Source organism: Garra rufa, chromosome 22, assembly GCF_049309525.1.
Source record: "Garra rufa chromosome 22, GarRuf1.0, whole genome shotgun sequence".
NCBI lineage: Eukaryota > Metazoa > Chordata > Actinopteri > Cypriniformes > Cyprinidae > Garra > Garra rufa.
In genome coordinates this window covers 41,380,799-41,490,900 of record NC_133382.1, presented here as the reverse complement: position 1 = coordinate 41,490,900, position 110,102 = coordinate 41,380,799, and the positions used below count along the sequence as shown (strand labels likewise).

The window sequence follows — 110,102 nt, the reverse complement described above, 5'->3', positions numbered from 1 at the left end:
TTACAGAAGGTTCAAACACTCACTGATGCTTCAGAAGGAAAAACCATGCGTTAATTCATGCATGAAAACTTTTGGAATTTGAAGATCAGGGTAAATGTGACTTATTTTGTCTTCTGGAAAACATGTAAGTATGTTCTGTAGCTTCTGAAGGGCAGAACTAAGTGGGGGAAAAAGTTATGATATTTAGGGAAAATAAGAAAAATGTACACATCTACATTCTGTTCAAAAGTTTTCACCCTCTGTTTTTTTTTTTTTTTTAACTACAATATCCCCAATTAAAGTTACAAAGTGTTTTTAGGGAAAAGAAAGAATAATTATTAAGGGGAAATTTTGGGAAATATATTTTTTTTATCTATAATAGAAATATAAATGGAACTCTTACAACCCAAATTAAATAATTTTTATTTATAATTTAATATTGCAAATAAAATCTAAGGTTATCCTCACTATTAGTTGTGTTTTATTTATTTTTTTCTGAATGCATTTAACAAATCTAATTCTTGTTCTCAAGTCTAAAAGTTGTCACAGTTAACACTGTCATTTATTGTGTTCTAAAACTTTTTGTTATTAATTAGAATATTTTTTGACATACAAAATCCCAATTTAAGTTAAAAAGTGTTTTTTGGAGGAAAAAAGAAAGAATAATAATTAGGGGAAATATTTATTTGATCTATAATAGAAATATATATTATATATATTAATTTTTTTTTTTTTTATTAAATATTAATTTCTCCTGTTTATTTTTTGATCTCTTACAACCAATGCATTCAACAAACACTCATTATGTTCTAACAATTGACTTTTTATTAATTAGAATATTTTTTGACGCACAATATCCGCAAAGTTAAAAAATATTTTTCGGAGAAAAAAAAGAAAGAATAATAATTAAGGTGAAATTAGGAGAAATATATATTTTATATATTTATAGAATATTACATATATTATTGATATATTTATATACATATTATTAAAAAATAATATTTTATTTTTAAATAGTTTTTTTTAAGTTAAATATTTACACTATACAAGTGGAACTCTTACAACTCCAAATTAAATCATTTCTATTTAGAATTTTATATTGCAAATAAAATCTAAGCTCATCCTTAGTATTAGTCGTTTTTTCCCTGAATGCATTCGACAAAAATAATTCTTGTCTAAAGTCTAAACATTGTCAGTGAGCTGACACTCATTATGTTCTAATAATTGACTTTTTTTTTTTTAAATGTATTTATTGACATACAATATCCCCCATTAACAAAAAAAAAGAAAGAATAATAATTAAGGTAAAATTAGGGGAAATATATATTTTAGCTATTATATATATATTATTATTATTATATATAGCTATTAAATATGTATTTTATATGTACATAAAATACATAAACACATTACACACATAGCCTATATTATGTACACAAACACTTTTATTTTGGATGCGATTAATCGCGGTTAATCGTTGCCCAGCACTAACTGCTAAACGCATCAGCAAAACATAAACCGCGGTTAATGGGCGACAGCATTAGCGTGAGATCTGATCTGAGATCAGCTCATGTTCTGTCAGTCTGACCGCAAGAAGATGTCGATGTGTGCTGCACAGAAGAACACGCAGAACAAGAATACACTGAGGTAAAAACACCATTCTTAATCTGTCAGTATCACGATGCGCATCATGTCGAGTCGAGTCCAGGCAGGAGATGTTATTATTTCATCACAGACTGAACAGCGGATACACACACAGCATTATATCTTTACTAAAACACACACATGCATCATGCACTCGAGTAGTTTATGATTCAATCTGTTGAAATGACTCGAATGTATTTTAAATACATGCAAACGACTTTGTTTTGATAGTTGCATGCTTGGCTATGCGGATGCCTGAACAAAATGTACCAGAGCTTCCATCCCTGAAATCTTGCATCATGCATTTGTATGTTTTCATCATGCATCATAACGTCATATATATATATATATATATATATATATATATATATATATATATATATATATATATATATATATATATATGCATGGAGTTTAGAGCTTTGTTTACATGCACGCAGCGAACGCGTTACACGTTATAATAGTAACATTTCAGACCTTACAAAACACGTGTGCCTGTCAGCCAACCAAAATATAGATAGATAGATATATCTGTCCGCCCATGTGACATAACCAATCTTCTGGAGCCGGTTTCGGCTTCCGGGTTGCAGGACAGAAGGAAGGTGTGGGAAACTAATCGCACGCGTTCACAGCGTGCAACTGCAACAGAATCAGCGATACTACAATCAGATACAGTGTACAGTGTGTGTGATCATGCCTACAGTCAGGTAACACTTCTCTAATGCATTGAGAATATATAATCCGATGTCAGTGTGTATGCTTGTCCGCTTCCGGTTTGGAGATTGTGTGTCTTTATGATGCAACATGCTTTATTTCTTCATTTCTGAGGAATTCTATAGAAATGCAATTTACTTATTTATTATATCTATATATGTTTAATGTATTACAAAAGATAAACAGCTGCTGTTTCTTCAAAATTCTGTAATGTTATTTCTCTAATTAAGATTAAGATTAATATAATAACCTTATGCACATCATTTAATGTTAGTAATTAAATGAGATGTACTATATATGCATGTCTTTATTTTAAAATATGGATATTTGAAAGCAAAGAATGAACTCTGTGGCTGTTTAAAATCACATAACTGGAAGTACAACTTGTGTTAATCCTTCAAGTAGACAAGAATTAAGGTGTTTGCTGACTAATGTGGTTGATTTAGTCATGCATGTAGCCACATGTGGCAGTAATGCATTTAGTGCATTAGATGCCAGAATGTATTCACTGGTCACTTGTGTTGCAGTTTTACTTCTAGTTCCTGAAATACTGTAGTCTTGTCCAAATTTAAAGTACTTGGGAATATTGCTCAATTGCACTTGTGTGCTTTTAGTGAGGAAATAATTTGCAGTCCATTCCTGTGCATAGTTTAGTGTCTGTCTGTGTGTTTGTATAAAGTTTAGTCAGCACTATAGCATGTGCTCTGCTGTAAACACATTCCGTTTAGACCCATTAAACACATATTATGTGTTCAAAGATTCAGTTTTAAGATGCATTCATTTTTTCCCCAATGTTAATTCACATTTAAAATGTCTGTAGGCAGTGTTTTTGTTGTTAACTTCTAATGCATGGACAGTTGACATGATGCATGAGTGGTTTGATGTGTAAAATGGAGATTTGTCAGGCTAATATTAGCAACCAAGTGCCTTCAGAGTCACGAAGAGTGAAGTTGACTAGAAAGCCGCCTTGAAGCTCAAACGGTAGAATCATTGTGCTAGCAACGCCAAAGTCATGGGTTTGATTCCCAGGGAAAGAACGAATTAAAAAAAGGGTTAATTAGCAAAAATGCAATGGCAAATGCATAATTATACTGTAATATAATGGCTGGAATGCTAGAAAGTGGTGCTGCAGTGGTTTTAAAACCAAAAACCTTCTACAATGTCAACTTCACGCTACGGAAAAGAGCAGGAATTCTGGTCTATCTGGCTTCTCTCATTCCAAGGGTTCAAGTCTCAAAGGCAGGGTCTCAGAAACCCGATCATGTGTCCTCCACCTGTTACTGTCACAGAATGGATAGTAAAGGAATAGTTCACTCAGAAATCTGCTCATCTTTTAGCAGTGGAACAGAAAGGAGATGATTAGCAGAATGAACATGATGTTCTTATGCATAAATCAAGCAAATGAGGAATGGAGTATCAAATTCCAAAAATGGCACAATAAAATTCAATATTAATTTACGTAGTATTATATAAAAACTTGTGCATGCACTGATGATGAGTTGGGTTGCATTTGACATTTGTGCTTCTCTATGCTTTAAAAAAATTAAATACAGCTGCAGGCAGCAATTATCAGGGTTTAATGCATGTAAGCATGTGTGAAAAAAAGACATTGCATGTTATTTAGCAAGCCTGTAACAACCTTTTAAAAGCCATTTTTGGCAAATACAGGTAATTTCCCATAGAATTATGCTGTTTTGTAATGTTTATGACTGTTATAGCAGCAACTGTGGTCCAGTCTCCCTAAAACGTTGCAAGCTTGTTTAGAATCATCTTCTTTAGGCTTTATAGGCTTTTAGGTATATTTGGAAAGGCCCCTTTTCTAAACGACCCCATTATAGCTTCCCAAAGGGTACAATTCAACATATTTTTTAATAAATATTGAACTTAAAGTCCTTTTACTAAAGTGTTTTTTCCAGAGCGAAAAACCTAGGACTAGTTCACAAAAGTAGGTTTTTCACATCTTCTCAAGCTTTTAATTAATGGTTTGGTTGACAGCAGTGGTTCTAGAGGCAAAGTTGTTCGGAACGAGGAGATCTATTGTATGATCTGAATATTGTGCTCATGTGTGAAAAAACGCTTAATATACAATCGCTTACGCCATTAAAAAATGCAGTATAGCCCCCTCCAGTGGACAATTTCTTTCAAATTTCTCACAGACCTTTAGTACCTAGTGTTAAACGGGTCCACCAATTTTCGTTCCAATTGGCCTCCGTTAACCTTGTCTAATAGGTGCTCAAATTCATCTGCCTCTAGCAGCCATGGTTTTTTTTCAGTCCTTATAAAAACCTGTGGCACTTTGGACCAAGACAGTATGTACCAATTTTTGCGTTCTAGGCAATTTTACTAAAAATGGCCCTGCCCCTTTCAAATTTTTTAGTGTCCCTTTGCAACGGTGATTGATATTCACTCTCCAGAAGATATCTTTCTGCACTTGTTTGGTTCTGATCGTGCAAAAAACCTAGGACTAGTTTGCAACAGTACGTTTTTCACATCTTTCTTTAGGCTTTATAGGACTTTGGGTAAATTTGGACAGGCCCCTTTTTCTAAACATCCCCATTTAGAGCTTCCCAAAAGGGTAAATTTAAACATTTTTTGATAATTATTGATCTAGGGAGTCCAGAGAATTGTACTGCAGTGTTTTCTTTTCCAAAATTGAGCGAAAAATCTAGGACTAGTTCGCAAAATGAGGTTTTTCGCATCTTCTTAAGCATTTAAGTAATACTTTGATTGACAGCAGTAGTTCTAGAGGCAAAGTGGTTAGGAACGTATGATCTGAATATCGTGCGTATGTGTGCAAAAAACACGCAATATACAATTGCTTGCGCCTTGGAAAAATGTGATATCGTCTCCTCCAGTGGATAATTTCTTTGAAATTTCAAACAGGCCCACCAAGTTTCGTTCCAATCGGCCTCCTTTAACATTGTCTAATAGGTGCTCAAAGTTTTTATTTTTTTTTTGTTAAGTCCTTATAGACACCTTTGCGACTTTTACCAATTTTTGTGTCGACAGGACAAGCTGTTGCGTAGTTATAGCCGTTTTTATGTTTTTTTCCAAGTGGCCAAACCGTTTTAAACCTGTGACCTCAGATTGAGTTCTTACATAAGTGTTCTGAGTTTGGTGTGCCTGATCAGTTTTACGCGTGGATCGCTGATCTGTGACTATTCTTACAATTACAATAGGGTTTCAATGATACATGCTTGAACCTCTAATAATAATGCATATACAAATTTGAAGGTAGTAAATTGTATAATTTTTATTTATATGCAATGTTTTTTCTGTGTTTGCAGTCAGAATGCTCTGTTTGGGATGGGGAATCCACTGCTGGACATCTCTGCCGTTGTGGACAAGGATTTTCTTGATAAGTGAGTGTTTAAAGGTCATGTGTGCGGCGTGTTCTTATGATTGCATTTAAATCGACACACTTGAGTGATCATACAACACCTTTGTGGATATATGTCCTCCAGCTCTGTTAGTGTGGTTATTCATAACTAACTAACTGACTGGTTGATTGGTTGTGTGCAGGTACGGTTTGAAGCCCAATGATCAGATCCTGGCAGAGGAGAAACATAAAGCTCTGTGAGTGGGTTCATCATGCATTACAGTCATTGCAATACTCTTTATTTGTAAAAAAAATTTTTTAGAATAAGCTTTGTGAATATAATACTATCAGTCAAAAGTATAAAAAAAAATCATAATCACCAAGCATGTATTTATTTAATCAAACATACAGTAAAAATGTTTAAATATTAGTTTTCTGTGTGAATCCGTGTTAAAATGTAATTTATTCCTGTGATGTACAGCTGAATTTTCATCATTACTCAGTCTTCAGTGTCACATGATCCTTCCGAAATCATTCGAATATGCAACTGTTAATATTATGAAGGCTGGATGCAAATGTCACAAATAACATGTTATGGAAAAGCAATCTGTAAATGATTGGTGTAATGGTGATGAAATAAGCGTTAGAAGCTAGAAATAAGAGTTATTTTGTTCATCCATCAATCATTACACAAATATATCTGCATAATATAATCTATGACAAACTATAAAACACAGAATTGATTACTGACATTTGAATGTTGTTTTAGCATTTCTGTCCAACAGGTGGCAGCAGCTGCTTCTGTTGCACATGCAGTAACTACAGAAATCAAACATGAGATATTTAATCTCATCCTAATCTCCTATATTTCTGATGTTTGTTTTTTGTTGCAGGTTTGATGAGATTGTGAAGAAGAGTAAAGTGGAGTATCATGCTGGTGGATCCACACAGAACTCAGTCAAAATCGCTCAGGTGGGTTTGTATCTCATGTTTTTTGTGTTAAAATGTCATATCAGGGAATTATGGGAATGCAGTTTTCTGTAATTTAAACCTGCAGAACAATAATGTATGTTTGATATTGTCTGTCTCTCAGTGGATGATCCAGGAGCCGCATAAGGTGGCCACGTTCTTCGGCTGTATAGGTACGGATCACTTTGGCGAGATTCTGAAGCAAAAAGCGGCTGAAGCTCATGTTGACGCTCATTATTATGAACAAAATCAAGAACCAACAGGAACGTGTGCGGCCTGCATTACTGGAGACAACAGGTCAGATATAAAACAGTCGCTTCTGCTCACCAAGGCTGTTTATTTGATTAAAAAAAAAAAAAATTAGGAAAAATATTGTCATTTAAAATAGCAGTTTTCTATGTGAATATCTGTAAAAAAAAAAAAAAATTAGGAAAAATATTGTCATTTAAAATAGCAGTTTTCTATGTGAATATCTGTTAAAATTAGTGGTGGGCCGTTATCGGCGTTAACGTGCTGCGTTAACGTGAAACACTTATCGCGCGATAAAAAAAATATCGCCGTTAATCTATTCTCAAATTTGGGTTGGGAGCTCAAATTAGCCATTTTAATCTAGATTAATCTAGATTAATTCCAAGATTTAATCTAGATTAAAAAAATTAATCTATGCCCACCCCTAGTTAAAATGTGATTTATTCCTGTGATCAAAGCTGAATTTTCAGCATCATTACTCCAGTTTTCAGTGTCAATTGATCTTCCATCTGTGGACTAATGCAACTTTGATTAACACGGTTTATGATACTCCTGTCTGTTCTGATTTAAAACGTAATGTTCCTTTTGACTTTCCATTTTTCAGCCTGAGCCTCATTGGGATCAATGTATGACTATTATTGTGTGTTCGCAGGTCTCTGGTTGCAAACCTGGCAGCAGCAAACTGCTATAAAAAAGAGAAACATCTGGATGTTGATGGTAACTGGGGTCTGGTGGAGAAAGCAAGAGTTTACTACATCGCAGTAAGTGCTTCACATTGGCCATTGTGTGTGCTTGAATCTACAAATGGGAGTATAGATTGCAATTTCTCATATCTCCAGACCACTAGGTGGCACTGTGCTGAAATTCTGCAGGTACCCTCATATCATGGTTATTGAATCACACACCAAGTTTGGTCTGAATACGATGAAGCGTTGTAGAGATATAGCCTCACATCCACCGCAACAAGCTCTTCGTCAAATTTGTTTGCGTTATTCGAGAATGGTTGAACTAATCAACTTAAATGTCTTGTTTTAAGATGATCTGATTCAATTTTCACAAAAATTGTAATGCCTAGGAGGAAAATTATGTAATTCGGTTCTAGCACTTCGATTTATAAATAAGCATAAATGTAAACACAACTTTGGATAGTGGGTGGTGCTAGAGGGTTTGAGTTAGAGACACCAAATTTGCTGTGGTTAATGTTCATATTGTCCTCTATCTGTGTGCCAAATTTCACAGCTTTTTACCATACGGTTCTATGGGCTGCCATAGACTTGACTCTAGTTCTAGTGCCTAGAATAGAGAGGTTTATCATCAACTGTAATTTATGCAGCAAACTACTTATGTCAATCTGAATCCTGATCTCTGTTCTGCAGGGTTTTTTCCTGACGGTGTCTCCAGAGTCCATCCTCAAAGTGGCCAAACATGCATCTGACAACAACAAGATCTTCGGTCTGAACCTCTCGGCCCCCTTCATCAGCCAGTTCTTCAAAGAGCCGCTGATGAAAGTCATGCCGTACGTTGACATCGTCTTTGGAAATGAGACGGTGTGTCTTCAGAAAATATCTATAAAGTATATCTATAAAGGTCTTCAGGATCTATAAAGTATTTAAAGAGCTCATGAAAGTCACAAATATCAAATGTGGAGGATAATTTGCTTATGTTTTTATTAGATCATATTGAATTTATTTTCTCATTGGCACTGATGTTGCATGATGTTTGTTTTGAAGGAAGCTGCTACATTTGCAAAAGAGCAAGGCTTTGAGGTGAGTGAAAAATACTGTAATGCCTTTTTTATTGTACTCTGAAAAAAACATGCTTTTAGTACCATCTAAACATCATCTTGCTCTGACGCTTGTGTTTCTGCAGACAGAAGACATTGCTGAGATCGCGAGGAGGGTTCAACTTCTTCCCAAAGTCAATAAGAACAGGCAGAGGATTGTGGTCTTCACTCAGGGCAGAGAAGACACTGTGGCTACTGTGGGTATGTTCATCAAACAATGTCTGGACTTATTTAGATGATTTGAGTTGTCTAAGTTGTGTTTCCTTTATAATTGTCTTTGTTTGTCTTCTTGCAGGTGATAAAGTGAAAATGTTTCCAGTTTTAGACATCGACCAGAATGACATAGTGGACACTAATGGTGCTGGTGACGCTTTTGTGGGAGGTAAATAATTAGTCAGATCATTCGGGCAATTTTTCTAGTTATTCAACCTTTTTTTTTTACTTTGCATTCTCTAATATATTGCTAAGGTATATGATTTTTTCAGCTGCAAATAGATCATTGGAGTATGTTTTTGTTGGATCATATTTCATCCATAGAGTTTGATTGATTTGATTGCATTTAACTTCTCATTGGCAGTGATGATTGCATAATGTTTTGTTTTGTATGAAGCTGCTACATTTGCAAAACAGTCTTGTGATTTGTGGCCAAACAGTTTAGAACTGTCTCTTTATTTTCAGAAAATGATCTGGTTTGAATTTCACAAAAATTAACATCTAGGTGGAAAATTATGTAATTTGTTAAACCTTGTGGTTCATAAGTTATTAGTATAAATGTAAGTACAATTTTGGACAGTTGGTGGCGCTAGAGAGTTTGAGTTAGAGGATCCAAATTTGTTGTGGTTAATGTTCAGACTGTCCTCCATCCATGTGCCTAATTTCACAACTTTTTACCATACGGTTCGATGGGCTGCCATAGACTCAATGTGGAAAAATTAGGATGCTGCCTATGTAGGAAGTACAGTAGAGGTGTGGAGGGTGGTTTGTACATGTTTTTTGTTGGATCATATTTCATCCACAGAGTTTGATTGGATTGCTTTCCCTTTGCCTGTAACTTCTCACTGGCAATGAGGATTGCATGATGCTTGTTTTGTAGGAATCTGCTACATTTACAGTTTAGTGCTGTTTGGCCAAACAGTGTAGAAATGATAAGCAAAAATAGCAATTTTTCATATCTCCAGACCAATTGGTGGTGCTGTGCTGAAATTCTGCAGGTACCTTCAGATCATGGTTATTGTAACACACACCAAGTTTGGTCTGAATATGCTAAAGCATTGCAGAGATATAGCCTCACGTCCACTTTAACAAGCTCTTCGTCAAATTCGTTTGCACGTTATATGAAAACGGTTTGAATAATCAACTTGAATTTCTTGTTTTTGTGTCACCATGGTCTAAAGATGATCTGGTTCGAATATTGCAAAAATTGTAACATCTAGGTGGAAAATTAAGTCATTTGTTGAACCTTGTTGTTCATGATCCATTAGTATAAATGTGAGTACAAATTTGGACAGTTGGTGCTGCTAGAGAGTTTGAGTTAGAGACGCCAGATTTGCTGTGGTTAATGTTCTGTCTGTCCTCTATCTGCGTGCCATATTTCACAACCTTTTACCATATGGTTGTATGGGCTGCCGTAGACTTGATAGTAGAAAAATTAGGATTGCATGTTTTTTTGTTGGATCATATTTCATCCATAGAGTTTGATTGGGTTGCTTTCCCTTTGCATACAACTTCTCATTGGCAGTGAAGATTGCATGATGTTTGTTTTGTAGGAAGCTGCTACATTTGCAAAACAGTCTTGTGATTTTTGGCCCAAACCGTTTAGAAGTTATAAGCAAAAGTTTCCAATTTTCATATCTCCAGACCACTAGGTGGCACTGTGATGAAATTCTGCAGGTACCTTCAGATCATGGTTATTGTAACACACACCAAGTTTGGTCTGAATACACCAAAGCGTTGCAGACATAATAGCCTCACATCCACTTTAACAAGCTCTTTGTCAAATTTGTTTGCATGTTATTTGGGAACGGTTTGAATAGTCAACTTGAATTTCTTGTTTTTGTGTCACCATGGTCTGAAGATGATCTGGTTTGAATTTCACAATTTGTTGAAACTTGTGGTTCATCAGTTATTAGTATAAATGTAAGTACAATTTTGGACAGGTGGTGGCGCTAGAGAGTTTGAGTTAGAGACACCAAATTTGCTGTGGTTAATGTTCTGTCTGTCCTCTAGTCGTGCACCAAATTTCACAACTTTTTACCTTACGGTTCTGTGGACTGGAATAGACTTTGGCAAAAATCATAATCACGATTATTTTGGTCAATATTGTAATCACGATTATTTAACACGATTATGACAGGGTCCAAAACTTTATATTAGTGATTAATTTAAAGATGGCAGTACATTAACTATATATATATTATTTGTTTTTTTCCTGCAGGATTCCTGTCAGAGTTGGTTCAGGAGAAGCCGTTGGAGGAGTGTATTCGTGCAGGGCACTACGCCGCTAATGTCATCATCCGCCGAGTCGGTTGCACTTTCCCAGAGAAACCCGATTTCTGTTAACTCACTTACATATTTCCCAATAAGGAATCTTTCCATCTCATTTTTTGTTTGTTCTGAAATTCCAGCAACACAACCTGCGTGCCTCTGCATTCGTTTACACATTTCCGCTAAAACGGGCATTTATCAGGATTGCGACGGCCACGTGTGTACACTCCGATGAGTTTCTGTTAAAGTACAGTTTGTCTTCGATCTGTTTTTATGCTACATTGCAAGGTCATTTCTATATTTAATCAATTAAAGATCTATGATATCCTTTTAAGCAAGTGCATTTATATTTCTCAAAAATAATAATAGTAAATTAAAGTAACAGGATTATATAATGGGATTTTTGCCTAGCAAGTTGATGTCTTTCAGGTCTATTATGTTACATTGAAATACCAAATTGTCTCTTAAACGCACAAAAGTCTTTAAATATGCATAAGCTGTATCTGTATTCCGCTTCTGGAACAGGACCGTTCAACTGACCAGTTTAATAAAAAGATTTTAATTGTTCCAAAGTTGTACATCTCTGTTTTAAATTGTCAGTACTGTTTTGGTACAAACCTCATTTTTAAGTAAATGAATTTATTTTAGTTAAAATTGTAGTAATTTTTTCTGTGTTTTTTATCATATGTTATATACTTATTTTTAAGCAATTTATATAGTTTACCATTTTTATTTAGTTATTTTAGTACATCAAGTTTAAATAAAAATTAAGTTGCTTTGGCAATATTTCATTTATAAAATATAATACATGTTTTTATTTTTATTTCAAGTATCAAGTTATGGTTTTAGTTAACTGTAGTAACCCTGATGTCTGTGTGTGTATGTGTATTCTCATAATTTGATAGAAATAAGCTCTACTACCTGGAAAAAGCATAAAACCAAACTGAACCAAAACATACTTAAAACTTCAACACTATTTACTGGCTGTTTAACCAGTGTCATTGTCTACATCACAAAATGCAAACAGAAATACTTCTCATCTAATATTTGTAAGTATTTTTAGTTTGCATGTTTAAGTATCTGTGTTCTCGTCCGCTGGTGTGCTTTGAGCTCTTCTCTGCTCCAGCAGGTGTGTGTCCAGCTCTCTCAGCTGCTTCAGGAAGCCCCAGTTCGGGATGATGCGTCGTCGACGTTTGACGTGATCGATGGCGTCTACAACCGTCATGTTCTCGTGGATCATTAAGTAGGCCAGGAAGAGTGTGGCGGAGCGACTGCGGCCCATCACACAGTGAACTAGAAGCTTATCTGAAGAAATAAAGGGCAAGATGACACAACCTTAACAAGTAGTGTCTGTATAAACTAGCAGATAGAGTTTGAATACATCTGATTGTTTTAACTCATCACATTAACTCTTTCTGCCAAACTCAATGTGACCCAGGACCACAAAACCAGCCATAAAGGTACATTTTATACATTCTTCTGAATGCTGAATAAATAAGCTTTCCATTAAATGCATGGTTTATTAGGATAGCACAATATTTGGCTGAGATACAACTATTATAAAGTGAAAAAAAATCTAAATATTGAGAAAATCACCTTTTAAAGTTGTGCAAATGAAGTTCTTAGCAATGCATATTTCTAATCAAAAAGATTTTTGAGATATTTACGGTAGGAAATTTACTAAATATCTTCATGGAACATACTTAATATCCTAATGATTATTGGCATAAAAGAAAAATGTATGGATCAAAATCTACTGCTACAAATATACTCGTGTTACTTAAGACTGGTTTTGTGGTCCAGAGTCACACATGGAATATATGTAAATATTAATTTAAAAAGAAATCGGGTAAAAACATTTAAACTAACACATTTTACTTGATTTACTGGATAAGAATTATTTTTACACCGTTTTCTACTTGCGTTGTACATATGCATGTAGTTGACATGATGCATATTTATTATAAAAATGGCTTTACCAGGTCTAGAAAGCACACTTTTAAAATTGTTTTCTCAAATCCAAAACTTTTCCAAGAGTCCTTGTTCTTAAAGGGGGAAAAATGTTGTTGATGTGGTTATTTATTTTTTGCCGTCTCAGATTCCAGATTTTGGCAAAATATTGTCATATCTTAAACCATAGATCAATGGAAAGCTTATTTATTCAGATGTTCAATTTCAAAAATTGACCCATATGACTGTTTTGTGGTCCAGGCAGGGTAACATTATAAGTCCACAGTTACATTGACAATCATCAAAACTTAATTTTTGATTAGCAATATGCATTGCTAAGAACTTTATTTGGACAACTTTAAAAGCGATATTATTATTATTTTTTCTAATTTTTTTTTTTTGCACCCTATAAATCATGTGTCCAACTTTTCACTGCTAGTATGTTGATTTACTCTTGAATAATAATTGTTAATTGTTGTGTTTCAGCTCACTCTGAGGGTTTCTGAGGATCTGGTGGATGTATTCTCCAGCAGAATAGAAATACTGGCTGAGGTTGAACGTGGGAACGTCCTCTGCCGTTATCCCGTAGTAATCCACATTCATGTCTCGATAGTATTCAGCGCCGGTATCCACATTGTTCCACTCGCCCTCAGCAGCGTTCAGGATGTGCGTGATGCCCATCGTCTTCAGCTTGTATCGGTCCTTTGCTGTTTCTCTTTACAGAAATAAAACAGCTTAGACTAGTCCAGGTAAAGTATTTTTTCCATATGGTTCAGTCCAAGTCTCCCATTCACACTAAGAATGATGATTGTAACCTATAAAAATTGTTGTTATCACTTTCTGAGCTTTTTTCCTGTATAATGAATGATAAAAACAGTTGCAGCAAATCCAAAAAAAATTTCCCTGGTCAAATTAGCATTCCAGGCAGGGGCTAAATATTACGTTATTGGGTATGTTTCAACCCCGTGGACATGAAAAACAACCCACAGCAACAGTGGTAAAGTAGTCTAATTCTGCGGGAAAAACACTAATTTGGTAACACTGACTATTATAGACGCTAATATGCAGTGTTGCCAAGTCCCTGGTTTTCCTGTGGAATTGGGCTACTTTAACAATGTTTTTAACCCCTGGAATAATGGTTTTGAGTAGAAATTGGGTGGGTTTTGTTGTGAAAACCTGGCAACCCTGCTCGAAACTAGCCCAAAAGTAGGCAGATAATTAGCATTCCAGGGGATAAATATTACGTTATTGGGGTCGCTTCAACCTGCAGACATTAAAAACAACCTGCGGCAACAGTGGTAAAGTAGCACAATTCTGTGGGAAAACCATGGACTTGGCAACACTGACTGTTAGACGCTAATATACAGTGTTGCCAAGTCCACGGTTTTCCTGCAGAATTGGGCTACTTTAACACTGTTGCTGCGGTTTGTTTTTCATGTCTGCGGGTTTAAACAACCCCTATAACGTAATATTTAGCCCTTGGAATAATGGTTTTGAGTAGAAATTGGGGGGGGGTTGTTGTTGTGAAAACCTGGCAACACTGCTGAAAACTAGCCCAAAAATAGCCCAATCAAGTTTCGAGGGGGTTCCCCCTGTAAAAATGGCATTTGGGGGTAAAATACATGTTCATTGGTAGGGTTTGGGCTAGTTTTGAGCAGGGTTGCCAGGTTTTCACAACAAAACTCACCCAATTTCTACTCAAAACAAGCATTCCAGGGGATAAATATTACGTTATTGGGGTCGCTTCAACCTGTGGACATTAAAAACAACCCACGGCAACAGTGGTAAAGTAACCCACTTCTGCGGGAAAACCACGGACACTGGCTGGCGACACTGGCTGTTATAGACACTAATATACAGTGTTGCTAAGTCTGCGGTTTTCCTGCGGAATTGGGCTACTTTAACAATGTTGCCGCGGGTTGTTTTTCATGTCCGCGTGTTGAAATGACTCCAATGCCGTAATATTTAGCCCCTGGAATGCTAGTTTTGAGTGGAAATTGGGCAGGTTTTGTTGTGAAAACCGAGCAACCCTGCTCAAAACTAGCCTAAAAGTAGCCCAATTGCGTTTCGAGGGGATCCCCCTGTAAAAATGGTGTTCAGGTGGTAAAATACACATTTTGTTGGTGGGGATTCCCTTATAAAATTAGCATTCCAGGGGCTAAATATTATGTTATCGGGGTCGCTTCGACCCACGGACATTAAAAACAACCCACGGCAACAGTGGTGAAGTAGCACAATTCCGCAGACTTGGCAACACTGGCTGTTATAGACACTAATGTACAGTGTTGCCAAGTCTGCCGTTTTCCTTGGATTTGGGCTACTATAATACTGTTGCTGCATGTTGTTTTTCATGTCTGCTGGTTGAAACCACCAAAATAGCATAATATTCAGCCCCTGGAATGCTAGTTTTGAGTAGGGTGGGTTGGGCAGGTTTTGTTGTGAAAACCTGGCAACCCTGCTCAAACTAGCCCAAAAGTAGCCCCATCACGTTTTGAGGGGGGTCCCCCTGTAAAAATGGCATTCGGGGATAAAATACACATTTATTGGTGGGATTTCCCTCATAAAATTAGCATTCCAGGGGATAAATATTACGTTAATTGGGTCACTTCAACCCGCGGCAACAGTGGTAAAGTAGTCCAACTCCACGGGAAAACCGCAGACTTGGCAACACTGGCTGTTATAGATGCTAATATACGGTGTTGCCAAGTCTGCGGTTTTCCTGTGGAACTGGCTACTTTAACACTGTTGCCGTGGGTTGTTTTTCATGTCTGCAGGTTGAAATGACCCCAGTAGAATAACATTTATCCCCTGGAATGCTATTTTTGAGTAGAAATTTGTCGGGTTTTGTTGTGGAAACCTGGCAACCCTGCTCAAAACGAGCCCGATCGCGTTTCAAAAGGGGTCCCCCTGTAAAAATGTGTTCAGGGGTTAAAATACATGTTTTTTTGGTAGGGTTTCCCTAATAAAATTATTATTCCAGTGGCTAAATATTATGTTATTGGGGTCGTTTCAACCTGCGGACATAAAAACAATCCACAGCAACAGTGTTATAGCCCAATTCTTGGCAACACTGGTTTGAGTAGCAATTGGGCACGTTTTGTTGTGAAAACCTGGCAACCCTGCTAATATAGTTTTCATTACTGTTATCTTCTTGCTGTGAGCGGTCTTAAATTGCACGTGGTATTTGCCCACTGTCTTCATTGACTCTATTTCACATTTTTGCATCAGTTAAGAACTGACTGACTTGTGTTTTGTCCAAAAACATCATGATTGATTTTTTTTCTTACAAACATGCATTGTTTTGCTTCATAGGATGTTTATTGATAAAATGGAGTCATGTGAATTAATTGTAGATTACTGTGATGTTTTCATCAGCTGTCATTCTGACGGCACCCATTCACTGAAGAAGATCCATTGGTGAGTAAATGATGTAATGCTACATTTCTCCAAATATGATGAAGAAACAAACTCACCTGCATCTTGGATGGCCTGACAGTGAGTACATTTTCAGAAACGTTTGATTTTAAATAACCATTTCTTTAAGAAATTGTAAATAAATCATAGAATTGCAGTTTACAATATAATGCTTTCGTGATGGTTTAGACTTACTGTATAACTGGGTAAATGTTTTTGACTGCATTATTAGCATCACAACTGATATTAGGTTAGTCAAACAAACCAACTCACTCATTCCCTATGTAGACGTTAGGCCAGACTTCATTGACGTGTGTGTAGGCGACACTGCCGTGCGTGAGGTGTTTCTCCAACTCGTAACCGTTTGGTGTCACATATTCCTCTTTCTCTTCAGGAATCTCAGACTGCAGCCCAAACTTCCTCTTTGAGGTCATCTTCAACCACGCTTTGTTTAAAACAGCATGAGAGGCTAAATACAAGAGGCAGAGGCTCAAATGAAAACCAGCCAAAGTCTTATTTTACATGTAAATCAATAGCTGGATGTTGTTTGTTCATCCTGAGGAGTCTCAGTTTCAATCCTGACTTCAATATCTGTCTCTTTTTTTGTATTTGTGCATTCAGTTCAGGTCGAGAGCTGCTGAGCTGAGTCGACTGCTTTGGTCTGATAACGGAGGTGGGTGTTAAATTCTGGGTTATTTTTAGAGGTCTATTGCCTCTTTCTCACACTAGAGAGAGCTGAACCCCTAAAAAACACACTTACAAATTTCTACAGAGATGAGACAGATCAAACAAGGCATCACCGAACTGAACACAATAGTACACAAGTGAACACCAATTAATGCTGAGAACTGCAATCAAGGATTAGCCTTTTTCACACTTCCGTGTTTCTGGCTTCCGGATTGGCGCTCGCAGAGTAAAAGTTTTTCCGGTGACAGCAGCAGCCGTACTTTATAAATTCATAAAAGCGTAAATTTGGCAATCATAGTCTATTTTTACAAATTAGATACTATGATACTATGACATATACTGGTGTTTTACTCTAAAAATAGCAAACATTTCTTCAAAATCTTTGTGTCAGCTTCTGGTCATCACACATACTATGTTTATTTAATTATGAATGTTAGCACTTATAATACAGCACAGTTTTGAGTTTTGCCGTTCTGTCTATTTGGTGCTGGCTGTGCATTATGACTCTTCACGTCATTTTTTTCGCGATTATTAATATTGTTATTATTATTATTATTAAGTAATATTGTATTTTCTACTTGCTCTCATTTGCATTATTAATTTTACGGTGTAAATGTACGTTGCATAATGTGCCCAGGGATATACACAATAAAATAATAGAATACTAAACAAGACAAGATTCCGATCAATGGCTTTATTCCTTTTGGATCTGGATTACGTTGTTGTATTGAGTTTATGCATCATCCGGACTCAGAATCGTCTAATTTATTCTTGGGAAAATGTGCATTTAGATATAAATGCTGTCATAATTTACCATGATGTAGTGATTCGAGGGAAATGACTGAGTAAATTGAGAAAATACGCTTAAATATACCAGAGATTGAGAACAGAAACTATAGCTGGCGCTATGTTGCGCATATTATATTGACGAATCAGCGGTCCGAGTGCCCATATAAATCACAAACAAGTAAAATGTTGTTTCTTTGTTGATTATATAACAACAACTTGGAAAGCAGACAAAAAAGAAAAGGTAAAAGGCATTATTTGAGACAAGAGCATAATAATATGTGACCCTGGACCACAAAACCAGAGAAACTGAGATTTATACATCATATGAAAGCTCAATAAATAAGCTTTCTATTAATGTATGGTTTGTTAGGATAGGACAATATTTGGCTGAGATACATCTATTTGAAATCGGAAATCTGAGGATGAAAAAAAATCTAAAAGACTGAGAAAATCACCTTTTAAGTTCTTAACAATGCATATTACAAATCAAAAATTACATTTTGATATGTTTACAGTAGGAATTTTACAAAAAATCTTCATGGAACATGAACTTCACTTAATTTCTTAATGATTTTTGGCATAAAAGAAAAATCAAAAATTTTGACCCATGCAATTTATTTTTGGCTATTGCTACAAATATACCCCAGCGACTTAAGACTGGTTTTGTGGTCCAGGGTCAGATACAGACCTGTAGCGGAACTGACTTTACCCTGCATTGACGTAATTTCTGATTTTCGTGAAAAAGGCTAATTATTTTCCTTAATGGGGTCATCGGATGCAAAACTAACTTTTCCATGTTGTTTGAACATTAATGTGCGTTGGCAGTTTGTGTACACAACCGCCCTACAATGATAAAAATCCACCCAGTATCTTTAAAAGTAATATCCGCTTTTTAAAATCAGGTCATTCTCAGCTTCTTGTGGGTGTGACGACACACAGACAGAGGCCACTCCCACGATAGTTGACTGACATGAGCGCCTTACCTTAGACCCGCCCTCCCCGAGCTGAAACAGTCCGAATACGATCGCCATTGTGTGACTCAGGTGCAGACAAGAATGTCTCTGATTGAGCAACTGAGGTGTTCTGTTGTTGTATGTAATAATGAACATAGCAGTCGTCAATTACTCTTGACATCTGAGCCGCTGAAGACGCAGAGGAAAACGTTACCGTAGTTTTTAAAAGGAAAGCACCGATCCCGATCGACATATGCCTCAATGTTCATGCGAATCGTTCCTGAGTTTCGCAGCTAAATGCGTCTAAAGTAAACATTACGTCTCATAATCCCACATTAGAGAGGGGTGGGGCGAGCAGAGCTCATTTGCATTTAAAGGGACCATGCAATTAAATGAGTTGAGTTTTTGCAGAGCTGATTTTGACAAGGTAAAAGTGTTTTTTACACTACTATTGACAATTTTTATTTTTAAACAAAGTATATTATGGACTTTTCATTAAGACCCTAAAGAATCATATGAACTTGTGGAAAATTTGCATCCAATGATGCCTTTAAAGTCTGAGCCAGAGCTGTTTGTTTGAAGATCATTTCATAAATGTCAATACTTTCATTTAATTTACACTTCCTTAGATGAATAGTGCTTGACAATATGTTAATTGATGGACTGGAGTGGTGTGGATTATTGTGATGTTTTTATCAGCTGTTTGGACTCTCATTCTGACGGCACCCATTCACTGCAGAGGATCCATTTGTGAGACAGTGATGGAATGACACATTTCTCCAAATCTGATGAAAAAACAAACTCATCTATATCTTGCATGGCCTGAACTAAAGTAGTTAATACAGTTTCCTGTTTATTTTAATGGCTCCCATCTCTCCTCTGCAGGTTGAGCTTGGAGTCCAGCTGATGTAGTTGTTGAAGAAATCCAGCATTAGGCAGAATGTTCCGGTTTGCACAAACTGCACTGATGGCTTCTGCGACTGTGAGTTTTTCGTTTATCATAAGATACGCAAGAACTAATGTTGCTGAACGACTCACTCCTCTGGCACAATGAACCAAGACCTTAACACCTCCTGAAAAACAAATAAAACAACCATCAAACAGACAGGTTTAACCTGTTTCAAAGCCATCATAAAGACGTATATACTGTAGTAGAACATCAAACACTGTTTGCAAATTCATTTTACCTCACATTCAAGTATATATTTTTGTATACAACAAAAAATGTAGGGTGCAACTTTATATCATCCATTAGGAATTATTTAAATTCTAAAAAGTTATTGTTGTTTACAAGAATGGAAAGATAGGTGACATCAGTTGAAATTGTTTTTTTAATTAATTTTTTTAATTTACTAATTTTGTGTTTTTGTCATTTTTATTAGTTTTATTAGTTTTAAATGCACTGTGAAAATGATTTTTCTTGCCTCATTGGCAAATATTTTTCCTTCATTTTAAAATATAAAATACACTTTAAAATAAAGTCACTTAATTTTGATCATTTGTTTTTAGAAAACAAGACTTAATATCAATGTCATTTTACTTTTCAAGTAAATGTGTCTGGATTTATTAATGTTTAGATATTTACAAAATATTCAAAAAATACAAAAATAAAGTAAGAAAATATTTTTTTATATATATGTTTATATTGTTTATTATTATTATTATTATTATTTATTAGCTTTAGGTTTAGTTTTAGTTACTTTTCATACTTAAACTAAATGAAAATGAGAAATGTTGCTTGTATGTAGCTCAAAGTTTTAATTTTCATTTCAAGTAAATTTTTTTGTTGTTGTTTTAGTTAATGATAAAAAATACTAAAGTTTGATACTACTGTAATGATACTATTATATTTTTTATTCATATTTTATATCAGTTTTATTATTATATTTTCCATTTTCAGTTCAAGTTTAGTCATTTTGTTGTGTTTTTTTGATGAAAAATTATGAAGACAAACAGTTTTCTTTGGAGTAATGTTGCTAATCATTCACAACAAGATCTGGAATGTGTATTCAGAAAGTAAATTGTCAATTTGTGACCCTGGATCACAAAATCTTAAAGTCTGAAATGTCATTAAGGTAAATTTTTTAAAATGTTCAGAATAAATGAGCTTTCCATTGATGTATGGTTTGTTAGGATACACTGTAAAAAAAGAAAGAAAAAAAAACACAATTTGTTGGGTAAACTTAAAATAATTTGTTACCCTGCTGCCTTAAAATTTTTAAGTTGAATAAATTCAAATATCTAAGTTGTCACTCAGTACAACTTAACATTTTAAGTTGACTGAACTTAAAATTATAAGGCAGCCAGATAACAAATTATTTTAAGTTGATTCAACAAATAGTTTTTTACAGTGTAGAACAATATTTGGCCAAGATACGACAATTTAAAAAAAAAAATCTAGATTCTGAGAGTGCAAAAAAATCAAAATACTGAGAAAATTGCCTTTAAAGTTGTCCAAATGAAGTTCTTAGCAATGCATATTACTAATCAAAAATTAAATTTTGATATGTTTACAGTAGGGAATTCACAAAATATCTTCATGGAACATTATCTTTTCTTAACATCCTAATGATTTTTGGCATAAAAGAAAAATCAATCATTTTGACCCATGCTACTTAAGACTGGTTTTGTGGTCCAGGGTCACATTTAAACGCATAATAAACACAATAATAGAGCTTTATGAATGAAACTTGCTGTTGGGTAGAAAAATGGTGTGATGTCAAAGTCTTTTCTGTCTGGTGCCTCCACTCCGTAATACTCTATATTGGCGTCAGAATAGAAATCAGCTCCGGTGTCGATGTGAGCGGGTCCGTGTGCAGCGTTGACAATGTGAGTGATTCCTAGACGGCATAGAAGCGTCTTGTCTCTCGCTGTCGGACTGAGAGAATCACTCTAGAGTTAATATCATGACATAGCTCTTATATCTCATTTGCACTTACGTATTTTCAAACTTGATCTGTCATGTGATGCATGAGATCCAATTGCATTCATGCATTTTTTTATTTAAACACAAGCATGAATTTGATTCTTGAGCTACTGCAGAGAAAAAAAATTACAGTGAATTCTTGTCTTGTCAAACAGTGAGTGGAAATCATTAAGGCGAGACACTGCAGGTGAATAGGGTAAAAAAAAATTAACTAATAGTTATCACCTTACTTACCCAGGTAATTGGTTACATTAACAATTGCAAACATTTTTTGTTTTACAAGTTTTCTAAAATGTTAGATTTCAATATGCAAATGAGCCATTATTTATTGAAATATGCGCTAATTTGCATACATTTCTAGTACAAAAAAATCTAAACACTGCATGAAGTGTTTCAAAATTCTTGTTAATTATTATTTTTTTGACATATTAGAGTCAAATGTTTTTACAGAAGGGATTTTGGGTATCTTATTTCGTCATGACATAATTCAGAAAAAAAACGGATAACAATGTATTTTTTAGCCATTTTGGGGGGAAAAAATGTTGTATAAAATCAAGCTAATTATTTCTAAACAAATCCCTCTGTAAAAACCTTCAGAATATAGAAATGAATAAAAATGTTAAGTCTGGTGTGTGTAAGTGTTACTGAAGTGGAGATTTATGGCTCAGTGTAGGAGAAAAAACTCATTTTGAGAAAACAGCTTTTAAAAATATGGATTGTAGTACTACTTTTCTTAATGTTAATTCATAAGTAACTTTCCCTCTATATCTGACCTTTACTGCTTTCGCCCCCCGTCTTGTTACAGATTAAGAAACAGAAAACACAAAAAGGGGAAAGAAATTGTATTTTATTTATTTTCCAAGTGACAATGTCTGTTTAAAAAGGTGCTTTTATTTATTTATTTATTTATTTATTTTTATTCTTCATTTTACCAATGTTTCAAGTTGCTTTAATGTCTATATTGGTATTATACTGTTTGTACATATGTACTATGATTATATATTATTGTTCTAAATATTATTTATGATCTTTATCATCTTTTTCTTCTGATCTATTTGTTTCATTTTATTGTTTTGTTTATTTATTATATTATTATTTTATTTGTAATTAATCCATCATTTGATTTACTCTTCTGCTATGTTGAAACAAGTGCTATATTGTCTTTCGTTTAACTCTCTGAATGAAAAATATCAATAAAAAGAGTTAAGACTAAAAATATGGATTGTAACTGAAATGTATTGACACAAATAGATAAAGTGCTATAAAAGAAACACTTAACAGTGTCTTTTGGGTGTTTTCTTTCCACTAGTCTGAAAAAACACTTTATGAAAAACCAAAAAGCCCAAAATCTCAAACTTGACAGGTGCATGAAAAAACTGTGTTTTTGCCTGCAGTGTCTCCCCTTAATGTGCATTTGAAGACTAAATGTGATGCATTCGTGTCTCATGGTGTAATACCTACGCATCACTGATGTAGATGTTGGGCCAGACTTCATTATAGGCGCCGGTGGGTCGTCTGTTCTTTAGCAGGAGGGTCAAAAGGTCACTGATGGGCGGAGTCTCATATCCAACTTCCTGTTTGCTCATTTTTTAACTGTTCATTCACATTAGGAATGAGGAGTTTAATTTAGATAGATCTTTTGAAATAAAATAGCTTGATTTACAATGAAGCTACAATGCTTTTCTGCTCTTAACAAACTCACAAGGTGTTTCTCTGAACTCCTCAGTTCTTCTGCCAGGCCTGTGGTCTATGTAGAGCCGTGTTTGTGTGTGGTTGTGGTGCGGTAAGTGAGACATGTCTCTATTTTGGCTCTTTGCGTGTTGGTAAATATAGACGAGAGACAGACAGACAGCTGAGGATCTTTGAGATAATCTTTAAAGTGAGGTTCATTTAGTTCATTTATGGTTTACAATGGGCCACAAAACCAGTCTTAAAGGTCCACTGAAGTGCCTTGAAACACGCAGCGTTATTCTATGTGGTGAGGTAATTTTAACTGAAACAAAAACATATCGAGCAGCCCCGCCCACTTCTTTTGAATAGCCAATAGCGTTCCATTTATATCTGCTCCGGCCAGAGCCGTTGAGGTCGGTAAAGCCGCATTTGTAAGCTTATGACAACCACTATATGCCATTCACCAAACAGAAAACACTAACACTGTAAACGAGTGAACGATATCAGCCGCAGATTCACATGTAGCACGGATATATTTGTAGCAATAGTTAACAGTACACTGTATGAGTCGAAATGATCGATTTTTCTTTTATATGCCAAAAAAAAATCATTAGGATATTAAGTAAAGATCATGTTCCAAGAAAATATTTTGTAAATTTCATACTGAAAATATATCAAAACCTAATTTTCGATTAGTAATATGCATTGCTAAGAACATTACACTGTAAAAAAAAAATTCGTAAAATTTACGGTAAAAAAACTGGCAGCTGTGATTGCCAGAATTTTACCGTAAAAAATACGGTAGCAATGTTTTACATTTTACGGTTTTCACTTAAATTTACAGGTAAATACCGTAACATCATACTAAAAACCGTAACTGATATAATGGTAATGTACCAACTTTTTGAAGTACTGAAATCTGTTTTGTACCTTTGTAATACAATGATAACCACCAAAAGCAGGTGGTGATGACAACATCACATGATGAACTAAAGCCCATCGCACAGAGGTTTTGAATAATAACATATATAGAAGGTGCACAGTGTCATTCACACAAACACTAAACACCATCATGGTAACACACATAAAACTTAAATAATGCAAAAAACATTAATTTAACAACATTAGATGTAACATACAACCCTAATGTACAAAACCGCCATGAAAAAAACTAAGATGAAAAAGTTATTTCAAAAAAAAAAAAAAAAACATCAAATAAAAAAATTAAATACAGGGAATTCTGGGAATGTCAATTTACGGTTATTCACTGTAAATTTTACGTTCTTTTTCCACTTCCAAAAACGGTATACTACCGTAAAATTAAATGCAATGTCCAACACAGTTTTTCACCGTATATAGAAGGGGAACTTACCGTTAACCATATCACAGGTTTTTACCGTAGCATTTTTACAGTTTTTTACCGTTAAATTCACTGTCATTTTTTACAGTTGACAACTTGAAAGGCAATTTTCTCAATATTTTTTATTTTTTTGCACCCTCAGATTCCAGATTTTCAAATTGTTGTATCTCGGCCAAATATTTCTATCCTAACAAACCATACATCAATGGAAAGCTTATTTATTCAGCTTTCAGACGATGTATAAATCTCAATTTCAATCTTAAATATTCTTATGACTGGTTTTGTTGTCCAGGGTCACATTTATAAAATTATGTATTTGAACAAATCTACATTTTATTTATTGAATTATTAAAGAAGATTGATGTCATAAAAAACATTTTACATTTTATTATATATAAATATATTTTATTATATTTTAATATATTTGCTAAAATGTAATATATTATTGCATATATGAAATATAATGCAATATTTTTATGAAATTCTCTGAAGTCCAAGCTGTTTATTTTTTTTTACAGTGTACTATATTAAATTTTAAAAATATATTTTGTTATATATATGTATATTTATTTATTTATTTTTATTTTTTGTTGCTAATTTAGTTAAAATTAATATATATTTTTAAAATACTTAAGCAATGAACATTTTGTCAGAACCACTAGTAAATTACGTTAATTTATTTATTCTAATTAGATTCTCAATTTATCCAGAATCATGCAGCTTTAGTTTACATGTTATTACTACATATAATTCATTGAAATAGTTGATGTCAAAATGCACCTATATTTTTTTTTTGCATTTTGTGTTTTTCAGTTGAATAAAATACTATTATAATATATATATATATATATATATATATATATATATATATATATATATAATATATACATTATTTTTATGAAATTCTCTGAAGTCCAAGCAGTTTGATTGATGAACACATTGTACTATATTGAATTTATAAATTATACTTTAATATATGAACTATAATAATATCTTTTCAACTTTATAATCTTTATAAATGTAATAACTTCTCAAACACTGAAACAATTTTCCTTTTGTTCTGACATCTTGAATCCTTATTTTTTAACCCCCTGTCTCCGGCTTGTTGTGTTGAAAGCACTACAGTGTTAAAATGTGAATCAAATGTTTATCGAACACTAGCTCTAAACATTAAGCAGGAACAGAAGATATTTTGACAACAACAAAAAAATACAAAACCTAAAAAAAAAGAACAAATTTTAATTGAAAAATTAAATCATGTAATTCAATCATATATGTGTAAATGCATTTCTGTTAGGGAATTTTCATAACCATTTTTTTCAATAATTCTGTTACTGTATTTACTGTATTTGTTATTTGTTAGAGGGAAGTGCTCTGACAGTGCAGGTTTTTGTCCAGTTCTCTCAGCTGCTCCAAAAAGCCAGAGTTTGGGCAGATATTCCTGTTTTGTGCAACAGCTTTAATGGCCTCAACCAGCGTCATGCCCTCATGAATCATCAGATACGCTAAAACCAGTGACGATGAGCGACTCAGACCCATTGCACAGTGCACAAGCACCTTACCTAGAAATAAACAATAAAAACTATTTCAAGAATTTATCAAAAGCAAATAAAATAATATATATATATTTTTTTTTAATTATATTTTGCATAAAGAAAAATGCATTTTTAGGATGTATTTTAGCATTGTTTCCTTTCCTTACCTCCAGGGGTGCTCATGACAGTCTTGATAAACTTGGCAGCAGAGTAGAAGAAGGTGCTCAAGTCAAAGGAAGGCATGTCAAAGGCCTCCACGCCGTGATACGTGATTTTAGTGTCTCTGTAGTAACTGGCTCCGGTGTTGACGTTAAACTTCCCATGAGCTGCGTTTAACACGTATGTGATGTTCAGAGACTGGAGCAAGTGTTTGTCCTTTGCTGCGTACCTGAATGAGATTCAGTCACACAGTTTTACACATTTATTGCACAAGACTGGGAGGGTACCAACTTTGTAAGACACAATAACCAAAAAAAAAAAATATATATATATATATATATATATATATATATTAGAAACATTTATTAAATCAAGCATAAGAGTTTTTGAGAAAATGCATCTTGTGGGGCAAGAAAAAATATTTTTGTTTTCCCTTTTGCATAAAGATTATTTTTCTTGCTCATTTTTTTCTTCTTCAACAAAAGGAACAAATAGTCTTGAGTAGCACGGGTATATTTGTAGCAATAGCCAAAAATACATTGTATGGGTCAAAATCATGAAAACATTTTAATATTTTACATATAAAAATATATTTTATTGTATTAGCTAAAATTTGATATATTATTGTATATTTTATATAAATTTACCCTTATGACTGGTTTTGGTTTTGTTTTCTAGGGTCACAATTATAAAATTATGTATTTGAACAAATCTACTTTTTATTTGTTGAAATATTGAAGAAGATTGATGTCATAAACATTTTACATTAAATATATAACATGTATAAATATATTTTATTATATTAGCTAAAATTGTATATGTACATTTTTTATATTTTATTATATTAGCTAAAATGTAATAAATTACTGTATATTATACAAAATAATAATAATAATAATAATAATAATAATAATAATAATAATAATGATAATAATATCCACCCCCCCCCCCCCCAAAAAAAAATAATGTCATTATAAACATTTCTTAAATCAAGCATAATGCCATAAGAGTTTTTGAGAAAATGCATCTTGTGGGGCAAGAAAAAATATTTCTGTCTTACTCAATTTTTTTTTTCCTTCAACAAAAGAAACAAATATATATATATATATGTATGTGTGTGTGTGTGTGTGTGTGTGTGTGTGTGTGTGTGTGTGTGTGATTCTGGACGATAAAACCAGTCTTGAGTAGCACAGGTGTATTTGTAGCAATAGCCAAAAATAAATTGTATGGGTCGAAATGATCGATTTTTCTTTTATGCCAAAAATCATTTGGATATTTAGTAAAGATCATGAAAATTTCCAAACCCTAAAACTTTTTTCTGGATTTCTTAAATTTAATAATGTTTAATATTTGTACTGTAGAACAGCACAAAAAATACTGAGTCAGAAAATCTTTATAAAGTGATATGATATAAATGATAGAAATACTGTTCAGTTTCTCACTAAAAAATGATTGTTTTGTGTCTTAGGACATCAATGTATCTCCACGAGCCGCAGGGTTTAATTTGGATTTGTCTGTGCATGTTTTTTTTTTTTTTTTTTACTTTCAAAGGTTTGTTGCCGTTGACTGCCATTATATGATAACAGACTGCAACGGTTTGAGTTAAAAATCTTTGTTTGTGTTCTACTGAAGAAACAAAGTCACCTACATCTTGGATGCCCTGGAGGTAAGCAGATAAATGTCAAATGTTCATTTTTGGGTGAACTATCCCTTTTTTAAAAATAAAGGTGCTTTAAAAGGTTCTTCACAGCGATGCCATAGAAGAACCATTCAGTCAAAGGTTCTTTAATTAACCATCTCTTTCTTACACTTTTATAATTTTATAATCTGAAGAGCCTTCTTTCAACACAAAGAACCTTTTGTGAAATAGAAAGGATGTTTAAGGTTCTTTATGGAACCATTTAGACAAAAAAGGTTCTTCAATGGCATTGTGAATCACCTTTATTTTTAAGAGTGGATGTGGAAGTTTTGTCTCACACTGAAGCCTTTAATCAGCCTAATTTCCTTGACAGATACAGGTTGATTTTCTTACATGTCTCCGATGTATATTCCAGGCCTGACCTCGTCCAGATGGCCGCTGGTTCCGGGTTTGACCCACAGGAGTCTCTGGAGTTCAGAGGCTGGAGGAGTCTCGTATCGGCCGTTCCCACCGTCAGCCATCAGACGGCTGCCGTTACGGGGCATATCTGTAAAAACCTTCAGGATATAGACAGGAATAAAAATGTAAAGTTTGGTGTGTATAAGAGCTACTGAAGTGGAGATTTATGGCTCAGTGTCTTTTGGGTGTTTTCTTTCCACTAGTCTGAAAAAACTGTTTATGAAACACCAAAAAGCCCAAAATCTCAAACTTGAGAAAATGCATCTTTGTGTAGGGCAAGAAAAAATATTCTTGTTTTTTGCATAAAGATCATTTTTCTTTCTCAAATTACAGTTTTTTTCTTAAACAACAACAACAAAAAATATATTAAAACAAGCAAAAATATCTGCCAATGGGGCAAGAAAAATAATCTTGTTTAGCCTTTAAAATGAGATTATTTTTCTTGCCCCATTGGCAGATATTTTTGCTTGCTTTAAGCAAAAACTAACAAGATTTTGATACGTTTTTCGAAAAACAGGACAAAATATCTTGTCATTTTACTTGTCAAGTAAATGCATCCTGATAAATACACTTTTCTTACTTAGATTTTTTTGTCTTGTTTCTAGACAAAATATCTACAAATTCTTAAATTAAGAAGGATTTTCTGGAGGAGTAAAAGTTATTGTCTTGTTTTCAGAAAAAACAAGTCAAAATTAAGTGTAATAAAACAAGAAAATAATCTTGTTTTGTGTTTGAAATAAGATTTTTTTGCTTGCCCCATTGGCAGATTATTTTGCTTGTTCTAAGCAAAAACTCACTTCATTTTGACTTGTTTTTTTCTGAAAACAAGACAATACATTTTTACTCATTTAGAAAATCCTTCTTGATTTAAGAATCTTTAGATATTTTGGCTGAAAACAAGACGAAAAATCTAAGTAAGAAAAGCATTTTTTTGCAGTGAAAGCATAATGTCATACTTTTACTGCACTGAATTTGATAAATAGAAGTTTTGTTCATTTTGAATTACTTTTACTTGAGCAAAAGTAAGAAAGTACTAGATTTCTAATGTAATTAAGTATTAAATGATATTTAATATGAAACGTACACTGTAAAAAACTATTTGTTGAGTCAAATTAAAATAATTTGTTACCTGGCTGCCTTTAAATTTTAAGTTCAGTCAACTCTTAGTTTAGGCAACTTGAAATATTAAGTTGTACTAAGTGACAACTTAGATATTTGAGTTGATTCAACTTAAAATGTTAAAGCAGCTGGGTAACTTGCCCAGGTTTTTAGGTTAACAATCCTGTTTTTTGTTAAGTCAACTCAAATATTTAAGTTGTCACTTAGTACAACTTAACATTTTAAGTTGACTAAACTTATTTGAATTGACCGAACTTAAAATGTTAAGGCAGCAGGGTAACAAATTATTTTAAGTTAACCCAAATAGTGTTTTTTTTTTTTTTTTTTTTACACAGTGTAGTGCTGTAAGAAGTACAATATTATGCTTTGGTTTCCTTTGGTTTTCTTGTATTTTGTCACGATTGCAACAAGTTTGAACATAGGGAACCACATATTAAATGAATTGTTTGGCAAGAATATATTTAATGCTGCTTTATTATGCTATTTTTGTCTGTTTCAGAGTACACCTTGAATTTATGTGAAACACCAGCTCAGACATTCTGAAAAACCCATCTTATTTTATGTCCTGTGGAAAATAGAAAGTCACATGGTCATATAAACAACATTAAGGTATGTTTTCATACATTTTTAATAATCATTTTAAGCTTAAGGTATGAATCAAGTTTTGTTATTTTAATCAAACATGCCAGTTTTACCACTGTAAGATGGAAAATTCAATAAAACAATTATTGCTGATAATTATTAGTTACTAATATTAGTTATATACACTGCCACTCAGTTGTTTGGGATTAGTAAGATTTTTAATGTTTTTTACAAAAAAAAGGTCTCTTATGCTCGTCAAAGTTCCATTTATTCCTTCAGAAATCATTCTAATATACTCATTTGTTACTTTTATTATCCATGTTGAAAATATAATTTTTTTTTTAAACCTGTGATACTTTTTTCAGGATTCTTTGATGAATAAAAAGTTAAAAAGAACAGCATTTATTCAAAATATAAACCTTTTCTAACAATATAAGTCTTTTCTATCACTTTTTATCAATTTAACACATCCTTGCTGAATAAAAATATTTATATAATTTATATAAATATAGAGAGAAAGAAAACTTTGTTTTTCAAACTTTGAATGAGGTGTTTATTGTTACAAAACCTTTCAGTTTTAAATAAATGCTGTTCTTATCAATGTTTTATTTATCAAAGAATTCAGAAAAAGGTATTAGAGTTTCCAAAAAAAATATTAAGCAGCACAACTGTTTTCAACACTGATAATAAATCAGCTTTGCATCACAGGAATAAATTATATTTTAAAGTATATTAAAATAGAAAATGACTATTTTAAATTGCATTAACATTTCACAGTATTACAGTTTTTTTCTGTATTTTTAATTAAATAAACGCAGCCTTGATGAGCAGAAAAGTCTCCTTTAAAAAGCATAACAAATCTAAAAGTTATATAGTTTAGATCTGTGTGCAAGTCTGTGTGCAAAACCAGGATTATTATATTTATCTAAAACTAAAACCATACAAATTTATTTTATACTTCAGGTAAAATGTAAAATATAAAAATTAATTTTTAATATTATTTTATTTCAGCTAGTTGCTAAGGATGTACTGAAATAACAAAAACCAAAATTGAAATAGCTATATAAGAATTAAGATATAAACTATATTAGACATTTTTTTTAAATTAAACAATGAAATTACTAAAACTTTACCTAAAATTAAGATGAAAACAGAAACTATTAAAATATTACAAATATATAAAATTGCTATTTATTATATATAACTGCAAAATTATGTTTTGTGGTATTATTTGGGTTGTCACTTATTAATAATAAATCAAATAAAATGATGCAGACCACTTTAACATCAACGTTTCAAAAGATGCTTAAAAATATACAATTATTTTCAAGTTGAGAAATGACTATCTCTTTTTTTGTCATTTTGTAAACAAGTTATAATTAATACAGTTAAAGTGCTATAGTAAGTCTCAGTTTTACACATTGCAAATTAAATATTAATCAAAATACCTTAATATAACCAATGCATATGTATCATTACAACTGAATAAATCTAAAAGAGATTTTCAAGCACAAACAGACTCACGTTGTGTTGAAGAACAGATCGTCAGTGTGTGTGGATGCATGTGTGTATGACGTGTTGTTCAAGCCTGTCGAAGACACGCTGATGACTTTATCTATTTATATATATATAATCTGATTCATGCTGCTCTAAACACTCTTTCTTCAGGGATGCTGATCTGGAAGCACCAGGGAGCAGAAACCATATACTGTAAGATCATCTGGTGAGAAGAACTTCTGTATTATCACTCTGGTTATAATGAACACAGACAGAGGGACGATTCTGCTCATTTCCACACTGCAGTCGCACTCGTCTGTGTCCGAGTAACAGCGTCTTAAATTAGACGAGCTCATTCCCTCAGCGGCAGGATAAAAATACATCAGCTCTCAAAGTCTATATATATACACACACACACACATAAATATATATACACTGCTGCTCAAACGTTTGGGTTCAGAACGATTTTTAATGTTTTAAAAGTCTCTTATGCTCATCAAAGTTCCATTTATTTGATTAAAAATACATAAAAAAACATATTAATATTATTAAATATTTTTGCAATTCTAAATAACATGTTTTTATTTTAATATACTTTATAATATAATTTATTTTTGTGATGCAAAGCTGATTTTTCAGCAGCATTACTCCAGTCTTCAGTGTCACATGATCCTTCAGAAATCATTCTAATAAACTGATTTATTACTTTTATTATCAATGTTGGAAACAGTTGTGCTGCCTAATATTTTTTTGTAACCTGTGATGCTTTTTTCAGCATTCTTTTATCATTTTTTTTAAAGAACAGCATTTTGAAAGAAAAAAAATAGAAGTCTTTAATATCACTTTTTATCAGTTTAATTAGTATTCATTTCTTTCAAAGAGAGAAAGAAAAAAATTATGACCCCAATCTTGTTAAAAATTGTTACAAAAGATTTCCATTTTTAATAAATGCTGCTCTTTTTTATGTTTTATTTATTAAGTAGCACAACTGTTTGTAACATTGATAATAAATAAGCATATTAGAATGATTTCTGAAGGATCATGTGACACTGAATACTGGAGTAATGATACTGAAAATTCAGTTTTGCATCACAGGAATAAATTATATTTTAAAGTATATTAAATTGGAAAACCACTATTTTAAATTGAATTAACATTTCACAATATTACAGTTTTTTTCGGTATTTTTAATCAAATAAACACAGCCTTGATGAGCAGAAACGTCTCCTTTAAAAAGCATTAAAAAGCTTACTCATTAGTAAGATTTTTAATGTTTTTTTTTATGGAAGTATTTTATGCTTATCAAGGCTGCATTTATTTAATCAAAAATACAGAAAAAACAGGATTACTGTGAGATATTATTACAATTTAAAATAACTAATTTCTATTTGAATATACTTTAAAATATAATTTATTTTTGTGATGCAAAGCTGAATTTTCAGCATCATTACTGCAGTCTTCAGTGTCCTTGATCCTTCAGAAATCCTGATAATTCAGCTTTGCATCACAGGCATAAATTATATTTTAAAGTATATTAAAATAGAAAACCACTATTTTAAATTGCATTAACATTTCACAATATTACAGTTTTTTTCTGTATTTTTAATCAAATAAACGCAGCCTTGATGAGCAGAAACATGTTTAAAAAGTATTAAAAATCTTACTGATCCCAAACTTTGCATTTATCTCATCAAAAAAAAAACAAAAAAAAAAACGGAATAATGTGAGATATTATTACAATTTAAAATAACACATTTCTATTTTGATATACTTTAAAATGTAATTTATTCTGCAAAGCTGCATTTTCAGCACCATTACTCCAGTCTTCAGTGTCACATGATCCTTCAAAAATATTTTTTTTTTTGCAATTTTGATCAAATAAATGCAGTCTTGATGAGCCTTCTAAGATAAGAGACTTAAAAAAAAAATTAAAAAACTGATCCCAAACTTTTAAACAACAGTCTATATTGATATAACTAAATAAAAAAGTATATTACAAAATAAAAAGCAGCCGTCCAGCAAAGCAACATAACTCACTTTTGTACAGAACTACAGAAATAAAATACCAAGTCAATATAAAATCAAGATGGACTTTATTTATTATACATCATAATACAATAATGTTTATTGAAAAAGCAGATTTAAAAACAACCCAAGGTTGAGCAAAGTGCTGTACAGAGACAATGTACTCGATAAATAAAACAGACTTGGTGTTTGTTGTTCTAATGTTTATCTAAAATATTAAAATAATTAAATATATAGTGATTTAATCAATATTAAAATATTTAGTCATTGTATAAAGCTGTAAAATCCTTGCCTGTAGTAATTACAAATCAGTCAGTTAAGCATTTTATCTTGACTTTATATATTACACATGAATCACTGATAAGACAACTCACAAAATCAGTTCATGATATGTATTTTAATCTTTAACTGTGTAACCAAACTTAATGTACAGTATCTGTCAAACTGTATGGCATAGTGTTTTGGTGTTTTGGTCCTGTTGTTTATAGTGTGTGATGATCCAGAGTCTACTGTACATGTACTGGAGGTAGTGTGTTGTATTTGTGAGTGAGTGTATTTTTACTAAACTGTTCTCTTTTCACTGACAATCTGTCTGTATCATACTGTAGATACTCTCTAAAAGTGCATAGATATGTTTGCATATGAAGTGCATGTTCAAGCTTTTCACTGTAGTCAGAATTCACAGTATTTACCCCAAATACACCGAAATATTAACCAAATAGACTTGTCAGGTAACATCCTAAACATCCCTAAAAATTGACTGATTGAGACACTCTGCATAGGTTTGAAGATCGAGGAGACTAAAATTTGATTAACACAAAAAATATTGGTTGCAATAGACTGCATTTTTAACTCTCTCTCTCTCTCTCTCTCTCTCTCTCTCTCTCTCTCTCTCTCTATATATATATATATATATATATATATAAAATAGGTAAAACAGACTATTGCAATCAATATTTGTGTGTGATAAGCAAATATATTTATTTATTCAAAGAACTAGTTTACCCAAAAATGAAGTATTGCTGAAAATGCACTCACCCTTAGACCATCCAAGATGTAGATAAGTTTGTTTCTTCATCAGATTTGTAGAAATGTGTCCATTTCCATCACTTGCTCACCAATGGGTCATCTGCAGTGAATGGGTGCCGTCAGAATGAGAGTCCAAACAGCTGATAAAAACATCACAATAATCCACACCACTCCAGTCCATCTTGAGAAGACAAAAGCTGTGTATTTGTAAAAAAAATGTATTCATTATTAAAACATTTTAACTTCAAATTGTTGCTTAAGGCTAAAATATGAGTCCATAATCCATAACAATGCTTCTCCCAGTGAAAAAGTCCATCTCCTGTTGTCTCGAACATCAAAATCCAGCCACATATTTGTTTAGAGCTGTTTTGGACTGTTTTGGCTTGTAAACTGCAGATTTCTCTCCTGATTCAGACCAGACCACTTTTTCACTGAAGGAAGTGTTATCATAGATTATGGACTCATATTTTAGTTAAAAACGTTTTAATTGTGGATTTGTTTTTATTTTGCCTTCTCAAGATGTTGGACTGGAGTGGTACGAATTACTTGTGAATTATCGTTCTCTCATTCTGACGGCACCCATTCACATCCATTGGTGGGCAACTGACGTAATGCTACATTTTTCCAAATCTGATTAAGAAACAAACTCATCTACATCTTGGATGGCCTGAGGGTGAGGTTCATTTTTGGTAAACTATTCCTTTAAGAAAAGAAAAAAAAACATTCTTTTGCATAATGTAGCTCCGCCCACAATCAAATCTCATTGGTCCAAACTCCATCTCAACATTATTGTAAGCATCATATATTGATTGCATTTGTGTTTTGCTTTCAGTGGGGAGAGACAAAACACTTGTCACATATTTGTTCAAAACTGTTTTGGCTTGTAAACTGTGCTTGATCTGCGCAGATATCGCTCCTGATTCAGACCAGACCACTTTTTCACTGGAGGAAGCGTTATTATGGATTGATATTTTAGTTAAAAACATCTTAATTGTGGATTTGTTTTTCTTTTGGCTTCTCAAGATGTTGGACTGGAGTGGTATGGATTACTTGTGGATTAGTGTGACTTTTTTATCAGCCGTTTGGACTCTCATTCTGACGGCACCCATTCACATCCATTGGTGAGCAAGTGATGTAATGCTAAATTTCTCCAAATCTCCAAATTTTCTCCAAAGAAACAAACTCATCTACATCTTGGATGGCCTGAGGGTGAGGTTCATTTTGGATGAACTATTACTTTAAGAAAATAACTTTTTTTTTGCGTTACGTAGCTCCGCCCACAATCAAATCTCATTGGTCCAAACTCCAGCTCAACATTATTGTAAGCATCATATATTGATTGCATTTGTGTTTTGCTTTCAGTGGGGAGAGACAAAACACTTGTCACATATTTGTTTAGAGCTGTTTTGGCTTGTAAACGGTGCTTGAACTGTGCAGATATCTCTCCTGATTCAGACCAGATCACTTTTTCACTGGAGGAAGCGTTATTATGGATTATGGATTCATATTTTAGTTAAAAACGTCTTATTTGTCGATTTGGATTAGTGTGACTTTTTTATCAGCCGTTTGGACTCTCATTCTGACGGCACCCATTCACATCCATTGGTGAGCAAGTGATGTAATGCTAAATTTCTCCAAATTTTCTCCAAAGAAACAAACTCATCTACATCTTGGATGGCCTGAGGGTGAGGTTCATTTTGGTTGAACTATTACTTTAAGAAAATAACTTTTTTTTTTTGCGTTATGTAGCTCCGCCCACAATCAAATCTCATTGGTCCAAACTCCAGCTCAACATTATTGTAAGCATCATATATTGATTGCATTTGTGTTTTGCTTTCAGTGGGGAGAGACAAAACACTTGTCACATATTTGTTTAGAGCTGTTTTGGCTTGTAAACGGTGCTTGAACTGTGCAGATATCTCTCCTGATTCAGACCAGACCACTTTTTCACTGGAGGAAGCATTATTATGGATTAGTATTTTAGTTAAAAACATCTTAATTGTGGATTTGTTTTTCTTTTGGCTTCTCAAGATGTTGGACTGGAGTGGTATGGATTACTTGTGGATTAGTGTGACTTTTTATCAGCCGTTTGGACTCTCATTCTGACGGCACCCATTCACATCCATTGGTGAGCAAGTGATGTAATGCTAAATTTCTCCAAATCTGAATAAGAAACAAACTTATCTACATCTTGGATGGCCTGAGGGTTCAATTTTGGGTGAACTATTCCTTTAAGAAAAGGAAATAACTTTTCTTTTGCATTATGTAGCTCCAGCCGCAATCAAATCTCATTGGTCCAAATTCCAGCTCAACATTATTGTAAGCATCACATATTTTGCTTTCATTGTGGAGAGACAAAGCACTCATCACATCTGGCCTGGTTAGGACGCGGTGTTCTGATCGTTCATCATGTGATCAATCCTAAAGCAGGACACATCGTCTGTGCTTCTTCTTCCTCTGCAGGTCCAGGTCCAGCAGCAGAGCCAGGAAGTTCCTGTTGGGATAGATGGCCCGTTTTTGGATGACGCGCCGTATGGCCGTGTTCAGAGGCATGTTGTGATAGATCATCAGGTACGCCAGCACCAGCGATGAGGAACGGCTCATTCCCATGATGCAGTGCACCAAAACTTTTCCTAAGGAGGAAAACAGAGATCTGATTACATACAGAGTTTATGGTTTTTATGGAAGATGTGACAGCAGCCTCTCATTCTTGCCTGTTCCTTGCTGGTAAAAATAACACCCACAATTCATTGCAATGATTCATTTGACAGCCTTGAGCTCACTGCTATTAATACAGCTGTTTCTACAGACACTGCAGACGAGACGCACCTCCAGAGTCCAACAACACGACCTCCAGTGAGTTAGACTTTAGTAAAAATACAGTCAAAATTCTGAAATAATATTAGAATTTAAAACAGCTGTTTTCTATGTGAATATATATTAGGTTGTAATTTATTCCTGTGATCAAAGCTGAATTTTCAGCATCATTACTACAGTCTTCAGTGTCACATGATGCTTCAGAAATCATTCTAATATACTGATTTGCTTCTCATAAATTAATTTATTTTTTGGATTATTTGGAACACAGAAAGTTCAAAAGAACAGCATTTATTTGCAATAGAAAAAATGCTAATTAATCTTGAATTAAAATGTCTTGATATTTTCACTAGAAAACAAGACTATCAAGTCTAAAACAAGACAAAACTACTGAAGAAAATAGGTTTAGGACTTATAAAAAACATTTGCAACCCATTGTACTTATTGTGAGTGAAACAGGACATTCAATCCTGACAAAATGTAGGACAAGAGTTGATTTTCTCCCAATAAACTTTTCATATTTATGAAAGCCTGTTTTCACCACTTAATAAAAAAAGGTTATTTCGACTTTTTATCTCACAAGTCTGACTTTTTTGTCTTGCAGTTGTGAGTTTATACCTCACAATTGTGGCTTTTGTTCTCAGAATTGAAATATAAACTCACAATTGCAAGTTTTAAAGCCAGAATTGTGAGATGGAAGAAAGAAAATTTGCATTTCTGAGTAAAAAAGTCAGAACTGCGAGATATAAACTTTGACTTTGTCTCAGAATTACGAATTTATATTGCAATTCTGACTTTATAACACAATTCTGAGTTGTTAAGTAAGAATTGTGAGATATAAACTCTGAAAACATATCAGTCTTTTTTTCCTCTCAAAACTGAACTTTATAACTTGCAATTTTGCAGCAAATAAAAAAATAAAATAAAAAGCAATTGCAAGAAAAAAAGTCAGAATTGTGAGATAAAAAGTCGCAATAACCTTTTTTTTATTCAGTGACAGAAATGGGCAAAAATTTATAAAATAAATAATTAAAATTAAAAATAAATATATTTATATATACTATATTTTTTAAAATGTATATATATAATTTTTAAATTATTATTTGATATAATTGTAGGTCATGTAGGTTATATGTGTCTGAAGTCTTTACATTTTTATGCAAGACAGACTTTTTATATTAATTAACATGCACGAATAATAAAATGTGAGTTTATATTTCACAATTCTGATGAAAAAAAGTCAGAATTGCTTAAAAAAAAGGCAAAATTGCAAAATATGAACTTGCAATTGCAAGATAATTTTATTAAAAAATTACAATTGAATAAATAATACTAATAATAATTATTATTATTATTATTAGGTCATAGGTCATATGTGTCTGAAGTCTTTACAGAGGCAAAGCAAATACATTTTTATGCAAGACAAAATGTTTGATTAATAAAACACATTAAGTCCAGGAACGTGCTTAGATAGAAATTAGGGTCAAAACTGATTTTTATATTCAGACTATAGTGCATAAGCAGTTTCAATTCTGTGATTAAATGTGCACAAGCTATTTTACTTCTACAAGTGAATTCTGAAGTGAATTGAAGTGATTTCTCACCATCAGGACTGTTGAGAGCTTTGTGAATGAAATCTGCTGCCGGTTTGAAGTAAACGTCTAAATCGAAGTGTGTGGAGTCGTCGGCGGGGATCCCGCAGTACACAAAACTAGTGCCGTAGTAGCTTTGGTCCCCGATGCTTCCTCTCTTGGTGTGAGCCGCGTTCAGAATGTGAGTGATGCCCAGATTCTGCAGGGCGCTTCGGTTCTGTGCTATTCCTCTGATTGGAAAAATTGGAAAAAAATATAAATACGTCATTAGGAGATTAAATTCTTAAAAATGAAACCTCTATGGTCACATTTCAGTGTCAAAATTGACCAGGTTTACTTTCTTCAAGGAAGAGTTCACCCAAATTTCATCTCCATTCTAGTCATTGATAAAATATGAATACAATTTTATTTATTTTTTATTTTGTTAATTTTCAGAATGTTCAGAATTGTTTCCTTTTTTCTGTGAATTATAAAAGAATTAGTTATTATAGTGGTTATATATTTTATAATATATTATATAAAAAGATTTTGAATAAAAACAGTTTCAATAAATAAATAAAAGGGTTAAATGGTGTATGTGTGTGTGTGTGTGTGTGTGTGTGTGTATATATATATATATATATATATATATATATATATATATATATATATATATAGTTAAATTTTAGTTTTTTTCCTTCAATTTGTTGTTTGTCATTTTATTAGTAATTTTTAAATGTCTACATAGTTTTTATTTTTTTTATTTAGTCATAAAAACTACTAAAAATGACAACACAAAATGTACTGTAATAAACTGTACTGTAATGCATAAAAAATTATATATATATATATATATATATATATATATATATAGTTTAAAATATTTTATTTAAATTTTATGGTTTTAGTTAACTATAATAACCCTGATTCTGGTATAAAACAACCACTTTTATTATATGTTATATAAAAAAGAATTTTGATTAAAAACATTTAAGTAAACAAAGAAAATGGTTAGAATATTAATAAAAACATAATAAATTATAGTATACATATTTATATATTTCTTTTTTTGATTTGTTTATATATATATATATATATATATTAGTATTTTTTGTTTTGATTTTAATGCTAGTTAAATTCTTGTTTTTTTCTTCATTCTTTCTTGTTGTGTTTTTATCATTTTATTAGTAATTTTTAAATGGCTACATAGTTTTTATTTTTTTTTATTTAGACAAAAACTATTAAAAATGTCAACACAACAAAATGTACTGTAATAAAACAGAATTGAATAAAAAAAATCATGTATGTATAAATAAAAAATAAATAACTTATATAAAAACTTAAATTTTATCTTTATTTTGTTAATTTTCAGTGTTCAGAATTTCCTTTTTTCTGTGAATTATGAATGAATTAGTGATTATATATTTTATAATGTATTCTATAAAAAGATTTTGATTAAAAACTGTTTAAATAAATACATAAAAATGGTTAAATGGTATACATATTATATATATATATATATATATATATATATATATATATATATATATATATATATATATATATATATTCTATTTTAATGCTAGTTAAATTCTTTTTTTTTCTTCACTTTATTGTTTTTGTCATTTTATTAGTAATTTTTAAATGTCTACATAGTTTTTATTTTTTTATTTAGTCATAAAAACTACTAAAAATGACAACACAACAAAATGTACTGTAATAAACTGTACTGTACTATTTATTTAAAAATAAATAAATAAATAAAAATTTATATTTAAATAATACTATTTAATTTTTAATTTTTAAATACTTTATTACATTTTTATGGTTTTAGTTAACCATAATAACCCTGATTTTAGTATAAAACGCCTACTTTTATTATATAATTTAAAAAAAGATTTGATTTTGAAAATATTAAAAACTGTTCAAGTAAACAAAGAAAAATGGTTAAAATATTAATAAAAACATGATAGTGTATATATATAATTTTTTCATTTGTTTATTTCTTTTTTATTTTCATTTTAATGCTAGTTGCATTTTAGTTTTTTGTTCATTTTGTTGTGTTTTTGTAATTTTATTCGTTATTTTAGACATTGATTTATTTTAAATGTCTAAATAGTTTTTTAGACATAAAAAATACTAAAATAACAAACAATAAAATATTTGACTAAAATTAAAACTGTATTTTAATAAAACTGAAATAAAAAATCATGTATATCATGTATGTATAAATAAAAAATAAAAACTTAAAATATGAATATACATGCCAAATTTGATGAATATACATGCCAATTTTTAAAATTAATTTATATATATATATATATATATATAATGCTAAAATACATACAATAGTTTTTTTGTATTTTCCATTTTAATTTTAATGTTAGTTACATTTTAGTCTTTTGTTCAGTTTTTGTCATTTTATTAGTTTTTAAACATCTGTATAGTTTTTATCTTTTTGTTTAGACATAAAACAACTACTGAAATTGACAAACACAACAAAATCACTAAAACTTTGACTAAAAAATATAAAAAATGTTTTTTTGTATTTTCCTTTTTCATTTTAATGTTCACATTTTAGTATATAATCTTTCACATTTTTTTCAATAAATTAAAAATAAACAAATATTTAAATAATACTACTTAATTTTAAAAATTGTATGGTTTTAGTTAACTTTTAAGTATATGAAGTCCTAGCTTATTTTATCTTGTTGAATAGCCTTTCAGTTTCACTCTGAAATGCATCCATTTATGAAAGTGAAATGTTTTGTGAACTTATAGTTTAGAGCTGTCTTTCGTTTTTAGTGTTGTGAAGCCCTCTTTCATAAACCATCACATTTAAAACAGCATAAATCAGATTTTTAGCGGTGAAAGCGAACGCGAAGCAGCTTGTATACTCACACGTTGCCGATGTACAGGTTTGGCCAGACCTCATCGATTTGGTGCAAGTTTAACTTACACGAGTCCAAAACTTTCTCCAGGTCTTTGACTGACAGATACTCTTTCCTGCTATATTTACGGGCCATCGCTTCTTTCCTGAATTACCCGCCAGAGAGATGAAGAGAGTGTGTTTATAATGATCCGCCGCTTCTGACTCAGGCTCTCGCTGTGATCCCACACAACAGCTGATGCCCGATTTAGTGCTGTAGTGTGCAGATAGTCTTACTCGCCCAGACATCATGTACACACACTCCACCAATGACCTACAAACACACAAATCTGATGGACATGCCTTTGATCTTATGTTTTCTTTCATAGTTTATAATGAGCACATCTGTCAAGCTCTGAAAAGGCCTTCTTTTTCACTTTTGGATCTAGATTCAGAAACTGGTGCACTGGAAATCGTGCAGCTTTGCTCTGTACAGGAACTTTGGAGATTACCAAATAATTTAAAAGCATAAAGATTTACAGAAATTATGAAGATATAAAATAAAATCTCTTGTTGTTTTCCACAGATAAAATAACAGCACACTGTGTGGAATGACATGAGGGTGATTTTGTTTATTTTATTGAGTGAAAATTTTAAATTTAGTGGAAAATTTAAATTTTAAATATTTGAAATATTATTCAAAAAATGTTGGTAATGCAACAAACAAACATAAATAAATAGCTAGCAAAGATAACAAAACATCATAATTTATAAAACTACACAAAAAATTGGAGGAAAATTATTTCACAGGTTTGAAATTGTCTTTTTTGGAGCTACAAACTACAAATTTTGATAATGCCAAATAAAAAAATATAAATAAATAAATAAATACATTAATTAATTAAACGACAGGCAAATGAAACAAAACACCCAATAAACAAAAACTTAACAAAAAATTATATACTTTTTACACAGGTTGACATGAGGTTGATAATTTTTTTTCTGTTAATTAATTAATTAAATATTAATTAATAATTAAATATTAGATATTATATTATTATTTAAAATATTTTAATTAAAGCCAGTTAAAAAAAAGATAAATGAATGGATTTATTAAAAAAAAAAAAATATATATATATATATATAAATATATAAAATATATATAAAATATATATATATAGCTGCAGGCAAATATAACAAAATGTACTAAATTAAATAAATATCAGGGTTTTTTTTACATTTACATTGGTTTATTATAAATTAAAAAATGTCTTTATAATATTTTTTTATGAATTATTGAGTGAAAATTTTAACAAGTGGAAAATGAAAATGAAAAATATTAGTTTTATTATAAATTGGTAATGCAACAAACAAACAAACAAACATAATAAATATCTAGCAAAGATAACAAAACATCCTAATTTATAAAACTAAACAAAAAAATTAAAAATGACTATTATCACAGGTTTAAAATGGTCTTTTTTGGAGTAAATATTATTGAGAGAAATTTGGAAAAAACTACTAAGTTTGGTAATGCCAGTTAAAAAATATAAATAAATACATTAATTAATACATAGCTGCAGGCAAATAAAACAAAACACCCATTGAATGGGTGAAAAAAACAAAACAAAACAAAAACTTAACAAAAACTTAACAAAAAATAATAAGAAAAATTACTTTTTACACAGATTTGGATTGACATGAGGTTGAGAATGCTAAAACTAAACTAAATAAATATCAGAGTTTTTTTATTTACATTTATTTGTTAAAAATAAAAATAAAAATCTTTTATTATAATTTATTTTTTAAATACCTTACTTTTTACACAGGTTTGGAATGACAGAAAAAAACACCTCAATACACAAAACTAAGTAACTAAATAAACAAACAAATAAAAATTTGGCTCGTGCAGGGACTTTTATTTTACTTTTATATAAAGTATGGGTACAAATATATTTTATAGTAAAAATATACATATTATCTTACATGTACAATACATCTACATTTTAAAGAAGTACTTGAATATCTAAACTAACTGCAAATTAAATGAATCATTTTTTTTTTTCTAAAACATGAGAGTTTAGGTGTGCTAATATCTACCTCTTATATTCATCTTTATTTCCAAAGACACATGCTGGTGATGCAGGAATGTTGTTGGTGTTTCTAGACAGTATGTTGTGCTCATTCAGATCAGCGTGGCTCCGTACGGCGTAGAGTCGCATCCAGAGCCCGCAGCTGTTTGAGAAAGCCTCGGTTTGGGAAGATCCAGCGATGCTCTTTGACCGTTTTAATGGCGTCCAGTAGAGAAAGATGCTGGTGGATCATGAGATAAGCCAGAACCAGAGAAGCCGAACGACTCACACCCACCGCACAGTGAACCAGAACACGCTCTGCAGACAACAACATCATTACCTCCACTCTTACTTTGTTTTCATTCTTTTATTTCATTTTTGTATTTTTCTCTTTTTTTATTTTCTAGTTATGGTTTTACATCTCCTTTTCTTATTATTTGTCACTCATTTATCACTTAATTGTTTTTTTTATCTGTATTTTTCACATTTTTTCTTAATAATTTTTTTTGTTCATTTTTCCACTTTTTTCTTTTGTATACAATTATTTTTCTTTCTTTCTGTAGTTGTTTAATGTTTTTCTCTTACTTTATTTTTTGTTTATTTATTTTTTTTAGTTGTTGTATTTTTTGTTTTGTATTTTTCTTTCTTTTCATTCTTTTATTCTTTTTTATTTCTTTTGTTCTTTCATTATTTTCTTTTTCTTTATATTTTCTTTTTATTTGTCACTTATTTATCATTTAATTGTTTTTTTTTATCTGTATTTTTCACATTTTTTCTTAATAATTTTTTTTGTTCATTTTTCCACTTTTTTCTTTTTTATACAATTATTTTTCTTTCTTTCTGTAGTTGTTTAATGTTTTTCTCTTACTTTATTTTTTGTTTATTTATTTTTTTTAGTTGTTGTATTTTTTGTTTTGTATTTTTCTTTCTTTTCATTCTTTTCATTCTTTTATTCTTTTTTATTTCTTTTGTTCTTTCATTATTTTCTTTTTCTTTATATTTTCTTTTTATTTGTCACTTATTTATCATTTAATAGTTTTTTTTGTCTGTTTGTATTTTTTCTTTTATTTAACAAAAAAGAAATTGTTTTGCTTTTGCTCATCCCCCTTTTTTCTTATTTCTAAATGTTCTTTTCTGTAGTCATTTAATGTCTTAATTTTTTTGTCTTTTTTATTTAATTGTTCTCATTAATTTTTTTTGTTTTGTTTTTTGTTAATTTTTCCAATTTTGTTATATTTTCTTTTCTTACTTTCTTTAGTTTTTTTAATGTTTTTCATTTACTTTATTTTGTATTTAATTTTTTAATTGATGTTTTTGTATTTTTATTTCTTTTCATTATTTTCTTTTTTTAATTAGTTTTTTCTTTGTCTTTGTATTTCCATTTTCTTTTTCACTTATTTATCATTTATTGTTTTTTTGTTCATTTCCATTTGTCTTTTATTTCAATTTTTTTATGAATTGTTTTGTTTTTGCTCTTTTTCTTTATTTTTTGTCTTTTTTAATTTAATTGTTCTCCTTTCTTTCTTTCCTTCTTCTTTAATTTCATTTTTGTATTTTTCTCATTTTCTCTTTATGGTTTTTCTTTTTCTTTATATATCCTTTTCTTTTTCTTTGTCACTTATTTATCATTTAATTGTTTTTTGTTCATTTGTATTTTTCTTTTATTTCAAATTTTTCATTATTTGTTTTCTTTTCGTTCATTTTTTCCCTTTTTATTTCTCTATTTTTTTCTGTAGTTATGTAATGTTTTTTTCTTGTATTTTTTATTTAATTGTTCTCCTTTTCTTTTTTCGTTCATTTTATTTATTTTCATTAGTTTTTTCTTTATATTTCATTTTCTTTTTATTTGTCACTTATTTATCATTTAATTGTTTTTTGCTCATTTGTATTTTTCTTTTACTTCAAATTTTTTATTGTTTGTGTCATTTCCCCCCTTTTTTCTTATTTCTAAATTTTATTTTATTTTTTTCTTTACTTATTTAATGTTTTTCTTTTATTTTTTGTCTTTTCTATTTAATTGTTTTATTTTTTTCATTCCATTTTTGTATTGTTCTCATTTTTTCTTTGTTTTTTTCTTTTTCTTTCTTTTCCTTTTTTGTTTGTAATTTTGTTGATAAATACTGTCACTTATTTATCATTTAATTGTTTTTTTGTTCATTTAGATTTTTTTTTTAAATCTGTTGTAAACTATTTTTGTTAATTTTGTTAATTTTTCTCCTTTTTTATTTCTATATTTTCTTTTTTCTTTTAATTTGAGCATCTCAGCTTGTTCAAACTCAGTAATATTCAGTTTGCAGGCCTGAACTTTCAACTTGTAGTCAAGTAAATGATTTTACCTCCTGGAGAACTGAGAACCTCCTTGATATAATGGGCGCAGGGGTGAAAATAAGCCGATAAGTTGAAGGACGGCGAGTCGTCGGCGGGGACTCCGTAATACTCCACCGTTGAGCCGTAGAAGTGCTGGCTTCCCTGGCAGTGCATCTTTCCGTGAGCGGCGTTCAGGACGTGAGTGATGCCCAACTTCCACACACTGAAGCGATCATTGGCCACAGACCTACAGATCATTAATATACGGCTGTTAAAACGTCAGACGGCAGATTTCTGGATGAATTTATGATGCCTACAAAATCAAACCTATCTAGAAAATAGGAATCTGACTTGAGTTTGGTTCAAATAATGCTGCTGAGAGATTAATGTGGTGTGTGATTATGAAAAAGGAGAAATTATTCTTCTACTTTTAGCTTTTATATTGTTTGGCATTATACCTAGACAGCATTTTTAAGCACTTTACTTGGATTTGAAAGTGCAAAACTTGCCTATTATGGCCAAAAATGCTGTCTAAGTCAGCTTGCAACTTTAGTTTTACTGTGATTTACTGAGATATTATATTTACACAGTGTATATAGTCAACTGAAAGTATAAATAATTCGAATTTGAACTAAAATAATAAATCATGTATATCGAAATACCTAAACTTAAAAATTAAAATGAAAACAAAGAATATTAAATAAAAAAAAACTTTAATAAAAAATATATAAAATATTAAAATGCATACTAAATTTGATACAAAATAATTTAATTTGATATATATATATGTATATATTTTTGTATTTTCCATTTTCATTTTAATGTTAGTTACATTTTAGTTTTTTGTTCATTTTGTTGTTTTTGTCATTTTATTAGTTATTTTAAAATGTCTATATAGTTTTTATTTTTTGTTTAGACAAAAAATATATACTAAAAATGACAAACAAAATCACTAAAACTTCGACTAAAATAAAATGACAACAGAAAAATATAAGAATAAAAATTAAAATATTAATAAAAACTATACAATTAGTTTTTATTTTTGTATTTTGCATGTTCATTTTAATAATTTTATTAATTTTTTTTTAGTTCAAATTAAAATGACAACAGAAATTATAACAATAAAAACCATTAAAATATTAATTAAAAAATAATAAAAAGAAAACTAATAAAATTAGTATTTATTTTTGTATTTTATAATTTTTCAATTTTAATGCAAGTTAAAACTATTTTTTGGTAATTTTGTTTTTGTTATTTTATTAGTTATTGTTTTTTTTTTAAATGTCTTTTATAGTTTTTATTTTTTTATTTAAACAAAAAAATAACACAAACACAATCACTAAAACTCTGACTAAAATAAAAATGAAAACAAAATCAAACAAAAATTATATAAAATAAGTTTTTATTTTTATATTTTCCATTTTTCATTTTAATGTTAAAATTTTTTTAATTTTGTGTTTTTGTCAATTTATTAGTTATTTTTAAATGTCTATATAGTTTTTTATCTTTTGTTTAGACAAAAAATTACTAAATATGACAAACAAAATCACTAAAACTTTGACTAAAATTAAAAGGAAAACTGAAAAAATATAACAAAAACTATTAAAATATTAATAAAAACTAAAATTAGTTTTTATTTTTGTTAAAATTTTATTAAAAATTAAAATGAAAACTGAAAATATTACAATGAAAACGATTAAAAATAAACTATATAATTCGTTTTTATTTTTGTATTTTCCATTGTAAAATTTTAGTTTTTGTTAATTTCGTTTTTGTCATTTATTCTAGTTTTTTTTAATGTACAGTATATAGTTTTTATTTTTATTTTTTGTTTAGAAATACACATTTTTTATTTATATTTTCCATTTTCATTTTAGTGTTAGTTAAAATTTTATTTATTTTTTGTTCATTTTGTTTTTGTCATTTTAAGATATTGTTTATTTTTTATTGACACAACAATATCACTAAAACTTTGACCAAAATAAAAAAAGGAAAATGTAACAATGAAAACTATAAAAATATTAATATAAACAATATAATAGTATCTCAACACTGAAAAAAACAGTCATCTATATTTTTTTTAAAGTTTTTTTAGTAGAACGAAATGAAAGTGAGAAATGTTTTATTTAATTTAGTTTTATTTATATATTTCAGTTCATGTTTATTTTATTTTAAGTAACAAAAGTGTTTGTAGTTTTATGTGACTCACATATCCCCCAGGAACAGGTTAGGCCAAACTTCATCCACATGATTTCCGCTCTTCTTCCCTCCAAACAGTATTTTCTCCAGCTCCTTAATGGAGGGCGTTTGACGGATGTCATCCATTAGACAAACTCATCATGGATCTCTGTGTGTGATATGACCACCAACACAACTTCCACATCTAATACTGCTCTCTGGTGAGATGTGCATCTCATATCTGCTGCTGTCCAATATGACCAGATACATTCATCTCAAATGACAGGAGCAGCTGCTCATCTAAAATTAACATTTAGCAATGCACTAGTGTCCACCTTATTCATTTTGTTGTCATTTATCATTTTAGTAGTTGTTTTTTAAATGTCTATATAGTTTTTTTATTTATTTAGACATAAAAAACTACTAAAAATGACAAACACAACATAAGCACTAAAACTTTGACTAAAATTAAAATGAAAACATTTTAATGTAAGTAAAATTTTTAGTTTTTTATTTATTTATTATTTTATTTAAACATTTAGCAAAGTTCACCTTTTTGTTGTGTTTTGTCATTTTATTAGTTGTTTTTTAAATGTTCATATAGTTTTAATTTTTTTTTGTTTAGACATAAAAAACTACTAAAATTGATAAACACAACAAAATCACTATAATTTTACTAAAATTGAAAATATAAAACAATAAAAACTATTCACATTTGAACAAAAACTATTTTTTTATTTTATATTTTAATTTTATTGTTAGTTACATTTTTTGTTAATTTTGTCAGTTATTGTTTTTTTAATGTCTATAGTTTTAATTTTTTATTTAGATATAAAAAACTGCTAATTTTTTTTTGTTAATTTTGTTAGTTATTATTTTTTTTAAATGTTTATAGTTTTTAATTTTTTTATTTAGACATAAAAAACTGCTAAAATTGATAAACAACAAAATCACTAAAACTTTAACTAAAATTGAAAACATAACAATAAAAACTATTCACATTTTATCAAAAACTATTTTTGTATTTTATATTTTAATTTTATTGTTAGTTAATTTTTTTTTGTTAATTTTGTTAGTTATTGTTTTTTTTAAATGTCTATAGTTTTTAAAAACTATAGACATTTAAAAAACTACTAAAATTGATAAACAACAAAATCACTAAAACTTTACTAAAATTGAAAACATAACAATAAAACTATTCACATTTTAACAAAAACTATTTTTGTATTTTATATTTTAATTTTATTGTTAGTTAAATTTTTTTTGTTAATTATTGTTTTTTAATGTCTATAGTTTTTATTTTTTTATTTAGACATAAAAAACTACTAAAATTGATAAACAACAAAATCACTAAAACTTTACTAAAATTGTAAACATAACAATAAAACTATTCACATTTTAACAAAAACTATTTTTGTATTTTATATTTTAATTTTATTGTTAGTTAAATTTTTTTTGGTTAATTATTGTTTTTTTAATGTCTATAGTTTTTATTTTTTATTTAGACATAAAACTACTAAAATTGATAAACACAACAAAATCACTAAAACTTTAACTAAAACTGAAAACATAACAATAAAAACTATTCACATTTTAACAAAAAATATTTAGTATTTTATATTTTAATTTTATTGTTAGTTAAATTTATTTATTTTTGGTAATTTTGTTAGTTATTGTTTTTTTTAAAAATGTCTATAGTTTTTATTTTTTATTTAGACATAAAAAACTGCTAAAATTGATAAACACAACAAAAGCACTAAAGCTTTGACTAAAATTAAAATGAAAACATTTTAATGTAAATAAAATTTTTAGTTTTTTATTTATTTATTATTTTATTTAAACATTTAGCAAAGTTCACCTTTTTGTTGTGTTTTGTCATTTTATTAGTTGTTTTTTAAATGTTTATATAGTTTTAATTTTTTTTTGTTTAGACATAAAAAACTACTAAAATTGATAAACAACAAAATCACTAAAACTTTTACTAAAACTGAAAACATAATAAAAACTATTCACATTTTAACAAAAAACTATTTTTGCATTTTATATTTTAATTTTATTGTTAGTTAAATTTTTTTGTTCATTTTGTTAGTTATTGTTTTTTTAAATGTCTATAGTTTTTATTTTTTATTTAGACATAAAAAAACTACTAAAATTGATAAACAACAAAATCACTAAAACTAACTAAAACTGAAAACATAATAAAAACTATTCACATTTTAACAAAAAACTATTTTTGTATTTTATATTTAAATTGTATTATTAGTTAATTTTTTTGTTAATTTTGTTAGTTATTGTTTTTTTAAATGTCTATAGTTTTTATTTTTTTGTTTAGATATAAAAAACTGCTAAAAAAATTTTTTTTGTTAATTTTGTTAGTTATTATTTTTTTAAATGTCTATAGTTTTTATTTTTTTATTTAGACATAAAAAACTGCTAAAATTGATAAACAACAAAATCACTAAAACTTTCACTAAAATGAAAACATAACAATAAAAACTATTCACATTTTAACAAAAACTATTTTTGTATTTTATATTTAAATTTTATTGTTAGTTAAATTTTTTTTGTTAGTTATTGTTTTTTTTAAATGTCTATAGTTTTTAAAAACTATAGACATTTAAAAAACTACTAAAATTGATAAACAACAAAATCACTAAAACTTTACTAAAATTGAAAACATAACAATAAAACTATTCACATTTTAACAAAAACTATTTTTGTATTTTATATTTTAATTTTATTGTTAGTTAAATTTTTTTTGTTAATTATTGTTTTTTTAATGTCTATAGTTTTTATTTTTTTATTTAGACATAAAAAACTACTAAAATTGATAAACAACAAAATCACTAAAGCTTTGACTAAAATTAAAATGAAAACATTTTAATGTAAGCAAAATTTTTAGTTTTTTATTTATTATTTTATTTAAACATTTAGCAAAGTTCACCTTTTTGTTGTGTTTTGTCATTTTATTAGTTGTTTTTTAAATGTTTATATAGCTTTATTTTTTTGTTTAGACATAAAAAACTACTAAAATTGATAAACACAACAAAATCACTATAATTTTACTAAAATTGAAAATATAAAACAACAAAAACTATTCACATTTTAACAAAAACTATTTTTGTATTTTATATTTTAATTTTATTGTTAGTTAAATTTTTTATTGTTAATTTGTTATTTATTGTTTTTTTAATGTCTAGTTTTTATTTTTTTATTTAGACAAAAAAACTGCTAAAATTGATAAACAACAAAATCACTAAAACTTTAACTAAAACTGAAAACATAACAATAAAACTATTCACATTTTAACAAAAAACTATTTTTGTATTTTATGTTTTAATTTTATTGTTAGTTACATTTTTTTTTGGTAATTTTGTTAGTTATTGTTTTTTTTTAAATGTCTATAGTTTTTAATTTTTATTTAGACATAAAAAACTGCTAAAATTGATAAACACAACAAAAGCACTAAAGCTTTGACTAAAATTAAAATGAAAACATTTTAATGTAAATAAAATTTTTAGTTTTTTATTTATTTATTATTTTATTTAAACATTTAGCAAAGTTCACCTTTTTGTTGTGTTTTGTCATTTTATTAGTTGTTTTTTAAATGTTTATATAGTTTTAATTTTTTTGTTTAGACATAAAAAACTACTAAAATTGATAAACAACAAAATCACTAAAACTTTTACTAAAACTGAAAACATAATAAAAAACTATTCACATTTTAACAAAAAACTATTTTTGTATTTTATATTTAAATTTTATTGTTAGTTAAATTTTTTTGTTCATTTTGTTAGTTATTGTTTTTTTTTTAAATGTCTATAGTCTTAATTTTTTGTTTAGACATAAAAAACTGCTAAAATTGATAAACAACAAAATCACTAAAACTTTAACTAAAACTGAAAACTTAACAATAAAAACTATTCACATTTTAACAAAAAACTATTTTTGTATTTTATATTTTAATTTTATTGTTAGTTAAATTTTTTTTGTTCATTTTGTTAGTTATTGTTTTTTTTTAAATGTCTATAGTTTTAATTTTTTATTTAGACATAAAAAACTGCTAAAATTGACAAACAACAAAATCACTAAAACTTTAACTAAAACTGAAAACATAACAATAAAAACTATTCACATTTTAACAAAAAATATTTTGTATTTTATATTTTAATTTTATTGTTAGTTCTTTTTTTTTGGTAATTTTGTTAGTTATTGTTTTTTTTTTAAATGTCTATAGTTTTTATTTTTTATTTAGACAAAAAAACTGCTAAAATTGATAAACACAACAAAAGCACTAAAGCTTTGACTAAAATTAAAATGAAAACATTTTAATGTAAAATTTTTAGTTTTTTATTTATTTATTATTTTATTTAAACATTTAGCAAAGTTCACCTTTTTGTTGTGTTTTGTCATTTTATTAGTTGTTTTTGAAATGTTTATATAGTTTTCATTTTTTTTTGTTTAGACATAAAAAACTGCTAAAATTGATAAACAACAAAATCACTAAAACTTTAACTAAAACTGAAAACATAATAAAAACTATTCACATTTTAACAAAAACTATTTTTGTATTTTATATTTAAATTTTATTGTTAGTTAATTTTTTTGTTTTTTTTTGTTAATTTTGTTAGTTATTATTTTTTTAAATGTCTATAGTTTTTATTTTTTTATTTAGACAAAAAACTGCTAAAATTGATAAACAACAAAATCACTAAAACTTTAACTAAAATTGAAAACATAACAATAAAAACTATTCACATTTTAACAAAAACTATTTTTGTATTTTATATTTTAATTTTATTGTTAGTTAAATTTTTTATTGTTAATTTTGTTATTTATTGTTTTTTAATGTCTAGTTTTTTTATTTATTTATTTAGACAAAAAAACTGCTAAAATTGATAAACAACAAAATCACTAAAACTTTAACTAAAATTGAAAACATAACAATAAAAACTATTCACATTTTAACAAAAACTATTTTTGTATTTTATATTTTAATTTTATTGTTAGTTAAATTTTTTGGTTAATTTTATTAGTTATTGTTTTTTTTAAATGTCTATAGTTTTTATTTTTTATTTAGACATAAAAAACTACTAAAATTGATAAACAACAAAATCACTAAAACTTTAACTAAAACTGAAAACATAATAAAAACTATTCACATTTTAACAAAAACTATTTTTGTATTTTATATTTTAATTTTATTGTTAGTTAATTTTGTTAGTTATTGTTTTTATTAAATGTCTAGTTTTTATTTTTTTATATTTAGACATAAAAAACTACAAAAAATGACTAACAACAAAAGCATTAAAACTTTGACTAAAATGAAAATGAAAATAAAAAACAAAATCTATTGAAATTTTTAATAAAACTAAAATTGGGTTTTATTATTGTATTTTCATTTTAAGACAAATTTTATTCAGACAATGACTAACACAACAATATCATTAAAATGTTGACTAAAATTAAAAGTAAAATATATAACAATAAAAACTAAAATATTAATACAAACTATATAATTCGTTTTTATTTATTTATTTTTTGTTTTGTAGCTAATATTTAGCCATTTACTGGTGTCCACCTTGTTCATTTTTTTTTTCCATTTTAAATATAGATATCTATATATATTTTTAAATCTATATAGTTTTATTTAAAACTGACTAAAATTAAAATGAAAACAAAAAACATTTAGCAATGCACTCATAGGCCCGGTTTCACAGACAGGGTTTAGACTAAACCAGGATTAGGCCATAGTTCAATTAGGACTTTTAAGTAATTTTTATAAACCTGCTTAGAAAGAAAAAAAAAACATTGCTGTTGTGCAATCATGAGACAAAACAAAGGCACTGATATATTTTTAGTTTATATTTATATTTAAGTTTATTTCAGTAGAAACAGCTCAGACTTACATTTGAGTCTAGGACTAGGCTTAAGCCTTGTCTGTGAAACCGGGGGCTAGTGTTCACCTGTGTTCACCTAGATTAGAAACCCAGCAGCGCCTGACTATGTAGTTGACCACTTGGCCAGCAGATGTCGCTGTGGGCGCGCCAGCGGAAGTGACCTCATCCGCAGTATTTACACACTGAAACACTTTCACAGCTGGCAGATCGACTGTGCTCCGCTAGCTGGGTCACGGCGCGATGATTTACCACCAATGTCCCCACAGAGTGACATTTAGGAGCTTCATCGCGATTCGGAGTGAAGAATCTGATGTGTAACGTAAGTGAAGCGCAGCAGGCTAACCGCTAGCATGCTAACACACTCACATGCAGCTGAAAAATCACTCTGATACTGCACTGATGAATTGTAATAGGCGTATGAACCCTTATTAAGGTTCGTTCTTTGTTTTATTACCATTTTTTATTGCAGTGATAGGTTTATGGGCGAGGAGGAGAAATGATAGTCATTTAACATTACTGTCTTTGCTTTCTCGTCCAAAGACATTTGCAGATTTAAAGTGGCACCCTGTATTTTTATGTCATTTAGTGATTTTTTATATTTTGTGTTATGGTTATAACCCTCGTTTATTAATTTGGGCCAGCTTCAGATGTCAAAAATCATTTGCAGGACTGTTTTATAAAATAAAATCTAGTTAATTTAACCTAGTTAAACAACATTTTTTGTAAAATGATTTCTAGGTAGGCACTAGGCAGCTCGCTAGGTTTTGAGACACAGACAGCGTTATTCTGACACGTTAATTCACCTGTGTGGCAGGTACTGGGTCCTTATCAAGCTTCTCTGTGTCAGGTATTGATTAAAGTCCTAAGTGTAACGAGCTGAGAGATATAATTATACCTAAGGGTACTTCACGAACAGGCTCATATTACTTTACTGTTGTTTTCTTGTGTCTGATAACGCGACCGCATTTCGCTATGCTGCGAGGGGGCGTGGCTAACAGTGGGCGTGGGGCGTATGGGTGTGGCTAAGTTGGTTTGATACTGATGGGCGTGGCTGCCACTGTGATTATGTTAATGCGCAAAAATCGATATTTTAAAAATGACTAGTTTTCAGTTTTCATAAATAACTAAGAATAAATAACCTTTTATTGATGTAAGATTTGTTAGGATAGGACAATATTTGGCCGAGATACAACCAAAGACTATAGAATACCCTTAAAGGGACTTTGATACGACTATTTGAAAATCTGGAATCTTGAGGATGCAAAAAAAAAAAAAAAATCTAAATATTAAGAAAATCGACTTTAAAGTTGTCCAAATGAAGTTCTTAGCGATGCATGTTATTAATCAAAATTTAAATTTCTAATGTTTCTAATGTTTTTTTTTACGAAGTCTCTTCTGCTCTCCAAGCCTGCATTTATTTGATCTAAAAAACTGTAAAAATGCACTTTTTTTTTCCTCAGAATTCTTTTTTTTTTTTTTCAGAAATGTGATAAAAAGACTGAATTGTTAGATATAAACTCAGATTTGTGAGTTAAAAGTCAAAATTGTGAGATAAAAAGATATTACCTATTGTAGGATGGAACATTTTTTAAACTTTTCTGGCATGTATGCATCTGTATTTTATTCCTATATTGGTTGGAATAATTTATGTATGTATGTAAGAATTTGTTTTGTGTTTGACCTCACCAAAAGTTCCAAGCAATTATGTTGTTTGGCCAAAAATAAATAAATAAAATTAAATAAATACTTGGCATTTTCATGTATTATATGCCTGAAGCTATGCATGAACACAAATGTAAGCCTGGACCACTAAACCAGTCATAAAGGTCAGTTTTTTGAAATTGATAATTTGAAAACTGAATAAATACTGAGTGTGCAAAAACAGTAAAAATGTGAAATATTTTTACTATTTAAATGTTTTATATTTGAATACATTTTAAAATGTAATTTATTTCTGTGATCAAAGCTGAATTTTCAGCATCATTACTCCAGTCTTCAGTGTCACATGATCCTTCAGAAATCATTCTAATACACAGCTCAAGAAACATTTTTATTATTATTATTATTATCAATATTTAAAACAGTTGAGTACATTTTTTTCAGGATTCTTTAATGAATAGAAAGATCCAAGCATTTATCTAAAATAAAAAGCTTTTGTAAGATTATACACTGCACCATTTAAAAGCTTGTAGTCAGTATAATTTTATTTATAATTTTTTTTATTATAGAAATTAATACTTTTATTTAGCAAGGATGCTTTAAGTTGATTAAACGTGATGATAAAAAAAAAACATTTATATAGTGTTGCAAAAGATTTCTATTTCAGATAAATGCTGTTCTACTGAACTTTCTATTCATCAAAGACATGCATAACATTTTAAAATATTTCAAATTGTAAACAGTTATTTTAAATTGTGAAAATATTTCAAAATTTTACTATTAATTAAATTTTACTAACACTAAAAATCTTACTGTTCAAAAAAACTATTTTTAATTTTTTAAAAAGGTAATTGCAATTTTTTTTCTCTTTCAGAATACTTATTTTCTTGCGATTACAAGTTTATACTTTAAAAATGCAAATAATAAACTTGCAATTCTGACTTTTTGTCTCAGAATTCAGATTTTCCTTTTCAGAAATTTGAGACAAAAGACTGAATGGTTAGATATAAACTAAAAAAGTCAAAATTATTGTGAGATAAAAAGTTGCGTTTAATTGTACTTAAACTTTTTATGCACTATATGCCTAAAGCCATGCATGAACACACATTATAGAAACTACTTTTATAGTACCTTTCCAAGTTTATTTCCATATTTGAGTAAAACAAGTAGCAAATAAATTAATTCTGACAGAATTGAAGTAAATATTGTTGATAATCAGCAACTTTACTTGTTCTAGAATGCAAAATAAAATATATCTGGTTGATAGAAGAACACGAATGACCACTGCAATAGTGCAGTCATTGACTTTCAGTGAAAGTCATTTTCTGACATTTAAATATGGTGTTTACCCTCTACTTACGTATTTGTTTAAAATATGCAAAGTCTGGTTCAGACCGAACATGTTCAGATGTGATTCACACACAGTCACATGCATCTCTTATCATCTTATCACTGTTTTGCATGCATTTAATGCTCTATTTTAGCTTTTTTTGCAACGAAAAAGACTATAAGGACACATGATGATGCAGTATCTCTCTAGCTGTTTTAATCAGGGAAAAGAGGATGTTTCCTCGCATCTTGCTCACACTGATGCTGGCACAAATGTTTCTGTGTTTCATCTGTGAGACGTCAGAAAAAAAGGCCAGTTTCTGTTCCTGTGGTGTGTTAAAATGAAGTGTTATTGTTATTGGGTGAAAAAAACATGCTTGTGCTTTCTGAAAGTTTGTGGTTTGTGTAAGTGTAGGTGTGCTTCTAAGCATTAATGGTCTGTTGTTTCAGAGCAGAGTTAACAGATGTCCACAGGGAAAAACACAGACACGTTAAGTGTTTTCTGAGAGCTAATGAACTGAGATTCAGGAACAGAACAAGATGCATTCAGACTTGCTTTTATAACTGTTCCTGTGCTGGCTTTTCTTGACCTTTTTGACTCCTGTTGTCTGCAACAATGTTTGAAAGCTGACTCTCGCTGTTTCTGACCATTAGGTTTCAGGATTCCTGAAGTTTATGAGCCAAATGTTCTTTTGGATTCTTTTAAGAAATAAATGTGCATAACTTTTGCAGTCGTTCATGATTTACTGGGCAAATGAGTAAACGTATATTTACTCACAATTTCTACTTGATTAAAACAAAAATAGAAATCGGCATAACAAGAATTGCTCTTAACATGTATTTTTTATTATCATTATTTCTTTAATAAAGAAATGTATTTCTTTAAATATAAAAAAAAATAATGAACCAATTTCAGCTTTATTTTTTAGTTATTTGAGATTCAACTCTATTTTTAAATTCAATCTAATAAAATTTCATTTGAAATGATTTGTAAAGCCAATTTGATTACCTAAAAAACTTTAAGGCAGCCACTGAACAGGTCTAGAAATCACACTTTTAAAATTAAACTACCTTATATTTATTTTAGAAGACTGTAGGAATAATGGTTACATAGTGGTTATCCAAAGACAAAAATATATTATATTTAAAAAAAAAATACTATTATAATGCTTGTGTGTTTTGTTTCAAATCATTTTAAGTCTTGAGAGCCACTTGAGAATCACTGCTTTTAAATAAAAAAAAATTAAATTAAATTAAATTAAATTAATTTAATTTTATTTATTTTTTTGTTTTGTTTTTTTACAAAAATTACATTTTTCTTCCATACTAAGTAATTGGCCGATAATTTAATTTGGGATGAATTAAATTGCAAAATATTTTTTTTTTTTTTATAGTTATTTTAGCTCATTTTAATGCTTGTCTGTCTTATTTTAGAAAATTTTTAATCTTGAGAGGCACCTGTAGTTGAAAATCACCGCTAAATGTCTGGTAAATTACTTTTATTTATTTATTTTATTATTTATTTTGCAGCTATGATCAATTACATTTTCCTTCTATTATAAGGAAATTACCTATCATTTGTCAATGCTAAGTCTGGTCTTCATGACTTGTTCATGTGACAAATGAAAGAAATTATTTGGACCAGATTGCACAGTACCAAAGCGGAAGCCAATCATAATTGATCTCAGGCTGCATCATAACTATTCCCCTATTCTGATTATGATCAAAGATTGCATATGTGGGTGTTCAATTTTATTTTAACTCGACATGAACTAACAATATGATTGAAATGACTTGTTTTTGGCTGAACGATCTTCAACTAAGAACTATTCAACTGTGTGTTGCATTGCATAATCAGAATAATTTATATGCACAGCATCTTTTCTTTCAAATTTAGTATTTCTCATCATTTTCGCCACACGTTTCCTCAGACGACAGCAGTTGGCACTTGTGATTGGGAGGCAATTTTTCACATCTAACAGATATTGCTTACTCAGACTGGTCCTTAATGAATGAGCTGGTCACCGGCCAGATAATCAGAGCTCAGGACAAGAAGCACAGCTGGGATTCAGTGCTTCAAATCCGTAGTAGTGCACAGTCATGAGATCTTGTGGCGTAAATGTAACCCGTTTTACTCGAGTACCAGCATGTGTGCTAGTCTAGATGTGGTGCACTACTCAAGTATGAAGGTGGTGCAAAAATTAAGCAATTAATTAATAGCTCATGATATGTCCTTTTTATGTACATATTTCACATAAAAGTCGCAATGTTTCGGAGAACGCATTGGCCGTGTTTCGGAGATCGCATTGGCAGTGTTTCGGAGAACGCATTGGCCGTGTTTCGGAGATCGCATTGGCCGTGTTTCGGAGATCGCATTGGCCGTGTTTCGGAGAACGCATTGGCCGTGTTTCGGAGAACGCATTGGCCGTGTTTCGGAGAACGCATTGGCCGTGTTTCGGAGAACGCATTGGCAGTGTTTCGGAGAACGCATTGGCCGTGTTTCGGAGAACGCATTGGCCGTGTTTCGGAGAACGCATTGGCAGTGTTTCGGAGAACGCATTGGCCGTGTTTCGGAGAACGCATTGGCCGTGTTTCGGAGAACGCATTGGCCGTGTTTCGGAGAACGCATTGGCCGTGTTTCGGAGAACGCACTGGCAGTGTTTCGGAGAACGCATTGACCGTGTTTCGGAGAACGCATTGGCCGTGTTTCGGAGAACGCATTGGCCGTGTTTCGGAGAACGCATTGGCCGTGTTTCGGAGAACGCATTGGCCGTGTTTCGGAGAACGCATTGGCCGTGTTTCGGAGAACGCATTGGCAGTGTTTCGGAGATCGCATTGGCCGTGTTTCGGAGATCGCATTGGCCGTGTTTCGGAGATCGCATTGGCCGTGTTTCGGAGAACGCATTGGCCGTGTTTCGGAGAACGCATTGGCCGTGTTTCGGAGAACGCATTGGCAGTGTTTCGGAGAACGCATTGGCCGTGTTTCGGAGAACGCATTGGCCGTGTTTCGGAGAACGCATTGGCAGTGTTTCGGAGATCGCATTGGCCGTGTTTCGGAGATCGCATTGGCCGTGTTTCGGAGAACGCATTGGCCGTGTTTCGGAGAACGCATTGGCCGTGTTTCGGAGAACGCATTGGCCGTGTTTCGGAGAACGCATTGGCCGTGTTTCGGAGAACGCATTGGCCGTGTTTCGGAGAACGCATTGGCCGTGTTTCGGAGATCGCATTGGCCGTGTTTCGGAGATCGCATTGGCAGTGTTTCGGAGAACGCATTGGCAGTGTTTCGGAGAACGCATTGGCAGTGTTTCGGAGAACGCATTGGCAGTGTTTCGGAGATCGCATTGGCCGTGTTTCGGAGAACGCATTGGCCGTGTTTCGGAGAACGCACTGGCCGTGTTTCGGAGAACGCACTGGCCGTGTTTCGGAGAACGCACTGGCCGTGTTTCGGAGAACGCACTGGCCGTGTTTCGGAGAACGCACTGGCCGTGTTTCGGAGAACGCACTGGCCGTGTTTCGGAGAACGCACTGGCAGTGTTTCGGAGATCGCATTGGCCGTGTTTCGGAGATCGCATTGGCCGTGTTTCGGAGAACGCATTGGCCGTGTTTCGGAGAACGCATTGGCCGTGTTTCGGAGAACGCATTGGCCGTGTTTCGGAGAACGCATTGGCAGTGTTTCGGAGAACGCATTGGCCGTGTTTCGGAGAACGCATTGGCCGTGTTTCGGAGAACGCATTGGCAGTGTTTCGGAGATCGCATTGGCCGTGTTTCGGAGATCGCATTGGCCGTGTTTCGGAGAACGCATTGGCCGTGTTTCGGAGAACGCATTGGCCGTGTTTCGGAGAACGCATTGGCCGTGTTTCGGAGAACGCATTGGCCGTGTTTCGGAGAACGCATTGGCCGTGTTTCGGAGAACGCATTGGCCGTGTTTCGGAGAACGCATTGGCCGTGTTTCGGAGAACGCATTGGCCGTGTTTCGGAGATCGCATTGGCCGTGTTTCGGAGATCGCATTGGCAGTGTTTCGGAGAACGCATTGGCAGTGTTTCGGAGAACGCATTGGCAGTAGGGCTGGGCGGTATACCTTTTCATACCGAATACCGGTGTTTTTTTTTTTAATGATATTCATTTTTCATATACCCCAATACCGGTGAGTGTGTGCGTACAAAGCGCTGGGAACACGTATGTTGACGCAAACAGAAACCGCAGCTTGCACGTGCTTGTCTGAAGCAACACATTTGAGGTGTGGACGTATTTCAGTATATCTGAGAAAGACCCAGGGTTAGCGATTTGCAAAACTTGTAATGCCGAAATTTCAAGAGGGGGTGTGTCTGCAGAGATGAGAGCAGAGATCGGCGCATTGTGCGCAGACAGATGTAGCTTTCAGTGAGAGAAAAACAATGGCTTTACGTTGGTGTTACGTCGCAATATTTTAAAGATATGTCTTTTCTATATACTGTATTTTTATTAATATTTATGTTTTAAAGCCAATGGATATCACACAAGCAACGTGGAAACTGATCAATATGTTAAAGTGAAAGTAAAAACTGACTTTCAGCATCTGATGTGCATTCTTTCAGACAATGAGAGACGATTATACTTCATATGCTGATATTAATTTAGTCCCTTAATATTTTTCTTGTGCCCCGAACATGGTGGGAAAAAAAAATAAAAAAGAAACGTATTTTGTGTAGCCTAAGGTTTGTTTTTGAAAGTCTTAAATAAAGCTCTTAATTTTCATTGATGACTGCAGTGTTATTAGGGGGTTATGAAAGTCATAATTATGATTTCAGGTGGTCTAAAATGTGGGGACTGAAAGACAAGAATTGCTATGAAACTTCAAAAGGCTATCCATTGAATAAATATGAGCGCTGCACGTTTCAAAATCATTTGTTGCGCTACTTTGTATACTACCATTCTGACAGCGCCTCCTGCTGGAAGAGAAACGCGTAGACTTGTAAATGTGAACTTGTGAAGAAAGCACAATAAAGTGTTGTGTATTTTGACTGCAAATCATGAATTCTGATTTCTTCACCTCATTACAATTATGAGTGCCACTGTCACTTCTTTGTGAACAGCAGCATTTTGTGAGACCAATCAAACCTGGGTTAATACTAGTCCAGTCAATGTAAGCCAATATACTGCAGTAATTATTCTCTAATTTATTAGGAAATGTGGTTAACACCTAGTCATGCATGAAAAAAAAAAATACCGTCATATACCGTGATACCGTATAATTTTGAAAAATACCGTGATATAAATTTTTGGTCATACCGCCCAGCTCTAATTGGCAGTGTTTCGGAGATCGCATTGGCCGTGTTTCGGAGAACGCATTGGCCGTGTTTCGGAGAACGCACTGGCCGTGTTTCGGAGAACGCACTGGCCGTGTTTCGGAGAACGCACTGGCCGTGTTTCGGAGAACGCACTGGCCGTGTTTCGGAGAACGCACTGGCCGTGTTTCGGAGAACGCACTGGCCGTGTTTCGGAGAACGCACTGGCCGTGTTTCGGAGAACGCACTGGCCGTGTTTCGGAGAACGCACTGGCCGTGTTTCGGAGAACGCACTGGCCGTGTTTCGGAGAACGCACTGGCCGTGTTTCGGAGAACGCACTGGCCGTGTTTCGGAGATTTCAAAGCTAGCAGAGGAAATAACTTGAGGAGTTCAAGAACTATTCAACTTTGTGTTGCATTGCATAATCAGAACATTTCCTCAGACGACAGCAGTTGGCACTTGTGAATGCATTTTGTGGTTTAATTTTCATCTTGTGCATTTAAGAGGCAGTTTTTCACATCTAACAGATATTGCTTACTCAGACTGGTCCTTAATGAATGAGCTGGTCACCGGCCAGATAATCAGAGCTCAGGCCAAGAAGCACAGCTGGGATTCAGTGCTTCAAATCCGTAGTAGTGCACAATCATGAGATCTTGTGGCGTAAATGTAACCCGTTTTACTCGAGTACCAGCATGTGTGCTAGTCTAGATGTGGTGCACTACTCAAAATTATGAAGGTGGTGCAAAAAATAAGCCATTAATTAATTAATAGCTCATGATATGTCCTTTTTTATGTACATATTTCACATAAAAGTCTCAATGTTTCGAGAATACAGTCGCAATGTCCTGAGAACGCAGTCGAAATGTTCCGAGAACAAAGTCGAAAGTTTGTGGTTTGTGTAAGTGTGGGTGTGTTTCTAAGCATTAATGATTTGTTGCTTCAGAGCAGAGTTAACAGATGTCCACAGGGGAAAACATAGACATGTTAAGTGTTTTCTGAGAGCTAATGAACTGAGATTCAGGAACAGAACAAGATGCATTCAGACTTGCTTTTTTTTAACTCTTTCTGTGCTGTGAGTTCTTGACCTTTTTGACTCCGGTTGTCTGCACCAATATTTGAAGACCGACTCTTGTCGTTTCCGACCATTAGATTTCAAGATTCCTGAAGTTTATGAGCCTCCTGAGATCTTGTGGCGTAAATGTGACCCATTTTACTCGAGTATCAGCATATGTGCTAGTTTAGATGTAATACACTACTGAAAAGTACAAAGGTGGTGCAAAAATGAAGAATGGCTCATATGTCCTTTCTATGTACATATTTCACACAAAAGTCGACTGATTTTTTTGTCTTCATGTGTCTTTTTTCTCTCCAGTTCCTGTGAGAGGATGCGCGAGCGAGAGATGGCCGGTAACGGCGGGCAGCTCAGTGTGCGCCATTGGACCCCAAAGCATGTGGGCCGCTGGCTGCGTGAAGAGGGCTTCTGCGATTACGTGGACCTGCTATGTAACAAACACCGTCTGGACGGAACCAGCCTGCTGACGCTGAGCGAGTATGACCTGCGCTCTCCTCCGCTGGAGCTCAAGGTCCTGGGAGACATCAAACGGCTGATGGTTTCTCTCAGGAAGCTGCAGAAGCAGAACATCGACGTGTTGGAGGAGCTGGGTCTGTCCTACGACGGACACTCGCCTCAGAACAGCACAGGTGCCATTTCTAGTCCTGTACATGTTTGTGTAAACTTGTGTAAATCATTTCAAAAAGACACAAAAAAGGTGTCATAAGAAAGTTTTCCGTATGACTGTTGCACTATGTTCGAAGTCTAAAGCATACGTAAACACAGATTATATACTGTTTATTTTAGTTTTCAAGTTCCTTTCCAGTTGTGTATAATGACGTTATAGTGTCATGAAGAAAAAAAGTAAGATCACAAGATTAAGATTTTGAGAATAATATTTCGAAAATAAAGACGAAATGTTACAAACATTAAGTCGAAATACTGCAAGAAAGTCATAATATTTTGAGAATGGTTGAAATTACGAGAATATAATTTTTTTTTTTCTGTATTCTTGTAATATTATACTTTAATTTTCGTAATATTTCAACTTTATTAGAATATTTTAACTTTATTCTCATAAAATTTTGATAATTTTTTTTATATATTTAGACTTTATTCTTGTAATATATTTACTTTATTCTTGTAATATTTTTAATTCTCATAATATTTTGATTTTATTCTCGTAATATTTAGACTTTATTCTCATAATATTTCAATTTAATTCTCATAATATTTTGACTTTTCTCGTAATATTTTGATAACTTTTAAATATATTTCGACTTTATTCTTGTAATTATTTTGATTTAATTCTCATATTTCGACTTTATTCTCGTAATATTTTGACTTTATTCTCGTAATATTTCGACTTTATTCTCGTAATATTTTGACTTTATTCGCGGAATATTTTGATTTAATTCTCAGAATATTTTGACTTTATTCTCATAATATTTCAATTTAATTCTCATAACATTTTGCCGTTATTCTTGTAATATTTTGACTTTATTCTCTGAATATTTTGATTTAATTCTCTGAATATTTTGAATTGTTTCTCATAATATTTCAATTTAATTCTCATATTTTGCCGTTATTCTTGTAATATTTTGACTTTATTCTCTGAATATTTTGATTTAATTCTCCGAATATTTTGACTTTATTCTCATAATATTTCAATTTAATTCTCATAACATTTTGCCGTTATTCTTGTAATATTTTGACTTTATTCTCGGAATATTTTGATTTAATTCTCCGAATATTTTGACTTGTTTCTCATAATATTTCAATTTAATTCTCATAATATTTTGCCGTTATTCTTGTAATATTTTGACTTTATTCTCGTAATATTTCGATTTAATTCTTTATTTGTAAAAGATTCAGATTCAAAGCAAACCTGCAATAATTAAATGTTAAATAATACAAATATCCTTTATGTATTTAATCCCATTTCAGTAATCGATGTCTTTGCTGCCGACCTTCGATGATCCAATTCATCCATACTAATAAGCAAAAATTACTCAACATAATCTAACATTTGTTTTACTTTTTTTATTGCTAAAGAGTTGACATTTTTTCTTCTGCGGTCTACTTTACAGATCTGAGTTAACTTTTCTCTAAGTCTGAGGATTTGGTGTAAAAAGGTTTTTACATTTGACAAAAATAGAACTTTTTATGTTAAAAACAAACAAGCAAGCCCTGCCCAGATTTAAAAAGTAACGCAAAAGCAACGTAACGCATTACTTTCCATAAAAAGTAACTAAATAACGTAATTAGTTACATTTTTAGGGAGTAACTCAATATTGTAATGCATTACTTTTAAAAGTAACTTTCCCCAACACTGGTTGCAATAGTGCAACATTCAGTTTGATCTCATCGAGGGTAATTTTGTGACATTTAATGTCTTCTGTTAGCTTACATATTTGTTTGAAATGATCAAAATGATGTCTTATAGAGGTATATTGTGTGTGTTTTGTGTTGTTCAGGTGGAGTGGACTGGTTGTGTAATGGTGAATCAGCACGGGATTGCGATGCCGTGTTGGACACGTTGAGTGACGATCAGTATCATCAATACAATAACGGCAAATACAAGCAGCAGCCGCGGAGACTGGACCCGGAGTACTGGAAAACCATCATCAGCTCCGTCTACGTGGTCTTCGTCTTCGGCTTCACGTCGTTCGTCATGGTGATCGTCCACGAGCGAGTGCCAGACATGAGAACGTACCCGCCGCTGCCAGACATCTTCCTGGACAGGTGAGCATTTGTTGAGCTGATTTGATCTGCATTTATTTGATTAAAAATACAGTAAAAACAGCAAAAATAGTGAAATATTATTCTAATTTTAAAAGCTGTTTTTTATATGAATCAATGTTAAACTGTAATTTATTTCTGTGATCAAAGATGTATTTTCAGCATCATTACTGCAGTCTTAAGTGTCACATGATCCATCAGAAGTCATTGTAATATGCTGATTTGCTGCTCAAGAAACATTTCTGATTATTAGAAATGTTGAAAACGGTTATGTTGCTTCATATTTTCATGGAAACTGTGATATATTTTATTTTTCAGGATTCACTGATGAGTAAAAAGTAAAAAAAAAAAAAAAAAACAGCATTTATTTGAAATAGAAATCTTGACCAATTTCCCAAAGTGGGGGTTGTGAGTGGATGAAAAGTTAATTAATTAAAACTTAATTTTTTTTTTATTAAATAAAATATAAAATTTAAATATTTATTTTAAAAATAAAATCAAAATAATACAAAAAATATCATTAGAGAACTGTGTATATCTATGCAAATGTGTTGATAAATTATGAACTTTTGAGTATCTTTTTAGATTTTAAACTTTTTAATATTAATTAGCTTTTTACATTTTTAAATATTAACTTAAAATAAAATAGTACCAGGTTACTGCAGGTTGTTCATGAATTTTCTTAAGCTAATAATTAAATCTCAAAAATGTGATTTTAATGTAGGCATTCCCAAATATTCCCAATAAATAAATACAAAAAATACAATTTACAGTATATTATAAAAATGCGATTTTGATGTAGGCGTTCCCAAATATTCCCAATAAATAAATGCAAAAAATACAATTTACAGTATATTATAAAAATGCGATTTTGATGTAGGCGTTCCCAAATATTCCCAATAAATAAATACAAAAAATACAATTTACAATATATTATAAAAAATTAGATTTTAATGTTGGCATTCCCCAAACATTCCCAATTAATAAATACAAAAAAAAAAAAAAAAAAAATACAATTTACAATATATAAAAAAATAATATAATATAAAATATTATTTAAAAAAATAGTGCCAGGTTACTGCAGGATGTTCATGAGTTTTTTTTTTTTTAAAGCTAATAATTCAATTATAAAAATGTGATTCTAATGTAGGCATTCCAAATCATTTCCAATAAATAAATAAATTTAATTTAATTTAATTTTAAATAGTGCTATGTTACTTCAGGATGTTCATGATTTTAAGCTAATAGTTAAATTATAAAAAATGTGATTCTAATGTAGGCATTCCCAAACATTTCCAATAAATAACTAAAATAAGATTTTGTTTATAAATTAAAATAAAATAAAATAGTGCCAGGTTACTGCGGGATGTTTGTGTGTTTTTAAGCTAATAATTCAATAATAAAAATGTGATTTTAATGTAGACATTTTTAATAAATAAATAAAATAAAATAAAATAGTGCCAGGTTACTGCAGGGTGTTCATGAGTTTTTTTTTTAAGCTAATAATTAAATCATGAAAATGTGATTTTAATGTATTTCAAAACATTTCCAATAAATAAACAACATTTAATAAAATTTAAAATTAGTTATAAAAATGTAATTTTTAATGTAAGCATTCCCAAACATTTCCAATAAAAATAAATAAATAAATAAATTAAAGAAATAAAATAATCGGCTGGCAAAAATGGTTGGGAATGCTTGCTTTAATTGCATTAAAATTACATTTTTAAATAATTTCAATGTGAAAATATAGTTCAGTGTTTATAGGAATATCATCATCATTTTTTGTCATTTACTGATGATTGAGGTTTCTGGCATCATCATAAGAGTGAACCGCTCTGATGGTGAGCCGTACCCATTAGAGGTTTGCATTTAATGATAATTGTCTCCATCACGCACCACAGGAAGTGGTTAGAGTTCACATGTGAGCATCAAAACATCATAAAATAACAGCATTAATCACCATCTGTTTGGAGGAGGATTATGTTTTGCTCGCTCCGTCCTACTTTCTGACCTTTCGCCTGCTTCTCTTCTCTCTCCAGTGTTCCCAGAATCCCCTGGGCCTTTGCAATGGCTGAGGCCTGCGGCGTGATCCTCTGCTCTATCTGGCTGCTAGTTTTGCTGCTTCATAAACACAGGTAACACATATACACACGCATACACTGCTGCTCAAAAGTTTGGGATCAGTAAGATTTTTATTGTTTTTTTTTTTAAATAGTCTCTTATGCTCATCAAAGTTCCATTTATTTGATTAAAAAAACCCAACTTACTGAAATCTGACTTAAACCAAAGTCCCTTTTAGGCAAGTCATGTCACTCAGCGGCCATCTTTGAAACGCTACTCGTGCAGGCAAGTGCAGCTCCTATCTGTTTGAATGGGGAAACATCAAATTCTCAAACTGTTCACCAAGCTGACGATTACATTTCATATTTTAAATCTCTTTTAGTACTGAGCGCACGTCTTAGAGAGCCGACTGTTTCTATAGCAACCGGGACTTCTAATGGCAGCTGCAGTGACGCGCTGACTTCACTAATCAACGATTGGCTCTTTCACTAAGAAGGCGGGGCTTCGCGGCCATAATGAGCGATGCATTTTTCCCCATTCAAAACTATACGAGTGACACGTCTTGGGTATTCTATAGTCTTTGCTTTACTAATCAACGATTGGCTCTTTCACTAAGAAGGCGGGGCTTCGCTGCCATAATGAGCGTTGCATTTTTTCCCATTCAAAACTATACGAGTGACACGTCTTGGGTATTCTATAGTCTTTTCTTAAACTTAAAGTTATTATTCTGAAACCCAAATTTCTGACTTGTACTCCTCCTAGAGCTTTAACTCTACAAACTCCAAACTCAGGCCGGATCTTCAGACTGATCTGAAGTTAGTTGCTATATCTTTTCTAACTGATTGGACTTACGGTTTTCCTAAAAATGACGATTAAAATTGGGAAAAATCCCATAGACTTGCATTGACGGAATGTTCAAATGAGCCGAGAGACTTTCAAACTCCAACTGACAAAACTCCCACAATCCTTTGAGACTTGCGAATCATGTTAACAACATGCTAGTAACATGCTAATCATGCTAGAATCATGTTGACAAAATGCTAATCATGCTAACGTATTAGTAACATGGTCAAAACATGCTAGTAATATGGTAAACGTTAAAAAAACATGCTGCAAGTAACATGCTAGTCATGCTAGAATAATGCTAGCAAAATGTTAGTAACTTACTAATCATGCTAACGTGTTAGTAACATGTTAAACATGTTAAAACATGTTAGTTATATGTTAAACTTGCTGCTAGTAACATGATAATCATAAAAGAATAATCTTAACAAAACATGCTAGTAACTAACTAATCATGCGAGAATCATGTTAACATGCTAGTAACTTGCTAATCATGTTAGAATCATGCTGACAAAATGCTAGTAACTTTGTTAATCATGATAACATGTTAGTAACATGCTAGTAATGTGTTAAACATGATAGAATCATGTTAGCAACATGCTAATCATGCTAACAACAGGCTCGTAACTAGCTTATGCTAACGCGTTAGTAACATGCTAAAAGCATGCTAGTAAACATGCCGTGAGTAACATGCAAATCATGTTAGAATAATGCTAGCAACATGCTAGTAACATGTTAATCATGCTAGAATCATGTTAGCAGCATGCTAGTAACATGTTAATCATGCTAGAATCATGTTAGCAGCATGCTAGTAACATGTTAATCATGCTAGAATCATGTTAGCAGCATGCTAGTAACATGTTAATCATGCTAGAATCATGTTAGCAGCATGCTAGTAACATGTTAATGTTGCTAGCATGTTGTAAAGTACAGTATATTATTTCACAATATCAGTTTTTTTCTGTATTTTAATCAAATAAACGCAGCCTTGATGAACAGAAAAGTCTCCTTTAAAACGCATTAAAATATTACTGATTCCAATCTTTTTAAAGCGGCAGTGTATATAATACATGCATAAATGAAGACCAACATTGTTGTCCTGTAGACTATTATTCAGCAGTGAAAGTTGCGCAGTAAATGCAGGAATGTGTGTTGAGAAACTGTAATTATGTGAGAGGACACTGGCAGCAGCATCTCTTGATCTGACGCTCATAAAAAGGCCGTCAAAGAGGCTTTTATCCCTGACCCAGTTTGCGGTGTGTGTTTCTGTCAGGTCCATCCTGTTGAGGCGGTTGTGTAGCCTCATGGGGACGGTCTTCATGCTGCGCTGCATCACTATGTTTGTGACGTCTCTCTCGGTCCCGGGTCAACACCTGCAGTGCACTGGGAAGGTACGGACATCATCTCACACACAAGCTCTGATCCCAGACCTAGTCAACTACATGAAGACTATTTTGACACATTATAGGCTTCTATATCATGAGATTGCATTGCATGTGACCATCATCATTTTTTTATTATTATAACATTTGTGACCCTGGACCACAAAACCAGTTATAAGTGTAAATTTGTCTGAAAGCTGAGTAAATAAGCTTTCCATTGATATATTGTTTGTTAAAATAGGACAATGTTTGTCTGAGATACAACTATTTGAATACCTGTAATCTGAGGGTGCAAAAAAAAATCTAAATATTGAGAAAATCGCCTTAAAACTTGTCCAAATGAAGTTCTTAGCAATGCATATTACTAATCAAAAATCAAGTTTTTATATATTTATGGTAGAAAATTTACTAAATATCTTCATGGAACATGATCTTTACTTAATATGCTAATGATTTTTGGCATAAAAGAAAAATCGATAATTTTGACCCATACAATGTATTTTTGGCTATTGCTACAAATACACCCGTGCTACTTAAGACTGGTTTTGTGGTCCAGGGTCACATTTATGAAAATTTTTTTTTTTTAATTTTTGGCATTTTTATGATAATTTAAACTGCATTAAAACCAAAACAGGTGATGTTGAAATATGGATGCATTTAAAAAAAATATATATAAAAATTAAATTAATATTGCTTTTTTTAGCACATTTTACCCTCTTTTGTTTGTTTTTTTTTTTTTTTGGCATTTTTGACATTTTTATATATATATATTCGCTCACACATTTTTATTATCATAACATTTATTTAAAAATTAATGTGTATAGATTTTTTCCCCCATTTTTGGCATTTTTATGATAAACACATTTTCCCCTCTTTTTTATTTTTGCATTAAATTGCATTAAAGCCTAAACAAGCTATGTTTAAATATTGTTACATGTAAAAATTAAATGAATATTCTTTATATGTATATATAAATATATATAACATTTATTAAAAATTAAATTAATATAGTTTTTTTTTACACATTTTACCCTCTTTTTTTTTTTTTTTTTGCATTTTTTTTTTGCATTTTTGACATTTTCATGAAGAACACATTTTACCCTCTTGTTTTTTTTAAACTGTATTAAAACCTAAACAAGTTGTATATTATTATAATATATACATATATATATATCTACATATGCATACGTTTTTATTACTGTAACATTTATTATAAAAAAAATTATAGATTGTATAGATTTTTTTCCCCATTTTTGGCATTTTTATGATAAACACATTTTCCCCTCTTTTTTTGCATTTAACTGCATTAAAACCAAAACAAATGATGTTACAATATTTTTACACTTTACAATTGGAAAAGTGTGGAATATTGAAATATAAATTGGGTAGGAACCCTGATTTCATTCTAAAGGCTGTCTTCCTGTATTGATTTGTGGATGTCAGATCTACGGTGACATGTGGGCCAAGCTGCAGCGTGCTGTGGCCATATGGAGTGGTTTTGGCATGACTCTGACCGGAGTGCAGACGTGTGGAGATTACATGTTCAGCGGACACACCGTGGTCATCACCATGCTCAACTTCTTCGTCACCGAATGTAAGTTCACCCTCATTGATTCCAGTTAAAGATGCTCTGATCAGGATTTCTGAGGCCCATCACTGATTGCTGATCTTCAGACTGACTCCAGAGGTCCGTTCTTCGTACCTCGCTAACTAAGTTAGCTGGATTTGATTGTTGACGATTTTGCGTGATCTTGGATCGTTCGGTTCTTCGAAGCTCATCCGCGACTTGCTGTCATAGTAACAGGTCCGTAAGTTTAAACCTGCTCGGGAGCAGGTTTATCTCATGTAAACAGGATTTGGGCTGCGCTCCTGACAGGTTATGATTGGTTGAAGTGGTGAGGTTACATCTGATTGGTTAAAGAGCACGACTGACACGGACTGACTCACGTGGGAAAAGAAAAGTATTTTGCAAGAAAGTGTAGAAAATAATTACGACAATTCACACACGAATGATGACCACAGCTACACACACACATTATATATATATATACATATACTACCGTTCAAAAGTTTGGGGTCAGTACTTTTTTTTTTTTAAGAAATTAATACTTTTATTCACCAAGGATGTATTAGGTTAATAATAAAAAAAATATTAAAAGTTAATAATAAATAATTTACATTGTTATAAAAAATATGTATTTTGAATAAACACTGTACTTTTTAAACCTGAAACCAGAAAAAAAAATCATAGGTTCCAAAAAATATTTGCAGCACAACTGTTGATAATATCCAACATTGATCATTCTAATAATAAATCAGCATATTAGAATGATTTCTGAAGGATCATGTGACACTGAAGACTGGAGTAACAGCTGATGAAAATTCAGTTTTTCATCACAGGAATAAATTCTATTTTAAAGTATGTTAAAATATATATAAAAAAACATTATTTTATATTGTAAAAACAATTTGCAATATTAATGTTTTTTCTGTATTTTTAATCAAATAAATGCAGTCTTTAAAGACTATTACAAGTCTTTCTGACCCCAAACATTTGAACGGTAGTGGATAAAATAAAAATATAAATAAAATAACATACCAAGGAAAAAACATGCATCATGGGCAGCATTAACGCATTTAATTTGTTCACTACTTTTTGCCAGCCCTCTCTCCTTGCTTTTCCAGCCTTTGCAGTTTTCCCTTGCGTTTTAATTAAACTCTGAAACTCCTGAAATCCCTCAATCAAGAGTTCTTGCTCTGCTGCAGAAAAATACTGAGCGCGTTTCTTCGTCATGTTCACCGACCAATCACAGAGTTGCCAATCAATGTTTCTACTATCGATACGTAGCCCCTTTTAAGCCACGCAATGATCTCAGATCACTTCATCCAGCTATACTAATCATCAACAACAGGTGCGTTCGGAGAACCGGAATAGCGAGCTCATAGTTAGCGCGATGATTTGATCTTGGATGTAGTAAGCGAGGTACGAAGAACGGACCCCGGTTGCTCTACCGTTTCTAACTGATCCAACTTACGGTTTTCCTAAAAACAACCAATAAATCTGGGAAAAAATTGACTTCCATTGAGGGAGTGCTCAAATGATCAACACTATTCAAACTCCAACTGTCAAAACTCCCACAATCCCTTGAGACTCAATCAAACTGACCTTCTATGAGCTATATTTCTAATCCAATTCTACTCATTCAAACTAACTTGATAATTATGCTAGAAACTTGCTAGTAACATGCTAATCGTGTTAACAACATGCTAGTAACTTGCAAATGATGCTAACAATATGTTAGTAACATGCTAATAAATTGCTAATCATGCTACATGCTAATAACATGTTAATCATGTTATAAACATGCTAATTATGTTATAATCATGCTACTAACATGCTAGTAACATGTTAATCATGTTAACAACATGCTAATAACATGTTAATCATTCTAGAAACGTGCTAACAACATGCTAGTGAAATGCTAATCATGCTAGCAACATGCTAGTAACATGTTAATCATTCTAGAAACTTGTTAACATGCTAGCGACATGCTAATCATGCTAGCAACATGCAAATCATGCTACCAACATGTTAGTAACTCGTTAATCATGCTAACAACATGCTAATAACATGCTAATCATGTTACTAAAATGCTAATAACATGTTAATCATTCTAGAAACGTGCTAACAACATGCTAGCAACATGCGAATCATGCTAGCAACATTCTAATCATGCTACCAACATGTTAGTAACTCGTTAATCATGCTAACAACATGCTAATAACATGCTAATCATGTTACTAAAATGCTAGTAACATGTTAATCATTCTAGAAACGTGTTAACAACATGCTAGTGACATGCTAATCATGCTAACAACATGCTAATCATGCTACCAACATGTTAGTAACTTGTTAATCATGCTAACAACATGCTAATAACATGCTAATCATGCTTCCAACATGCAAGTAACATGTTAATCATTCTAGAAACGTGCTAACAACATGCTAATCATCCTACCAACATGCTAGTAACATGTTAATCATGTTAACAACATTCTAATCATGCTAGCAACATGTTAGTAACGCGTTAATCATGTTAACAACATGCTAATAACATACTAATCATGCTACTAACATGCTAGTAACATGTTAATCATTCTAGAAACGTGCTAACAACATGCTAGTGACATGCTAATCATGCTAGCAACATGCTAATCATGCTACCAACATGTTAGTAACATGTTAATCATTCTAGAAACGTGTTAACAACATGCTAATCATGCTAACATGTTAATATGCTAAAACATGTTAGTCATGTGAGAAACATGCTAGTAACAAGATGTGAATAACAGGTTAATCATGCTGTAAACATGCTAAAACATGCTAGTCATGTGAGAAACATGCTAGTAACTTGCTATCTATCTTTCTATCTATATGTGTGTATATATGTATCAAACTTTTAAGATTTAAGTTGATTTGACATGTTTTTGATCCAGTTGGTTTAATTGTAACCCATCATGTCTCCGTCCGCAGACACGCCGCGCAGCTGGAACTTCATCCACACGCTCTCGTGGGTCCTCAACCTGTTCGGCATCTTCTTCATCCTGGCGGCGCACGAGCATTACTCCATCGACGTCTTCATCGCCTTCTACATCACCACCAGACTGTTCCTGTACTACCACACGCTGGCCAACACTCGGGCCTACCAGCAGAGCCGGCGCGCGCGCATCTGGTTCCCCATGTTCTCCTTCTTCGAGTGCAACGTCAACGGGCCCGTGCCCAACGAGTACTGCTGGCCCTTCGCTCGCCCCGTCATCTTCAAACGCCTCATCCGCTGATTCCTGCCGCGCCGTCGTGTAGAGCAGGTCAAAACCTCCAGTAGCTGTCGTCTTTAAAGGATTTCTGTGGGCCACACCGCCTACTTTAACATCTCGTTGTTTTCTTTACTTTATGACGGAAACTAAAACTACTAAACTGGAACTGTGGAAGTCTGGCTCGTTCTGGCCTCCTGAAATGGTTTGCATGACAGTCAGTATTGGTTCGGCCTAGTTTGGTTATAATGCTGTAGATACCTGACGTTGTCATTTCCTCGTTTCCCCTAAAGACATTTGAGATTTTTAGTAGCATTGTGAAAAAACTGAAATGATCAACCTTTGAAGCAATATGAATCCTCTTACTGTTGTTTTTAAAGGTTTGGTGTGAAACCAGATGGGTTTAAGTGGATTATGATCGTCGCATTGGTCTTATTGCCATTATTGTTGCTATTTTCATAGTGCGCATTTTATTTAGGCAGTATTAGTATCTATATAGACTGATGAAATGAAAATACTGTGTTTAAGACTTAAAATTGTCCCCTGTATTTTAGTGAATCTCACAAAATGTTTTTTACAGAAATATATATATTTTATTTTTTTATTTATTTATTTTTTTTATTTTTAATTTTTTCTCCAAAGGCAAAGTGCAGTAACTACACATTTGGTCAAAATTTAGTTAAGGCTTAAAATGGGTTTTGTGACAACCGTTTTGTCTTGTGGCAAAGTCTCCTGGTTCATTTTTGTCCCGTTTTAGAGAAACGAGTCAATCACTTTCACAAAATCACAAAATCCATTTTTTTCAGTTTCAGTGTTGTAGTTACTGCACTTTGCCTTTGTAGGGCAGCATACACACATTAATTATTTTTTCTTTCTTTCTTTCATTCATATATATATATATATATATATACACATACATACATACATACAGTCAAGCTCAAAATTATTAATACCCCTGGCAAATTCTGACTTAAAGTTAGTTTTATTCAACCAGCTATTTTTTTTGATCGGAAATGACACAGGCTTCTCCCGAAAGATAATAAGATGATGAACAAGAGGCATCATTGTGGAAAAAAAAAAATATTTCTCATCTTTTATTTACATTTGAACAAAAAGTGGCATGTCCAAAATTATTCATACCCTTCTCAGTAATCAATAGAAAAGCCTTTATTGGTTATTACAGCAATCAAACGCTTCCTATAATTGCTGACCAGCTTTTTGCATGTCTCCACTGGTATTTTTGCCCATTCATCTTTCAGGTTGGAGGGTCTCCTTGCCATCACCCTGATCTTTAGCTCCCTCCACAGATTTTCAATTGGATTTAAGTCAGGACTCTGGCTGGGCCACTGCAAAACATTAATGATTTTGTCTGCTAACCATTTCTTCACCACGTTTGCTGTGTGTTTTGGGTCGTTGTCGTGCTGAAATGTCCACTGGTGCCCAAGGCCAAGTTTCTCTGCAGACTGCCTGATGTTGTAGTTGGGAATTTTGATGTCTTGCTCCTTTTTCATGGTGCCGTTTACTGTGATTAGGTTCCCTGGTCCACCGGCTGAAAAACACCCCCAAAACATTAGGTTCCCACCACCATGTTTGACAGTGGGGATGGTGTTCTTAGGGTTGAAGGCTTCTCCTTTTTTACACCAAATGAAGGCTACATCATTGTGGACAAACAATTTCATTTTTGTTTCATCTGACCATAAAATAGAAGACCAGAAGTCGTCTTCTTCGTCCAGATAAGCATTTGCAAAGGCCAAGCGGACTTTTGTGTGCTTTATCTGGAGAGTGGTGTTCTCCTTGGTCTGAGTCCATGAAACCCAGCGGTGTGGACTGTCTGCCTTGAGATGTTGTAACCAGCTACCTCTGTAGGTCTTGTAGATGTTACCTCTCTCACTATCCTCCTGGCCAGCACAGGTGTCACTTTTGGCTTCCGACCACATCCTCTTGAGATTTTTCACAGTGTGGAATGTCTTGTATTTTTTAATAATACTTTGCACTGTAGCCACTTGAACTTCAAAACATGTAGATATGGTCTTATAGCCCTTTCCTGATTGTGAGCAGCCACAATGCACAGCCGCAGGTCCTCTGTGAGCTCCTTTGTCTTAGCCATGACTGTCCACAAACCAACAGCAGAGAGCTTGTTTTTCACCTGTTGAGTTGATTAAAACAGCTGTTCCTAATGAATCAGGGTAATTCGGATGCTTTAGAACAGCTTGGACTATTTGGAATGGTATAGAACTTTGGATTTTCCCATAGACTGTGACAGTTTGCAAAGGATAAGAATAATTTTGGACATGCCACTTTTTGTTCAAATGTAAATAAAAGTTGAGAAATATTTTTTTATTTATTATATTTTAATTATTATTTAGTAATTCTCTGTGTTGAATTTTTCTGGATTCATTTTAAAATTAAATTTATATTCTTTTTTTTTCATGACAAACTACATTAAAACAAAAACGTGTGATGTTTAAATATTGTTGCATTTTAAAATTAAATGTTTTTGTCCTTTTTTGCATATTTTTACATGCACTAACTGTTGCTGTATGCATATATATATATATATATATATATGTGTGTGTGTGTGTATATGTATGTGTGTATATATCTATATATATATATATGTGTGTATATATCTATATCTATATATGTGTGTATATATCTATATCTATATATATATATATATATATATATATATATTAGTGGTGGGCATAGATTAATTTTTTTAATCTAGATTAATCTAGATTAAATCTTGAAATTAATCTAGATTAATCTAGATTAAAATGGCTAATTTGAAGGCATTCAGAATATGTGTGCTACCCAAATAATGACTAAAAGTAAGTCTTTGAGAACGGGTTTCTCAAGCCAGGTGGCACATTAGATCAGGCGCTCATCTCCTGTTTCCAAAATGCATTACAAACTGCTTGACAATTGCATTTACAACACAATTAACTATACAAACTTGTGTAACCAAGTACTTCTGCGCAAAATGCTGTACGACGTGCGCGTTCCCGTAAAATACACAGGCGCGCGGGTATGGATAGCCTGTCTGCCTGCATAGTCTTCCAATAATCTGCGTTGCTTTTAGAAGCGTCAATTCAGTTGTTGCATATAGTTTAATGTCTTTATTTCGGGATTATCAAAGTAAATTATAACTCAAACTTGAGATTTTACTGGGGCACAGCAGATTTTCACTGGGGCACGTGCCCCAGTAAAAAGGGTCTAGCAACGCACGCACCTGCCCTGAAGCGGCTTCATAACTGCATCCACGTCTGCGCGTCTCATTTGATGTGGTAATTTCACAGAAGTTGAAGACTCGTTCTCGCCCCCTACAGTGCAATTCGACTAGGTATACGTCATCCGCGCTAAAATATCAAAGTGAAAGTCATCATATCTTGCGTAGTTTAGACCCAGCTCCCAACCCAACTTTGAGAATAGATTAACGGCGATATTTTTTTTATCGCGCGATATGAGTCTCACGTTAACGCAGCACGTTAACGCCGATAACGGCCCACCACTAATATATATATATATATATATGTGTGTGTGTGTGTGTGTGTGTGTGTGTGTGTATATATATATATATATATATATATATACACACATAAACAAGTGATGTTGAAATATTTCTACATCTTAAAACGTCTTTTTTTTTTTAGAGTAAAGTATGACTTTACCACATTTTGTGAGATTCACACTCTGTTTTGTCATTGCTACTGTATGTTTTCTCCCACTTTTACTGAAAATCTATTTTGAAGCAAATCTCGCCAAACAGTGGAATGAAGACAAGCCATTTTTCAGCATCATCATTCCAGTTGCCAATGACCTTTGATAATGTGACTTTGTCTTCTTACGAACGCTAGTTTGTCACCGACGTCCTGATATATCTCAGATTTACTGTATATGATGATCATGAGGGTATTAGTGACTTGAAAGTTTACAAAAAAGTATGTAACGATCGTAAAACACGTGCTGAAAGCAGATGAGGAAAACGTGTCCTTGCTCATCTTATTTGACGTCTTACTGGATGTTTAAAGGGTGTTTTTGTGGTAATCAGGGCTAGTTTTGATGAGGTTTTCTGTGGTAGGTCATTAGGATTTTAATTTGGTGTATTTATAGACATTTGAGCACAGAGAATTGACTGACCTCATGCGTGTTTGATGGAGATGTACAGAATCGTGAGGAATTGAGATGTTATTGTGTATTATAATGTTCATTATTGTTCCCTCTTGTATGCAGTATTTCACACTGAATACTCAAAGCAAGATTAAACAAACTACAAAATACAGTTTAAAGGGTATCTTGGGAATAAAGAAACTAGTTTGCCGCCAAATAATTGATGCATTTCATTTTCAAATGGTTTTCAAACTCCATATGCTTCATAACAGCAGTAGAGTTTAATATCTGTATAATTTCATCTTTATTGAGCCTGAAAATGCCATTCAATGAAAAAGCCTATTATGGACTTTTGTTAAGCCTGGAAGTGTATTTTTGATGATTTGAGTGGAGTATATTGTGTTTGGTTGGATACTGATGGGATTCTGGATGCTCTGGGTTTGATGGATGCTCATCATTTATCTGCCATCATCAATAAAATTAACAGATTTAGCTGAAATGAGAAAAGTGTTTGTTTCTGTCCATGCCAAACTAGCCTTTAAAATAAAATAACAGTATTATTAATGATATAAATGATCATAACTGCTATCCTGATCATCCCATCCTAAAATTTAAAAGGGAACTATATATATTTTCATATATAAAATAAATGTGTATACTACAGTGAAAAATTAATTTTATGTGTATAATACTACTTATTTTTACTAACAAATTAGTTTCTGTTTAGTTTCTAGTTTAGTTTTTTAATCTATTTTTTTATTTCTTTATTTTAATACAGTTATTATATATTTTTTATATTATTAATATATTTTAGTTTTATTAAAACATTTTATTTATTAAGCCTTTATTTATTTGTTCGTTTATTTATTGTTATTTATTATGTATATTATGATTACAAACATAAATATTATATAATTACAATTATAATTATAATATATTGTATTTTAATTACTATATTATATATTATTTATAATTATATATAGTTTGCATATTCCAAATTAATAATAATAATTAGTAGTAGTAGTAGTAGTAGTAGTAGTATTTTTAAGCATTAAATGTCAGATTTATTTTAAATTTTGATTTATTAGTTATATTTATTTATTTATTAGTTATATTTTAATATTCATATAATTTATATTATGTAATTACAGTTATAATTATAATATATTGTATTATAATTAATATATTATCTATTACTTATAATTATGTATAGTTTGCATTTTCCAAATTAAAAAATAATAATAATATTAGTAGTAAAAGTTTTAAGCATTTAATGTCATTTTTAAAAAAATAAAATTGATATATTTATATATTTATTTGTTATATTACAATATCCATAATTATAATTACATATTATTATATTATTACAATTACAGTAATAATTATAATTTATTGTATTATCATTAATATATTATATATTACTTATAATTTTATATAGTTAACATATTCCAAATTAAAAATAATAATAATTATTATTAGTAGTAAATTAGTATTATTTTTAAGCATTTAATGTCAGATTTTTTTATTAAAATTTTATTTATTTTTTATATTTTAATTTTCATATTATAATATATATTATAAATATATCATATTATATATATATATATATATATATATATATATATATATATATATATATTATATATATTATATTTATAATATTATATAATTACAGTTATAATTAATATATTTTATTATAATTAATATATTATAAATTACTTATAATTATATATAGTTTGCATATTCCAAATTAATAATAATTATTAATAGTAGTATAAGTATTGTTTATAAGGACATGTCAGAATTTTTAAATTTGTATTTATTTATATTTATTTGTTCATATTTATTATATTTATTTTAGTTGAATTTGCTATTTAGTTTTTTTAGTTTTTAGCTTATTTTGTTCAGTATTATTTTTTTACATACCTTGCATTTTTGTATAAATTATCAGAAATATACATTTTTATAAATGAAAGTTTTTCAAGTTTGAATATTGTCCTTCTGTGTTATGTAACTTTATAAATGACATACATCTTCATACTTTTAAATGAGTTAATATTAATAACACATTACATTTTGAATATAAATTAAATGATAATAAAATGAGTTATCTAATATTATTATAAATGTAAAAGAAATGTAAAAGAAACTGTCAGAAAATATTTTATTATTTAGTTTTTTAGCTTAATTTTTTCAGTATTATTATTATTATTTTTTACATACCTTCTCCGTTGCTGCCCACTGAGGGTCGTTTTTGTCTATTTTAATCTAAATGTCCGATATGTATGTATTAATACAACATTATCAATGCAGAAATTATTAATATGTACTTTTTATAAAATAATCGTTATTCCAGCAATCGGAGCTGCTGAACATATTGTTTCAGTCAGGCATTATTCGGGGCAGCGCTTAGGGGTCCTGACTCTGCTGTGTTAGCATTAGCGCGACGAGTGAGTCTCCTTCATCTGTCGCCGGTGCTCCGTGACCCGGTTCTGCTGCACAGGTTCGACCCGCATTCTCCGGTTAGTGCAGTTTAAACCTTTCGAACTGTTCTGTTTTTATTTTTGTTGGTGTGAGGCTGGGCTTTAAAGTGAACGTTAAAACTGATCCAGTGCGGCTTGAGGCCAGGCCAGGCTCGGCTCGGCTCGGTTCGGTTCGGCTGACAGCTGTCAGAAAACACACTAATGCTGCTCTACAGCTGTTCGCTTCTGCTTAAACACTAGCTCGAACCAGACCGGCTTTATGCGAACTCTGAACTTTCACTATTTAATATTTAGAAATAAAATGGCAGCACTAGAAATAATTATTTCTTGCTATTTTGTGCATTTAACAAACAATCAATGTCTGCAACAGACTTTTTTCTGTTTTAAATGATTTAGTAATAATAAATATTATAATTATTATAATGCATTTTTGTATTGTTATTAATAACTGTTAGTATTTACATTATTATAGATATTATAAATGATTTGAAAATCATTTGAAGATGTCACAAAGTATTTACACGGGTTTTTGAATGAGTTATCTAATATTATGTAATTATAAATTGAAAATAAATGGTCAGAAAATTAGTGAAAGCAATGTAATTAATTGCATACCTTTAAATTAAAAATAATTATTTCATTAAAAGCATTTTTGAATAGTTTCTATTGGAGCAGTTGAAATCTAATTGTAATTTTGTCAATTTATTTAATTGTGTACTTCATTAGTATTGAAGAAATTTAAAATAAAATATAAGTAATGGAATAAAATATAAATATATATAAATAATAACATCAAAATTACATAAAATTATGAATAATTCCTCACAATTACAATTGGAAACAAAGAAAGTTAAATAAAATAATAAAATGTAATAAGCTAATAATTAATGGAATAAGAAAATGTAAAAACATTCAAATTAAATAAAATTATGGTTAATTGATCACATTTTTAATTGAAAAAAGTTATAGTTATTATATTATTATGTTTTATTTTATTTAATAATACAATACAATAATTCTATTATTTATTATATTTTATTATTTTATTTAAGTTTTATAAATGTGATGAATGAACCATACTTTTATTCATCACATTTATAATTGAAACAACTTAAATAAAATAATAAAAAATAATAATTAATGAAACAAAATGTTACAAATAATAAATAAAACTTTAAAATTAAATAAAATGATGGTTCATTCATCACATTTGTAATTGAAAAAAAAACTTTAATAAAATATAATAAATAATGAAATAAAATAAAAAATATATATAATAACATTAAAATGAAATAAAATGATGGTTCATTCATCACATTTATAATAAAAACAAATAATAAAATGTAATAATTAATTGAATAAAATTAAAAATAGAATAGCATTACAATTAAATCAAATTAATGTTTCATTCATCACATTTATATTTGAAACAAAAACAAACTTAATTAAAAAATAAAATATAAAATTGAATAGAAGAAAATAAAAAAACATTAAAATGATGGTTCATTCATCACATTTACAATAAAAAAAAAAAAATATAATAAGTGAACAAAAAAACATTAAAAATAAATCAAATTATGGTTCATTCATCACATTTATAATTAAAAAAATTATAAACTTAAATAAAATAAAATAAATATAATAGCATTAAAATTAAATACAATTTTGGTTCATTTATCTCATTTATAATGGAAAAAACACTTAAAATAATAAAATATAAAAATTGAATAAAAAATACAATAACATTAAAATTAAATAAAAATATGGTTTATTCATCACATTTATAATTAAAAAAATACAAACTTAAATAAAATAAAAAAATATAATAACATCAACATTAATTGAATAAAATCAAATAAAATGATGGTTCATTAATCACATTTATAATTAAAAAACAAAACAAAATAAACTTAAAATAATAAAATATAATATTTAATTCAATAATAAAAATGCAATAACAGTAAAATCCAAATAAAATTGTGGTTCATTCTTCACATTTACAATAAAAAAACAAACTTAAAAAATTTAAATATAATAAATAATTGAATGAAAAAAGAAAGAAAGTAACTTTAAAATGAAATAAAATCATGGTTTATTTATAACACTGGAAATGGCAGAAACAGGTGGATGCATTGCATTGTGTTGCAGTATTCAGCATAGTGTGCATTGTTGTATACTATGGCAGTAGTTTGTTCAGGTGTTGTATGCATATGAGGTGTTTGCATGCCGGGTTTGTTCAGTACGGGTTTGATCTGCTTAAATGGAGTGTCCTGAGGCTGTAGGTGTGTGTGTGTTTACTCTGGCCGCACCTCATCGACTATATAACCACACAGACAGACGTCCTCAGCTGTTGTCTGCTCCCGCAGGTCAAAATACTGCATCTGATCACTTAGTGCATTCTGACTAAACCTCAGCAAGAAAATGCCTCTAATATCACTTACCTTGAGTCTGTGGTTATGATTAAAACACATAAGATTATAATCACTGCTTGTCCTTGTGTTTGCAGATATAATGGCTGTTCCTCCAGCGTACGCAGACCTGGGAAAGGCTGCAAAGGACATCTTCAACAAGGGCTACGGTAACACTCTTCACTCCCTCACCACTGATTTCAAATGCATATTATATTATATGTTCATGTGTGTCTTTCTGAATGCTGAAGGTTTTGGAACGGTGAAGCTTGATGTCAAAACCAAGTCTGCTAATGGAGTGGTGCGTGCTTTCTTCAGTACTTTAAGTCACATTTTGAGTGTGCAATTCATCTCTGTTTGTTATTTTAACTGGTTCTCTGTGGGTCTTAAAAAGTGTTAATTCACCTTTCCACAAATAAAGACTTTATAAGGTCTAAATCAGAGCAGAAAGTCTTAAAATCAAGGCATTACATGTTGCATTAATTTTAAAAATGTATTTCTTCCTCAGTGTTTCTGGCTGTTTTCCACTGCAAATAAAGAGACATCCTTAAATAAAGGTCTTATTACTTGAGATGCAAAATAAAGAAATTACTACTTGTTTTATTATGTTTTATAAAATAAATTAAACAATTTTAATAGTTTTTTTTTTTGTTTTTTTTTTACAAATGTTTTAAGTTTTAAGATAATTTATTTAGACTAACCAAGGCAACATTTCTAATTTAAAAAACTATATTTTGTAATGTATAATGTTATAATTTGTAATTTATTATTTTTTTTACAATTTTATAATTTTTTTCCCAAATGTTATATATTTTTTATGGTTTTACAAAAAATGTTTAACCTAAAATTAAAACAAACCTAAACTGAAATAAAATGGAAGTATTAAAAAAGTATTAAAAAAAAAAACATAAACATAAAAATTATCAAATTAATTTATTTTAACTATCAACATTTTTTTTTTTTTTTACAAATGTTTCACTTTTTTATGGTTTTACAAAAAAAATGTGTAACTTGAAATACTGTAAAAAAAAAATACTAATTTATATAAACATTAATTTATTTTCAGCTTATCAAGGCAACATTTTTCATTTAAAAAAAAAAAAAAAACTTTTTTAAACTGAAAACAAAACCAACTAAACTTTATAGCCATATTTAAAAAAAATAAACTGAAAGAAAAAAACTAAAGTTAATATTTAAAAAGGTAAAATAAAAACTAATTTAAAATATTAAGAAAAACTATAACAGCATCTAAAACACTCTAAAATAACACTGAATGGAAGTTGGAATTACATTTTTCTCTTTAAAAGGCCTGTAAAAAATCTTAAATTTGCCTTCATCAAATAAGCAGAAACAATGTTTAAAGAAATCTCTATTCATCTTTAATCATCTATCTGTAAATGTAATACCATCTTCCTCTAAAATGTCTTTCCTCAGATGTCATCCAGGACATGCAGGCTGTTGTGTAACATAATAATGCCTCTTTTTTGCCGTTCAGGAGTTTAAAACATGCGGCACGTCTAACATGGATTCAAACAAGGTCAGCGGGAACCTGGAGACCAAGTATAAATGGGCCGAGTACGGACTGACCTTCACCGAGAAGTGGAACACGGACAACACTCTGGGCACAGAGATCACCGTGGAGGACCAGGTGCAGATACACACAAATACATCAACAAATAACATGTATAGTCATTTACTGGCCTGGAAACATAAATCCAAAGATTTTTTTCTGTTTTGTATAAACCTTTTTTAATTGTTTTTATTTTGTTTTATAATTATAATTTTTTGTTAGTTTAACATATTTTGTTTTATACCTTAAAATTTCATTTTTTTAAAATTATTTTATTACATTTTTTAATTTAGTTTATACAAAAAAAATTGTGTATATAATTTTTTGTATTGTACAATGTCTTATTATTTAATTATAATTTTATTTTGTATAAAATATTTTGTTTTATTTTATTTTGTGTCATATAAAATACATATTATTTATTTATTTAATTAATATTTAATTATTTTATTAATTGATTTATTTTTTGTTTGTATAAAATATTTAGTTTTATTTTTTGTTTTATATACTTTTTTGTTTTTATTTCATTTAGTTTTATTATTTAATTTTGTTTATTTATTTTTGCTTTATATAAAATATTTATTTATTATTACAAATAATAATAATAATAATGTTTTGTTAACAGTAATGGTACTACTGCTAATGACAATTATTATAATTTATTATTATATTATTTTACTATTATTATTATTATTATACTTTTATTTTTATTTATAATTAATGCATAAAAGTTATTGTTATTTAGAAAATATAATTTTATTAATTTGATATTAAATATTATTATTTGAAAAAATGCAAAAATCACTTTTCAAAAACATTACAGAATCATACTTTTGTCTGGTAGTGTTTGTTTTTATACTTGCGCTCAACAAAAATCTTATTTCTTCAGCTGGAAATTTGTATGTATATTTTGTTTCATAGATCACCAAAGGACTCAAGCTGACCTTTGACACGACCTTCTCACCAAACACTGGGTACAAGGACTTATTGTATATGCCACATAAGCTTTATAAGCTTCAGATGAGCTGATTTCTAATGTATTTGTATTATTTTAATAGTAAGAAGAGCGGTAAGGTGAAGACGGCCTATAAGCGTGAGTATGCGAACTTGGGCTGTGATGTGGATTTCGACTTCGCCGGTCCTGCCATCCACGGAGCAGCTGTGCTGGGTTACGAGGGTTGGCTTGCCGGATACCAGATGACCTTTGACTCCGCCAAGTCTAAAATGACTCGCAGCAACTTTGCAATCGGATACAAGACCGGAGACTTCCAGCTGCATACTAATGTGTAAGATATACACCGTCTCTAGTGCTTTAGCGATCCATCATTATTTTCTTAATATTAATAATAAATAATACTATTGTATTATTATTTATAATTAATAAAATAATAAAACAAATAATAATAATGTTTTGTTAACAATAATGGTACTGCTACTAATGACAATTATAATAATAATTATTTTTATTACGGTTATTTTTATTTATAATTATTAAAAGTTGTTATTTTTTAAATACAATTTTACGAATTTTATATATTAAATGTAAGTATTTATTATTGTTATAATTATTATAATATATTCATATAATTATCGTAATATTAAAAATAAGTAATACTATTATCGTATTATTTTCAACTAATAAACGATAATTTACTACTACCACTAATGACCATTTTTGTAATTTATTATTATTACTACTGTTTTATTTATAATTAATGCATAAAAATTATTATAAAAAAAATGAATTTTGTTATTATTAATAAACAACTATTTAGTAATTATTTTAAATAATATGTATTAATTATGATACAGCTACTAATACTTCTACATAATTTTATAATTTTAATTATTTATGTATTATTATTATTATTATTAATTATAATTATTTGTAATTAGTAATTAACATTTGTCTTATTTATTTAATTATTATTGTAAATAATATTTATCAACAATGTATGAACAACAGCATTGTTGTTTTTATAATTATTGTTTAAATATTGTTTTATCAAAGTATTCGTAATAAAAATATTATATTATTTATAATTAACTGTTGTGCTGTTGTTACTTTTTTTGGAAATATATTTTTATTAATTATATTATTTATGTTATTTAAAATAAATAATTAATTAATAATGATTTATTTTATTACTGATTAATATGTAAGTTATTAGTATTATTTGGAAACTATCAATCTGATATTTCTTATTCTTAATTATAATTTATATAACAATTAATTTTGGTTGTAAATAATATTTACTAACAATGGTCATGACAATATGAAATATTGTTTTATCATGGTTTTCATAGTACAAAATATAATATTATTTATAAATAACTTGTCAGTCATTATTTATATTATTAAATGACTATTATTAAATCTATAAATTATTTATTATTGTTGTTTATAATTAAGAAAAACTATTATTCTTGTTTTTTATTGATGATGATTATTATTCATAATAATAAATAACATTAAGCCTTTATTTTGATAATATTAATAATAAATAACAATAGTTATTTATTTTTCAGTGCCTGTGTTAAATAGAAATGTGTATAAATATTCAGTACTCATGATCAGCATTGCAGCAGTTCCATTTCTAATTTAGAATATTCTCTGTAGACCCTGTAAATCTCCAGCGATGGTGCCGTTCTCAATTACTGCCCTCAATAATCTGAAGCTTAACCGAGAAAGAGCTGCACAATATCATCTCTCTGTTTGTGTGATAGGAATGACGGCACAGAGTTCGGCGGCTCCATTTATCAGAAAGTGAGCGATGATCTGGAGACGGCGGTGAATCTGTCCTGGATGGCCGGCAACAACAGCACACGCTTCGGCATCGCCGCTAAATACATGCTGGACTCCAGCTCCTCTATTAGTGTGAGTTTCACTGAGAAATTTCCCCTCTGGGTTTGAATGAATTATATAAATGTGTTTTTGCAACTAGCTCTATTATTTATTATTTATGTATATATATACAGTACAGACCAAAAGTTTGGACACACCTTCTCATTCAAATGAATGAGAAGGTGTGTCCAAACTTTTGGTCTGTACTGTATATTTTTCTGTTTATTAAAGTTTTTACTCTACATTTGTGCAGTTTTCAGTGGGTTAGTGATATTTTTTAAATATATATATATAAATTAATAAATATTTTTTAAATGGGTTTTTATACAAAAACTGCTTTTTTGAAGGAGTGTCTTTCTGTCAGTGAAGTTTTAACAGCATCTGCTGTTGCTTTCAGGCTAAAGTAAATAATGCCAGTCTGGTTGGGATCGGCTACACTCAGACTCTCAGACCAGGTGAGTGTTTTATGAATCACTCCATCCAGGTAAACCTGTGTCTTATTTTATTTTTAAAATGTATTTTTTTTTATTTAGCTTTTTATGTATAACATATTTTGTTTTATGTTTTGTTTTGTATGCTTTTTAAAATTTTCTATTTAGTTTGTTTTGTATATTGTTGTTTTATATTTCATTTTTTTTAATATAAAAAAATATTTTTTTTATTGTGGTTATTTGTTGTATTACTTTTTTTATTTATTTAATTTAAAAAACTTATTTTTATATGAAAATTACTTTTAATTTTATTTATTTTTGGTATTGTATAATTTTTTTGTTATTTTAGTTTTCTTATTTCATTGTTTTATGTTTTATTTCATTTTTTTATTATTTCATATAAAATATTTATTTTAATGTAATTTATTTTATTTTTGTTTGTATAAAATGTATATATTTTGTGTACTTTTATTATTTTTTGTTTAGTTTGTATTGTATTTTTGTTTTTAGTTTAGTTTTTATTTCATTAATTTCATTTTGTTTAATATATTTTTTGTTTTACATAAAGTTTTTATTATTGTGTTGTATTCCTTTTTTTCATTTTTAATTAGTTTTATATAAAATATTTTGATTTGTTTTTATTTTATTGTTTTATTTTATTTAATGATTTTTTTGTTTAGTCTGACATATTTGATTACTTTATTACGTTTTCACAATTATTTTATTTAATTTTTACATTTAAATTTATTTTGTTTTTATTTAATTTTATAGAAAATATTTTTATCATTGTTTATTTTTTGTATTGTATAATTTTTCTTATTTTATTAATTTTAATTTTGATTTGTACAATTTTTTTAAATTTTTTTTTATTTTGTTTTAATTTTATCTCAAAATCAGTACAGTTAGGATGTAAGCACAGCAGTTTTTCATACTTCTATCATATTCTGCACAACTTGATACATGTTTCTCTCAAAATCAAAAGAGTCAAGTATTACTTCTAATTTCTTCCCATTTTATTCTGGTGTGAAATGTGAGTCAGACATAAGTTTGCTTCTTTTAACCAATGAAATAAAGAATGAATCTGAATCTGAGTCTAATGCAAACTGTGTTTGTATCCAGGAGTGAAGCTGACGCTTTCCGCTCTGGTTGATGGAAAGAACGTCAACGCTGGAGGCCATAAACTGGGTCTGGGACTCGAACTGGAGGCATAACACCCGACTAAGCGTCATGTTGCGTTTCTCACGGGAACATCTGGCAAAGGGAAGAGTCTGATATCTCCACACGCAGACCACCGTCGGCTTTAACCCGAATGCTGAACCCAAACCTGCGCCTCGTCTCTTATTTATTTGCAGCACTACCTTACTGTCAATATTTCTCCCCAAAGCGGCGCTTTCCATCTATATGTGCTTTCCTTTCCTGGTCATTTTCTGAGGAATAGTTTACCAAAAATGTAAATTATTATTATTATTTACTCATCCTCGTTGTTGCAAACCTTGATTTTGATAAGCATAAATATTTATGCATCTCTTCTTTACATAACAGTAACTAAGACTGTCAAACTAAAAAAAAAAAAGGACCCAGGGTTGCCAGGTTCTCAAAACAAAACCCACCCAATTGCTACTCAAAACTAGCCCGAAAGCGTTTTAAAGGGGTTCCCCAAGTGTAAAATACACTTTTTGGCGGGGTTTCCCTAGTAAAAGCATTCCAGAGGCTAAATATTATGTTATTGGTGTTGCTTCAACCTGCGGCAACAGTGGTAAAGTAGGCCAATTCTGCGGGAAAACCGCGGACTTGGCAACATGGATTAAAACACAATATAAAGTCTTCTGAAACTATACAATATCTTAAATATACTTTGATAATGCCATTTTTGGAGCTTGACAGTGTTTTTGTGTGGAAAAGAGATGTTTAAAGATTTTTAAATAACCATATATGAGTTTTTATTAGCGTGAGGGTGATAGATTAATTGTAAATGTTTTGAATGTAGATGATGATTTGCACACGGAGCGTCTCCTCTTAAGTTACCGCTGCTGTTTAGTGATGTCCGGACGCTGTTGTTTGGCTGTTTGTTGTGGTAGTTTAGCTTTATCGTCCTTCTCTCTCTGTATTCAGGCTTTTATGGCTCTCAAACGGGTTCTTTCGTCGTGAGATGTTGCGGTTGTTTCCACACTACCTCCCCATGAAACACTCACGCAGACACTGATGAACGAGGGAGACGAGAGGCTTTCCCTGCTCAACCGCACAATCATTCCCTTCTGTATGTTCACCTTTGCAATAAAGTCCTACAACTGGAATTGTGTCGTGTTTTATGAACTATATTTCAATAATAGATTTTTTAAAAACTACCTAAAATAAGAAATAAAAGCGCAAAAATATATATATTATCTGGAAATCAACGGTTTCTGAGTTAGGATTGGTCAGGAATGCTTTAAGGCGGGGCTTAATGAGAGCGACACGCGTCAAAATATGAAAACCACGCCCACTGGAAGGGAAAACAAGATGCCTCCTTCATTACTGATTTATTAATCGGAACAATGTCTAAAGCTGCTATGTGACAAGGTGTATAGTATACAAGCTAAAAAACACAGAACTACGTTTTATAAGCTGTCGTTTAAGGACACAAAAGAACTATGTCTACTGGAGGGAAATTTACCAGCAACAATAAATATTTTTTAATCATGTCAAAGGATTATTTTACCACCCTGAAAAAAAGGAGATATATTGAGAAACTAAATTTGATTGGTCGAAGTAAGTGCTCCTTTTCCTTACCTTCAATTTGTTGGAGAAATGATCCAACTGAATGGCCCGAAGTGAAATAACCTGACATCTGCCACTATTTGTGTCCTTATAAACTCTCGTTTTTGGGGTCGACAGCTTGTAAAAGCGTAGTTCTGTGTTTTTTTTTTTTTAGCTTGGTTACTGTACACCTTGTCTCATAGCAGCTTTTAGACATTGTTCTGTTTTTTGTTGTAAGTCAGAAATGACAAGGAGTCCGCTTCTTGCAATACAAAATGAATGGAGAGCGTTGGATTGTTTACCCCGCAATGTGTGGGCGTGGCCTAAATGCGCTCGGTTTCTGAGTTAGGATTGGTCAGTAGTGCTTTAAGGCGGGGCTTAATGAGGATCAAATCAAAGCCGTTAAAACGGCTCTCGGAACAAGTCGCAAGTCCCGATCAATTATTAGAGATGGCCTAAATTCGCGCTGCTTTGCTGTATTTGTTGTTACGAAGACAAGAATTTAAAAATATATATGTGGTTTGCTGAGTAGTCAACAGTCTCGTCAATGTCAAAATGATTGAAATGGCCAATCAAATCACAGTGGGCGGGGTTTATTGTTCACAGACGTCACGCAAGAGAAGCGTCGAAAGAGCGTGAGGTAAGATGGAAGTAGCAAAACATTTAATATTTGACAACTGTTTTATGATAGAAACGATAAAAGATCGACGGTAATATCCAGAGATGCAAATTACTCAACGTTTTTGAAATATGACTGCTCTGAAGTGAAGATATGGTAGGTTTACGTTCATGTAATTCATAATTCAGTGTGACAAGACAAGAAACGTTTGGCGTTTTTTTTTTTTTTTTTTTTTTTTTTTTAACGTTTGGCGTTTTCAACCAGTCCAAGTCCATTTTGTCGAAATTGAGATGTATATATCATCTAAAGTTGAATAAATTATCTTTTCATTGATGTATGGTTTGTAAGGATATGATAATATTTGGTCAAGAGACAACTATTTGAAAATCTGAAATTTCAGAGTGCAAAAAAAAAAAAAAAAAATCAAAACACTGAGAAAATCGCCTTTAAAGTTGCCAAATGAAGTTCTTAGCCATGTATTTTACTAATCAAAAAGGTAATTTACAAAATATCTTCATTGAACATGAATCTTTACTTTATACCCTAATGATTTTTGGCGTAAAATAAAAATAATGAGACCCAAACAATGCATTTTTGGCTCTTGCTACAAATATACCCCTGCTACTTAAGACTAGTTTTGTGGTCCAGGGTCACATATTAGACATACAAATAAAAATGCATATGCACATGTTTTAAATTATTATTAGTAAACAGTTAAAAACAGGGCTGCCAACTTTTGAGTTCAGCTTGGAGTGAGAATTCCCACAGCAGTGTCTTTAGGGGGGTCCGGGGGCATGCTCGCTAATGCTAAATTCATCTATCTGGTGCACTTTGAGAGTTCACAATTCAGAGCTCCAATGCAGTTTCAGTGTGCAAACTAAAAGAAAAAAGCTGGTGAATTGACTTAAAATGATAAAATAATTGATAATAATAATTTTATATTATTATTCCAACGACAGTAATATTGGAAAACAATTCTGTAAAGTAAATAAAAATTAGTATTTCACCAGTATGTTATTTTATCTTATTCTACAGTAGGGGAATTACAATACTTTTGTTGTAATTTCTACACTTGCAAGCAGGGCCCATTTTATTCATGATACAAATGAAATTTTTGGGTGATTTGAGAGAATTTACCAGCCATAAATATTTTTTTTTCTGGCAATGAAACTGTTTTTGCAGTTGCTGCTACTACAACTAAACATTTTTTAATAAAAAATAATAATAAATTGAAAATTAGAACTAAACACTGCATTTTAATCATGATACAAAAAAGATGGTACACACATGTTCGCATGAGCAGTTTTTTTTTTATTTTATTTAAATTTGGTCTGACTTCAGCATTGTGAAATTATTTGTTATTTTTTAATATATTTATAAAAATGTCATACTGTGTTTTCATCATAAAATGCTGTAAAATAACTGTTGCAGTGCTGCAAAACTATTTACTTTTCTTGTTGTGGTAAAAAGTTATGTACAGTAAAAAAATTCCTAGATTTAGTCATTATAAATAATTGCAACTGCATTTAAAAATATATATATTTTGACACGAAAATTCAAATATTTTTCTGTAGTCTGCTGTTCTGAGAAATTATATTTTTCTCATATTCGAAAATTAATCCTTCCTTCATGAGGAATTTATCACTCCCGAAATTTTGCTTCTTGTACCTATACAGCCGTTAGCAGGACGAAAAACAAAACTTTTATTCAAATTCTAAACGGATTATATGTAGCCTTGGAGTGCGCAATAGCCCTTCCTTGATAATCACTAAAAACGTGTCGCTTCAGTTAATCGCAAAAGTCCCTTTATAATCAATGAACCGCTTATTTACAGTGAGAGGACTGGCAAGTGTACAGGGAAAAAAATCTGGTGTTTAGTGGTGAGTGAATTCAGGACGCAATGTCCAATCACAGGCGTTCTAGATCAACAGAAATGTCTGTGATTGGCTACATTGCTCAGCGCTACGAAAACAATTTGTCTTTTGGCGATTTCCAGAGCACAAACACAAATACGCCCTGGAGCTTTTACCAAATCTGTTTAGCCAATATCTTATATTATTACAGTTTTAACTGAGGGTGCTTTTGACTGCGTGAGAAAATGGATGTGTGGCGTGAGAGCGTGTGAAAAGTGTAAATTGCGTGAGTCTCACGCTGAATGCGTGAGAGTTGGCAGCCCTGTAAAAATGATTACTTCCCGACAGAGTATTTAATTCACTGTTCTATTTCTCCTTGCTTTGACTTACAGAATCCAGACACTCAAAACGTTTATTAAAATATTTCATATTTCAGTGCAGTAACTTTCTTTATTGAAAACTGTTATACCACAAATACGTATTTAAAACATATTTTCAGAAACATAATCAATACTTGGCACCATGAACAATTGATTACAAAACTTTCAATTATAACAATGCATATTCTCAATTGAACAGCCTAAATGAATGATCGCTGTTATGGTGGTATATCAATATAATGTCAGATTTTAAATGCTAATGTAAGCCCGTCGCCTACTGTTAGCATGCTCAGTTGGATTCTGACGTCTCGATGGAGCTTCTTGTTCAGATTATCGATGCTGATGGTGTCGATGTCGCCTTCTGCTGGGTTCACCACTTTACCGCTCCACAGAACCTTAGGTTAGATATTTGATTGGGAAGAAATTAATGCTTTCATTCATTAAGGAGGCATGAAATTGATCAAAAGTGACTGAAAATACCTTACAAAAGATTTAAATTTTAAATAAATGCTGTTCTTTTGAACTTTCTATTCATCTGTGATAATCAGAAATGTTTCTTGAGCAGCAAACCAGCATAGAATGATTTCTGAAGGATCATGTGACACTGAAGACTGGAGTAATGAGCAAAAAATATCAGCTTTGATCACAGGAATAAATTACACGGTACTGTATATTCATATAGAAAACAGCTGTTTTAAATTATAATAATATTTCATAATTTTACTGCTTTTTTGATCAAATAAATGCAGCCTTGATGAGCTGAAATGAGTTAAATGAAGAAAGATATTATATGAACTCACATTATCTATAGCGATTATTCCGCCTTTTCTGACCAGCTGCAGGGATTTCTCATAGTAGCTGTCGTAGTTGACTTTGTCAGCATCAATGAAGACAAAATCAAACGTCTCTGCTTCACCAGCGGCCAGAAGCTCATCTAATAACACACAACACACACATTAGACGAACATTATAAGGCAGGTTGTCTTATATTTTCTGCTCCGATTATTTTGGTTTGAGGTCGTTCATGTGTGTAAAACACACTGACATGTGCATCGTAACATCCTCAACAAATTTCACATTTAATATGAATTAATATGAATATGAAAAATCTTAAAAATCTTTTGACTTCAAAGCAGATGAGACCTAATGGACAATATATTTTAAACTTTTTTTTTGTTTTTTTTGTGTGTTTTTTTGTTATTGTTAACTAAAACTAAAACTAAGACCATAAAAAAAAACATTGTCATAATTTAAAATATAATAAACATTGACAAATAAATTATTGGAGATTTTCATTTTCATTTAACTTGATGTACTTAAATAACTTAAATTAAAAAAAAAAAAAGTATTATATATTTATAGTGAATATGCAGTAAATATTACTAGTAAAAAATTAATTACAGTAAAAATGCACTTCATAACTTTATCTGAAAAATAAAAAAAATATTGAAGAAATGTAAACTAACTATTTCAGCTAGTTGCCAAGCCAGTATTTCTCATTTTTATTTAACTTGATGTACTAAAATAAAAATAAAAAAAATATATACATTTACATATAAATACATATATTTATAATAAATATAATGGTAAAATCAGTATAGTTAATTTTTGACTACAGTAAATATGCAGTAAATATTACTAGTAAAAAATTTATTACAGTAGAAATGCACTTTATTTTTTATCTAAAAAATAAATAAAATATAATAAAATATTGGAGAAAAAGTAAACTTATTTCATTTCAGCTAGTTGCCAAGCAAGTATTTCTTATTTTTATTTAACTTGATGTACTAAAATAACTTAAATAAATGAACTAAAAATGTATTATATATGTATAATAAATATAATAGTAAAATCAATATAGTTGAAAATTTTGACTACAGTAAATTTTAGTAGTAAAAAATTTACAATAAAAATGCTTCATAAAAAAATAATCTAATATATATATATATATATATATATATATATATATTAGGGAAAAAAGTAAACTTATTTTATTTTATGTAATTTTAACTTATGTAATTTTAATTACAGCAAATTTAATTAAGCAAATTTTAATTACAGTGAATTTGCACTTCATAACTTATATGATAAATTTAAAAAACCTAAACCTATTTTCTTTAACTGAAAAAATAAATAAATAAATAAAAATAAATAAATAAATAAATAAATATATAAAAAAATAAAAAAATAAATATCTCATTATCATCATTACATATATATGTAAATCATTACACTGGAAATGCACTTTTTAACTTTGTCTAAAAGAAAAATTATAATAAAATATTGGAATAATTTAAACTTATTTTATTTCAGCTAGTTGCCAAGCCAATATTTCTCAATTTCATTTAACTTGATGTACTTAAATAAAAATGGTTAAATAAAAAATGTATATAGAAAAAAATGCATAAATATATATAACATAAAATAAAATAATGAAATAAAAATTTAATATAGTTTTATGTATTTATAATTTATACTTGAAAGGACTAGAGTAAGGACTACAGTAAATCTGCAGTAAATATTAGCTGTAAAAAAAAATATGCACGTCATAACTTTGTCTAAAAATATATAAAATATTTTTAAAAATGTAGTTGCCAAGCTAATATTTCTCATTTTCATTTAACTTGATGTACTAAAATAACAAAAAAACCCTAATATTATTGACAAACACGCAACAAATTTGTCAACTACAAAAAAAAAATATATATATATATTTATATATTAATATAGTAGTATCTTAGTGATACTACCTTATTTTTTTGTGTCAGACATGAGGAGGAAAAAAACAAAAACAGATGTGATTGTAGTCTAAAGGTTATGTGGATATAAATAAGTACACAGTGCTTGAAAAATCCAGATCTTACCAAGAGTTTGCAGCGCTGGCTTCAGACGCACATCTATTTTGTGCTCAACGCAGGCCTAAGAAAATTTCAGAACAACAGACAGATTGTTAAATACTTGATTATAATATTTACATAATGTCGAATCCACTAGGAATAATATATGTTCATTCATATAACAACGTAATGCAGTCTAGACAGTGATTCATTATATGAATATTAATTAACCTTGTTATTCATTTACTATGTTAAAAGTCACTTATAGGTTTAAATATTAACCCACATAAAGGCAGCGGTGAAGGTTTATGGTCTCTGATAAAAGACAGACTAATACACAATCCATTATTAAACTATTTACACTACCGCTCAAAAGTTTGGGATCAGTAAGATTTTGAAGTTTCTTATGCTAATCAAAATTCTATTTTGAAAAAATACAGAAAAAAAGTAATATTATGAAATATTATTGCAATTCAAAATAACATTTTTTTTTATTTTAACATACTTTGAATTTTCAGCATCATTACTCCAGTCTTCAGTGTCACATGATCCTTCAGAAATCATTCTAATATACTGATTTATTACTTTTATTGTCAATGCTGGAAACAGTTATGATGCTTAATATTTTTTGGGAACCTGTGATACTTTTTTCAGGATTCTTTGATAAATAAAAAGTTAAACAGAACAGCATTTATTTAAAATAGAAGTCTTTACTATCACTTTTTATTATTTTAACACATCCTTGCTGAATAAAAGTATTAATTTCTTACAAAGAGAGAAAGAAAGAAAAATGTACCGACCCCAAACGAGGTGTTTATTGTTACAAAAGTTTTCTATTTTAAATAAATGCTGTTCTTTTTAACATTTTATTTATCAAAGAAGGATCATGTGACACTGAAGACTAGTAATGATGCTGAAAATTCAGCTTTGCATCACAGAAATAAATTATATTTTAAAGTATATTAAAATAGAAAACCACTGCTTTAAATTGCATTAACATTTTACAATACTACAGATATTTTTCTGTATTTTTAATTAAATGAACACAGCCTTGATGAGCAGAAAAGTTTCCTTTCGAAAGCATTAAAAATCTTACTGATCCCAAACTTTTGAGCAGCTGTGTATGTAAAGAACAGTTCAATCCAGGTTTTAACCCAGAACAATCCAGGTCTCCACTTCCTACATGAAAATTTGGACTACAGTAGATATGCCTAAAAAAATGTTAATTTTTTTTTATTACTTTCATTTTCAACGTTGGAAACATTTGTGCTGCTTAATATTTTTTTTGTAACCTGTGATACTTTTTTTCAGGATTCTTTGATGAATAAAAAGTTAAAAAGAACAGCATTCATTCAAAAGCTAAGACTTTACTATCACTTTTTATCAATTTAACACATCCTTGCTGAATAAAAGTATTAATCATGTGACACTGAGTCAAGACTGGAGTAATGATGCTGAAAATTCAGCTTTGCATCACAGGAATAAATTATATTTTAAAGTATATTAAAATAGAAAACCACTATTTTAAATTGCATTAACATTTTACGATATTACAGTTATTTTTCTGTATTTTTAATTAAATGAACACAGCCTTGATGAGCAGAAAAGTCTCCTTTCAAAAGCATTCAAAATCTTACTGATCCCAAACTTTTGAGTAGCAGTGTATGTGGAAAAACAGTTTAATCCAGGTCTTAATCCAGAAAAAGTTGCTTCATGCACAATAGGACCAGAAATGAGCATAAATAGGGATGTAAATAGTTTCATGTGACTCATATATATCTCACCAGTTTCCAGAAAGGTCTGCCGATGTTGATGTATTCGTCACTAATGTCACACGCGATCAGTTTCCCGTCTTCAGGAAGGGTGAGAGCGATACTCAGCGCGTTATATCCCGTATAAACACCTGAACACACACAGATTGCTCAGACATGTCGAGTGCAGTAAGCTAAACAAATATTCTGTCAAACAGTCACGTACCAATTTCAATGGCCTTCTTGACTTTGATTAAACTGGCTAAGTTTGCCATGAACTGCGATTGCTCACAGGCCACCATGATCATCCTCAACTCATGCTCCATGGTTTTCTAGAGATGAAAACACTCTGATTAGAAATTAATAAACACAATTAATGAAATTGAGCTTGATAAATACATTTACTGTATGAATGTGTCAATCTGTTATTATATATGCATTAGTAGTGACAGTGTTGGGGGTAACGCATTACAAGTAACACAAGTTGCGTAATAATATTACTTTTTACAAGTAACTAGTAAAGTAACGCATTACTTTTTAATTGACAAGAAAATACCAGTTACTTTTTGCCTGCATTTATTGATTAAAAGTTCTCCTGTCCCCATGTTGAGAGAAATTGTGAGTAAGATGTTACCTTAGGTCTAGAATAAATGTGAACATGCATTTATTCATCTCACTCACTAAAAAAACAGATACAGTGTTCCTCAAAATGACCAAAACCAGCGAAAATCAATGCAAACCCGTTATGTTAAATAATACAAATATCCTTTATGTATTTAATCCAATTTTATTAACCTTCGATGATCCAATTCATCCATACTAATAAGCAAAAATGACTCAAGATAATCTAACATTTGTTTTCCTTTTTTTATTGCTGAAGAGTTGATTTTTTCTTCTGCGGTCTACTGTACAGACGTCAATCTACTTTTCTCTAAACCTTAGGCTTTTGGAGTAAAAAAGCTTTTACATTTGACAAAAATAAACTTTTTATATTAAAAACAAAGAACCAAGCCCTGCCCAGATTTAAAAAGTAACGCAAAAGTAACGTAACGCATTACTTTCCATAAAAAGTAACTAAGTAACATAATTAGTTACTTTTTTAGGGAGTAACTCAATATTGTAATTCTTTACTTTTAAAAGTAACTTTCCCCAACACTGAATAGTGATTAGTGTTCACATTAAAGCTATTATGAACAGAAATACATACCTCGCGTAGTTTTTTCAGGGCTGGATGTTCCCTCAGAGAGTGATTGAGGAGGTACTGCATCACTGGATCACCTTTTCTTCCCACGTGACTTTTACCCGTCGACATTCTGAACAACTTAGACTTGCGTTTGCCTTTAGAAAGAAGAAATCAGAAAAAATAATATAAATTTTGGGTGTACTGTGTGTTATTTATACTAGTGTAAATGTATTATAATTTATAATTGATTTATTACAACAATTAATCTTCTTACTGCAGGTGGGAATTCATGCAATTTTATTAGTATTATTTATTTACATTTTTTATTAAGTGTTTTTTAAATTGATGTTTATCATTTATGTGCAATCTCAACCTAAAATAAGCAGTTTAACTTTACTAAATATTTACATTTCACATAACACTAATACTATTTTTATTATCATTGTAATTATTTATAAAAGTCAATTTTTTAAACTGTCATGTATACCTCAATATATATATATATATATATATATATATATATATATATATATATATATATAAACGCTTAATATTAATAAATTGTAATATACATTTATTAATGTATATTATTTATGTGCAATTTCAACATAAAATAAGCAGTTTAGTTTTACTAAAACTTTAAATTTCACATGAAACTAATACTATTTTTATTAATATTATTATTTATTTAATTAAGATTGATGTGTATATATATATTTTTAACACATAATATTAATGTTTTTGCTGTTTATTAGTATTATTTATTTACACTTTTTATTAATTGTAGTAAATTAATGTTTATTATTTATTCACAATTTCAACAAAATAAGCAGTTTAATTTTCAGAAAACTTTAAATTTCACATGAAACAATACTATTTGTATTATTAATCATTTACATTCTATCTATTTGCAATGTCAACATAAAATAAGATTTGTATATTCATAAGCAGTTTTCACTGACACACCTGTAGATTTTTTAAAATACATATTTTAATATTTAATATTAATATTTTTAACACTTTAACATTAATTGATTTGCTATTTTTTAATTAATATTTATTTACACTTTATAAATTGTTTTTAATTGTTTATTATTTATTTGCAATTTCAATATAAAATAAGCAGTTTAATTTTTGTAACTAAACTTAATTTCATTTAATCTAATTTCATTTAATGAAATAAATACTATTTTTATTATTATTTATCTATTTGTAATGTCAACATAAATTAGATTTAAATAAATAATTCAATATATTTTAAACAATTAAAATTAATGTATTTGCTGTTTCAACCGCAACTGTATTTTCTGCAAATTTATTTTCACAAAAAACGAGTTTCTTGCTTATAGTTTTAGTACATAATCATAAAATGTAATCATAAAAGGTGTTCTTGGACTTCCAACTGAAGCAGTATATTATTCTTAGTCATATTCTATATATGCTATTTAGGTGGGAACTTGTTAATGTTTTAATGAACCGTTTTACACGAAGTTCACTTTTATTAAACCTAAAATGACACTAATTAACTCACTGTTAAAATTCAAATAGAAATGAATTGTGTGCTGGGTCTTTAATTGCGGCGTGTGTCAAAGTACACAAACTTCCGGAAAGAGCAACGGGTCACTTCCCCTGTATTTCTTGAGGTTCCCGCTATAAAACTTACCCACATAATATCCCGCTATAAAAATCACTCCAAGCGTCGCTGAGCCTACAAACGCCTCTTTGGAGAAGTTATAATACGACATTATTATTCTTATTACTACTATTACCGCTCTTCACCTGAAGGTCTTTACAACTGACAGAGATGAGGCGAGCCAACACACATGAACGCGGTTACCGTAAAACACAGTGTAGGTGCGCATATCGATCCTAGTATGTGATTTCAAGACAATTTATGACATTTCATACTTCCATATTGAAATATTATTTTGTCGATTGTGTTTGCAGTCTGATTCCTTACCAATATGAGCTTTACCACAGTGTATTCGACTATGATTTGCGGTAAATAGTCGTTATGACTAAAAAAAGTTCAAGTTTTGTATTAAAACGTTGTTTATTTGTATGTGTTTTGACCAAAACCTCGTGAGACAAGACTGATTTAAAGATTTAGACATTTCTGTATCTTCAGGCGAGACACTGCAGGTGAATAGGGTAAAACTAATAGTTTTTTTGTATTACAAGTTTTCTAAATTGTTAGGTTTAAATATGCAAATAACCATTATTTAATGAAATATGCGCTAATTTGCATACATTTCTAGTACAAAGATCTAAACACTAGATGAAGTCCGTTTCAAAATTCTTGTTTAATATATTTTTGACTTTTGTGTATCTCACTTTGTCACTCTATAATTAAAAAATACTTAGAACAGATAGAAAACAATATATTTGTGTATTTTTTAAGGAATATAATGTTATATATATACTCAAGCAAATTATATATGAATACAGGAATAAAAATGTCAAGTTTGGTGTGTAAGTGCTACTGAAATGGAGATTTACGTTAAAATGCTTTGTAGTTGAAATCTGACACAAATAGATAAAGTGCTATAAAAGAAACACTTAACGGTGTTTTTTGGATGTTTTCTTTCCACTAATCTAAAAAACACTTTGTGAAGCCCAAAATTTCAAACCTGACAGGTGCATTAAAAAACAGCGTTAAGTAAATTTTTAAGGTTGCGTTGCGCTTAAACTCGGAGAATTACGGCACGTTCGACATCCAGATCACATGACTTATAGCTGTTTGCTTTACACATGAAGACTTTATATTTATTATTTGACTTTGTGTTTAAAACGTCTGTGTGAGATTGTGTGAGATTAATTTAACTCCTTATTATTGTTTTTCTTTTAATTACGAGATCTTAAACGTCTATTCTATTCTGTATCCAGGCTTGCACATAAACGAATAAAACAATACTGATAATGCGCCTTTTACAGTTCGTAAAACTCTGTAAATCTTATCCGCGTTACAGAATTGAATGTATACGATTGTTAATGCAATAATCCGAGTTCATTATTTGCCACATACATGACTGCATTAACAAATCAGCGATAATATGCATGTTGTATAACTTGTATTGAATGTATAACTCTAGTAGAGGCAAAGCTGTAACTTACTGTTAGTCGTGTTATTAGTCGTGTTGCGTGGCTTCTTCTCTCTTGATGCTGTCGCTGCTGTTCTCTTTCTTGAGTAAAATGGCTTCAGTTTAGGGGTGGAGATTGTCAGATTAATGAATACTAGATTTGATCCAATAGTCACTTTGTTTGAGAGCAATGTTTAGAGTCAGGTTTTTCCATGAAAGCAAACAAGTGTTTAGCAGACTTAATTATTTTTTTTCTTATTTTAATTAATACGTTATTAATTTTTTTTTTAGAATTGTATTATATATTTTTACATTTTTTACAAATGCTTATTTTTATGTGTGTGTGTGCGTGTATTTATTTATTTTTTGTAATTGCTATTTTTTAATCTTATCTTTAATTTACCAAATAGTAATTTACTATATAATTTACTGTAAAATGTAATTTTATCTACTTATATATATAATTAATAATAAATTAAATTATTTTAGAATTTGATTGCATTTTAACATTTTAAAAGCATGTTTATGTGTGTATGTTTATAATTATTTATAATTATTATTACTAATCTTATCTTTAATTTACTAAATAGTAATTTACTATTACTATTTTTAATAATATATAAAACTAAATTAAAAAAATGTAATTTTATCTGCTTACATATAATTACTACATTAAATTATTTTTAGAATTTGATTACATTTGTTTATTTGTGTGTGTGTGTGTATAGTTTTTTTATAATTATTGTAATTATTATTATTTAATTTAGATATTTTTTGGTGTAAAATTTTTTGTCATTTATTTGGAACTAATACTATTTTTAATGAAGTAAAAAAAATATTTTAAAACATTAAATGTAATTTTATATATTCATATATAATGGATAATAAATTATAAAATTATTTTTTAGAATTTGATGACATTTTTACAGTTTAAAACTATTGTTTATGTGTATGTATATTTTTTATAATTATTGTAATTATTATTATTAATGTTATCTTTAATTTAGATATTTTTGATGTTTTAATTTGTTGTAATTTCTGTATTGCTAATACTATTTTTGATATAAAATTAAAAATTATTTGTAAAAATTAAATGTAATTGAAAATAAATTATTATTATTTTTTATTGAATCACATATTTTTACATTTTAAAATGATGCTTATGTGTGTTTTTTATAATTATTGTAATTATTATTATTAATGTTTAATTTAGATATTTTTCAAGGTTTAATTTGTTGTCATTAATGTAGAACTAATACTTTTTAATAAAATAAAAAAATATTTTTAAAAATGTAATTTTATATATTTATATATAATTGTTAAATTATTAAATAATTTTTAGAATTCTTTGTCTATATATTTTTTATAATTATTATTATTTATCTTATCTGTAATTTAGATATTTTTAGATGTTTAATTTGTTTTAATTTATATAGGACTGTTACCATTTTTAATAATATGAAATTAAAAATTATTTTAAAAATCATGTAATTTTATCTGTTTATATATAATTAGCAATAAATTCTTACATTATTTTTTTAATTTGATTACATATTTTTACATCTTAAAATTATTATTTTTATGTGATATGTATTTTTATAATTAATGTGATTAATATTATTAATCTTATCATTAATGTGTAGGACTTGCTATTTTTAATAATATGTAAAATTTAAAATTATTATTTTTTACTTGATTACATTTTTTACATTTCAAAATATCTTTTTAAAATTTTAAAATGGATTATCTTTAGATATTTTTCTATTTTTAATTTATTGTCATTTATGTAGGACTATTACTATTTTTAATAATATGTAAATTTAAAAATTTACTTTTTAATTAAATGTAATTTTAAAGTAAATTAAATGTAACATTACACTTGTACAGAGTTCTTTTGCAATGTCATTGTTTGGAGAGGCTGTAATTCATGAAATGCATCAGCAGGTGGCGTAATAAACGCTGTAATAAACGTGGTTGAAGCACATTCTGCAGGTCATGATGACTTGCAGGAGTTTGTTTTTTCAGAAATAAATTACCCAAGGCAGAAGTTAAGCACACATAATCCATAATGCAGTTTTATTTTCATTATAAATTAGTGTGCACTCAAACTTGATTTTGTAGAATGTTTCATTTCCAAAGTGCGCTGTCTGAAACGTTAGATTCAAGAAATGTAGAGCTGTTTAAAGCAAATATATCTGGATATAGAGCCTTTTTTCTTGATTTTTTTGACAGTTGTTGGCTTTATTCTGCAGGAAAAGTGTCATGTTGTGTTGATGCAGAAGCAAAGCCTAAAACCTAAACTTAACTCAGACTGTAATGCTATTCTGATTGCTGATAAACACTGATATTTACATCAGAAAATGGAAAAATAGTTTGTAATGAGCATTTATAATATTACAAACTATATTTTTCATTATATCTTAATTATAAAAAACAATTCTAAACTATAAAATGTAAAAATAGTTTGCAAAAATAGCACTTATAATATGACAAAATATATTTTTCATTGTATATCAGTTAAAATATTTCAAATAAAAAATATTTTTTAATAAATGCTGTTCTTTTGAACTTCATCAGAGAATCTTGATACAAATACATTGAGCATTAACAAATTGGCTAGTAATGGCTGCAGAAAATTCAGCTTTGTATCACAGGGATAAATTACATTTTACAATACATTTAAATAAATAGTTATTATAAATTGTAGTAATATTTTACAGTATTACAGTTTTTAATGCATTTTTAATCAGACAAATGCAGCGTTGCTGAGCAGAAAATAAACCTTAACAACAATTGTAAGCTATAAAATGCAAAAATAGTAAGCAAAAATAGCACTATAATATTACAAAGTATATTTTTAATTTTATTTCAATTATAATAAGTAAATGCTGTTCTTCTAAACTTTATTCATCAAAGAATCATGGAAAATAAAATGTACATTTAGCATAATGGCTGCTGAAAATTCAGCATTGTATCTCAGGAATAAATTACATTTTTACAATATATTCAAATAAAAAGCAGCTATTATAAATTGTAATAATATTTCACAATTTTACTGTTTTTCATGTATTTTTAATCAAATAAATGCAGCGTTGCTGAGCAGAAAATAAACCTTATCACCAATTATAAAGTATACAATGCAAAAATACCACTTATAATATTACAAAATATATTTTTCATTTTACTTAAATTATAATAAATAAATGTCGTTCTTCTGAACTTTATTAATCAAAGTTATGGAAAATAAAATGTACATTTAGCATATTGATTCTAGTAAAAACAATTTTACTGTTTTTCATGTATTTTTAATTAAATAAATGCAGTGTTGCTGAGCAGAAAATACTTATTTAAAAAATAAATAAATATACTTAAAAAAACAAATGCTGTTCTTTTGAACTTTATTTATTAAAGAATCTTGGAAAATAAAATGTAAATATTATTTATTGACTCTAGTAATGGCTGCTGAAAATTTTGTTTTGTATCACAGGAATAAATTACATTTTACAGTATATTGAAATAAAACAGTTATTTTAAATTGTAATAATATTTCACAATCTTACTGTTTTTCGTGTATTTTTAATCAAATAAATGCAGCCTTGCTGAGCAGAAAATATTTTTTATTTAAAAAAAATTTAATAAATGAATATACTTTCTGTATTTTTAATCAGATAAATGCAGAATTACGTTACTGTGAAATTACACAGATTATTTTACACTGCAACAACCCAAAACAGTACTAAAATTGCTTAACAAAAATGTCCCTAAAATTAAACAGAGTCCATTAGTCAGCCACACATCTCAAATTATTAAATTAAACTTTTTAATAAAGTGATTTATTGTAATAACAGTTCATAATATGACTGTATATACAGTATTTTTGATCAAATGCAGCCTAGGTGAGCAGAAGAGACTTCTGTAATGTATTTAGTTCAATCATAGATCATAAAGTATCATGTGACTGACTGAAGGAGCACCTGTTCTTTAGTGTTTGAATGATGATCTGTCAGTCAATCCTCAGGTAATACAGCCGTCATCTGCTCTCTGAAGACAGCGGAGATCAGAAAGCACGATGGGAAGATCTGGAGCGATCGATCACATCTCAGGTTGCCGTTAAAGCGTGTGACGGCATTAATGCCGCAGTTGAGCGCTTGAACGTTTTTATGGACTTTTCCTCTGGATTGACTTCAGAGCGGCGTGTCAGAGTGACTTATGGGCTGAAAGCCGGTCCAGAGCCCAGCTGGCATCCATCAGGCCAATGAAAGCGGTAATTGGGCAGCATTTGAAGGCTGGTATTTGTAATTAAGTCGCTGGAGCCGTGGCTCGGGCCCGTATAAAGGCGGCATTGAGCAGAGGCGTTAAGCTGTTTCTGCTGAGTTTTGCATGTGTGCAACTCAACACCCTCATCAAAGCCTTCCTCTGATCTCAGATCAGGCCTGCTGGATGATTTTCATTCGGAGAATCCGTCTGTTTGTGTTTCTCTGCATGTGCGTCAGCTCTACTCCCGCTGAGATAATGATGCTGCTGATTCACACACATCATGTTTGATAGCAGATTGATTTTGCAGTCGTCAAGTGGACTCTACAGCATTTTTATAACTTAAACACCCCGTCAGATGATAAGCGGAGGCAGAACAGAACACCTTTGTGTATTAAATTAAATTGAATTATTATTCTTTCTGAAGCTCTGCGTAAACGTTTTTTATGATGGGCCCCGAAGGAAAAATTATTAATTGCATGCTGCTCCAAATAAAATTTTGCAATACATTTAATTTGTGTAAAATATTCTGAAGATATTTTTGTAAGTAAAACACATTGGTTAGGTTAACTTTATTACATAAAAAATATTATTAGTAATATTCAATATTTGTTTTATTTTATTAATTTAATTTCAGCTTTATTGTAGTTAAAAATATTCTTAATAGTTTTTTTTTGTGTTTTTTTTTTATTTTTTTTATTACCAAACATTTCTGTTTTTATGTTAATTCGTCTTTTTCCAGTTTAAATATTTTTAGGCTGCATTTCTTATTTTCATTTTATATATATACAGTATATATATATATATATATATATATATATATATATTGTGGCGAGGCGTCTGCCCGCCCCCCTAATTTTCATCACCACCCCGTCCCGTATTCGCCGCCCTTCTCCAGGCTCCCGACGGGAGTGGGTGTGTAGGGGAGAGGAGGGGCGTGTAATTGGCTCGGGCTGGCGGCGTGTGATGGGGACACCTGATGTGAATGAAGCCTCATCACCGCCGCTGTTTAAATACCGAGCGCGCCTCTCCTCGAGAGACCGGTCTCTTTTCCCCCCCCCGTGCATGCACGCTGGTGTCCTCGCGGGTCCAGGAAGGGGTGAAGAGGGAATCCCGCACCGCCAGGAGGAAGAGTCGCCGGACCCGCCGTCCGGTTGAGGTTCGCACCCGAGACGGCCGCGGGCCAGGATGCCGGGCCGTATTCCCCGCTGGAAGCTCCGGACAGCTCAAGAGGGACGAAGCCGCTAGAGATGCCGCCGCCCCTAGCACCCCGGTACAGCGAAGGGAGCGCGTGCGGCCGGCCGGACTCCGCCCCTCTCCTGGACCCTTCCCCTCTGAACACTACCTTCCCGTCACGCTGCCCCAGCACCCGAGGACACCAGATTCCCCTTTTATTTTGGACACTATTTTACTTTATGGACTCACTTTCCCTTATTTTCTGTTTAATAAAAGCCTCTCCGAGGCCTGACGCCACACCCACTGTGTCTGTCGTTTGCCCCTCCCGCCACAGTGGTGGAGAATGCGGGCAAGGCGGGGCTTAGACAGCGCAGTGGGCAACACCTGATGACGTCATCCCCTCTCGCTCGCCAAAGCTCGTGAAGACCCGGACGGGGACGGAGAACGACGGAGACGGCCTCCCAACCGCAAAAGGGGTAAGTGAGGTTTCTTTTAGTCACTTATCCTGCGGTTGGTTGAGGCTGTCGACTAATACCGGTTTTTCTGTCCCTGTTCCGGTGCGCGGCGAGAGGGAGTTGCCTTGGAGAGG

At 30.5% G+C, this 110,102-nt stretch overlaps 9 protein-coding genes across 10 annotated transcripts; 3 read left to right on the top strand and 6 right to left on the bottom strand.

The window, feature by feature from the left end:
- Window positions 1–1,478: 1,478 nt before the first annotated feature.
- On the top strand, window positions 1,479–11,713 carry adkb (adenosine kinase b). 2 transcript variants are annotated; one of them, XM_073828927.1, is made up of 11 exons: window positions 1,479–1,626; window positions 5,625–5,699; window positions 5,860–5,913; window positions 6,550–6,628; window positions 6,750–6,922; window positions 7,527–7,635; window positions 8,251–8,421; window positions 8,605–8,640; window positions 8,744–8,858; window positions 8,953–9,039; window positions 11,092–11,713. In XM_073828927.1, the coding sequence occupies exons 1-11, from the start codon at window positions 1,550–1,552 to the stop codon at window positions 11,214–11,216; spliced, it is 1,101 nt and encodes a 366-aa protein (XP_073685028.1). In that variant the 5' UTR covers window positions 1,479–1,549; the 3' UTR covers window positions 11,217–11,713. The 2 variants fall into 2 exon arrangements, with proteins under 2 accessions (XP_073685028.1, XP_073685029.1); XM_073828928.1 differs by lacking the exon at window positions 1,479–1,626 and adding an exon at window positions 2,201–2,330.
- A 113-nt stretch (window positions 11,714–11,826) lies between these two features.
- LOC141298408 (dual specificity phosphatase 29-like) lies at window positions 11,827–17,158 on the bottom strand. Its single transcript, XM_073828930.1, has 3 exons — window positions 16,779–17,158; window positions 13,583–13,806; window positions 11,827–12,446 (listed from the first exon to the last, which is right to left on the bottom strand). Exons 1-3 carry the CDS (start codon window positions 16,937–16,939, stop codon window positions 12,214–12,216), a joined length of 618 nt encoding a protein of 205 aa, XP_073685031.1. The 5' UTR covers window positions 16,940–17,158; the 3' UTR covers window positions 11,827–12,213.
- A 2,457-nt stretch (window positions 17,159–19,615) lies between these two features.
- On the bottom strand, window positions 19,616–23,446 carry LOC141297564 (dual specificity phosphatase 29-like). Its single transcript, XM_073827980.1, has 3 exons — window positions 23,322–23,446; window positions 21,598–21,812; window positions 19,616–20,004 (listed from the first exon to the last, which is right to left on the bottom strand). The coding sequence occupies exons 1-3, from the start codon at window positions 23,444–23,446 to the stop codon at window positions 19,793–19,795; spliced, it is 552 nt and encodes a 183-aa protein (XP_073684081.1). The 3' UTR covers window positions 19,616–19,792.
- Window positions 23,447–26,110: 2,664 nt separating this feature from the next.
- LOC141298103 (dual specificity phosphatase 29-like) lies at window positions 26,111–32,138 on the bottom strand. Its single transcript, XM_073828613.1, has 4 exons — window positions 31,909–32,138; window positions 28,618–28,781; window positions 26,594–26,814; window positions 26,111–26,453 (listed from the first exon to the last, which is right to left on the bottom strand). Exons 2-4 carry the CDS (start codon window positions 28,767–28,769, stop codon window positions 26,251–26,253), a joined length of 576 nt encoding a protein of 191 aa, XP_073684714.1. The 5' UTR covers window positions 28,770–28,781; window positions 31,909–32,138; the 3' UTR covers window positions 26,111–26,250.
- Window positions 32,139–33,988: 1,850 nt separating this feature from the next.
- On the bottom strand, window positions 33,989–42,403 carry LOC141298075 (dual specificity protein phosphatase 13A-like). The gene is made up of 3 exons (XM_073828584.1): window positions 42,225–42,403; window positions 39,357–39,574; window positions 33,989–37,568 (listed from the first exon to the last, which is right to left on the bottom strand). The coding sequence occupies exons 1-3, from the start codon at window positions 42,347–42,349 to the stop codon at window positions 37,357–37,359; spliced, it is 555 nt and encodes a 184-aa protein (XP_073684685.1). The 5' UTR covers window positions 42,350–42,403; the 3' UTR covers window positions 33,989–37,356.
- A 1,694-nt stretch (window positions 42,404–44,097) lies between these two features.
- On the bottom strand, window positions 44,098–48,946 carry LOC141297922 (dual specificity protein phosphatase 13A-like). The gene is made up of 3 exons (XM_073828389.1): window positions 48,781–48,946; window positions 46,601–46,818; window positions 44,098–44,582 (listed from the first exon to the last, which is right to left on the bottom strand). Exons 1-3 carry the CDS (start codon window positions 48,894–48,896, stop codon window positions 44,383–44,385), a joined length of 534 nt encoding a protein of 177 aa, XP_073684490.1. The 5' UTR covers window positions 48,897–48,946; the 3' UTR covers window positions 44,098–44,382.
- A 5,887-nt stretch (window positions 48,947–54,833) lies between these two features.
- On the top strand, window positions 54,834–76,371 carry LOC141297961 (sphingomyelin synthase-related protein 1-like). Its single transcript, XM_073828446.1, has 7 exons — window positions 54,834–54,968; window positions 64,276–64,604; window positions 66,432–66,699; window positions 68,739–68,834; window positions 70,877–70,994; window positions 72,429–72,579; window positions 75,520–76,371. The coding sequence occupies exons 2-7, from the start codon at window positions 64,289–64,291 to the stop codon at window positions 75,822–75,824; spliced, it is 1,254 nt and encodes a 417-aa protein (XP_073684547.1). The 5' UTR covers window positions 54,834–54,968; window positions 64,276–64,288; the 3' UTR covers window positions 75,825–76,371.
- Window positions 76,372–82,323: 5,952 nt separating this feature from the next.
- Window positions 82,324–91,938, top strand: LOC141297341 (non-selective voltage-gated ion channel VDAC2-like). The gene is made up of 9 exons (XM_073827751.1): window positions 82,324–82,429; window positions 84,897–84,968; window positions 85,050–85,099; window positions 86,294–86,446; window positions 87,290–87,342; window positions 87,427–87,654; window positions 89,096–89,246; window positions 89,611–89,668; window positions 90,764–91,938. Exons 2-9 carry the CDS (start codon window positions 84,902–84,904, stop codon window positions 90,853–90,855), a joined length of 852 nt encoding a protein of 283 aa, XP_073683852.1. The 5' UTR covers window positions 82,324–82,429; window positions 84,897–84,901; the 3' UTR covers window positions 90,856–91,938.
- A 3,344-nt stretch (window positions 91,939–95,282) lies between these two features.
- Window positions 95,283–102,801, bottom strand: LOC141297989 (catechol O-methyltransferase domain-containing protein 1-like). Its single transcript, XM_073828479.1, has 7 exons — window positions 102,667–102,801; window positions 101,028–101,158; window positions 100,047–100,152; window positions 99,854–99,972; window positions 98,097–98,151; window positions 96,033–96,166; window positions 95,283–95,627 (listed from the first exon to the last, which is right to left on the bottom strand). Exons 1-7 carry the CDS (start codon window positions 102,746–102,748, stop codon window positions 95,475–95,477), a joined length of 780 nt encoding a protein of 259 aa, XP_073684580.1. The 5' UTR covers window positions 102,749–102,801; the 3' UTR covers window positions 95,283–95,474.
- Window positions 102,802–110,102: the final 7,301 nt, after the last annotated feature.

What these genes read in the sequence shown, in the direction of transcription:
- adkb (XM_073828927.1), top strand. Translation starts at nt 1,550, where the DNA reads ATGTTCTGTCAGTCTGACCGCAAGAAGATGTCGATGTGTGCTGCACAG. An exon ending in GACAAGGATTTTCTTGATAA is followed by an intron (nt 5,700 to 5,859) that starts GTGAGTGTTTAA and finishes GGTTGTGTGCAG; the next exon opens with GTACGGTTTGAAGCCCAATG. An exon ending in ACTCAGTCAAAATCGCTCAG is followed by an intron (nt 6,629 to 6,749) that starts GTGGGTTTGTAT and finishes TCTGTCTCTCAG; the next exon opens with TGGATGATCCAGGAGCCGCA.
- LOC141298408 (XM_073828930.1), bottom strand. Translation starts at nt 16,939, where the DNA reads ATGACCTCAAAGAGGAAGTTTGGGCTGCAGTCTGAGATTCCTGAAGAG. An exon ending in AACGTCTACATAGGGAATGA is followed by an intron (nt 13,807 to 16,778) that starts GTGAGTTGGTTT and finishes ATTTCTGTAAAG; the next exon opens with AGAAACAGCAAAGGACCGAT. An exon ending in GATCCTCAGAAACCCTCAGA is followed by an intron (nt 12,447 to 13,582) that starts GTGAGCTGAAAC and finishes TTATTTCTTCAG; the next exon opens with ATAAGCTTCTAGTTCACTGT.
- LOC141297564 (XM_073827980.1), bottom strand. Translation starts at nt 23,446, where the DNA reads ATGAGCAAACAGGAAGTTGGATATGAGACTCCGCCCATCAGTGACCTT. An exon ending in AACATCTACATCAGTGATGC is followed by an intron (nt 21,813 to 23,321) that starts GTAGGTATTACA and finishes TGATTCTCTCAG; the next exon opens with TCCGACAGCGAGAGACAAGA. An exon ending in TCATAAAGCTCTATTATTGT is followed by an intron (nt 20,005 to 21,597) that starts GTTTATTATGCG and finishes GTTTTTCAGGAG; the next exon opens with GTGTTAAGGTCTTGGTTCAT.
- LOC141298103 (XM_073828613.1), bottom strand. Translation starts at nt 28,769, where the DNA reads ATGCCCCGTAACGGCAGCCGTCTGATGGCTGACGGTGGGAACGGCCGA. An exon ending in GGAATATACATCGGAGACAT is followed by an intron (nt 26,815 to 28,617) that starts GTAAGAAAATCA and finishes AATCTCATTCAG; the next exon opens with GTACGCAGCAAAGGACAAAC. An exon ending in TGTCATGAGCACCCCTGGAG is followed by an intron (nt 26,454 to 26,593) that starts GTAAGGAAAGGA and finishes GTTTATTTCTAG; the next exon opens with GTAAGGTGCTTGTGCACTGT.
- LOC141298075 (XM_073828584.1), bottom strand. Translation starts at nt 42,349, where the DNA reads ATGGCCCGTAAATATAGCAGGAAAGAGTATCTGTCAGTCAAAGACCTG. An exon ending in AACCTGTACATCGGCAACGT is followed by an intron (nt 39,575 to 42,224) that starts GTGAGTATACAA and finishes TTTTCCAATCAG; the next exon opens with AGGAATAGCACAGAACCGAA. An exon ending in AGCTCTCAACAGTCCTGATG is followed by an intron (nt 37,569 to 39,356) that starts GTGAGAAATCAC and finishes TTTCCTCCTTAG; the next exon opens with GAAAAGTTTTGGTGCACTGC.
- LOC141297922 (XM_073828389.1), bottom strand. Translation starts at nt 48,896, where the DNA reads ATGGATGACATCCGTCAAACGCCCTCCATTAAGGAGCTGGAGAAAATA. An exon ending in AACCTGTTCCTGGGGGATAT is followed by an intron (nt 46,819 to 48,780) that starts GTGAGTCACATA and finishes AATGATCTGTAG; the next exon opens with GTCTGTGGCCAATGATCGCT. An exon ending in GGTTCTCAGTTCTCCAGGAG is followed by an intron (nt 44,583 to 46,600) that starts GTAAAATCATTT and finishes TGTTGTCTGCAG; the next exon opens with AGCGTGTTCTGGTTCACTGT.
- LOC141297961 (XM_073828446.1), top strand. Translation starts at nt 64,289, where the DNA reads ATGCGCGAGCGAGAGATGGCCGGTAACGGCGGGCAGCTCAGTGTGCGC. An exon ending in ACCTGCAGTGCACTGGGAAG is followed by an intron (nt 70,995 to 72,428) that starts GTACGGACATCA and finishes TGTGGATGTCAG; the next exon opens with ATCTACGGTGACATGTGGGC. An exon ending in CAACTTCTTCGTCACCGAAT is followed by an intron (nt 72,580 to 75,519) that starts GTAAGTTCACCC and finishes CTCCGTCCGCAG; the next exon opens with ACACGCCGCGCAGCTGGAAC.
- LOC141297341 (XM_073827751.1), top strand. Translation starts at nt 84,902, where the DNA reads ATGGCTGTTCCTCCAGCGTACGCAGACCTGGGAAAGGCTGCAAAGGAC. An exon ending in CATCTTCAACAAGGGCTACG is followed by an intron (nt 84,969 to 85,049) that starts GTAACACTCTTC and finishes TGAATGCTGAAG; the next exon opens with GTTTTGGAACGGTGAAGCTT. An exon ending in AGATCACCGTGGAGGACCAG is followed by an intron (nt 86,447 to 87,289) that starts GTGCAGATACAC and finishes TTTGTTTCATAG; the next exon opens with ATCACCAAAGGACTCAAGCT.
- LOC141297989 (XM_073828479.1), bottom strand. Translation starts at nt 102,748, where the DNA reads ATGTCGTATTATAACTTCTCCAAAGAGGCGTTTGTAGGCTCAGCGACG. An exon ending in TATAGCGGGATATTATGTGG is followed by an intron (nt 101,159 to 102,666) that starts GTAAGTTTTATA and finishes TTCTTTCTAAAG; the next exon opens with GCAAACGCAAGTCTAAGTTG. An exon ending in GCCAGCGCTGCAAACTCTTG is followed by an intron (nt 96,167 to 98,096) that starts GTAAGATCTGGA and finishes GTGTGTTATTAG; the next exon opens with ATGAGCTTCTGGCCGCTGGT.